Here is a 144179-nt window from a genome sequence, read left to right as displayed (position 1 = left end):
GGAACTCTATCATCCGGGGGGTGCGGGGAATCGGCCTCTGTGACCTCCATTTTGTCACTGTCAATGGAAAGTCCCACGCTGGCGACAAAATGCTAGAAGCAAATCTTTTTCCCTGGAAAAATACGTGCAATTAATTAATGAACAAGGTATGTTTCCCCCTTTTTATTACCTTCTTTCGTTTGTTGTTCGTTTTACTGCTGTTGATGGACAGATGTTGAAAATTACATACGATCTCTTAATTTTTAATAACCATTTGAAGTCGGGGCCTCCTATAAACTACTACCTAACGTAACTGACAACCCACCAAATCCTGAGTTAAACACCAATTTAACAAAACGCGAATGTCTTTAAAACTAAACCTACTCAGTTACGTTACGTAGTAGTTTATAGTTGGCACCGACTTCAAATGGTTATTAAAAATTAAGAGATCGTATATCATTAGTTAGTTATTAAAATAATTTATCGTGTCGTGATTAAAATCAGCATTTATTTTAGATTTGGGTGTTCAATTTAGTTAATTTTTGTTCTGGAATTGTAAAATAAATTTGATTTATACGTTTCAGTAGGAAATCGTATGTAAGTATGACCAATTATTTTTTTACTTTTTAGTCCCTCTTTGTTTTTTGAAGTCGGTTCTTTTTTTATTTGAAAATAATTTATTTGTTATTAGAAACTACTTAATCCAAGACTTTTATTCTTCATGAAAATAATAAGATAATGTTAAAGACTAAGTAGGGCAGGACATAGAGAAAAGTATTGACAAATGAAGCATGCTGCAACATCGAACATGCTCATATTTATTCAAAACAGAAAAATTAAATAACAAAATTTACATTACTTCAACCATCATTTTTTTAAGCAATCACATTGCTTATTGTTCTCATTTGTCTGTTTTGAATTCCTACGATTTTATTTTCTTCCCGCCTCCCTCTGCAGCACCACCGTCGACCGGCCTCACGATGCTGCTCCTCTAGCGAAAACCGTCTCCAGGCTGCGTCCATATCCCACGCGCACACATACACACACACGTGATTGAGAAAAACATAATTTGAATTCCAAATGTCAAAATTCAAATTAAATTTCAATTTTATTTATTTATTTTTTTATTTTTATTTATTTTTTTTTCGTTTATTTATTTATTTATTTATTTATTTTTGTTTTCAAAAAACTAGAATGACGTACATGAAATGGAAGAAAATCAAATGATAAGTCAAATAAGGAAATAAAATGAAGGTTTATTTAGTGTAAAAGGGAATATATATGAATTAGCAAAAAATAGTTCATGTCCTTACAATCCAGAAATGCTAATGTTTTTGTAGTACTCTACTATTTTAGACTAAATTCTTCATAATAGTGTTTCGTGAACGTCAGCTATAAGGATTAATTTACATATTTCATTCAGTTATGCGCAAATTTTATATTGTTTGTCTTTATTTCAGGCAGTACGCTTTCATGCTACATGCACTTATTTTGCGGAAAATTACATTTATATATTGTATTATATAAATTTATTCACCTTGGTTTCCTGTTCAAAAATTCTTAAAGACATTAAAATTATTAAAAAGTATTAGAAAAATGTTTTCTCGTCGATGAATCGGCACAATTTCGCCGATTATGGTTCATTACGGATTACTGCCGATTAATCAGCGCATCTATAGTTCAATTATGCAGTACCGATCTGACGCATTTGTTACTAATGTTAAAAGACAATTGTAGAATGAAATATGCTGTTTTGTCGTGAGAAATGATGGGTATCCTCAATTTCAGACATGGAAATAAAATTTAAAAAGTACGATAATTTGCGTCAATAAATGTTTCTGTCGTAAAAGTTTCAATCAAGACGTATGCACAATAAGATGTATAAAGGAGATGCAAAAATGCATGTTATTACGCTCAATGAGTTATATATGGGCAAAAATAAAGGATATTTTCTTGCACTTAAGAAAAAACATTTGCTTTTTCTATTATTTTCTTCAGTTTGAATCTAAAATAATGGGGTAAATAAATGAATTTACAGAGTGAAAATTACCAGAGTTTACTACACCTACATACCCAATTTTTCAGTAAATGCGTCGTCAATTTCATTTTTGTGTCAAAAATAAAAAAAGGACCTATTCGCATTGTTAAATATAAAGAAAAAAAATGACAGTAACAGAAAAATGGCAAAATGTCATATTTTTCTGTAGAAATGCAATCTTAAAATATTATTTCGGAATACCGGATTATATAATCTAGCATTAATATATTATTAAACTAAAGAAGTGTACGCTTAAATTTAAACCATTTTTTTACGAAAAAAGTCATCAATAAAGAAACCCATATTTGTCTAAATTTAACAAGTGAAAACCCATACACACAAGCACACGCAAAGAGGGACTGTAAACATGCATCTGTTTAAAATTCAAAAAAAAATCTAAATGTCATCATGAAAATGTCAAAACAGAGGAGAAAAATACATAGGCCGCACACAAAAATATATTTATAATAAAAGAATAGTTGAAATAGAGAGAGGGTTAGAATAATTACAATAATAGTTCTAAATGTTTGAAGGTTAAAAAAAAGGTAATAGAACAAAACTTTATAATGGAATTCATGTGGCACAATGTTTAAAATTAAATAAAATGTAAAAAGTGACCAATACTACAAGTTATCACCTCGATCCAAATAGTGAAACAAACGTTTTTACTCAGGTCTCAGACTTTCGATTTCGATCAAGTTGGATTATTATCGTGGAAATTGAATGTTTCCAAAAATACACAGTCAAATGTTTAGTCAATTAAAATGCTTTAGATGAGATAAAACATGATTGAGGCTGTACCACAACTTTTGTAAATTGAAATAAATAAAAGATAGAGAGAGAAGAGTCCCCAAACCTAATACCTTACTTTCCCGCAACCAAAGGTAAACCAAAATTATGTTTTTAGAACTTTAATTTTGGAAAACATCTGAAAGAAAGTTACCAAACAACATCCCTTCCCTTAACATCAGCAAAGATGACCCACAGCCGCAATTGAGTATTTAAAACTTCATTTTTCTAAAACGATCCAAGGAAGAGGGTCGAAAACCGTATTTCTTCCCCTAACATCACTCAAGGTGACCTATCGTTACGTTTATAGGACTTAAATTTCGAAAAATTTCTAGAGTACCATCCCAAATCCTACCAAGTCAAAATCTATAAATTTTGGGCCCATTGCAAGACAATCTGTTGGGCCTCTCCCCAGAGGCCAGCAGTGTATATTTGCAACGTTAATAAGTCTTAGTGGCAGGTTGTTTTTTTTTTTTCTTTTTTTTCTTTTTTCAATTTCTTGTGCTGTGTAGCCCCTTAAGGATGTGCCCCCCCCCCCCCTCACTGTGAGGTCTGCGGGTACGCAGATTCGGACCTGACCTTTACATTCTCAAATTCATCAAAGATCATCTAAAATTTCGGTTTTGGGATTCAGTTTCAAAAATTTGTCAGAGGATAGTCCTAGTCCCATGTGATCTAATGGTTGGGATCGCTTTCCCCGGCTCTCCCAGGCGACCCCGGTTCGATTCCCGGCATGCATCATCGGAAAAACTTACCACCTCTCTCGTGCAAACAAGGAAATCTGAAAGGTTTCCTGCTAATAGATAGAAAGTTGTTGAGAAAAAGACAGAGTCCCTGAACTAAATCAACTAAATCCTTAACCTCTAAGTTTGACAAAGACAACCTAAAACCATATTAAGACTTCAATTTTAAAAAAAAATTGTGAGGAGAGTTCGCAATTTCCCTTCCTTAACAACATCGATGATTGTTTAAAATTGCATTTTTGGAATTTTAAAAAAAACTTCCTGGGATTTGTCTCTAAACTACATCCAAATGTTACCAAAGATGACTAAAACGCATTCGAGAATTCAGTTTCGAAAAAATTTCCTGGCATCACCTCTGAGATCGTCTAAAATTTCGTTTCTTGGACTTAACTTTCGGAAACGTATTCAGTCACTATCACGTTTTTGATACTTAAATTTCAAAATACTTCCAAAAAAGCGCATTTACCTTTCCCCATAAATACCATTTAAGATCTTCTAAACTCCAGTTTCAGGTCCCAAATTTCGAAAAAATACCGGGAAAGACTCCCTGAATCCCGTAGCACCATTAAAAATTGGTTAAAATTTCGTTCTTGGAAAAAAATTACTCGAGGAGAGCTCTTGAAACACATCCCTATTTTTAGGGTTACCAAAGATGACCAACTGTCGTATGTTTACGACTTCAATTTTGAAAAATTTCCACGGAAGTTCCCTCGAATGTTCTTTACTTTAACATCACCAAACAACAATTTCGAAAAGTTAAAAGCTGGAGACCCCCGTCGACCTATCATTCATATAGCTGCTCTTTCTCGTTTTCCGCAAAAAATAGAGCAGTTCTTCATCGCAAAAGTCCATTTTCGCATTTTAACTTCATTTATAATTTAATATTTTCGTTTCGTGTATGACTGCCATCGTTGTAGAAAATAAAACTTAAGTAGGTACATTTTTATCATTTAATTCTAGTTTGAATTAATATCGTTTATTTTTATATGAAAGTAGGTCACAAATGCAAAATCTTTATTTGTTTTGTTATTGGTAAGAATGAATACTTTTTATGTATCATAAAAACTAAAAGGTGGGGGGCATGAGGGCACCACCGTCGACTGGCCCTCGCGATGTTGCTTCCTCTTGCGAAAAACAGTATCCAGGTTGCGCCCATATCCTACACACACACGCATACACACACATACACATGCCTGCACACAGATCATGCATGCCAGACACGAAAACACGCGCATACGCACACACACACATACACTCATGCATGCACACAGACGCAAACACACTCATACCCACTTACTCATGCCTGCACACAGACACAGACACACACACATACACACACACACACATACACAGTGGCGAATCCAATGGGCGGCAGACACCCCCAGACTAGGACTAATTTTTTTTTCTAATAGAATTTTTTTTTATTGTGTATGTATCGTAATGTAAAATAATAAAATATATAATTTCCTATATCCATCCTATCTTTATCATTTTATTCGTTTTCCATCAGATTTATACACGAATTTGCTATATTAATGGAGATGCTTGTTTTCCGAAATTTCCTTTCGAATTTCGGAAATTTTTCAATGCCTTTTCAAAAAAATTATTTATTTACTCTATAAGAAAACAGAAAAAAATTTCAGACCTCTTTAATTAATGCGCTTAGTATCAATTCTCAGAATTTTATCTTCTTTTTCCCTTTTTTTAACTAGTAGTCCACGATTTTCTGGTTTTCTTACTTACATTTAGTGTACTTGCATTTGCCATGGACAATATTTTTCATAATCAACAAGAATTGTTATTTTTGCCTTCAAATTGTTTAGAAATAATGTCTAAAAATTTTATTATTTTTTTAAATTTAATTCAATTTTATTTCATTTATTTTTATTTTTACTGAAATTTAAATTATAAAATTTTACCACTAAGCACCAAATTTTAGATAATTTCAACTGTGACTCAGAAAATTTCATTAGCCATTGACACCTCCTGAATTTTTTTTTTTTTTTTTTTCAAACGACTTCGTTTACATCAATGAACTTTTGGTGATGTCAAGGGGCCATACATTTTTAATGATCTCAGCCGCCCCAGAACTAAATCCTGAATTAGCCACTGCACATAAACATACACACTCATACATACACACAGATGCAAACACAAACACACATACCCACTACTCATGCCTGCACACAGACACATACACACACCGACACCTACACATGCATGGGCACAAACACACACGTCTACATACACATACACACTCGTGATTGCGAAAGAAAAACATAATTTGATTTCAAGATATCAAAATTGACATTCTTTTTTTTTTTTTTTTTTTTGTATTTTTTCCTTCCCCCCCTTCTTAAAAGGTTACATCAATGTCGATACATATCTGGGAGTTATCTTCCGGTGAGCGTATTACTCCAGGAAAGTACAAAACTCCATATCCACTTCAATGATTTATAGACAAAACAACACTTAAAACATTAGTTTTGACCTTTCTAGTACTGAAGTATTAATTGACGCTCATTAAAATCGAAATTCTTGAGTGTTTATTTCTTGAAGGGTTACAAAAGTATCACCGTGCGTAAAATCCGCTCTATTCGAACATGCCGAGTCTAATAAAATAAGACACTGCTTTTGTCCTTTGGCAACACCAATTGCGGCATGGTTTCTGCTGCCGCAAAGTAACTTTTGTAAATATGTAAATAATATAATAATTACTTTTCTGTAATTGTTGAATAAGGAGTATTTCAACAATGATTCTTCTTAAGACGCCCAACATTTGCCGTCGATTGTTTCAATTAAAATATCCAATCAGAGTGCATTATGTTTCAAAACAAATCACTAATGGTATGAAAAACTGAACCATGATCGTTTGTTTACATACATTTCTATGCTTTTCCATTGAAAGAAAGGCTCACATATTACAAAAATAAACATTTGATCGATACATTTATGATTGTAAAAATCTATAACTAAGGCAAAAGGATTTCAATTGGGAATATTTGTTCAGTTTTTTACTATTCCTTGAATAAAATTGGACCTTGTTATTGTAGTATGTAATTATTGTTCCATTTAATAGTGTAAAAATAGCTTTCTTTTCCATTGGATTCCCCCTTTAAAGAATCAGTTGCTTTTGCGGTGCATTACTTTTTGGAAACAAATGAAAGTTATTTTGTCCTTTTTTCTTTTTTTTTGATTAGTTGTTAAAAGATCCAGGAAATGTTACAGTTAATAGTAGGCTGAAAATTGCGAACTGTCTAAGTTTAGGTCTGTATGCTAATTAGATATTCACATAGAGGTTGACAAAGTTAGATAACACTATTGCATATGATGGGCTGAAGCAGATTTACCAAACTGACTGCAAATATGTATCACCCGACAATCGAAAATTAATATCAATATTAAATATTTTTTGTCTTCAAAATTTTCAGATAAATTAATGAAAAAAATTCAGAATGTGCATTCATAGATACATGATTGAAAGTAAAAGGTATTATCTTACAAAAAAAACAATTTTTCTGTGCAGTGTATATTGTTTGCCATGCTTGCAGATAGTTTATAATTATGGGTGCAGATACTCTACATTTTTATCTTACTATGGGAGTAAACAAACTATAATGTGGGCGCTAAAATTTAGAGCTGCAAGTTAAATACTGTGTTACTGTGCCGGATCTTCTCTTTTTTCCGGAGACAAGACGGGGCAAAACTTAAAACTGAGGCCTGTACCCATCTTCCGGACAAGAGTCTCGGCTTGCTCTCCCCCCCCTTTTTGATCCGACACTGCTGTGTCATATTTGTTTTTGTTACAATGCTATCTTGTGCATAAAGGAAATTTTGATACAATCATTTAATACTCTCTTTTCTTTCAGAAGGTATATTCGTCAGAGGTTCTGTTGAAAATTCTGTTAGAAGTTTATTTTCTCCCGTTCAGTTCAGACAAATTTCTCCCTATTGTGTTAATCAGTATTTCAGTCTAAGGAGGTACAAGCAGCATGACTCTAAGAAGCCAGAAAATGTCTCCATCGATGGTAACGAAACTGATGAACCCCCTGAAAAACTATCAATATTTCAGAGATACAAAAAGATGCTTAAAGAATATTGGTATGTTTTACTTCCTGTTCATATGGTTACGTCTGCACTTTGGTTTGGAGGCTTTTACTATGCAGCTAAAAGGTAACTAAAATGAATTGCCTTATTTTTATGTGGTTTTGGTATAATGTATAGTTAACAATGTGTTTTGTAAACAAATTTATCTTATTTTTAATTTCTATATATTGAGGAAAAAATATTACTAACAGAAAAGAAAGATAATAACTATTACAATAATTTAAAAAATAAAATTATTAGAGTAATATTTAAGAGTATCCAAAATGAACCGTCCACCTCTCTAAAGGTCGCTGGTGCGCAGTATATTCTCAATTCTTAGACCAGCAAAATTAGGCTCCTCTTGAGCCTCTAGAATTTGGCAACCCTGAGCTAAGCTGTTTTATCGACATATATGTACAGTCAACTCTCGATAACCCAAAGTCACAAAGGACCGGCTAAAATGTTTGAGTTGTGGGAAGTTTCTACAACAGTCTCGAGAGTTTGTGACCCAATGAAAACTTCAAGATAAAGGAATATTCGAGTTATCGAGATTCAACTGTATTGAGATTTATTATAGAATAACGAAGAATATGTGAGGAGGTAGGATCAAAATCCCAAGGCCCTTGATCTTGATCATGTAGAGTAAAGATAGTAAGTTTTTTAGAGATATAAAATGCCTTGGTGCTTTTAAGATCTATTCAAAACATTTACATGGAATGACATTTGATAAGGACAAGTTTACCTATACTACAAAACTTGCCATGCCACATAATAAGGTACTCACTGTCATAGTTTTCTTGCAATAATTGGATTGAAATTCCATCAGTTGTCAGCATGTCACGTTTGCCATTGTCAGAAAAGAAGCGAGTTGAGGAGATCTGAACTTGAAGCCCTTGATTTTGAATTGGATGGCAAAATTAATATTTTGTGGCAAATAGGCAACTAACGACCACTTTTTTTTTTAAACACTGGTAGCAGTACTGTAGTCGGGGGGGGGGGGGGGGGGGAATTTCTGTCTTTTGACTGATTTCTGTCTTTTTTTTTAAAGTAGAAACTGATTGAGATGGAGCAAAATAGAATTTCAAAAGTAACAAAAAACCAGTGAATGAGTGATGCCTAGGAAAAGCTTAGATTAATTAGCTTTTTAATTCAATTTTTTATTATGTGATCTATTCTAAAGTGAAAACTACTACTCATGATAGCAGTGGTGTACATAGATTTCGGTGCCACCCCCTCCCCACCAAGTTTTTTTTAAAAAAAACTTACATAGTGTTATTTTTTCAGAGTGTGCGACTGTGCGCCCTTATACCTCTTGCAGCCCCTCCCCCCCCCCCCTTTTGTGACGCGGGGATGCTATGTGCACCATTGAATTATAGCGTGACTGATAATTTGAGCCATGACATTGACAATGTTTACTACATTTTGAGGTAATAGGGAGGGCTAATTGCAGCTCAGTTGTGTTGGTTTACTTTCATTGTAGTTTTGCACAAGTATTCCTTCTTGTGTCTGCACCAATAACTTCTCCCTTTTTCCCTGAACTTCCTAAAAGGTTGAAAACATTATCAAGGTCAAAGCACAACTCATCAGAGCCACAATACCTAATGATGAAAAATAAATCATCCCTGAATAAAAATTTTCATGAAAAGATTTGCTATCAATTTTTTTCTTGAGCAATCATTACTTTTCAATGAGCTTATACTTTTATTTTTAAAATTTTGCATAGAAAAGTTTTTATTTTTCCTGTATGTAACTTTGTATTCAATCTTTCTATTTGCTTAAAAATCAAATTCCATTTTCTATTTTATAAATATTAATCTTAAGAATTTTTGCTACTTTCACCCACTTTGGGGGAACTTATCTTGGGGATTTACGGGAAGTCACCAAGAGAATAAATGTTTGGAAATTAATTTACAGTGCATTTGCATTATTTTTACAATAAAAAGCCAAACTATTTGGGGAAAATCATCCCCAAAATTTTTGGCAAAGAAGTCTACTTTTCATGTATTAAGTTCCGTATTCAATCCGAAGGGTCTGGCCATAGGAAATGTACGTCCTTTTAAAGAGCCTTCATAAAAATCTAATTCATTGAAAAACCTTCACAAAATTATAATTAGTAAGAAAGACCCTTCACAAAATTCTGATTAATCAAAATTACCCTTTACAAAATCTCGATTGACCAAATTGAATATTTCATGGACTCATTTTTTAATAAATGACTATGCAAATCAGAAATCTAATCTATATTGATGGATAATTTTTCGTTTACATTTTGAAATTTCGCAAAAAGATTTTATTTTGCACAATATTTTTTTTTTAATTCACAAAAATAGGACCCTGTGAAAAATCCTGGACAGATCCTTGAATCCTTGTATTTGATTAAAAACTAAATCCCCCCAACCCCTCATATTTCATTTAAAAACATCCTGTCTTGGGCATTTTTGCTGCTTTAACCCCTGGGCAGGGGGAGGATTAACCTTGGAGGTTTGAGAGAAGTCACCAAAAGATTAGATATAACAGTATCTCCAAATGACAGACTATTACGGAGCTGGACGTTTTGTTCGTTATTATGAAGTGTCCGCTATTAGAGAAGATCATTTATTTGGGATTTTCCTTTTTGAGCTAAAAGCAATCACATGAAATACACCGCCAGCTCAGTCATTTCCAGCCGAGGACTGTAGTTTCGTGCTTATTAGCAATCATCAGCCCGGCATAGGAAAGTGACTGAGCTGGAGATGGAAAACCTCTTATGAAAGCCAAGAGGGCCAAACAAACTGGTAGCTAATGTAGAATTAGCTCATAGTCTGTGCTACATATCACACTGTAAAATGCTCATCAACATTAATGAAACAATCGATAAATCCTTAGCTTTCAATTACATATACAATTCAAGTTTCAATTGCGCATTTTTTAAAACTTTCCCAAAAAGTCTGTGTCTCAAAACCTTCTTACCTCCCATTTTTCTTCTGTCCCGTGAAATTGGAGGTAGGCAGGTTCAACTGTATTTAGCAGTTGGTTGCTATTCTTAAGCAATAAGAATTATTTTAAAATTATGATTGAACAGAACATTTGGCTGAGCCCCCGAGAGCAAAGGCGAGCCACTTGTAAGTTGGGTCAGCAGGTCCTGGTCCTCCCATAAATCTTGTCAAATTTACACCACTACAGTTCTGAACGGGGCCCCTTCTGGGTACAGACCCCTAGTTTCCGACTAGGCTCAGATGGCCAATCATTGGCTATGACATTTTGGCTACCAAAACAAAAAAGCTGGATTCCAATAATGCCTTAATTTTGTATCCTAACTTCAAACTCTGCTATAAATTCAGATGCCACAAAATCCTTTCTTTTGAATTTTCTGTTTTGATTTATTTTATTTGTATTCAAATAAAACTTTTTTTTTTAGTGGACTTGATATCATACCATTCCTAGAATACATCAATGTGCCAGAACAATTCATCAAACCTCTTAGAAACTCTTCTCTTGGACACATAGCTGTAGCTTCAGCATTTTACAAAATAGCTACGCCCGCTAGGTATATGGTGACTATAGGTGGAACGACATTTGCTGTGAAATTTCTCACAAAACGAGGACTCATTCGGCCAGTGCCTACAAAAGCTGAACTAAAAACTATGCTTCAGAATAAACTCAAGAAAGATAGCTTGCAAGATAAGAAAAACTAGTGGATTAAAGTATTTATGATGCTGTATTAAAGTTTTAATTATTTTATATATTGCAGGTGTCTTTTTTTCTTCTGTATTGTGAAGTGATGTTTCTAATGCATCTGGTTACTGTGATAAGCTTTTGGACTTCAATAGATATTAAGTAAAATTAGAATTAACAATGTCAAATAGCATAAATTGCAGATTACTGCAGACATATTTCGGCGTCACAAGAAACGCCTTTTTCAATGCAAAAGAAATGATCTTACGGATGAAAAAATGATCAAAAACGTTGACAATAATGTCCGTCCTCATTGTGTTCAAACTTTTTATTAATAAAATGCAAACAATTTCATTAGTCTTTTCAATTCAATTACGTTTGAAAGTAAATATTTGAAGTACTACTTCTTTTCATTGCTTATGAAATTTGTTTCGTTTATGCCCTGTTAGATGCTTTATTCCTGGCCGAGTTGATGTTTTTTATTGACACTGTTTTAGAAACTTTTTCATACCCAAAACCATAGGTTTGTTCGTGGGGGAAAGTGGGGGCTCATTCTTCAGCATGATCCTCCCCTAAAATGGTGGTCTGGTCCCCTGAAATGGTGGTATCTGCCCCTGATGGCATTGATAGATTGCAGTAAATGTGCCATTTGCTGTAGTACCAATAGCATGGCGCAGTAGGCATTTTCATGTGTTGTCGAGGAGTATATTAGTAGTGGTATTTCTTTGAGCAAGTTGCACTCAGCAGGAATTTCTCATTCGGCTCTAACTTGGTCGACATGATCCTGTTTGGCTAAGTAAACTATTCACGTTGTAAAGATCACTGTTCGGGTTTTTTTCTCACATTTCTATCGGAAAATTGCTGAGCAGCTGCCTGTTTTTTATTTATTTATTTATTTATTTTTTGCAGTGCAGAATACTTCTTAGAAGGACGCTTTCACATCTGCCACATTTTTTCAGATTTGTATCGACCTGACATTGGCCAGGCATTTTTTTTTTCAGTGCAGTAAATGGCTGTTAAGTTTTATACACAAACATAACTTATTTCTACATAGAACAGAATGCAAAATTCTTGCTGAGTAGTGATAAAAAGAAATCACCATTTTGAATATATTTCTCCACAACACATGACAATGTTCACTATACTATGTCATGTGCTGCTTCTGCAAATGTCACATATACTGCTATTCATTGATACCACTTCCACCCCCCTATGCCTACCACAACTCAATAAGTTCCCTCTCCAAATATTGGAGGTTGATATTCCATTTCATCTATAACTAACTGGCTAAGGAAAATTTTTGCAATGAACCTTTCAGGCACATGTGTTATAAGGAATGCTTTCTTCAATGCAAAGAAATAGTTATTCTACAAAAACTAAAATTCTTTGGATTTAAACCCTTTTTTCAATTAGTATTTGATAGTATTCAGCGAATGGCTTATGATTCATATTGTTTTTGTGTTTAACTACATTTTTACACTTAAGAGTGCATTCTTTGTAAAGAAGGCTGTCAAGCTGGCGGACTCTGACTCCTGGAAATTTAAAGCATTCGGCTCCTTTACCTCAAAATCAGTCCTTTACCTTTTAAATATCATAAGTAACATGGTTGGCACATTAAAATAATGATTTACACCTGAATTTCACAAACCAACTCTGCTGATTTTATATTGAACTCAAAGCATAAAATTACACATAAGTGTAGAAAAGAAGTGCTGTTGGTTATCCTCTTGAAAAAAAGCCCACTATATTGGTAAAAAGGGCTTGTCAGAATTTACTGTTCATTGTAAACATTTGCTTCAGAAACAAAATACACTTACGTTTATAACTATATTATTTCATACTGAAAACATCTAGAGAATTTGTATCATAAACTTCAAAAAAATCATCTGAAAACATCATACTATTTGTCATTACTAAGACCTGAAATTGTCAGCGTCTTTTTTGGACAATTTAGCTCTTTTATATGTAGATTTTTTTTTAACCATCTGTAGATGAACTTTAAATATTATATTTAAAGATTTATTTATTTTTTAAGTATTAAAATTGTACATGGAGACTTCGCTGTTAAATTTTTAAATTAAAACAGGTCACTTGGGAGACCAAAACAAAGAATATTTATTATAATCTATTCCAAAGATTTTATATGTTATTATAAAAAATATTCTTTGATAAATTGTAACAATGCAAGGCTGACAAGTTTTTAAAAAAACATTACAATAAATGGCACAAAACGTGTGAAAACAGGTATTGTTCATGTTTATGATTTATGCTGTCCAGTGTCAGATTTAGGGGAGGACAGACAGGGCTACTGCCCCAGAGCTCCCACAATAAAATTTTTACAAAATATCCTAACTTTCATGGGTCCGCAAATTTTACGCTTTTTCTCCCCTATAAATAATAATAATAATAAAGAAAATTAATTTGAATTCTGAAATTTTGAATTCAAATTATGTTTTTCGCAATCACAAACTGAGACAGGACCCTACTCATTAGAGTTATTGTTTCTAGAAATGGCTCCTGTCCCCCCCCCCCCCCCCAAGTCTGCCTCTCCTCCTGGGTGGTTACTTGTGCATAGTTGTGTGTATGTACGTAGGCGTGTGTGAGTGTATGTGTGTGAACATGCGTGTGTGTAGGACATGGACGCCTCCGACCAGGAGAAGCAGATAGCTCAAAACCGGAACAGCCGCGCCACGCCGCCAGCAGAGGACGGTGGGCGGTGGTGCTGCAAAGGCTTCTGGTTCATGTTGAAAAAGGCACGGACACCAAAAACGGTCAAATGAAAACAATAAGCAATCGTGATTGCTCAATAAAAAAATAAATAGCAGTAACTTCAGTATGTATTTCTTATTAAAGTGCTGTTCGAAAATATCGGATATATACATATATGTCAAAATATTCGGATATATATCAAAGTATCGGATATTTTCAAAAATGTGATGATCTTTTTGAACCCTGATTAGGGGCTTCCACTCCATCGTTGCCCTGAGACCTCCACACTTCCAAATCCGCCCCTGATGCTGTCACCTCCTTCCCTTATATCTTTAAACTTAATCATAAATTGCCAAAAAACAACTGTAAAAATATACTACATAATATATTTCGGGATTACCAAGTATTTTTTTTTTTTTTCAGAATATCATTACCATAATTTGTTTCTGAATTTCAATAAATGTTTACTTCTTAAATGGTCATATTTTAGTGCTGTAAAATATCTCGATATTCATTTTTAAGGGTCAATAACCAAAAAAAGGTATTTATCTGAATTTTATTTTTTTGGGAACTAGATTCACCCAAAATACCCACGTTTTTTATATAATATGATATTGTAATGTTTATATATGAAAGATCAAATAAGATAACTGTCCACAATAGCCGGTGAATATCAACATTCAGATACGTAAAACATTGCTGGAAGATTGAATATTTCCGGAGAATCACCAGTGAGAGTGGACAACTTTCAATTTCAGTTTTTCTAGTTAACATAGACATGGCCGGCTGGTGGCGTGATGGTTAGGCGCTGGCCTTCTACGCCTGGGGACCCAGACCCTGACCTGGTTGGTCAGTCGGTGGATTTTCGAGATGCAGAAAATCTTCAGCGCCCATGTCGTATGATTATGCGGCATGTAAAATATCCCTTGGGTATTTGTTTGGCTTAGAATATCCCCAGCTAAATTAAATTCCTAGTGCAATTTCGCATCAAATGAGAGCCTAGGAGCCTCCATCTGGTAGAAAGTGGGTGTCAAAAATACTGCTGTGTCATGCATCAGCACCTTAATGGTGACACACGAAAGACTGATGCATTGTTGGAGAGCGCACTAGGTCTGGTTATGGCCTAGACGCCCGTTGAGGTGGGTCTCTTATACAGCCCCATTGGAAAGAAAAAAAAAAGTTAACATAGACATTGAATGAACTTTTTTTTACAAATTTTTTATTTGATGGACCTAAAATATTTTCTCTACAAACCAAGTGGCACAAAATCATGTGTTTTTCATATAATACTTGATTTGAATAACAAAACTTTTTGAATATAATATTTGTTGATTTAAAAAAAGAGCAATTTTTACCTAAAAAGGAAAGAATGTTGAGTGATTTTAAGATGATTTAAAAATATGATAGTGGAAATTAAAGTGAAAGATAGTAACAATTACGAGAGGAATTGTGAAACTACTTCAAAAGTCCTTATTATTCAGGGTTTGTACTTACTTAAAAAACCCTTAATTTTATCAAGTAAAATTAAGGTCCCTAAAAAAACCCTTAAAAAGTTCTTAATTTTCTGAAAATTCTCTTAATTTTTTAAAAACTATATTAAGTTTGGGCACAGTTTTCTTTCTTTTTTCTGTCCCCCCCCCCCCCTCAAGCCTTCATCCTCCTCGATATCTGCCAAACACGTATGTTTGGGAAACATACTAACGATGTCAAACTTGTGTTTCACTGAAAATTGCATGCCTTGTTTTAAATTTCAACCTTTTTGCATCCTGCAAATGTTCGGAGGTTTTTTCATTCATATGCTGCTTTATATCTGCTTCTTTTATTCATTATTTCAATATTTTTATTTCTTAAATTTATTTTAGAAAAAATGCAAAAGTCAGTCAAAAAAATGTGGTCTAACTCCAGTCTCAGTTTGTATTGAAACTTGGCATGGTTACTTTTTTTATGTATTTAAAAAACCGTTCAAAATATTAATGGTGAATTTCTAATGGTTTGGGCTTCACAGCCTGTAAAACTTTTTGGAATTTTATTATTAAGTGAGCCAACTTCACATTTTAAACCAAATTTTAAGTTCCAATGCTAGGAAAAAGGATGACGAATTATTTACTTTTCACTTTGTTGTAAAATTTTACTTTACAAACAAACCTAAGTTTAAATTTTTCAGTACTTTAAATTCAAATGTTTTGATTTTAAAAAAGATATTTTTCTCTAAAGAATATGAAAAATTGATATTATTCAGTGATGCAGCCAGTTTTGAACTCTGGCTCCCTCAATCCTGTATTCGAGGACTTGGGAACTAAAAATTAGTGAATCTCTTTCAAAATTTAAATTTATATAGAAAAAAACTTGCAAGAAATGGTGCAATGCAGCAAATTTGTACAAAACAGGATGTTAGTACCAATATCAAATGAAAAGCAATAAAAACCAAGCCATAGTTTGAATATCTTGAAGAAAACAGATTTTAGTTTTTTCCTTCAATTTGCCTCTCACTCCAATAATGTACGATAAAAAAACTAAAAATACTTAATGCACAAATAATTTTCTACAGCTATCCCCATTTTCCGGACTTTTTTTTTTTAGAATTGAAACTTGAGAAATAAATAATATGCTTTAAGAACAATATGTGCCATGTATTATATTAATTACTACCAGAGCCTAATTACCGCTGGGGCACAGGCCCCTCCTCTTAGATTTCAGGGGGCCCAAAATCCTCTTACATGCCATTAATAAATACCTCTCTTCAGGGTTTCCAAATGTTGAGACTATTATACGCATTTTTTTAACAATCCCAATATCCAATTGCATTGCAGAACGATCATTTTCATTCTGAAAAAGAATGAAATCTCCTTTGTGAACTTTTTTTTTGCAGCAAAGAAAAATATCATCCTTAGCATTATTATGCTTAAATAATTATTTCACTCAGAATCTAGAGTACAATGATATCATTGATGTTTTTGCAAATGCCAAGACAAGGGGAAAATCTCTTATTTGTTGATAAAAATTCCCCTTAAAAAATTTATCTCTTTTGCAAATCTCAAAAACACTCCAAGTTTAGTCTGTGTTTACTATTAAAAGTTATATTGTAGATAATTTTGATATTTACGGTTTACTGCAACGGCCAAAGTTTAACTGCATCTTATGTAATTGCCGTATACTAGATCTCTTCTACCTTTTAAATGTATGTACTATATTGTGATATGAGGTACTATCAAATTTAGCATGGCTGTGCTAATACGAAAGTATCAAAATATTTTATTGTTTCATTATGTAGTATAAGTGGGAATGGGGGGGGAGGTGAATTTAGTGCCCAGTGTCTTCAAAAACCTTAGTTGGGCTCTGGGGGGCCCTGAAAGAGAATTGTGCCCCATGTCCAATATCAGAATGATCAGGCTCTGATTACTAACCAATTATTTTAAACATAATTAATAGATGGAAAATTTGGTATTATATTTGAAACTGAAATTAACCATTTTTTGTTGACTTTTGGAATGTCATGGACGTTCAGGGGCTATTTTGATCTCATCCGTTTTCTGCATGATTTTAAAAATTCTTCTCTTTGAATTTCCTCTTTTTTTCTCTCTGACTCCTCTCATCCCTATAATGTATGAAATTTTAAAATACATTTCACTGATAGTGTGACATCGCAGTTATTTGCCCCTCTCCCTGCATTTCCGGAGCAATGTTATGTATTTGTGTATGTGTATCTATCAGGGGTTCTCAAACTTTTTTGACTTTGAAGAGTTAGAATTTTCTCACGGCACCCTAGTCCATCTCTAAAACAACTAATAAGTCGTTATTTTAGGGTTTGTTTTCGCCACACCTGAGCCCAGTTCATGCGCATATGTGCAGCATATGCAGCAAAGGGTCATATCCTCCTCCCAATACTCCGGTGTTATATAAAAGGACAAGTGGTGATAAGGCGAACCATTGTCCTATCGTACTACAATCTACTTTTCTATGTTATCAGATGTTGGGAAAAAATGGCAGCACACTACGACATTTTTCTTTTTGAATTCATCAACTACGTAATTTAGGTTTCAAGAACAGAATGCAACTTTTTTTACATTTTAGTTGCACGGAATCTTGTAGAAGCAAAATTTACCGTCAAAGAAAATCAGTTGGTTTTGACATCACTCTTCTGCAACAAGTTTTGCTACACTTTTGCACTGTTGTCTGGTAGTTAAAAATGGCTTGCTGATAACGCTTTATTATCAGTCAGGTTTCTTGATGACAATGAAAGAGGATTTAGTGAATTTCTGTTATACTGTATCAAAAAATGGAGGATTTCCTATTTGGTCAACCCCGCATTATTTGGCGCACTCACCTTACATATATATTGATACCATGGACACTTCTTGGTACCCTTCACTTCTCCCTACAGCTCTCTAGGGTGCCATGGCGCCCAGTTGGAAAACTCCTGGTATATATAAAATGTGTCAAGTACTCTTGCTCCCTGGAAAACTTAGAAATGGTGTACTTAAAGCTATCTAATTATTTCGGATAAGTCCTTAAAAATTTTAAAGTCCTCAGTTTTCACTTTTAAAAATGAGTATGAACCCTGTTATTTCAATAGCACCCTGATTTTTAAAAAATTGGAAAAAAAAAATCCTAACATTTGGAACAAAAAAAAGAAAAATTGATAGATGAATTATTCCCACAATACCTTTTTCCTCTTTCCTTCTTAAAGTTAACCAGAATTTCCTTTGCTTCAGCTTTTTGTTAAGAAAACATGCGAAGTTGTTCTGACAACACATTTTCTAAACTGTTAATTTGCCTACTGATTAGATTAATTTGCAGATGCTTCAACTAAAGACATATGACTAACTCTACTATAAGTTCAGAAATGCAAAACTTTTTTTTTTTTTTTTTGTAAATGAATCTAGGAACTTCATCATAAAGAAGTTGAAAGGATTTCTTTCAACTCAGCAAGCAGGTGGACTTCACTTATTGTTAGCGCTTGCTGCAGGGGTAGAAGTAGTCCTATATTTCCTATATTTTCAAAAAAAGCATCAAAAGTGTCCTATATTTCCTATATTCTTATAGTTTGTTATAAAAAACTGTAGAAAACTACCATTGAAAAGCCTTTTGGTCACTTGATTCACACTTTCTTTCAGGACTTGACAATTCAAGACTGCTTAAAAACAAGATGCTTGTTTATAAAAAAATATATATATATATATACTATATATATATATTTGGAATCTCTGCCAGCACCTGTCTCTTTAAATTTTGTAGAGTATTTTTTACAAAATTTTCAATTTGTTTTAAGAGAAAGCTTTAATGATCTATATTTTATGATAAGCTCTCCTAACTATTGATGAAGCACTTCGCCAATAAATTTTCACTAACAACAAAATGTGGGAAGATTCAGCCGATATTAATGTTTAAAAAAAAGTTATATTTGAAATATTTAAATGCAGGTAATTATGCAAAAAAAAAAAAATATTAATTAACCCTGCCTGGATTCAAAATTTGAACTTCTTACTAAAATCAGAATTTTACATTATTTGAACAATATATTTTTAGCAGAATTTGTTATTGAAAAAAAGGCTTTTCAGAAATTTTAAAAAAGAAATAAAATTTTGACAGGATCCTTCCATTGATACGTCACCATCTTGTTAAAAATTTTGAGGAATTGGGATTGGATGTTACTTGGATGTTAAGTAATTTATTTTGGAAAAATACTTCATAATGATAAAAATTGATCAGCTTTCTATATCCAGACCCCGAAGAGTTCCTATTTTTACTACTTTTTGGAGCTCTCTCCTTATTTTCCTACCTTTTCCTTTTTTTTCCTACTTTTTCTTTCTTTAGTATAGCACTACTAATTGTGCATTGATTTTTATTTTTACAATGCCACATCGATAATTTTCTGCATGTTTCAATTTTGAAAAGCAAAAGAAACAAAGCGGATCCTGAGTTTTTCATTGACCCACTACAGTAATTTCTGGAAGGAACGCCGCGCCGCATAGTGGTTCAAGGGCGGAAAAAATAGCCATTTTTAAGTTTTAAGATAAAAGATATCTCATGCCGTAATTACTTAGCTCTTGGGTTGTAGTAACTTACTCCATAAGAGTTTTTTGAAAAAAAAAATTCGTTTTTACAAAAATAAGCCCAGATTGTTGAACAATTATGTTTTTACTTTTTTCGGACGTATGCCTTATACTTCAGTTTTAATTCATTCGTTCAATAAAAAGGACTAAAATTTAATAAAAGTCATTTCTGATTGGTTTTTCACACTTATAGGATGCATATTACATTGTAGTTAAAGATTCATCAAAATTGAAAACTACATGAAATAAAAAAACATTATTTTCTTAAAAATATAATAAAAAGTATTGTGGAATATACTTTTATCGGCGGCTTCCGGTGGGCTAAAATTTACATATATCAATAGTTTAATCTTTCCTGTAAATAAACAACAATATTTTAGCTGCGACCACCTGCGACTTCAGTCGTGGCAGATGTTTTTGTTTGATCTTCGCTAGTTACGAATACCAATATAATAAGTTAGAAAATAACTCGTAGCGATATGACGGAGGTAAATTGCTTTTTTATCGAAGAAATTGGTCATCCAATTTGACATGCTCCAGACTAACGTATGTCACAGTTTCGCTACTTTTCAGGAGAGCCTAAAAACGTTTGTTTACTGTTTCCGAAAGTTGGTGCTTTTGAAACATTCATCAACAAATATAGAGGATTTTTTAAAACAGATTTACGTGTTGTTATGGCTTAATGCGGAGCAATATTCTGCAAGCAATGCAGTAGTAACCTGAAAATATTAATTTTCGGACCCGTTTGGCTTTAAAGAAGATACATATGAGAAAGAAATTTTTAAAATTCATACAGAATTCTATATAAAAAGTTAAATAACCATTCTGTTCACAAAACAATGAAATTAGAAAATCATTAAACGTTTGAAATTTCTGATTTCTTTTTCGAAATCATTCTAGTATAAAGCTTTTCTCAGTTTGTCAACATTGCTAGAAAATATTGTTCGAGGGTGTCAATTGCAATAAACATGCAATGCATGCGTGTGGCATACGACAGATTTAATTTTTATTTTTCACTAAAAACAAATGAATTTGAACTGCACAGAAACCCCGATTTCACGTTTCTCAGCGGCCTGAATCAAACATAAAATACATAAAATATGGGAAAACGTAAAGTACGGGAAATTTATAAAAAGCAGAAATCAGATAAGGAAACAAAAATAGTAATAAAAGTTGCTACGGTGACGCTTATAAAATGTAAAAATGCGATATTTTACGCAAAGAACATTATTGTACACACCACTTTAGATTATTCTAACACATTAAGTAACGAATTCTGGCGTTTAGGTTGAAAATAGTCAGTAATATTGAGTCATTGAATCCAAAGTAAATACAGCATCTTCCAGGATTGGAACACTTTGCAAAGTTTTTTCCTGGTCTTTATGGTAAAGAAAACAGTTTTTCACTATTATTAAGCTCTTAAATGCAGTATTGAAAGAAGAAACGAGTTGTGTTTCCTCTTCTTCTTGTTCATCTTCATTGGCGGCCGAAAAGTCCATAAGGTCAGCTACGGATGGAGCAGACGCATTTCTGTTTTCATGGATTAACTTTCAACAGAGTAAATTATGTTGAAAATGCACAGAGGGAAACACTTTTCTTAATTTTAAAACATTTTTCCCTCTTTTTTTCAACTGCCAAGGAAAAACGTAAAATGCGGGAAATTCATAAATAACAAACTTTCCATCCGGGTTAAATTAATATTTTTAGTGTACGGAAAAACTGGGACCTGATGATAAAAAACGTAAAATGTGGGGAAAACGTAGATTCGAGGGATGTAAAATCGGGGTTTCACAGTGCATACGATCAGCAAGAATGAAGATAAATATTACCATGCAACAATTTTAACAATTTTCCAAAGCATTTTTTGAGAATATTCAAAGTTATTGAATTTTTTCCGCTTTTTCGTCGTTTTGAACCACTGTGCGCCGCGGCGTTTGCGTGTTTCAAGTTAAATTTTCTTATGTGACTTTTTTTGCCGTTGCGGCGTTTTAGTACAGTAAAAATAGGGGTCGGACCCAAACATCCAAAAAAAAAAAAAGCTAAACCTGGTGCAAATTGTTTATTACCCTCCCAATAAGAACAGGTAAAAAGTCCCACCCCATTGTGCGTCGGGTTTTGGAATGGGGGGCATCTAAAAATTGCCGTTTTGGGTATTTTTCCAGAATTTTTAGAGTAAATTTAAAGTGAGAATAATATGCTATACTAAATTTAAAAGCATGAAATTAAAGGTGTTTGACCCCCAAGGGGGATGATATAACTCGCCAATGCTACAGAACCCCCCTATCCCGGTAAAACGAAGCAGTACCCCCGAAACCCCCTCCATAAATTTCATATGGAAACATTATGTTATGTTAAGTTAAAGTTAGAAATCGAGTGTGTCCATCCTCCAAGATCGATGGTGCACCTCCTCTCAAAGCCTCCCCCCTCCGCAAAATAAAATAAATCCTCACCCCCCCCCCCCTTTTATTTCAATTAGAAGTATTATTTCAATCAAATCTAAAATGCATTAAATCAGGACTGTCCACCTCATAAGAACAGTAGCTCACCTCCCAAAACGAAATTATATACTAAAATACTATCCCTCCCCCCCCCCGCCCCCTCTGATGGTGCACATTTAACTAAATGGCCAGAAAAGTTACGCTGAACTGTGTTTTGCTTTCAAATGATTTCTTCTAAGCTTGTAACAAAAAGTCTTCGTTATCAAGATGTTTTTTGGAATCTAGATCCTCAGCAAAATCGTTATTGTTGCAGATATGTCTAACACAGTTTGTGCATATAATTGAGCACTTCAGTGCACTTTCAGACTTTTCAAACATTCACTATATCCAATGAACCTCTCAGAGCAAGCACACGATTTGAGACGCAGAAAGTCTTCTAGAGCAGAAGGCTTGGCTGTTGTAATACACTGTAAAAAAATTCCGAAACGTTACTGAGTATTTCCGTGTAACATTTCGGGATTTCAATGATTTTTGCCCACTTCCTGGAAAAATCAAGTGTCCTTGTCAAAAAGTTTTCTGAATTGCTACGAGTAGCACGTAATCAAACTTCTCACTGTTGCAAAAAATATGCTTAGCTCCCAGTTTAAAGATTGACTAAGCGTATTTATAAAGTGTATCCGGTATAGCTCGAAATGGCCCGTCCAGACTGATAAAGCGTCCGAGGCGCAAATTAGTCTATGGACTAGGTAGCTTAGCAAGAATTGCAATTTTTTTCTTAGCTTTGGCCTTCTTTGCAATACTGCTTTTAGAGCTTTCCTCGGAACGCAGTGAAGTGACAAACTATTATAGCATACCCACCTAAATTTAGTCTAAGATTCCAGATACAGGACTGGCTGTAAACGAGAAGCTTTCTGAATAGTTCAGGAAGGTTACTGAATTTTAGCGGAAAATGTTCCTGGATTTTATAAGATATGTTACTGGAAGAAATTGGGCACATCAGCTGCCCATTATTTTCCAGGAACGTTTCTGAATCGTTTTTACAGTGTAGGACGCACATTATATTTCTGTGGTGCTTTCTTTGCATCCATCAAAAATGACACTAGCTTTCCCATACTTACAAGTGACCTATACACTGCATTGCTGGCACATTTCCTTGAAGCTTACAGATTATTACCAAAAAAATGATCAAGCAGGTATCTCCTATCTATTACATATGAGGCAGTGAGAAGCAAAGGGATGTAAGTGGCAAATTAAAAATTTGGAGATAAACAGTATAAATGGTTGGTGAACCCCTCCTCTATCTTGGGGCAAGAGATGGTACTAGTAGACTTGGTAGTTGCTTCTATACAGCATGATTTAGAAAAGAAAATCAATGAAAGCCTATCTAGGATTTTATCTTTCAACGCGTTTTATTCAAAACTTGAAAATGTCCACTTACATCCCTTTGCTTCTCACTGCCTCATATATGACACCAGCTGTTCGTTCTGTGATGGTGGATGAACCTTTTGCTTCAGATAATAGCACTTTAACGATACAAGATTTCTTCCCTTCTGAAACCAGATTCATCGAATACTGATGGAGGATCAGCGCATAACTCGCACCAGAAGTTTTTAACAATGTGTTATTCCATCTTTACAGATAGCAACTACTCTCGTAACAGAAGCTAAAGACATAACTGCTTACCTCCTTTACAAAGAAATGCCACAAAATTGTTTGCCTTCAATATCCTTTGATGCTACTACCCGAACGTTAAAGTTCTCATCGCAACTCACCTTATAATCAGCGACCAATACCACTACCAACTTGAGAGGTAGGAAACTTCTGGGGGCTTTAGAAACGGATTGTGATTTCCAAACTGGGAGACAAAAAGCTGTAAATATTTAGCATTCTATTGTTGTATTGCTCATTGCTCTCATCAAGACTTGTTCTATCATTGAATCACTACAGGTTCTAGACCACCTGAATTTGTCACTGCGTTGCATCGTTGGATAGCTGATGTTTTAGCTGATGTTTGATATGATCAATTTTTTTTTTATTGCAAAATATACTCAAAAGTTTGAGATAGTGTTGCGAGTATATGTCTGCATATTTAGCATAATTCATATAACCAGCTGCGTAAAAGAGAGGTAGCTCGGTGTTTGCAAATGAGAACCCCCACCGACTTAGAGGATGCAGAATTGCAGCATTGCCCGTCTCACTGTTGGCAATTTTGGTTTGTCCCCCCTTACGATGATGGCAAAAGATTTTAGAAAAGTTGAAGTAAGTTAATCAAGAAGAAGTAGGGAAACTTTGGTCAGTTTGGACTTCTTTTATGCTGCACAGGAATTTTGTTTTCCAGCGCTCTAAACAGTTTAATAACTTCAAAGACAAATAATTTGGTTACTGAGCTCGCTTAGATCTTTTAAAATTATCATTCTGACATTACCATATCATTGTGTGGCATTTTGTACTTCGGAAAAGTTTAAATCAGGGGAATTTTTTTTCGCGAACTTCACTGCAATAGTTGATTTTAGAATGTAAATTCAGGGTCACCCCCCCCCCCCCCAAGCGATGGCTCACCCCTTAAGTGTGACGGAGTATCCATCCAGAATAAAAACCCTCAAAAAAGAAAGAAATAGACCTTGAAAAAACTGCCTTAAAAATTCCAATGACGCAAAGCTGCTCCATAACCCCCCCCCCATTCCCCCCCACCTGTGCACCCCTGTTAATTGGAATTTTTTTCTCTAAGAGTTTATTATTTTACTATTATAGAGTGGTTTCTGCGAGGTTTGAGAATTATTTTTAAGTAATAGAAATTATTTTTATTTAAATAGAGGATTATTTCGCCCCCCCTCCCCCCAAAACCCGACGCGCAAAGTGCTGGGACTTTTTACCCCTTCTTGCTGGAAGGGTAAGAAGTAATTTTCAACAGGTTTCACTTTTTTTTTTTTGGATGTTTGGGTTTGGCCATTTTTTGGCCTAATTTTACTGTACTATTTATGACCGACTTTTCTTTTTATCTCCCCGACTTCAGTCCTACTGTTTTAACGAAACAATAAAGAAATAGATACTGGCACATTCTGATGCAACTATATATTATTCACCCGTCAATTAGAAGCTTTAATTAAGGTAAACGGCCGACTTCAAAAAGTGCGGAAAAAGCCGAAAATTTCCTATTCGCCAATTTTTTGTATAGTTGATTGCAAGTGAAATGGAGCTCTATTTAAACAGAAAGGCTATGTAAAACCTTAAAAGAACGTAAGGAAGCAAAAAATGAAAAACCTGTACACTGTACATATTTTATTGATGTTAGTACAAAATAAAAGCTGTAGATAACAGAAATTCGCAAAAACGGACTACTTCAAAAATAATCGAGGAAACTAACTTTTTTCACGCATAAACATGATTATAGTTCATTCTAAATCGCAAACATGATTATGAAATTTATAACATTTCATTTTTTCCCTTGCAAAAAGTATTTGCAAAAAAAGAGAGAGAAAAAAGCTACCGCAAAACCTAGATGGGCAAAAGGTTCCCCATTTTCGGAGAAAAATTGGAAATTAATGTAAATGCGAGATTCCGTTTTTATTTTTTCACTTTTTTAAAAGATGGGGGATAGAGCCACAAGCAAATATTTACTGATTTTTTTGTTTGTTTGATTGGTATTTTCTACTCTGATATATCATCAATATCGACGTGTTGCTCGTCATTTTTATGTGCTGATGGGTTTATGGCAATGCGGCATTCTGCACATTTTATTAAAAAAAATTTTGACACTTTTATTCTTTTCTGGGTGTGGCAATTATACCGATGCGGCGTACCTACTGTAAGTTATTGTACTCAGGGCGCCTTATCAGGGAGGGAGGAGAAAGAGATATATGCAAGGCATTTGATGCTAGGTGCTCCCCCTCACTCTCAATTTCGTAGACAATTTCCGATTGAACATTTTTGTTGTATGGTGAGAATTGAGAGAAACTCTCGAAGGAATGTTTTCGTTTTTGACAAAACAAATCATTAACAAAAATGGTTTTATTGCACCAAAATATAAATTTTATTATTATTATTATTATTTTGCGGTCGCTATATTGCATTTTATTCTTTAACTATTAAAAATTTTATTACTGTATTGTTGAAAGGTGTTTCTTTGTTTGGATTTTTTTTTTCATATTTTTGTAATTAATATCTTTGTTTCCACCAGTTTATTTTTCATACTGGTGATTGTCAGCTTGTTTCTTTGGTTTTGTTTTTGCGACTCGGTCTTGTATTAAATTCCTTTGATACTTCAAAAGTACTGTTGGTTATTGGGACAGTTTTAAATCAAAAATGCTATTAGTTTATTTTACATTAGAAATAAAATTTACGCTAAATTTGTTTTCTCTTGACGTGTGTGTAGTCCTATCTCTTCCTATTTTTTCCTACTTTTTTAAGAGATTTTTTTGCTACTTTTCCTACTTTTTAAATTTTTGATTCCTTATTTCCTACTTTTTTCCTCTAAAAAACCACTTCGGGGTCTGTATATCCAAATACTTATGTTTTTTAGTAGTGAAAGTCTTTAGCACCTTTCATAAGATGTCGCATCAGTTGAAAGAGGTTTTTCTTGCAAACAAAAAGATACTGACGTAAGACAGATCATCTTAAAGCATTGACTCTATAATAAGAGTTTTAAGGTTAATTAAGGTAATGCAATTGGGAAAGCAATAAATTATGCATGCATTACCGAGGAAAGAGTTCCGTTTTATCGTGATTTATCATAGTACTAAATACAGAATTCATAAAGAAATGGAAAATTCTTGCAGAGATGCATAACAATCAGAGGCAAAAGAAAAGGTTCATGTACCTTCCAAAAAAAAAAGAAAAAAAAAATTAGTGAAACTTAGAGACAAAAATTGATTTTGCACAGTCGGATCAATGTAGGCAGTCAAGGCGTAGAAAATGGCCTTAAATGTATAAATACATATATAGATATGTATAAACTTTTTTTTCTGAAGCTATTCATTCAAGAACTGCAGACTCATTCTACGTGAAAGTTATAACTTTTATTTGGGTTTTTTAACTGTATGCAGTATGATTAATTGAAATCATTGATAATAATTTATGCAGAAATACTATGTATTGTTTATTTTTTCATATCAGTATTATTCATAAAACGTGTCCTATATTTGTCCTATATTTTTCGTGGAAAATGTCCTATGTATTAAAAGTTGACCACTTCTACCCCTGTTGCTGTGAACAATTGTTAACTTGTCATATTCAGAAAAATTTCTAAGAGTTTCCTCATCTAGTTTTATCCCTTGAAATTATAGTATTCTTCCTAAGATCATGGTTTTAAAAGTTTTAATAATCATTGCTTCATTTATTAATGTCATTTAATAATTTACACTATATCTTTTGCATGCAAAAAAAAAAACTGAATTAATTTTCATCATGAAATATTGGCACTGGCATCGACTCTATCGCTTTCCTAGAACCGTTTTCGATATTGAAGTATCGAATGGGTTTCAGCCTTGATGTATTTTTCAAAACTAAGGTCAATTTTAGGATAACGTTGAAAGAAAGTGTTTGGGGGGGGGGGAGGACAGCCTTGGAAAGTGCTGAAAACGAAATTTTAAGCAATCTTTGATGATGCTTAGGGAATGGAGAAGACTCATGGAGCCCCTGATTTTTCCCCATTTTCTGGACATCACCTCGACTCTTCCACAAAATTTTTGCCATTGAAATTTGAAAAACGCTATTTTTGGGCTACCTTTAGTATCGTTAGGGGGATGTCCTAAGATCACCAAATCTTAAAGACACAATTTCAGGCTGCCTTTGGACTAACATCAGGGAATGGGTGGTAGTTCAGAGACTCTCCACCCATGGGTGCCCATATGGGGGAGGGAGACCTAAGTGAGTGCTCAAGCCCCCCCCCCTTAGAAATTAAAACATTCTTGCTTTTAGTGCTTTTTTCAAAATTTTTGCAAAAATGTAAAAACATTTCTTCTCCAGCCATTAAGTTATTAATTTCTTCACTGAAATCGGTTTCCATGGGGAAAATACCCTGCTAAACCATGAGGGAAATATCTGAGCCCCCCCCCCCCCACAATTTTGCATATGGGCGCCCGTGTCTCTACCAAAAGTCTTTTGAAATTGAAATCCGAAAAAAGCATTTTAATGATGTTAAAAGAAGGTTCACGGAAACCGAAGATTTTTTTAAACTGAAGTTTTAAAAACGAAAATTTAAGCTTTATAAGTTAGGTAAGAAGAGGGTTCTGTCCTTCAAAAAATTTTCAAAATTGAAGAACAAATAATGCAATTTTCGGGTATGTTTGATGTTTTAAGGGGAAGTGAAGAGAGTTTGAGGGCTCCCATGGAAAATTTTCCAACACTCTTAAGAACAACGAAACAACAATGAGCAAATATTATTAGTCCATCAAAAATAGAGGAAAAACCTAGTAAAATGTTTGATACTGAGCAAAAAAAATTTTTTTTTTTTAAATTCTTATGAGCATAATTTTTGGAAAAACAAATAACTATTTTCAATATACACATGCAGAAAGAACGCTTTAAACTTCCTTCGATTTTTTTTAATATTATTTGAGGGGGCTAATAAACTTTCAAGAGGCGCATAAATCCCCCTTTAACTACGCCTATTGCCTTGATTTCTCTTTTCAGGATTGAAGAGGACTGCTGTGATGACGGTTCATCAAATATGAGAGAAGAGTTTGATGGACTTTATAAGTCGGTTTTAAATTTGCCACCACAAGCCATATATAATATGGCTCATTATAATACGGCTCATTACGAAATAGAACTTTAAAAAGGTCTTTTAAGACAAGCAACAAGATCTAATTTAACCAGAAAATTGTATATACAGTAGGCGCCGCTTAATGTGATTACGATTAATACTATCATTCGCTTAATGTTATCAGAATCACTAAGTCCCGGAACACTCGCATATCAACACGTGTTAAGAAAGTCGGTCTTCTTTTATTGTTATCACTTTTTCATAAGCTTTCAATTTTTTTCCTGTTTCTGTTCTTCAATCGATAGAAATACAAAGGCAAACCCTGACAACACTAACTTTCTGTGTGGCATTTTGTGGTGTTCAATAGCAATACAAACTTTTTCTGGGAAGTTCTTTCTCAGTGACCACAGACTCCCCTCCTAAGATGCCTTTTGTTTGCATATGGAAAACTTGTCACTGGACATGTCCGTGGTTGCAGGGGTGGTGATCTTCTCCCACTTTTAGAATTAATGTAGCTTCCAGGAAAACAAGTTCCCTTCTATCAGTAAATGCAAAAGAATTTTTCTTCCTGTCCAGTCACCTTAAAAACTTCAATCTTAATGGTCAAACATTTTATCCGTAGAGGAAAAGCGGACTATCAAGGAAGAAATTAACATTTTAAAACGCTTTGACAATTTACCCATGCTGAGTCAAAGAAATGCTGCAGCACAGCTAAAAATTTCTCAGACATTATTTGGTAAGGTTTAAAGAATCACGATGAGATTGGAAACAGAGCAAAGCTAAAGGAAAATTTAAGCAGCAAGCGAAACTGTGATTGAGAAGATGGTGAAGTTGAACCTGCTTCGAAACTATTGTTTACGAATATCAGGGGAAAAGATGCAGGAGTAAACGGGCATATTTTATTTTACATATTGCTATGGTATTAAATATTGCATTTTTTAATTTTCCCTTTCATGACTCAGCTATTTCCATTCTGCTAGTTTAGTAACTTATAATTTAAAACAGTGCTTAGTTGAGCCATTGTAATTTTAATATGTGGTCTAAAAAGGAAAAGCTCATTAATTGAAAAAAAAAAGAGATTATTATTTTGTGTTTCCTGGATTCTTTCCGGTTATTATTAACAGTCGGTTATTGTTATCGAACTATTATTTGTGCCAACGTGATCTCATTAAGCGGTGTCTACTGTACTAATTTTTAGATTCTTTCACCTTGAAAATGTGACTGCTTAATTTATGAGGCTAACACACATCTGCAAAACCGGATGTTAGCCTTTCCATCTCATCGGTGATCAGACAGCAACTTCTCAAAACATAATACAGTGGAATCTCGAAAATCCGAGGTAATTGGGGCTCACCTCACCTCGGATTAGTGAAAGCTCGGAATATCCGGAAAATTTTTCCACATTTAAAATTTACACAAATCGAAAGACATAAAGAGAAGCATCTTTTACTTCCGTGTATCAAGAAAAGGAACTAGTGTCTTTATAAAAAAAATTATCACTCAAACTTTTCAACTTATATTTTCTTCTAATTGCTTATTGACAAATTATAACCTAATTTTTTCTCGATATCATTACGCATTTATTTGTGCAACCAATACACAAATATTGGTATATTGTACCAATACATAACTAACCTCTCAATGTATTTTTTCTTATACTGTATGGGGTCAATAAGCTTTACAGCAACAAAATATTTCTATTTTCATATTTTAATGAAAATCTAGTTTTTAGCTACTAAAAAATTTAACTTAAAATATAAATGAAGTACCTCGGATTAGACGAACCTCGAACTTTCGAGACTCGGATTTTCAAGACTCCACTGTATTGTGCATATATTTTGTTTGTTGAAATGGAATTCAAGCAATGTAAATGAAATTAAATCAGTAGAGAAAATATATTTCGTTGTACAGTCCCTGGCCAATTTATTAGACGCACCGATGTTTTTTAATAAAAACGATGTTTTTGACGAGTTCATATGCAGTATTGTTATATTTAAAATATGTTGGATTGGCCGCGTAATAACCCCGATATGAACCCAATATAAAATGTGTGGGAGCTGGTGAAAGAAATGGCTAAAGATGTGATTACAAACAAAACCGAACTTTTAGAAAAGATCATCCATGTGTGGAATCTTCATCCTCAAATGTACGAGACAGTACTGTCTTGCATTGATAGCATACCGAGCAGAATTAAAGCTCTCATAGCGGCTAAAGGTGACTCAACAAAATATTAACTGTTCTTTACATTTTCTCTATTTTTGTTCAAATTTTAATAAATATACTTTTTTCCTATATTTACGATGTTTCATTAGTGTTACCTATAGATACTTACATGGTGAATAATATGAAAATATATTGTGTGTAGTAAAAACCATATAACTGTATAGTATCACCTGATAATTAACGTTTTTCATAAAATCTTATGGTGCGTCTAATAATTTGGCCAGGGACTGCATTGTTTATTTGTTGTAACAGGATTTTTTCCAGGTTTTTGAACTCTGGCTACAATTGTCTTTGTTGAAGACAAAGGTTCTGTCATAGCTGAAATTGGTTAGCCGAAAGAAGATGACATTTTCGATAAAAATTTTATTTCTGTTGTGTTTCAGTTAAATATTCAAATTTTCAGTTCTGAAATTGGGTAACATATGAAGTAATCTAACTGAAATTTAGTGCTACTTTTTAAACAAGAAGTGTGACAGTTTCATCTTGATTGGCCGATTTTCATTTCCCCTTTAACATCCCTCAGGTTTACCTTTTTGTGTCTCAGTTGTTTGTGCGCCAGATACCGGATGAGCACACCAACAAATGTTGGTTTCGTTCTTAGCATTGTAGCATTGGATTAGCACATATCTTCCATCTTTTTCACATTTCGGAATATGAACCTTGACCACACCTGAAATGCAAACGTGTTTTAATTAAAATTCGAGAGAACAGGAAATTGAAAAGGGAATTCAGGAAATTGAAAAAAAAAATCCAGACTTAAGTACAGTATAACCTTTTTTACAAATACAAATGTGACGACCAGCAACAGGCTATTGGCCCAGCTAGGCTGGTCCTAGTCAATTTATTAGTCCTCAATGAAGATCAATGGTCCTCTTGAAGCTATCCACCCCCTTACTCATCACCACCTCTTCCGGTTAAGCTGTTCCAAGTGCCCACAACCCTACTAAAGTTGTAGTCGTTCCTTAATTCCAGGTTAGTCTGAGATTTGAATAGCTTAAAACATTGACCCCTCTTCCTACTTTCCGTGCAAAAATTCAATCCATTAACATCATTCATTTTGATAAATTTAAACAATAACTCTGATCCTCCTTTGCTCCAAGCTTATACATATTAAGCATATTAAGTCCGGTATCGTAATCTAAATCTGAAAGTCTCCTTACTAGTTTAGTTACCCTTCTTTGAACCCTTTCCAATACATAAATATCTTTCCTCAGATAAGGCGACCAAAACTGCACAGCATACTCCGAATGGGGTCTTACTAAACTCCTATATAAAGGTAAAAGAACCTTCTTATATTTGTTTGAAATAGATCTATTGATAAACCCAAGCATTCTGTTGGCTTTGTTACTTGCAATGCTGCACTGTTGACTAAACTTGAGGTCCTGATTTATTAAGATACCCAGATCAATAATATTTTCTGCCCTACTAATGTTTGAACCATGTAAAAGGTAACTCATACGCTTATTTCCATGACCTAAGTGTAGCACTTGACATTTCCCTACATTAACTGCCATACCCCATTTATCCGCCCACTTAGTAATATAATCTAAATCCTCTTGAAGCTATTATACCTGTTCTTCATTTTCTACAATTCCCATAACCTTTACATCATCAGCAAAACAATTCATGCTTTCAGAAATATTCTCATTGATGTCATTCATAATAATAATAAACAAGAGGGCCCTAAAACTGAACCCTGAGGAACCCCGCCTAAAACATCACTCCATAGAATGATTTCTCCTCACAACTACTCCTTGTTTCCTTTCAGTCTGCCAATTTCTAACCCAAAGTAAAGTTTTTCCTCCTATTCCTATATTAGCCGATTTTGCTGAGAAGAGCAACATGCGGCACCTTATCAAAAGCTTTTTGAAAATCAATATGAGCAACATCCATGCTCTTTTTGTTATCTAAAGCTGAGGTAACCTTGTCGTAGAAATGCAATAAATTTGTTGCACAAATTTATTGCATCCAATTCCCTTTTTCGAATCCATACCAAATACTTAAAATTTCGTCTTGCCTTACAGTACTGGAGCCTATCTGAACTCTAACTAGTTTCCTTAAACTGACGAAAAGCCGCTTGCTTATAATTTAGAGTTTCTTTAATCTCCCTGGAGAACCACATGGGTCAAATTTTAGTACTAGCTCTTTTTCTCCTAAATGGAACATAATCCTCAACTGTTTTTGCCAGTTTTTCCTTAAATTCCGTCCACTGCTGATCTACATCGCTATTTTCCAATCCTGAAGAAAAAAACCTCTTTCAAGTTCTGCCTAATTGCAACAAAATCAGTGTTTCTGAATTGGGCACAATCATAAAATTTTCAACTTTGTACACTTCAAATTCTATCCAGAACTTAATGCTGTTATGATCACTATCTCCAATATGATCGCCTACACTCAACCCCTGAACAGAACTTCCTACGTCACAGAAAACTAGATCCAAAATCGCCTCCTCTCGAGTCCCCTGAGTTACAACTTGATCTAAGAAACAATCACCAGTTATTTTTAAAAATTCTTCTACTCTGCCATTACTAGGATAAAAATTATTCCAATCAATATTCGGAAAATTGAAATCCCCCATTATGATGACGGATCCCTATGGACATGTCACAGGTGTGATACGAAACATCTGTTCATCTTGTCCCTGGCTTGAACTCGGTAGCCTATAAATGTTTCCAAAGCGAAATTTTTTGCCCTTATTGCTCATCAAGTCCAGCCAAACCATATCATAGCAGTAGGTTTATCATTTATTCATTGCAAATGAAATTTTCTGTAACATAAAATAAAACCCCACCACCAATTTTGCATACTCTATCTTGTCTAAACAAATTATACCCAGCAATATTTAATAAATCTACATCAAATTCGGTAGCCCATGTCTCTGTAATTCCAATAACATCCAACTTCTCATCTATAATTATACTTTTTAATTCTTCCATCTTCTTCCTAATACTGTGAGCATTGGTATAGTAAACTTGAAGCATGCCCAAATTGCTTTTTATTTAACACCCTGAAATTTCCTAAAAATTACTACTCTTGTTCGACACTTTATTTCCATTTCTAGCAATACTCAAAAAATTGTCTTCCTCTCAATAGCTGATGCTTGAACCATGCCCTCCATTCAAACTTAGTTTTTTGACTCCAAAGCCCCTAATATCAAACCACTAACCATTTTGACCCCTGTAGAGCTCAAATGCAGGCCATCCCTAGCAATCCAATCCCGTTTACAATGACTCTATACATCAAAGAACCTGATAATATGCTTTTCTCAAACTGATTTAAGTAGCAGGTTCATACACCTAGCACGTAGATTTAGCCAGCTCCTATGCACTCCATACCTGGGAAGCAAACCAACCATTTGGACGTTGGTCGAACAATTGTTTTCTTTGGCCAACAGGGACTTCCATTCCTTTAAAAACTCCTCATTTTTACTGTGGCCTACATCATTTGTTCCCACCCACAAAGTCCGCATATCCTCCTTATTTAATACTTCCTTCTTTTCAGCAATCTTATTAACATCTTTCACCCGAGCCCCTGGTAAACAACACCTAGCTACCTTACGCTTAACTCTCCCAACTGTACTACTCATCCCTTACCATCGAGTCCCCCAAAATTGCACCCTTAGGTTCCCAGTCTGGCTCCTTTTTGAAACTTCCCCCTTTATCTCTGGAATATTTACAGTACCCTCTACAAATGACCCACGACCTAATGCCAACTGGACTTCCAAAGTTAGCATCCTAACTCTTAAGTCTGAGAGTTCATTTAGTGCAAATATAATCCTCCTCAAAAACAGACTCATCCTTCTCCTTATACAGGCAGAACATATGACATAAGTCACAAGAGATCCACCTGTCCCAGTTCCCTCTAAACTCTTTCATAATACATATAACACCCATTTCTAATACGTGAATACTCCAAAAGACACACAATGATAAAAATGCAAAATAAATACAGAATAATAGTACAAACAGCAAATATAGCAGTAAATAAGCAAAGTGAGTTGCTACACCCAACAAAGCACACAAATCAAAAACTAGGAGTTTGTGTTGGACTTCGAAGGTTTGAGATCCTGAATAGTTTTGACGCACTGGTTAAAAATGAAAATATAAAAGTAGCTTACCATCTATATTATCTTCAACTTGATCCGCGAAACATCTGCAGTACTTGATGTCACGACTGGCCTTTTTAGCTATTTTTCCTTTTGACGTATAACAAGCACAAATGGAACGGTCTTTTGAACACTGCATATGTTCGTATTCATCCTCGTCTTCTGTACAATGGGGTATAATGGTTTTAGGATCGTTAGTGCCTTCTACCCTTTTCCTTTCCAAATGACATTTTCCTAAAATATCATTAACTTTTAAAATAGAACTACGCAAACGTAATAATGAAAGATTCATACAATTTTTTTACCTTTGAAATCGTCTTGAGCAATTAACTCTACAGCTAGTATCACCTAAGAAAGATATAATAACAAAATACAATTTTAATTTTAGAATTTTAACATAAGGGTGATTTAAGCCCATGAGAAAGGAGATTTCTTCCTTCACCCAATCCCTCAAAATTGCATATTGAACTTCCTATGTCTAATGATACAGAGATACTCTTTATCTAAACCAAGCTGAAGATTTTACTCTCAGATATTATTAATATCAATCACCAGTGTTTGATGTTTTGATAATTTAAATACAAATAGTGGAAATATATTTTTTTAAGTTAGTTACATGTATTTAGACAGAATTAAAATAAAAGTTTGGTAGAAGTCAGTGATGATCATGATCGAGTTCTCATAATCGAATAACTCGATTATTCAAGAACTCGATTACCAGATCTCGAGTTCTCGATTGTCGTTGTCGCGTCCATAGTTCTCGACTATTGCATCTCGAGTTCTCAACTGTCACATCTCGAGTTCTCGATTATCGCAGCTCGCAGCTTGAGTTCTCGATTTCAAAAGATCTCGATTGTCAATCACTCGATTATCAGAAGTACTCGATTCCTAAGTTCTCGATTATGCCCGTCACTAGTAGGTGTAAAATCGCAATGGCGTAAGGTGTCTTAAGAATAAATTCCTTTCAAACATCTTTAGTCCTGTTTTTTTAAATTAGTAATATTTATTTTGTTTCATTTATTCTTTGCCTCAAACTTTTAATATCTCAACTGTGTGTCTCATTTTGACTCGTCGAGTCTCCTCTTGTGCGTGGGATGAGTTCCAAGATCCTTCGCGTATAAGGAGTTATTCATTAATTACGTAAGGATGGTTTTGGACATTTTTGACCCCACCCCCACCCCTATGTAAGGGTACGTAAAATTTTTCAAAACCCTCCTCCCAATTCTTACTTAAGATTTCATTTCGTTTTTCAAAATAATAAAATAACGAATCTTACATCACTGGAATCGTTATTAAATTCACTATTATTAAAGTAAAACCTTTTTGTGTAAAGAAATATTTACTAAAAAGTTGGAATCTAGACAGTGTTTTTTCGACGTTTTTTTTTTTTTTTTGTATATAATGCAATACTTATTAAAAATATAACATGCCATACACAGTTCGATTCTTTTATTATATTTTACACTATTCATTCTTTGTAAAACAAATAAAAACAGCTCATCCTAATACGTTTTTTACTTTCCAGACGCAAATGAAATGTGATCCCTGCCAAACCACTTGACCGCGCGATTTTTAATGTAAAATATCGACTTGGAGAATATTACGTAAGAATGAGTTTTATCTCTCCCCTCATCCAAAGTAAGGGTATGAAGAGATTTTTCCAACCCCCCCCCCCCCCCCCACCTCTAATTAATGAATGTTCCCTAAGTCGAAATTCCGCGTTGTGGGAAAGGATATGTATACGATTTTTTTATAAACATACCCAATCATTTTAGACAAATTTTTAAACAACTGTCAAGCTATTTTAACCAATTCCTTAACTTTAAATCTTAATTTTTACATAATAAACTAAATTTTTATTGTATTTCAGAGAGAAAAAAAAGCTGAGTAATTCAACATAAAATACTGTTACGATGCACAAAATTAATAGGAGAGAGAGAGAGGCATAATACGAAACAGTACGGTATATATATAGTATGTAGCAATAATAAAATGCAGCACTATAATAGTTCAGTAGATACAGTAATTCTATTTGACGCACTTTTTAGTTAGTAAATCCTTAACTATTCAATACCAAGAGCAAAAACATGAAAATAAAACCAAAACTATTAATCCTGGAAAGATCGTTCTGCAGGTGTGCCCCCCCCCCCTAAAGGCAAGGGAGCACCCCTTCAATATCGTAAAGATCCCCCAAAAGAGCAAGAGCCCCCTCAAAAAATGAGAAAAATACCCCTCAAAACAACTGTTCCCCCTAAGAATTTCAATTTTGCAGTCTGCGACATGACACCCCCTTCCCCTCCTTTGCAGGCACCCCTGCGTTCTGGTCTCATTTCATAAAAAATTTCGTTCACTGAAAGTTTGATCTCATCCACGTTTTGATAAAAATTCTTGACTGGTATTCGGGATTTTTCAAGTCAGGGGGCAGAGCTTATCATCAAAATAGTATTAAAAGACTCAGTCTTTAAAATATTATCGACACATAAATTATTTTGGTAAATCATGATGCTTGGAATACTCTTACAGATGTGTTAAAAATACATCTAGTTATCAAACAAATAATTGTACTTACACTCGTTACACAGTTGTTGTACAAGTATCACAATTAATAATCACTATGACGATATGGAGTGCCATTGCCCTGAGAGAATCATAGAGTAAAGAAATATACATAGAGAGACCCCCGTCTATGGTAAAAAGGAAATGAAATTGAACCCGGAATTATGGGATGCAGCGGTGCAATCATGAGCGGGGTTATGATAACATAATCGTTTCGCGAGAATAGTTTTGTCCAATCTCGCAAAGAGACCGTATAAAGTAGCTGGCGGATTGATTTGCATTTTAATTTATGTTTTAATGCAATTTTGAAAACTTGCTTCATAAACTTGCAACGATATCTAAGTTTAAATTAACAACCAATTGAGATTCTTACTGAATCTTAATTGATTGTTAATTTTGGAGTGTTTTGAATCAAGATGTATCTCAAAAAGCTAAGGATCTTGGGATACAGCGGTGCAACTTCCGGCTTCAATTTCTTAGTATAGCGGGGCCTCTCTATGTAATTTCTTTATTCTATGGAGAGAATCGACTTCTTTATTTTACTTAAACTCAACACTTGGAAGATTTACAACACAAAGAAAGGACATAACACCCAGGGCACTGGAGGGATTCGAACCCTCTACCTCCAGCATTTATAACGAAGCTTTATCTCAGAGCCACTGAGGTCCCAGAACCACGAGGGTTTTCAGTTCTGTCTGTAGAAGCTAGAGGTGATTTTTTTTTTTTCCTGCTGATTTTAAGGATCAAACGATCTCTGAAAAAATTCAGTTCCCAGGATTCCGAAAATATTATATTTTTTTGTAATTTGATATTCTTGCTTTAATTTTGCGTATTATGTATTTCATGCAATGTACTCACTGGCCAATTAATTATAAACCTTTGATATAAATTTCTTGCCTTATTCGCACTGTGCAAGGGTCTGGAGGGAGTATCATGATATGGAGCACGTTCTGCTGGCATAGAATCATGGAAGTGGTGCCTGGTGTTCCTCGAGGGTGAACAGACAGCCATGCGATATTAGATATACTGGCAGATCAAGTGCACCCTGCAATGTTGCCCTTTTATATTGATGGCGATTTATACTTCATGGACGATAATGCAACTATATATCGTACCAGAAGTGTTGAAAACTGGTTCGCTAAGCATCGGTCTGATTTCCAACACCTTCCCTGGCCACCGCATAGCCAGGATCTTAAACTCATAGAAAATGTGTGGATATATGGCGGAAAAAACGCATCCGACAGCACTCTTCTCTTCCATTTAATTTACAAGATTTAAAAAGATGCATATCCAATGCATAGTATTCTCTGCATGTAAATTCACTCCAGAAGCTTTTAAACTCGATGCCCAAACGATTCAAAACAGTTATCCGTGCAAAAGGTAGTTCAATAAAATATTGATCTTGGATTTCGAATTCATTGACCAGTGGATGTATAATACGCGGATGTCTTTCAGTTATGCATGTGTACATATGTTAAAAATAAATAAGTAACTTTTATTTGGTATTAGCAGTACCGAATACATACTTTGGCGAGGTCGTACTTACCAATAAGAAATAGAAAAAAATCCGACTCTCGAAGTGATAAATAGATGCCACCATTTTTGAAATCTGAAAAAAAAAAAAAAAAAAAAATCCTTAGAAGTATGAGCATACTTCCATGCTATTTAACATAATGTTTTGATCCAAATAAAACAATAGTTTAGAAAACTAAATTAACACTCTTTTGAAACAAAATAATAATAATAATAATAATGATTTTTGAATTGAAAGTATGTTGCGAGATGATGTCCCACAGCTAAGCATAACTCCTTTAAAAAAAAAAAAAAAAAGAAAAAAAAAGCTTATAGAAATAAGTAAAGGACCAAACTATTAACTTTCATGTAAACAAAACTTGGGGAGCTCTCTATTTACATTTTTGCAAGGATTCTGCGTCATTGCTAAACGCTAACGTTTTGCTAGCGATGAGAAGTATACGATATCTATCAAGCCCCCACGATTTTCTTTGAGCATTAAACAATTTTACAGTAAAACCTGTAAAATTGACCACACTTGTAAGTTGACCATCTGTCTAAGTTAACCGCTATTTTCAGGAACAGAGTTAGATCTATATCATATAATTCAACCTCTGTAAGTTGACCACCTGTTTAAGTTGACCTCTAAAGTAGCGCACCGCAAGTGGTCAACTTACACAGGTTTCACTGTAATTGTTTGATCAATAATTTTATTCTGATTATCTGAAGCTACATTTTTTTTTTATTTATTTAAATAAGTTACACTTAGCTGTGAGATCTTCTCTTGCTGCTGAACATACTTTATATTCATTTTTTATGTGTGCTTCTATGATTAAAAAGTCATTTTAATTAAGGAAGCTGATTGTGAAGTTATAGTTTTCTTTTTCACATGATACGAAATAAAAAATGAACGAAAGATTATGTTTAGTACTTGGGGAAAATCATAATAATGATGGAAATGGTATGCAGTACCAAAATGTGCTCTCTACTGATTCATGGCTTTGCAAACAAAGCAGCAACTGCTTCGGAATTTTTTCAAATGCTATAAAGCTATAATTTTCTTAATTACGTTTTTTTTTTTCTTTGTCTAAAGTTCCTAAAAAATTCGCCACTTTGTCCAAGGGAGTAGGCGTCGTAGACAGTGGCGTACCGACGGGTTGGCAGAAGTGGCTCTTACCAGCGGGCGGCATTTCGACTAATTAAAGAAAAGAAAATTGAAAACAATTTTTTATTGATTATACTAGCTGCGTTGCCCGGATTTGCATGGTCTACTTCGAAGTTAAAAATTATGTCAAGTTCAACAATCAGGCTTGAATTAGAGGGGGGGGGGAATATTGTAAAATTTCCCATCAAAATTATCATTCTTAAAGAAAGAAAACGGCAAATCGAAAATTCCCGAATAAATTAAACGCAACCCTCCATAAATACAACTAAAATCCTTGATTATCTTCTGCTGGAAGAACGAAAAAAAAAGAAAGTTAAGGGTCATTCCACGCAAATGTAAACCTGTAGGACAAGATTTCAATTTCAATCAATATTAATGTGCTATAGATCAGTTTAGAGGTAACATTCTTAATTTTCGAATCTGGTAAAACATTTTTCCATGATGGATGCCCTGCGCAGAATAATTACTGCTTGAAGATCTTCAACAACAACATGTAAATTTTAACTATAAAGCATTCAAGAAACGCGACCAGTATTTTTTTTAAGCATACATTTTATGTAAATATTTTTTTTTTTAGTTATTGCTTATATTTTACTAGTGGTACCCGCACGGCTTCGCCCGTAACAGAAAAATTAAAAGGTTTTTTGGTTCGCCTTTATTTACAAAAAAAAAATAATGTATTGTGAATTTTCTCGTCAATTGGCTTGTGCCCATGTTACGGTTACACGTTATGGTAATTTCGTAATTTAACCATCTTATGATAATTTTGTTCTTAAATTTGGAATAGAAAAAGAACCACATCGAATTTTCGAAAAATCGCTTCGAGGTGCACATCCCCATGCTACATACTAACTTCGTGCCAAATTTCATGAAAATCGGCCGAACGGTTTAGGCGCTATGCGCGTCACAGACATCCTACAGACATCCTACAGATATCCTACAGACATCCAGACATCCTCCGGACAGAGAGACATTCAGCTTTATTATTAGTAAAGATTTTTTTTTAGTTATTGCTTATATTTTACTAGTGGTACCCGCATGGCTTCGCCCGTAACAGAAAAATTAAAAGGTCTTTTGGTTCGCCTTTATTTACAAAAAAAAATAATGTATTGTGAATTTTCTCGTCAATTGGCTTGTGCCCATGTTACGGTTACACGTTATGGTAATTTCGTAATTTAACCATCTTATGATAGTTTTGTTCTTAAATTTGGAATAGAAAAAGAACCACATCGAATTTTCGAAAAATCGCTTCGAGGTGCACACCCCCATGCTACATACTAACTTCGTGCCAAATTTCATGAAAATCGGCCGAACGGTTTAGGCGCTATGCGCGTCACAGACATCCTACAGACATCCTACAGATATCCTACAGACATCCAGACATCCAGACATCCTCCGGACAGAGAGACATTCAGCTTTATTATTAGTAAAGAAGATATCAGTTTAATTTCTTTCATTGAATTTTTATTTTTTTCTCGTTGAGTCAGCCTAATTTGAATTCTCCGTTAAACAGCGTGTTACGTTCGTAACGAAATGTCGTATTTTCTCTTCCACACTTTTTACAGGACTATAAAAAGAAATTTTCTGCTTTATCCTTTTCCCAAGAGCTACCTAGACTGCATTTAAACTGTTAAATTTTAATTAAATTATTTAAACAATTAGTTATCAGCGTGACGAACGTAATCACTTGTAACAAACACTGCATTTTTCAAACGTTTAGTTCAATACAAAATAAATGAAATGTATATTTTGAAATAATTTATTTTTTTAATGTCACTGCATAATATTTTGTAAATTTCGCAACAATTACGTCGATTTTTTAACACATATTTGTAGAAGTTTTTTGGATTGTATTTTATGGAAGAAACGACGGCTCAGAAAAAATAAAAAGTTAAAGCAGAGCAGGATGACAGGTAAATAAAAAAGCAATGACAGGAAAAAAGCAGCAGAGCGTATGCGAATATTACGCAAACAAAGAATAATAATAATAATAATTACGTAAATAAATTTAAAAAATAAAAAAAAGGATTTAAAAAAAATCAAAAAGATTGAAGAATCAAAAATGAGGTCACGAGAGGAGAATCAATTGCAGGGATGCTAGTAAGCTAACTTTGTATAGAGTTGTAAAATAATGCAACTTCACCTTTCTCAACATACGAAGTTTACGGAAAGATTAAAAAAAAACCATTCTCTTCCAAGTAGTCGCAGGAAAAAAATGGCTCTTATATGTTATCTTGCTAAATAATAATAATATTGGAATTACTGTGGCAGAAATGAAAATGAAATGGTTCCTGGAAGAAGCCTTCTTGGAAAAACAATCCTTACAATGGATTTCGTTTTCGTAAAGAAGATTACATTTCTTGATAGTTTTCTAGAAAAAAAAAGTCCGCTTGTTGTTTTTGTTGTAGTCTCGTCCAATGGAATAGCGCGGTGGGATCAAACTGGTCCAAAAGTATCCAAAACATCCCCTGCCACATCAATAACCTATGAGGAATAGGGAATAGATGTGTTGGTGTGGGGGAGCAGGATGGATTCTGAAGGCTTGCTTGTTTGTGATTAAAAAAAAATTGAAAAGTGCGTTGTAAAGAATCAAGATAAAAGTTAACATTTTATCTTTTCTTCTTTCTTACATTCTGAACTGCCATTTCAACCGTATGTTTTCTCTCACGTTAAGCTCTTGTTCTTTCTGCGTCTGACTTAGGTATATTCACAACATGATTGTACATTTTAATAAAGAAAATAGATTATAAGCAGTGAGAAAACTAAAAATTACTCGAAATCCGCTTTTTAATTGTTGCCAAAAACAATAAAAAAATAATAGTAATAATAAAATTAATTTTGGTAATAAAAGTGAACAAGCTAAATTCAAGGCTCTACCTTAGCAATGTGGATGACGCTCTTAAACTGATGGCTTGACTTAAATCAAAGAAATCCTCGAAAACCTGGATCATTTGAAACGTTTAAAATGACCAAAATCCACAAACACATGCTTACTTAAGCCTTGAAATTAAATAGTTAATTTAATTTTAAAAAATTAAATTTAAAAATGCTATCATTTTTCACTTTCTCTGGCAAGAATTAAAAAGTAACTACGTCACTTCCGTCACACAAAAAGGTTGAAGATCAGAAATTCAAAGCTGTCGCATAAAAAGTTTCCCTTCAAAACAGAAGAGAAAAAATGAATTTTGCACAATGCCAATAAAAAAGCATTTTTTGAATTCATGTTGAAAAATTGTTAATATAAGTGTTAATTTTAAGGCAAAGTATCATGCTTACTTATTAATTAATATTTAGACACATAACGTCTAAAAAACTAAACGAGTCTTCACCGTGACGAACGTAACTTCAGAGTTACGTCCTTCACTGTTACGTTTGTCACGCTACATATTTTAAAGAAATATTCATTTCTGTCACATTATATATAAAAAAAAAAGAGTATTATTCTGCATGAAAAACAAAGTTAAGGAATGAAAATAACGCATTGCATTTTTTTACGGTAATATCTACCTAAACTATAGAGAAAATGAGAACTGAATTTCATGTTGCAAATTCAAGGTTGCAAAAATGTTACGTTCGTCACATTATAGTATTTTATTTTCAAAAACCAATTTATCTGATTCATACTGTGTTTTATTGCATGAATATGACACAAAAGTTTTATTCTTTCACAAAATTCAGCAAAACCAAAAGTAAATGATTATTAGACGTTTAAAACTCAAAATGTGCAACGATACAGAGTCTCTGAATGTTACGTTCGTCACTATGGAATGGCCAAGATAAATCGCCAAATACAGTGAAACACCGTTTATACGTTTCTCTTTTATACGTTTTAATCAATTATACGTTTCTTAAATTGGTCCCAGCAGAGTCTAATACACATTAACCTATACCTAATATAAGTTTTTTCATTTGTACGCTTTTTTCATACAGTCCCTTCAAAAACGTATAAGCGGTGCTTCACTGTACTTATCAAAAAGAGATATTTTTTACTCAAAACAAAAACATAATTTTAACTAAGTCACAGTCGGGAAAAAAAGAATTGGCAACCTTCTGAATGTTTTGTAGTAAGTAACCGCCCTAAGCCAGGACTAAGGCAGAAATACTTAAAATACACCACCAAAAAACCAAAAATACATTACAAAATACCATGCTTCGCCATCAATCTTTGAGTTGAACCGCACCATTGCTGCGGTCACTCATCTGGCGTGCTAATTCTACATTAGCTACCAGTTTGTTTGGCTCTCTTGGCTCCATTAAGAGGTTTTTCGTCTCCAGCTCATGTGATTCCTATTCCGGCCTGATGAGTGCTAAAAGGTACGAAACTGCAGTCCTCGGATGGAATAACTGAGCTGGTGGTGTATTTTAAGAACCTTCTGAATGGTTTCATTCACGCTAATTTAAAATGAAGTCTCACAAACGATAATTACTGTACCATTAGGCTTAAAAATGTTTATAACTTTTTTGGGTGATTTTACAACCTTGTTTTTTTGAGCAATCACGATTGCTTATTGTTCTCACTTGACTGTTTTGATGTGCTATCATTTTATTTTCCCGCCAGCACCCTCTGCAGCATCACCATCGACCGGCTCCTCACGATGCTGCTCCTATAGCGAAAACCGTCTCCAGGTTGCATCATTATCCTACACACACACACACGCATACATACACAATTACACACACTCAAACACATACATACACACACACACGCATACACATACATACAGACACCTACACATACACACACACCTACACACAACTACCCACACAATCATCACACTCATGCCTGCACACAACTGCTCACACACTCATCACACTCATGCCTGCCCACAGACACAAACACATATACCTACACACACATACACATTCCAAACCACACACAACTACCCACACAGTCATACATGCACACAGACACAATCAGTGGCGGATGGAGCCGGCGGGCAGCCGGGCAAATGCCCGGTGGGCCGCCTCTGTTTGGGCCGCATTGAATTTTTCATTTAAATAGTTAAAAAATAATAATCATCATAATCATAAAAATAAATTATTTTTCTTTTCTTTTCTTTTCTTCCTTTTGTAAAAAAAAAAAAAAAAACTATTTAAATATCTCTGCAAATATCATAAAAATCTGGTATATTTCTAAACGACTTAAGAAAATCGTTGCAAGAAATGTAATGGTTACAAATATTCATCGGCCGATAAGATAACTTCTAAGGCCCAACAGCTGCCTGTAAAACTCTGTAGGGGACAATGAACACGTAAAGGTTAGGCTGTCGCCAGGAGAGGCGTAGAATTGAGGCTGCCAATTTTAATTTAATGATGGGAAACAAAAAGAATAATATGAATTCTGAAATTTCGAATTCAAATTATGTTTTTCGAAATCACGAGTTACGACAGGACCCTACTCATTATTTACTACCTTACTACTCACTTGTTTCTAGAAACAACTCCTGTCCCTCCAAGCTTGCCCTTCCTCTAGGCGATTACGTGTGTATGGTTGTGTATGTGTGTGCTTGTGTGTGTGCGTAAACCTGTTTGTGTGCACGTTGGCGTGTGTGTAGTGTATGTGTGTTAAAGACGTGTATGTGTATGAGCTTGCGTGTGTGTCGGACATTGATGCCACCTACCAGGAGAAGCGGATTGCTCAGGACCGGAGGAGCTGCGCCTGCAGAGGACGTTGGGGGGTTGGAAAAGGAACCAAACATCAAGGACGGTCAAATGAAAACAATTAGCAATTGTGATTGCTCAAAAAAAAAACCGTTCTCAGTACTTAAAAAAATAATAATGAATGATAGTAATAAAATGCTAAGTGGAATTCCAGTGACAAAAAGTATTTTTTCTGCAAAATTTTCAAAGAAAATGCAACCCTTGAACATTAAACCTTTGAATACTATTTAGGAACATCCAACGGTCTTTATTATAATTTACCTAAATAAAGGCAGCTGAAAACTTTCGAGTCATTCTGACACATTTCAAACATTTTCTTCAACGAAAAAAAGTATTCAGTACATAGTACAAACCTATGACAGGTTTCCCCTTATGCAATAAAGGAATAGATAAATAATCATGGCAGTTTTATAGGGGCCGCCAAAGCATGTTTTTAATTGAAAAACGGTTTAATGCGGTAGGGGAGTTTAAAAATATTGTAATGAATACCAATTGATTGAATGTATGAAACGAAAGTAAACTAAAACTTTATCAAGAGATTCTAGCTGGAGGCATAATATTTAAAATAAAATAAAGTCTGGAAAAGAAGACCTAACGGTGTCATTGAAAAGTACCCCATCAGTCCAAAATGTTAAAACATAATTTTAACGAATCCCAAATGCTTTAATTTCAAACAAATACAAATATCTGGTTTTAAATTGAAAATTTCACTATAGAAAAACAAAACTAAAATTGTCTTGGAAAATAAATACTTGGGGAAGGTTTTTAAACACGTTTTAAAACTGTTATTTTGAAAGAGTGCAGGGGAAGAGTTTCCAAATCCCAGTCCCTTCTCCTATCGCCTACCGTTATCAAAGTCAGACTACAATTCATATTTAGGACTTCAAATTCGAAAAGCTTTCAGAAGAGTGATCACTCAAATCCTGCAGAAACGCCTCCAGCCCATCCTCAAAAATCATTTAAAATTTCGTCTTTAGGACTTCCATTTTGAAAATTTTAAGAGGTCATCAAACCTCGCCCTTGTATCACCAGAGATAGTCTGAAATTCCTTCTTTTGGGGCTTCGTTTCCAAAAAGATTTCCAAGAAGAGCCCCCGAACCCTTGATAACATCTGCAACTGCGTTTTAAAATTCAAATTTCTAAAAATTACTGAAGGACAGTCTCCAAATAGTTTCACCCACTAACGTTAACAAGGATCGTCAAAAACTGGGTTTTAAAAGCTGACTTTTCGTTGGAGCGTGCCCAACACGCACGCTAGGATCACTAAAGGTCGTCTTAAATTTCGTTTTTCGTTTTATACGCTTTAACTCCGAATCATCACCCGAAAACTCCTCCCCCTCACATCATTGAAAGTCAACGAAAATAACGTTTTCTACGCTTTAATTTCGAAGAATTGTCGATCCCCTTTACATTATCGAAAAATCCCTTTCTTTAGATTTCGAAAAAATTTCCAGGAGAGTACCAACGAGCCTCTTCTCTCCTTAACATTACCGAAAATCATCTACAATGCATTTTTAAGACAACAAATTTTAAAAAAAAATCGGAGGGGGGAGCAGCGTATCTTTGCTCTCAGCAACATTGCCAAAGATAATCTGAAGATGTTCATTAAAACTATACATTCTGTTTTCACGCGATATCGCGTGAAAAGTTCCTCCTCTTCAATCGATATTGCACATAAGACATTCAGATACTGTCTTGCCGGGGGAGGGGGCAATTTATCGGTCACAAACATTTTGAAGAACTTCAGTTGCAAAAAAACAGGTCCCCCCCCCCCCCACCAAAGAGTGTCATTTGTCACCTAAATTGGCGTTTTGGGAACTTCAATTGAGAAATTTTGTCGAGAAAGAATTCTGAACCCCTTCTCGTCCCCCGACCCCCCTAATGTTTCCAAACATAACTTACGCGTACGTTTTAAAGCTCTGATTTTAAAAAAGATTTGAGGGAATTCTCCAATACCCGCTCCCGCAAACATCGCACAAGATCATCTAAAAAATAGTCGAATAATACGTTTTTAAAGCTATAATTTCGAAACTTTTCCGGGAGAGTACCCCCCCCCCCCCTCATCTGCACGAATATTACACTTTTTACTATGCAGTTGTTCGTATTATTAATTCTTTTTCTCCACATTCGTAAACGCAATTCTCCTAATTTGAGTCTTCAAATTCTAATGGTGACTTCTCCTAAAACTAGAAGCTGTATCCGCTCTCTCTTTCCCATCTGAAAATACTAAGGGGGGGGGGGGTGCGTCTCTTCTTCAACGAGCAGTCTCAATTAAGGGTCCGGTTGCCATGATAATGCCAGGGCCGGTCATGCTGTCCCATCCGCCACTGGACACAAACACACATTTCTATACATATACACATACCCCCTAGACACGCACACACACTCGTGATTGCGAAAAACATAATTTGAATTCAAGAGGTCAAAATTCAAATTAATTTTTTTTTCTTTTTTTTTTTGAAATTCGAAGGAAGTAAATGTATTCCAGGGGTATTTTTCACGGGCTTTCGAATAGCGCTAAAATCGAACTGGTCGGATAATTATTTCGGATAGAGAGAGCCATTTTCGGACCCTTAAATTAAAATTTGAACGATTCGGTACTTTTTTTGGCGTTCGAAAACCCCCCTATTCCTTCTCGGGTGCCCAAGTACCTCCCTGCCAAATTTGATCGAGATCCGACGTAAACTGTGGATTTGTATAGGGAACATACACACATTCTCTTTTTTATTTATATAGTTTGGGAGAAAAATGTTTAAGAAGACCGCAAGAGCTAGAGAGGAAAGAAAACAATCCTTAATCCTATTAAAAAAAAAAAAAAAGTTCTCACCATAGCGTGAAATTCCAGTCCAATAAACTGAGCAAGCTCAAGACTTTTACACACAATTTGTATGGCAAAGCGCGGCGGGTGGAAGGTGTTCATTTTTTTTTTCTTTGACATTTTGCCTTTTGGTGTAAAAAGAAATAGCGTTAACGGGGAAACGTAACGGGAGTCGGATTCGGAGTCGACTTCCTTAAAATTCCACGAGTCGAAGTCGGGAGTTGGTCATCAAGAGCTATTTCCAATGAAATCTGTTTAAAGTAAATCCCCTTTTAAGTTCGCCGGGATCTACATCGACTTTTAGTTTAGACGTAGGCGCGATTGTTAAGGGTTTTGAACTGTTCAAAATAGAACGGAAAAATGTTCAAATCAAAAAGGTATTTCCTATACATGCTCTTCTTCAAAAGCTTTTTTCTACGAAGTTTATTTGAAGCAAATTCGCCTCTAAGTTCAGAATTTATATTTGCCTTGAATTGCCAGACATGGGATCTAATGTTAAATTTTTTGAACTGTTAAAAAGTTATCGAAAAATTGTTCAAATCAAAAAATGAAACATGAGATCAAAAGTTATTGGGGGGGGGGGACAGACCGACAGACATTTTTCCCCATCTCAATACCCTACTTTCCAATTTTTAATTTTTCGATATTTATTTAATTATTTTATTTATTTTTGACTTTTTTCGTTTTTTGCGATATTTTTAAGATGCATTAAGCCTTCTCTCATGCTTTTTTCTCCTTTCTTTGACTTTCACTGGGAAACTAGGCTAAAAACCATATTTTTATCATGTGATATCAAAACGGTAATAATTATGACCTGAATATCAAATATGTTGATTTTCGTAAAAATTCTTCAAAGGTGCCCCCTTCCCCTCCCTCTATACGTTTAAAATCCCACCTTCTTACTTCCTTTTACAAAAAAGGAAGTATTGTATTCGCGGAAAAAATTTTCACTCAAAAATCGACCTTAATTTTCATTTTACTCAGGCCCGAATGAAAATTGAGTTTTTTTTTTCGACTCGACCAGACGTGGATAAATGCCTAAGAACGTATAGATACGCGAAATATCCGTAATGACGATTCCTGAGTTAATTACAAATTTTCTCGTGACGTCTGTATGTACGTATGTATGTGCGTATGTATGTCGCATAACTCAACAATGGTAAGGCCTAGAAAGTTGAAATTTGGTAGGTAGACTCCTAGTGGGGTCTAGTTGTTCACCTCCTCTTTTAGTTGCATTCGGGTGTTTCTAAAGTGGTCTTTTGCCCCTTTTTGGGGAGGGGGAAATCATTGTTAATTTCGATGTAAACTCAAGTGGTGTTATAATTTGGCGGACACTTGGCGATATATCGCCATTTTGCCCGCCAAGTTTCGTCGTCAACTTGGCGACAAATTTGACGATTTTTTTTAAAAATCTGTTTTAATTTGGCCACTGTTGGTGATATTTAGAGAGTAAATTATTGAATCACTGTAAAATTGCCAGTAATGGGGAAATGACATTAAATTGGAGTAAAAGGAAGTCATGTGATGCACACATCAGCGCGTTTTTTATTCACCCTGTATTTTAAGTAGTGATGTTCCGGATATCCGTATCCGCGGATATCCGAGGGAAAATAAAGATCCGTATCCGTATCCGTTACTTTTTTGACGGATCTTAAACAAACCATTTCTATTCTAAAAAAATTTAAATATTTAAATTAAAGACTCTTCAATTCCGCTTAAATTAGGTTTTATTCCCTATTGAAATTATAAGGTATCATTTCAGAAGCCATTTTGTACCCCCCCCCCTCCCCGTTGAAAAAGGGAAGGGGAAATAAGTTTTAAAAGTGTGTATCAGTGTGTCTTTTTGTGGTCTCGTAGCTCCTAAACAGATGATTACCGGAGATATTAGTTAAAATCTGAGTTAACGTTTTGCACAATTATGGTAGTAAAAATTTACCCGTATGTTAAAAATGTTGGCCCTAATTACAAGAACGAAGTTTTCTGTGTTTGATATTTATCTGAAACTTCTAACTTATATGCAGTAAAAGCTATAATCTTGTTAAGTAAATTTTAAATGCAATCCTTAGCCTTTATACGCGTGATTGTAGCGATTTCATAGTCTGAAGATAAGGAGAAAAAGCTCATTGATTTAAAATTTTTACCTGCTGTCAGTTCATATTTGTTAACAATTTGTGTGTTCTGACCCGCGAAATTCATCTTAATATGAAGTCGGCTCTCTGGGACATGTTTTGTTTTTTTTAATTTTTAATTTAATATTAGTTTTTGTTATAAATTTGGGGTTTCTGTTAATCTTCACTTTGTTTTTCTCGGCATCCTTTAAAAAAAGGTGAGACTAAATTCTCTTTTTACTGTTTGTAAAGGTGTTCCCTGCTCTTTATTTCGTCGGTCGGAGAAGTTCGGTGGAAGGGGTCAGCGCTGCATTTATGCTGAAGTAAAATGGGAAAAGTTATTTCTAGCCTGTCCAGTAGCAGCTTTACACTCTTGCTAGTGTATCCTACATCTACCGAGTAAGCTAGAAATATTTTTTCACATTCCATCTAAGCATTAATGCAGCGCTGGCCCATTCCTTCCAACTCTCAATCAATTTTAACGGAGATTTCTTTAAAGAGTAAATGATAGTCTTGATTATATTTTTTGTTGCAGTAGACATTTTTTGAAGAAACTGCAAAAATTCTGACGGGAATAAATTCCGTAACAAATTTTACACTTGGATAGTTAAATTGGGTAAAAAAAAAATTGAGATCCGTATCCGCGGATCTTGACTCAAATGATCCGGATCCGTATCCGCGGATCTACTTTTTTAACAATCCGGCACATCACTATTTTTAAGTTATTCTCTTCGAATTAACATTTTTCATTTAAAACCGAAGCAGAGCCGGGTATAACAGCTATAGTAGCGGTGGCAGATTTACTTGGGGGGCGGTGGGGGCGACCGCCCCCTCCGTAATCGTCATTTTCTGAAGACAGCAATATAAAATTGAAGATATTACTAGCAATAGCTACCATTATAATCAAGTAAAGTCTTTAAATTTTCTTTTAATTGATTTTAGACAGTAGTGTAGCCGTGAATGGCTTTACCCTCTTTTTAATTTTAACCCAAAAAAGCTCTCTCCCCTTTCCCCCCCCCCCTTTTTTTCAGAGTTTAATAACACTGAAAGGCAAAAAAAGAAAAAAAAAAACCTTCAAAATGCTTTTGACATAATTCTTGCTGATTCTCATGTAAAACGACCGCTGAATCCAAACATTACTGCCGTTTTCTCCCTATACTACGCCCACTTTTTGGAAATTGATCACAATTGGTTTCAGTTTTCGACACTTTTAAAAACCATTATTTTTATTTATTTGGAATTTATCTCCAAAGAGATAAACTCCAGGAAGCGTTATATTAGCGATTAACACTCTTCTGAGAGACTAGAGAGGTGCATAGCTCAAAAGCATGAACATTTGGAGCAGGTTCGGAGACTCATTTGTATTCATTCTTAAATATTTAAAAAATCATTAAACCGATCTCTTTTTCCTAGAAGCTTGTTTTACAATCTTTTCACTTATTTTTTGCATGAAACCAGTGTAGGACTACTTCTATGAGCCCAATGTTCGAAAAATGTTCACTTTTTAAAAAATAAAAAAATAATAAAAACTCTGGGGGGAGTAATCGACTGCCTACCCCCCCCCCCCCATTGGGACGGTCAGGGGGTGACTTTTAAGGTTTCCAACCGCCACCCACTTAAATGGACTATAATTTCGCCCCTGGCTAATAGGAGGTACAAATACATACATATGGTCTTATTTTAATTCATGAGATACACATATAAATAGTACTTACTTTCTTCCAAAACACACTTCAGATTTGTAACACGCGTTACAACCGGTTGTTTATACGGAGTTTTTCAAAAATGCTTTCATAATATTGTCACTATCGTTTTCTAAAGTTGATAAAATGTTTGCAGCTGTGTTCCAAATAAAGTCAGATCGTAATTTTACTTCGTTAACTTACTTTGTGCTTTCTGTTCGTAAAATAAAGTTGCGAAACAGATTTCGACACAGGAAAAAGTAATTATGAATCAGAGTTTCCTAATTTTACTTTTATGAAATGATCGACTTTTTTATTATTATTATTATTTTGAAACAACACGATCTGTGTTTTTTTTTTTTTTTTTTTTTTTTTTGAGGAAGGGAGGATTTTTTTTTTTAAATAACCGATTTTAGAAACAAAATTTATTCAATTAGTAAATTAAACAAAAAATAGATATGAAATTTTGTAAAGAGAAGTGTGAGTCAACCAATCTTTATGTATGCTCTCCTGATCAGTGGTGTTCCCATAGGGTATTCTTCAAACACGCCATATACTCTCAAACATTTTTTAGACATATAGCGTATACCCTCAAGCTCAAAAATTTTCATATTATGACATATAATGTATATGATCGCATACACATATTGTGTGTAATGGATTACTGGGAGTATACCCTCAAAAATATTGATGGAAACTTCACTGCTCCTGATCACAGTTTTTAGTTTGAAGTGTATTCTTCTGAAATATCACCGTATAATTAAAGTGTCCGTTTATTTTATCTTTTTCCTCAAAACGGCACATTTAACAATTTTGGGGTGTTAATGGTGCATATTTAAAAAAAGGTGCATACTTTTAGTTTTTGCTTATTACGAACAGTAACAGAAATAAACGCTTCAAAATTATTTGATGTACTATAAAATAAGAAATAGCATCGTTTAAGTGCACAAAATTGCAGATAAGGGCAGAGAAGTGAGTTTATCTGCATTAGCTTAGCAGAGGGGTTCTCAAACTTTTTCGACTCGCGGCACCCTTTCAAGATTTAGAATTTTCTTACGCCACCCTAATAGACCATCTCAATCATGTAAACTAATCAATCGTTTTTTTCTGAGGATTTTTCCCACACCTGCACACAGTTCGTGCACATGCGTGCAGCATATATGTAGCATATAATCTTATCCTCCTTCCAAATACTCCGGTGTTATATTATAAGGACACCGGAGTGTTAAGGCAAACCATGATCCTATCGTACTGCAAAGTACTTTTCTAGATTACTAAATCTTAGGGGAAAATGACGACACGCAACGACATTTATCTTTTTGAATTCGCCAACTACGTAATTTAGGTTTCATGAATAGTATTCATTTTTTTTATTTTAATTCTAGTTCAACTTCAGGGAAGCATGTACAAACAAAATTCATCGCAAAATAAGATCAGTTCGTTTTGACATCTGCAAAAGCTTCTGCTGCACTGTTTGCACTTTTGCCTGGTAGTTAACAATGGCTTGTTGACAATGTTTTACTATCAGTTAAGCTTTTTCATGACGATAAAAAAGGATCTAGTGAATTTCTGCTACACTGCAACAAAAAATGGCGGATTTCCACACTGGTCTACCGGGCATTCTTTGCGAAGTCACCTTATATATTGATACCACGGACACTTCGCGGCACCCCTCACTTCTTCCTACGGCACCCCAGGGTGCCGTGGAACCCAGTTTGAGAACCCCTGGTAGGAGATAAGTGAACTTATGGATGAAATGAAATCCAGATGGCTTTTCATCCATAAGCTCACTTATTTGACCCTGAAAAAATGGTTTCTTGCAACCCCGAAACACGTGTATGCAGTAATCTGCAATTTTATACAATTACACGTTGTTATTTCTTTTTTATTTTTCAAGCACAAAGCTATTTATTCAACTTTAATTGATGCAATATTTATATTTTTTGTACCAATTTTCTTGAGTACATTACGTGCTGATTTTAAATCGGGGGAGTTTTTTGGCAGGAGATTCCATACAATTTACTTTTAGTCAATATTGGTATAAAGAACTACGATTTGCAACAGTGCTCCTATGCTAGTCTGTAAAATATCGCTACAAATTCGGTAAATAGTAATTATTTTTATGATTAATTTGTTGTAATCTAGCTAAATTTGGCGTTTATTCCATTATCTTTCATCTAAAATGAGGAACCTGCATGCTTCGGGTAACAGCGAAATGTGGATTATTTACAAAAGTACACTACTCAAAACTCCTAAAAATGAACTCAAAACTAAAAAAATAACCTGGATTTTTAAAATTACAACTTAAAGTTAGCACAAAGCAAAAGTAAGTTCACGTGACACCAAAAGGAGCGGAGTTTGCTCTGACGTCAAGATTATGTCTCTGTTTACAGAAATCGCCGGTTTTCCGTGGTCATTCGCCATTAATAAACGAGAAATTTATTTTAATACTTTTATTTGACCGACAGATTTTTTAATTTGCTACAATGCAGATTGAGAAGGATTTCGTGAAAGGCCAATCCGACAATCTACCGAAGATAGATTCTTTTGCGATGTTTTCATTTTTAGGAAACAATACGGATTTCTTCAGTGCTGAAATCAAAGGTGTAAAAATGTTGCGGTAAGTGAACTTCTTTACCATACTTAAGAATAAATTTATGTGTATGTACTGTTATTAAGTTGTAGTTCACAAAAAGTTCATTTTTTAAGCTAGTTTAGTACGTAGATTTAATAATGTATGCTATGGTGCGTAGCATACAACGTAACAATAATTTCCATTAAAGGTATTCATATTGAAACGTGAAGGTTAAATGCAAGACTTTTTAATCCTCTTTGGTAAATTTCACCATTTTTTGTAATGTAGTGTTCAAATTCGGTTATTCTGTTGTGGAAAATCCACTTATTGAAATGTCAACAGCCATCGACTGCATCTGCTGTATGGAGTATGATATTTAAATAATATAGTATGTAGTGTATATTACGGTTAGGTTGAGTTTCTTTTTGCTCAGATTTAATTAAAGTATGCATACAACTGATTTTGTTTAAAGTGACCACTAATTTTTTTTTCCTCAAAAGGGGACAAGGTTTCAATTTTAGGCAACTTCATGTGCATTTAAAAAAAAAAAAAAAAAAAAAAAAAACATTTTCCAGTTTGTGCTTATCACAGAAAAGCGCTTTTACGAAGTTGAATGTACTAATTTTTTTTAACACAAAAATGTGCTTTAGTACATTTGGTGCTGATTTTAAAAATCAATGAAATTCTATGATGAATCTTTTAGAAATTACTCTTACACTTAAATTGATTAAGAATTACAATTTGCAAGGGCTTTTTCACTAATCTACTCCCTTATTAAAAATCTTTTATCCCGTGGCAACCCTGATTAGCGATCCGAAAAAGGTAGGCAACCTTATAGTTGGGCCGTGGTAGCCCGATCGGTAGAGTGTCGGATTCGGGGCCGGAGGGTCCTGAGTTCGAACCTCGATGGTCGAAGATCCACTGTCGTCATTAAAGGGGACTGGGCGACGTTAAATATGCTCGTGGTCTCAATGTCCTCCAAGTGAAACGATACCTCTGTGGGTGCTAGCACCCGGTAGCTATTAGCTCCTGGACTAGTTCTAAATTCTCAATAACTGTTCGATCCGGTGATGGTGCTGCCATCTATCGGTATATAAAATAATGGAGGCAAGGCACTTAGTATGCAGTCCTCGACATAAATACAGTTGTAGTCAGTTGTGACTCGGAATCGAAAATCGGAAACCTTATAGTTAAGCGTTTTATTATTAAGCGTTATCTTTTGCTCTTCATCTATGGTAACAATTCTAGGCAGAGCCCGACTATGACTTTGGAGGACACTGGGACGAACGTTTTTGATGCCACCCCCCCCCCTTCCTTCCGCTTGTACAATATTCGGTTTAACCCTAATTTTGCATTGTCCATTTTTTACGTTAGCCTGCTTTCCAAGGTCATTTTTGTTAGTGTGTGAAAATTGATGTTCCAAATTTTACGTCATCCCTTTTTAAAAATTCAATTTAAGTTTTTCCCAAAATAGATCTAAATCAAATTTATTCACATATTTTTTTTTCTGGTGATTTTATTTTTTTTTAGTGCAAAGATAATTTTGTATTTTATCTTTTTGAAGCAGTTTTGGCATCTGTAGGTCCCGTCCTATTGCCATTACATTCAAAACGAAAAAAAACTCTTTTAACAAAAATATTTGTAAATGCAAATCGAGAACCAAATGTGTAAAAAATTATTAGTATAAAAAGTGCTTTGAACGAAATTGTATCTAAAAACGGAAAACAAGTAAAGATTAGATTTCTTCCACAAGTCCATTGAGAAAAATGTCAATCTTTGAACGATATGCTTAGCATAGGCGGATTTAGGACTGAGTTCCTGGGGGGGGGGGCAGGATTTTTTTTTTTTTTTTTTTTTTTTTTTTTTTTTTTTTTTTTTTTTGAGTAACATTTTTATAGTCCCCCCTTACCCCCTGTTTTTGTCTATGCTTTACTTTTTTGTGTGTTGTTTTTATTAATGAGTGTTTTCATGTTGTCCTTTTTGAATTGACCTTAAAAGAGGGAGATGATATCAAGAGAGTGACACAGGGCTCCCTTTTAAGTGGGAAATAGAATATTTCTAATTTTATAGGTCCCGGGAGTCTCCCTTGGAGGAAATTTTGTAAAATGGATATAAAATTCTGCATTTTGAAGCCGTATAAAGGTTAATGGGACAGACATAGAAAGTGATAACTAGATTATACAGTTGTACAGTATTGTTCAAACTTTGTAAGAAGCAGCTATTTTTAAGTTTGAAAGAAAAAAATAAACTACAGATTTCTCATTACAAACAACTTTTTTTAAATTATAAGTAGTGCAGAAAACCAAGAGGAATAGAGGTAGTGTATGATTTTTTTTTTTTTTTCGGGCTAAACAGATTAACAATATGCAGTAGAAGTAAGATAAAAGCAATCAATGCTAAAGAATTTCCAAAATACTGCATTAGGCATTGAATATATAGCAAGATATGAAACATGTGAGTCACAAAAATTTATTTCGAATAATATGTTACAAACGCGAAAACCATGATTTTTACGTTTTTAATGCAGGATGTGGCAAGGAGCTGAATTTGACAAATTTTGGTATTCCTCTCCCTCTACCATTTGTTAGAAATTTTAAAATTTAACGTTTGTAGCCACAAGTTTCCAAATATTCAAAGTTTTCAAGCACTTGAAAATGAAATTAGTTTTTTTCAACCAATTTTCATTTTTTTAAGGAACGAATCATACAATTTTTTTTGTTAGTTAGGGACCCACTTCAAAGCATGGGCCCTAAGCAATAGCTTGTTTATCTTATAGGCAAATTCAGCCCTATTTGTAATTCACTCTTACCTGCAGATTTTTGCTTGATTTTCTTATGATTTTTACAAAAATTCCTCAGTTTTCACAATTAAAGGATTTTTACAATTTTACCAATCTTTGTTAGGATTTTTATAGATTTTTATAAAATTTTACAAATTTTACAAAACTTTTGATGACTCAATTATTTAGATTTTAATAATGACAAGGACTGACTCACTTAGACTTAGATGATTATGACTTACCTTACTTTTTAAACAGTATTTATAAAGTAAAATTGTACTTTCCCTCTAAGTAAAAAGATTCAATTAATCACAACACTCAGATAACTGAAATTTATTCAATTTGTGTTAGAATTTAATTTTTCTCTCTCTCTCTCTCAAAAAAAGTGTGGGGTGGGGACTATTTTTTAGAATCTCTCAAAAAGCCAATTAATCTACTAAAAACAAAAATATATGCACAAATATGCTTTAAATGTGGACACAAATCATAACGAGTAGATCGTTCTGTTAGCGCGAATGGGGGGGGGGGTCCTCCCTTTGTTTTAGGTTCTAATTTGTTAAAATAATCGTCAATTATTATTGAGTGTTGCAGCTTAATGTATAGCTTGTTTAGCCTATATTTTCATACACTTGCCCAAATGATTTTCAGTCCAAAATAGTGAATTTAGACACATTTTCAGCACTCCAGTGACAGCTGCACTATTTGTATTTGATGTTCGTTTTTTTTTTTTTTTTTTTTTTCTTTTTTTTTTTCTCCCATCAGAAAAGGACATTCGCTATTCTCTTTATTTTCACTAAACTATTCAAAAAAGAAAAAAGTCATGATTTTTTTGTTTTAAGATTTTGGAAGATGTGTTGTTACTATACAAAGTCCTCTCAAAACTGGGAGGTATTGCCCTTATGCCCCCCCTCATAAATCCACCCATGCTCTTCTAAACTAATAAAAAAAAATGATTTTTTTTTTATTTTTGGAAAATGTGTTATTACTACATAAAGTTCTCCCAAAACTGGGGGAGGGCATTGCCCCCCTCTGCCCCCCCCCCCCCACCATAAATCCACCCATGATGCTTAGGTTTTTATTTCAGCCCCTAGATTCATTTTTTCTCGGTTGGTGAGTTTTTTATCTCTAGTCTGAAGAAATATTCAAAATCTGGCCACTGTATTGAAGTAATAAAATCTTTTGAATTTCGATTTATTGTTGACATGTTGCTATAGTGCAGATTGAAATTACTTCAACGTTTTAGCTACTTGGTTAGGGCACAGATTTTGTGTCCCCCAAGCTTTAGTGCCCTGTGTCTGTGCCCCATGTGCCCATGCGCCATGCCTTAATCCGGCCTTGATTTTAGGAAACTCGATGAGGGTAGGTAAGCCTAGTGGGACCTCGCCAAAAAGTGGTTACATAACCACATTCCTTAATTTTAGTATGAGTTTTTTACAATATGAATGCAGACAGCTATCGATTTCAGTTTAGAGAATCCCCACCCATTTTCTTTTAAAACATACAAAAGCCAAACTCATTTTCTTTACATTTATTTTACCCCGAGTAATAACAATCTTGCTTTTTCTTCTGGAAAAGCCTCATAAAGCTAAGGATGCTGATGCTCACTTACCTGATCTGATGAAATCTTTAAATTCGCATGCAAAACGACCACGTTTCAAAGTCAAAAGTCAGAAGAAAAAAGTTCTTCCAGTTACAAGTTGAAAATTTTTTTTCCAAGTGACGTTCGAGTGAAATGTATGACGCAACTAGTAGCGTACCAAGGGGTTGGCCCAGGGGTACAGGCCCAGGGCACCAAAGCTTGGGGGACACAAAATCTGTGCCCTAAGTAGCAAAAACGTTGAAGTAATTTCAGTCTTCACTATAGCAAGATGTTATCTCTCGCCAGGGGCGCAGCAGTCTACTGATTTAAAAAATAAAAAAAAAAGTTTTTTTTTTTAATTTTTTAAAAAAATTGATCATATTAATAAAAAATGCTTTTATAAATTTAAAAAAAAAAAAAAACTCGTTAGAAAAAGAGGTAGAAGGGAAAATGAAACAATCCTAAATTCTGAAAGGAAAAAAAAGGAATTTTACCCGTGGCGTGAAATTCTATTCCAATTCATTGAGTTAGCTAAAGACTTATATAAACAGCTTGTACACCAAGGAGCAGTGGTGGAGGGCGTTCTACACCAGATGATTCCTTTTTTTTTTTCGGGGAAGGGGTGACATTTTGTCCTGTACGGTTTGAAGTGTATAGTTTCTCTTAAGCTAAGTATTTATTTTTATTACAATAAATAATAAAAGCATAAAAAGTTTTATTTGAACAAAATATTGGGATGCCTTAATTAGCGGAAATAGTGGCAGTACGGGGGACTCTGGAGTGACAAGTGCTCCGGTGGTGGTGGAAATAAAAGGTAGAGAAATGCTTACCATACTGTTTTGAGCTTGACAGTAAAAGGATCAAATATATATTTTTTCATTAAAAAGTGGGAGTAATGATAATATGGGCGGGGGGGTGGCAGTAACAGGTTTGAAATTGAAAGTAGATTTTTTTACATGTATTTAAACTAACAAAGGGAAAACTTTAGCAAAAAATCAGTGGGCACGCCATCATACTACGGCCCCCTCAATTGCACCACAGAGAAAGGGAAGAAACTTCTAGAACAAAGGCGGATCCAGAATTTTTTCAAGGAGGGGGCGATTTTTTTAAAACTTTACCCAGGTATTTGATGTACACTTGCTGGGGTGGGGAGGGGGGGGGGGGGGTAATTCATGTCATTTTTATTTAAAACAACTAAAATACAGAGATTTAGCCCAGGAGGCTCTCGAACCTATTTCTTTCTCTTTTTCCTTACTGCAGTTAGTCTAAAACTCCGTTTCAGAAATTTAATTTTCGTAACATCACTTGAGGAATGTTTCGAAGCCTCATCTTTTTAACATCGTTAAAAGACGTCTAAAATTGCGTTTTTTGGATCTAGTTTCCAAAAATTATCGGAGGACAGGAACTAAACCCATTTTTTCCCTAAGCTACTTGAGATTTGTACCATCGCGTCTTTAAAACTTAAGTTTTGAAAACTGCCCGGGAAAGGTCTCCAAACTCCTTCTCCTAACATCACCAAAGATTGTCTAAAATTGCCTTTTTAAAACTTCAATTCCAAAAAGTTTCCGGGAGAGAGATTCTTACACCATTCCTTTCCTTAACGTCATATCAAGGATGGCCTACACTTTCGTTTTAGGACCTCAATTCGGAAAAAATGCCGGGGTAGGGTCCCTCAAAGGAGGGGCGATCGCCCCGAACCTCCCTTGTATGCGTCCTTGCTCTAGAGCGGTTTACTTTTCGAGTGATTCATTTGCAGAGGTGCTCGCGAGGGAGGAGACGATATGGCACAAACCAGGTGATGGAAATTTTTGAGAATTAGGGGACTATCGCTCTTAGAAAAGGGGGGAGGGTATTGTCGCAAGGGGGACGCCATTGCTTAAATGGACGAACGGACACCCCTGCTGTCATCATATATGCTTTTATAATAGAAAAATTGCTTCTCAGTTGTTTTTTTCGATTGGGGATTCCCAGAAAGTACACTTCGTTGAGTAAACGCTTAAATCAGTTGTTAACGCTGTGACAACCATAAAACGTTTATGTAACATTTAAACGCAACGTGTTTATAATGCAGGGGTTCCCATCCTCCAAAGGGTGATGACACCCAGCCCTCAAATGCGACGATGAACCCACAGAACGAGAGCCTCCTATAAAGAAAGACCAACAAAAGCCCACTCTAGTTACACTCCTCCCAATCAAAACTGTTCCCTACTAGCAAAATTTCTTGCATCAACCTTGACAGATCTTGATATTATACTGACGGCGTCAATATTGACGTGTTTCATACTGCATAAAGCTTGCATAAAGATTAAAAAGCAATATTACTATAACAACACGTATACAACATTGCATTCATCTTAAAATATCAATATTGATATTACCTTAAAATAACAACATTGCATACATGTTGATGCCGTCAAGATGATATTGATTTCATGCTGTCGCCGTCAGGGTAATTAGTACACAATAGAGCAGGTGGACCTTCGTTGATATTTGCGCATGCGCACAGTTCTTTCTACCCAGCGTCCCTCGCATTGCTGGCACATTGATTCAGTCGGTTCAGAGGAGTTGCACGTGGCTTTGCATTTTTTAGGCTTCGTTAAGTTGGTTGCTTAGTTATTAGTGTGGAATAGTATTGTTTTAGGAATAACTTATGAATAACTGATATTTGCATTTGTTTATTAATATGGTACTAAACAAGTCATATCGCAGACGATGTGCGATCAATGTTAGAAATGGCCGAAAATAACAAAGGACATGAAGTCCAGAATTTCGTATTATCACTTCAATCTCACAAGTAAGATTAATTTTATTCAATGGTTATTTATGTTATTCTTTGAGATAAATTCATATGTTTTGTCCATGGGATATTTTCAATGCTGACATCCATTTGAAAATGTACTTTATTGTATTTATTTATTATTTTGCTACCTTTACTCTTAAATGTGCTATAAAAACTTCCGCAATTATTTCTAAATAGGCATTTTATGTCTTTCTTTATAATACAATTAGAAGCAAGAATTTAAAAAATAAGTCAAGTATTACGCAAAACGAAGAAACTTTCATTTTTTTAAATTAAATTGCGAGTACTATTAATATCTTTATATGAATTTCCGATCAGATGTCAGCTTTAAGAAAATATTCTCAGATTAGAAAACTATCTTGAAGAATAACAGAAATAATTAAAGAATGAAATTTAATTCTCGAGTTTGAAGTGAAAATAATACAAATAAATAAATGGATAAAACACCTTGCAAACGTGCTGATTTCATACTGTCATGTCAATGTATCCTGATATTTTCCTGTCATACCAATACGTATGCAATATTACAAAAACAAGATCATCTTGCCTAGACCTTGATTTCATGCTGTCATGACAACATCTTGATATTATCCTGTCATATCAATACGTATGCAAGATTACAAAAGCAAGATCATCTTGCCTAGACCTTGATTTCATGCTGTCATGACAACATCTTGATATTATCCTGTCATATCAATACGTATGCAATGTTACAAAAGCAGCCTACCTTGATATTTTCCTGATATTATGCTGCATACACCTTGTCAGTCAATATTGTGGCAGCCTGCTGACAGCATAAAGGGAGTAACATAACAACATTGAGGCAGTATTAATGCAAGATGATTTTTCTTGCATGTCAACCTTTATGCAATACTGAGGCAAGATATTTTGCTTACTGGGTTATAGCCGGTCTACGCCATGGACACCCTCCCCCTCTTGTGGGCATCCCTGTAATATATTGCTTTCTGTCGAATGTTCATTATCGAGGGACTTTTTCGGATGATTTGAAAACCGAATAAAATCTGCTTTTCGTATTGTGCATTCCTGCAGATGCATAATATGAAAATACAGCAGATATTTCAATATGCATTTTTGCGGAATAACACAATATTAGAAGTTACGCACGCGAAAATAAATGATACGTACACAAAAATAGTTACAAAGTTCATGCGAATGGAATTAAATAAATTAAACAATAATAATCTGCATTTCATGTTATTTTATTTCAAACAGTGGGCCGAAGAATGAAGGCTAAAATTAATAAAGATTGAGGCGTAGCACCTCAAACGCTACTGAGCATCCACTGAGGGTCGCCGACAGGAGCCGACTGCCAGTTTACTAACCGCTATGCATAATCTTACGAAATTTAAGCTAATTCGATTCCAAGCCGAGCCTCCCAAAGGCCGGGCCCATGGTTTCTGACGAACATAGCCTCTCATCCAATCTGCATCCTCGAAGGATTGAAAACCCCCCAAAAAATCTAAAATTTGTTAAATTGACCCCCTAAAACAGGCTCAATCTATTTCTTATCAATAATTACTCAATGCAAATTTTATAGGAATACAATAAAAACTAGTCTCGTTTGAATGTAAAACCTAGAATCTTTCAAGGAAGGGGGCGAGGGCAACTGTCCCCCCGTAAATTGAAGTTTCATTGGCTTCGTGTGCGTCATGTCCACTCAGGCCGTTATTTCAAATTTTACAATAGAGGAGGAGCACGCAATGCATATTATACCCTAAAACAGCAAAAACTTCATGTATGTAATAATTTCTAAAAGCGAGGAGAGGTTGCCCCTTCTTGACCCCTCAATTGAGTCTTGATGGCTTGATCCCCCCCCCCCTCCTCGTTCAAAAACAACTCGAGAACTCAACTGTTATAAAAGTCTAGGGTGTCCCCCCACCCTCCGCAGGGCGATGGTGCACCCTCTCAATTGCTACAAAGTATCCATCTAGGTAAAGATACCCCCCCCCCCCCTTCGAAAATAAAACAAAAAAGTCTTTGTGAAAAAATAGACCTTAAAAAATTCAATACCGTAGGCTGTGCCATGGATCTCCTCCCCCCCTCACTCGTCCCTAGTTTTATTTTTTTTTTTTTCGTCGAAACCCCTTTAAAAGTCAACTCAATTCTGAAAAAGCTCAGAAAATGAATGAACTAGTCGAGAACTTGATTCAAACTTTTCGAGAACTCGATTCAAACATCTCGAGAACTCAATTCAAAGTAATCGAGAAGTCAACCGCTCGATTTCGAAAGATCTTGATTGTCAATCGCTCGAGTTCTCTTTTTCACAAGATTATCAATCGCTCGAGTGCTCGATTTTAAAAGATCTCGATTATCAATCACTCGAGCTCTCGATTTCAAAAGATCTCTATTATCAATCACTCGAGTGATCGACTTGAAAAGATCTCGATTATCAGAAGTACTCGATTCCCGAGATCTCGATTATCAAAAGATCTCGTTTATGCCCACCCATTGCTTCATACCGTAGTAGAACATTCCTTTTTATCCGATTTATAGCGCCACCTATAGTTACTTTCCGTTCCCAATACTTTGCGACTTGAGAACAATCTTATCACTCCAAGCATATAATAATATTTACTATATACTTTTGAATTGGCAACACATCAAAGCACACGTCGGTGTCGGCTTTTCGTTTTGTCGATTTGTTGTTGCGGTGTTGAAGATAATATCTGATCAATTTAGATACTTAAATATGCGTTAAGTGAACAACATAATTGTTTTACATCGTGTTACTGTCAGGAACAAATAAGATATCTGTGATCTTTATAAGAGAATATGTATTTAAATTACATAATGAACGTCAAAACTTTAATATTTCCTGTGCTGTTCTTCGTTTCGGCATTTAATGCGGTTCACTGTGGTGGTGAAACTCTTGTATTATTAGATAATTTAGCTATAAGAGAAACACATTCTGTATTTTTTAAAGACCTTCAAGGTAACTATTTTTGAATCTTAACTCCTATGACAGGATGTAGAGTTTTTCTTTAGTTATTGGTATGTTTATTCCCTCATATTACTTACGAAAGTTCAAGATAATATTTAGCAAATACTCCGATAGATACAATTGTTCAAAAAATACTGTCATTTGATAAAATAGTGAAAATATATATGTTCGTGCTTTTCTCCAATCAAATTACTTGATGTACACAATAAAATTGTTGTACAATGTTTTTTATAATCACCAAGGTGTGATTCTGTACCATTAGTTCTTAGCATTTCTTCAGCTGAGAACAATTGCACCCCTTGACTTATGTACACAGTATAATTTTAGTAAAGTCAAATTTTGGTATCTTGAACCTCCTTATCTTAAAACCCTTGTTGTCTGGAAAAAAACTTTTTCCCCAGCATTTTCCATAAAAATTCTTTTGTATTTTCCATAATTATCTTGAAACTTATTTTTCGAAACCCGTGATGTGTCGAAATTTTGCACAGAAGCAAGTTTCAACTCCTCGCCAATTTTTGCCGGAGACATTTGCTGGAGTTCTTCATCCTTTTTTTTTTTTTTTGGAAATTTTCAAAATACCGAACCTGCCACTAATAAAATCGTTGGATTATAAAATCAGCCGCTTTTAAAAATCAAATCTGGAAGGATGGAATCTTTGCAACACGAAAACATGTTAAGACCATCCTTTAATAAAACCACTATTAACATTTTATAAAAACAAACTTTTGGACATCATACATAAAAAAATGAAAGCATCAATATGTGAAGGAATTAGTCTGAGAAGATGAGGAAATCTCTGCCAAATTTACCTCTGTCAGAAAAGTGCTTAATGAAATACTTTAGAGCAAAGAAAATATAATATCAAACATTACAAACCATTTTGTAAACTCTCAAACGATAATTCAATCATTACTCTCCAACCAAACTGCATTACGCCAATATTTTAAGATCCTTGTGCAAATAAAAAAAAACCCCTCTTGTTTAGTTAAAATGACAAATGTGTTTTCAAATACTTAAAAATAAAATGACACCATTCATTTTGTTTTTTAAGGTATTTAAACTTTAAAACTTTTCATTTTTAAATGTAGATATGCCGGTTTAGAAAATCAGCAACTTTATAAAATCAAATGTCCTAAGAACAAATGATTTTATTAAGCAGTAGCCACTGTATTGTATTGTATTAGGGGAATGGGAATATGCTGTAGCCTTTTTTATATTGTGCTATCACCAGAGTTTAGATGTTTTGATTTTCTTTCGAGCATGTTGCTGACTTTTAAGGACATGAGATGGATTTTTAGTCGGTTTTCCAGCGAAAACAATCTGCTTAAAATGATAAAATTAGACTTTTTAAGTTTGGATGTAGAAAGAGTGGAAATTTTTGTTCATTTGCAAAATCCCTTCCAGTACACTTTCCATATTTAATAAAAAAAGCCATCAAGTTATTGGTAATATTTATGATGAAAGAAATTGTTGAACAATGAAAATTAGGAATTATGTTTATTTAAAAACAGCTAATATTCCCCATAACTTGCTAATAACCAGCATTGTTCTCTGAGAGATGGCCACCCCTCAAGTATCAATATATAGCATTCTACATTATGTCAAATTTTTCTAGAAATGTTATGTGTAAAGTATTTAAAATAACTAAAACAAATAAATAAAATTAAGGAAAAGGTGTTCAGCATTTAACTTTTTGACCCAAGACATTCCTAAAAAGCTCAGAATTTCATTTTAAAAAATCAGATTCCCATAGCGAATGCAAAGAGATCTCAATCGTCAAAGTGAAGGCATCAAAAGTTTTAAAAAAAAGGCTTGTAAAAGAGCTTATTTTTGGAAATTACATAAGAATTGCATTTTAGAGACTTATGATAAACATATCATTAATATCTATCGACTGTTATAAAAGCAAAAATAAAATTAAACCATTGATATAGCATTTTAGTTTTTGAGTCATAAAAGAAAATGGAATTTCACTTTAAAAACTTGAAATAAGCATTGTAACAGAAATAAAAATACTTTTCATTTATTTTCATCCTAATAAAGCAAAGTTAGCTTGAAGAAAGAATAAAATTAATTCTCATATGTAAACAGATTGTGTTTTCCAAAATGAAGACTTCAGACGTATAAAAATGGTGAATAAAAAAGTCTATTAAAGTTAATCATTCTTGTTAGGATCAAAAATTCAAACCCATATCATTTTCTCCCAAATTAACATTCAAACATCACACCATAAAAACTCTAAACATTGCCAAACTGGTAAAATGATGGGAGTATTTTCTAATCAAGTTACTATAAAGCAGCGTTTCCCAAATTGTGTTCCACGGAACCCTAGGTTTCCGCCTAAGGAAGGTTGGGGTTATGCCACAAATTGGATATTACATAAAATTAAATATTTTTTTTTTATGTGAACAGCGATTAATCAGAACCAGTTAAACTTTTTTCAACCATTGGCGCAACATGTTATCAATATCGTTTAGAAGCACATGTCACCCAGAAGTTGCAACATTGAGTCCCTTGGTGAAAGTCCTGATGTCCAGATTCTTTTTAGTACTTTTCAAAACTCTTGGCCGCTGTTTAATCTGCCTTCTTAAAAATTCAACACTAGTCATAACCAGTGTGAAACCATAAGACTATGGTTTTAGAATATGGCTCAAAAATAGATTTTCTGTGCTATTATTCCCTTGTTCGAGTTATGTTAAAAACAAGGGCCAAAAGGAAAACAGATAGTCGAGTGAGCAAATACTTCCCCGAACAGCTTTTTAGTAGTTGAATTAATGAAACAAAACCTTGTCAGAAGTAGATTTATCGAATTCAAAGCTTTTAAAAACATTGAAATTCGAGCTGACTCCTTTACATAGCAAGCTCTTCAATTTCTTGGTATCAATTTCAACATTATTTTTAATTAACTTTTATGTTACTCAGGTTTCATTTTCTGAGCAGATAGGTCTTGTGAGTAATTTTCTTTATCACTGCTTAATGTCTCTTTCTCATAGTTTTATTTTCACAATTTTTAGATCGAGGTTTCCATCTTACTTACAAGACGGCAGATGATCCTGGTTTAACACTTATGAAGTATGGCGAATATTTATTTCAGCATCTCATTATATTTTCTCCATCTGTGGAAGGTAAGTATTTTTATGAGACATCTGAACAGCTGGAGTTAATTATTTTTCTTTCATATATTCCTTTTTATGTTATTTTTGAAGTGAAAAATGTATTGCATCTTACATGACCCAAGATCCAGGCACTTGGATGCTCAATGGAACTCTAGTTCTGTAATCTTACTTCATTTTCTTTTTAACTACATATTTAAAAAATAAAATTATTGAAATCATGAAAAAAAAATGCTAATGTAAAAAATTTAGTGAAGATTTAGCATTAATTAATTACATTTATGACTCATAAAATTGAGAGAACCACAATCATGTCACAATCAACCATAAAAGTACACACTTCTTGAGAGCATAGCATATTTTATTTCTTAAATCAAAGTGATGTTCAAACTCAGTTTGTGTTGAATTATTTTTCGTTCTGAAGTAATTTTTCTTCATAATGCTTAATGCCATGTGTGATTTAATAAGGTTTTGGAAGTTGAGTAAAAAGAAAATATATAAAAATACTAGCTGACCCAGCCACGCGTTGCTGTGGCTGAGAATGGAAAATATTTTTGTACGATTAAATTAATATTTTTAACAAAGCTGGAAAAAGTTCCGTTGATTTAAAATCACTGGGAAATGAGAATGGTCGTGTTTGCCCGAAGTAGGAACTAACTAAATTTTCTATAGTAAAACCATTACTATCTACGTTCCTAGAAAATAACGGGCAGCTGATATGCCCAATTTCTACCATTAAGATACCTTATAAAAATCAGGATTTTTTTCCGCTAAAATTAAGTAATATTCCTGAAATTATTCCGGAAGCCGCGTAAAAAATTCAGACATATTTCCATTTAAAGCCAGTCATGTTTCTGGAAAATCAGAGAAAACTTAGGTAGGTATAATCGTTCGGCACCTTCCCGATTTAATTTGAAAGTTCCATCAGCATTATTGCAAACATGGCCGAAGTCAATCAAGAATTGCAAGAAAGTATCATGCATTACACTCGCTTGCAATACTTGCGAAACCACGTCGTCCATGCCTATGTACTCCCGATAGGCACTTAATCAGCTTGGACAGACCATAATCAAACCGAAGCCCATACACTTTATAAATACGATCAGTTAATCTTTGAACTGGAAGCTAGAAATATTTTTCACAACAGTGAGAAAACTGCATTATTGCAACGTGTAGCAATTCAGAGAACTTTTTGACAATAATACTTGATATTTCTGGAAAGTGTATAAAAACCACTGAAATCCTGAAACGTTACACGGAAATACTCAGAAACGTTTCGGAAATCTTTTGCAGTGTACTTACATCGTCCAAAGGTGCAAAATAACTTGAAAGTGGTAAGTAAAGTGTAAAACTTAAGAGCTTTTATTCAATAACAACGTAAACATCAAAAACGTTACATCACTTAATCATCAAACGTAAATCTCTTTCTCAAACTCGATAATTCCGAAAAACATCCAACGTCTTACAAAAATCGTAATTCCAATCTGCATCGTTGCCATTCTCAGTAACCCAAGTTCTTGCTTACAATCGGCCATCCTACAATCTAGTCGTCCACGACCTAGAGTATATAGTCTTGCAAGTGAATAGGCAACTTCTTGGCTCTTTGCTTACGGAATGTATATACTTCGTCGTTCATATGCTGTGTAGTCTCATCAGTCTCGGGAAACGGGGAGATGAGTTCGCTCGACGGTAACGGTTCGCTAGCTTGTAATTCATCATCTGAATAGCTGCACGTCACATTGTCTAGTGTGCTATCTTCTTCGTTCACAATGTGAAATAGTTTGATTTGTGAAGCGTGTGCAGTAGTCGTATGTGGCCGCCTTTTGCGCCCTTGCCCTTGTGTTCGGAAGTCCGCAACTTGATACACATCTGATGGTAGGACTTTAATTATTGCAAAAGGACCTCGGTACTTGACTTGAGTTTTAGTGCTACTTCCAGTACATTCTGGCGCTCGTTTTATCACAACCACATCGCCAACTGAATACTTATAAGCTTCGCAATGACGTTTGTCAAAACCATGTTTCATTTTCTTCTGAGCTTTCAAAATGTTTTCCCGGGCTTCTTCTCGGAGTGATTCAGGTCGTGAGTATTCATCGGAATCAGGCAGCAAATCTTTTGGAAAATCTCCAAGCTTCACTGGTTTAAAACCGTATAACAGTTCAAAGGGGGGTTTACCTGTCGATTTGCTTGGGGTCCAATTTATACACCGTTGAACATCAGATAGTGTTTTATCCCAATCTTTGTGAGAATCCTTTCGAACAGCTGACGATATCATTGGGATAAGAACACGATTTATTCTCTCGACTTGACCGTTTGCTTGTGGTCTTTGACTGCAATTCAATGTATGTTTTATACCATACTTTGAACAAAACTCTTCAAAACTATCTGACTTGAAACATTGTGCACGATCTGTTACCACACGATTAGGACTTCCAAAATCATTTATAAATTCTTCAAAGTGTTTTAAAACACATTTAGATGAGCAGCTGGAACAAGGACGTAAACGTACAAATTTTGTCAAGTTATCAACAAATACCAAGAGTTCGTTATTGCGATTTGAACTTAGAACAAAAGGACCCAGAAAATCTAAATGAATTATGTCAAATGGTCGTTTTCCTGGTGGGATAGGGTTTAGTTTTCCTTGAACTTTTCCTGATGGAATTTTCGCAAAGGCACATGTTACGCATTGTCGTATATGTTGTCTAATGTAGCTGATCATCCGGGGAAACCAAAACTGTTGAGATATTAAAGAGACTACTTTATCTACTCCAAAATGTCCAGTAAAATCATGAAATCGTACAGCAAGATACTTTCGCATCGACTTGGGCATTACGAATTGTTTTCTTTTCTTCCCATCTACAACTGGCACATGGTATAAAATGCCGTTGATAAGTTCAAATTTGGCATCAAGATTCTTCTGCTTGTTCAGTTTAGGGTTTTTCAACATTTCAATAATAGCTTGCAGTTCCTCATCTTGTGACTGTATCAGGGCTACTTTGTCCTCTTCCGTAGCAATGTATAACACTATAGGCTCCGACTGATTATCGTTTCCCTTGTCTTGCCTACACTGATTTTCATCATCAGCGTTTTCAATTGGAGCACGACTTAGGGCATCCACATGCAGCATTTGAGATCCAGGTCTTTGTTTTACTTCGTAGTCGAATTCGCTCAATTGCTCAGCCCACCTGGCAATTTGTGGTTTTATATTTCTTTGACTGTTCAAATAAGCTACTGCAGAACAATCCGTAACTAGTGTGAATCTGAGACCAAGAAGCAAGGGTCGAAGTCTATTAACGGACCAAACTACAGCTAATAATTCTAATCTGCTAGAGTGATACTTTTCTTCATCTGTGGTTGTTCTCCGACTAACACAGTAAACAAGATGTAACAAATTATTTTCATCCCGTTGAAGTAACATACCCGCCAATCCCAAAGAACTTGCATCAGTGTGAAGTTCAGTTTCATGACGTGGATCAAATAATTTCAAAACTGGCTTTGACGTTAATATTCTACGAAGCCTCTCAAATGCTTCTTGGTGCCTATAATTCCAGAGAAACGATTGGCCACTCTTCAATAATAGAGTAAGTGGAGCAGCAATGGAGGCATATCTTTTAATGAATCGTCGAAAGAATCCTGTCAGTCCTAAGAATCGGCGTACTTCTTCCTTAGACTTTGGTACAGGAAATTCAGAAATTGCAGAGAGTTTTCTCGGTCCAGGTCGAATACCTTCTCTGGTCACAACAAATCCCAAGTATTCAACTTCAGACATTCCAAACTCACATTTTGATAATTTCAGAGTTAATCCTGCATTACTTAAACGTTTAAGCACTTCTCGCAGTTTAATCATCATGGTTTCAAAATCTAAGCATCCAAAAAAAATATCATCCACGAAACACGATACACCATTCCACAATAAATCTCCCAAAGCTAGCGACATACACCGTTGAAACACGGAAGGACCATTCGCTAAGCCGAAAAACATACGTGTTGGTTCAAAATGCCCATCGGGAGTGGTAAATGCTGCTTTTCGAGAGGATTCATTGTCCATTGGGATCTGGTTAAAACCTTGGCAAGTGTCAAGTATGCAAAACAAATTATAACCAGATAGTTGGTCGAGCAAATCATCAAGGCATGGAAAGGGGAATTTATCTTTGACTGTTTGAGAATTTAATTGCCTGTAATCGATTACCATCCGATATTCCCCCGTTTTTTTCTTTACTAGCAAAACTGGACTACTATATTCGGAAGAGCTGTCTCTAACTATTCCTTGTTCTTTTAATTCTTGAATAATATGGCGTAACACTTCCCGTTCATGATGAGAAGCACGATAAGGTGAGCGAGCTACAGGTGAGCTACCTGGTTTTTCAGAAATACACATCAATGTATTATTGACGCATCCAAGTTCATCCGGTTTTAGTGCTATGCATGCTCTGTATTCATTCAATAAATTGCAAATTTCCTGTTGTTGTCGAATGTCTATACAAGGGCCGACTTTAATGTCTTCACGTGTAATCTTTTGCCTAATGACTTCTTTTGCCATCAAAATATTAATTTTTCTACTGTCTTCTACTGAATCAGTTTCATTAGGGATTTGGTCGATCTTGAGAGGCTCAGGTTGTAAAATCCCTCTTTTAATAACGTGATTTTTTTTGAGATGCATAGTTTGGTAACTAAAGTTGGCGACTGGTAGTATTGTTTTACCACCATCAAGGTAAACTGCTGTTTCAAGATCTTCACTTTGTTCCTTCACTAACACAATTCCATTTTTCTGATCAACGTTGCTTACTACATGGATTAATTGCACCGTACGGGGTTGTATTTGAACAGGTTCGGAAACTCTGAATACAACTTTTTCTGGGACTTCATCGACTTCGATATTGCACATCTTCTTAAACTCACTGATGTGAAACAGTTTAGACATTCCCTGCTTTCGAACCATGACTAAATCGGGAAAATCTATAATGTCATTTCCAATGAGAATATTAGGTCCCTCAAAAGTGCCATCAGACACCACATAAAGCTTGACATCTGTCAAATGTACATTGTCCACTGTTACTTGTGCTGTGACTATTTTAAAAGACTCCGTAACTATACCGATACCCCGTATGTTGGTTGAAATTTTACTTAAGATGATCGCATTTATTTTAGTTACAAATGTTTCTTTAATCATTGATATGTCTGCTGCGGTATCCATGATTGCCTCCGTAGTGATGCCGTTAATAACGATAGTCTTAGTACTTACGTTTCTGTCCGAAGGATTCGAATGAGAAATGTTCACTAGAGGAGAAATAGAGGGTTTCTGTGGACAATCCTTTGTTCCATGACCTTCCATTCTACACCTGGTACACAACTTGGGTCGTCTCAATTTTAGACAGTCACGAGAAAAATGTCCCTTTTCATTGCAGTTATAACATACTATGGATTCTGTAGCTCTAACACGCGAAATGTCTTTATTCCAACTTTCGTTTGAAGTATGATTCTTTCTCAAAATAAACTCTGGACGGTCATTCACTTGAAGTTTACCCTTAAAAGAATTGTCCAGTTCTATGTATTCATCTATCTTATTAGTCAATTCAATTGGTGTATTTAATGATGACCATGTGCTCAAATAGTAATCTCTTACTGCAGAACGCCCAATCCAAAGTTGCGGGTGTGACATTTACACTAACTAAATTAGTCATCAGCAAAAATATTTTAGAGTATAGGTTTCAATTTTTATATTTTTCAATAAAGATCACTTGCAGGTACATTGATGCCAATTTGCAAGTTGATTGATATTTTATTTATTTTTAAAAAAATTAATTTCTACCCGTTGCGGGTGTGACATAAAAAGGACATGCATTTTCACCTTGCGATCAAAACATTCAAAACTCTGTGAATTATATCAACTGATCGAACTGGTTTTTTTTTATGTTAGACAGTAATACTTAACTAATTATTCTATACAAAAATTTCGATACTCACTCAATTAGTTTCACTGTAAAAAATATTCAAAGTTGCCGTTGCGGGTGTGACACCCCGTTGCTGGTGTGACTTGTGTGGCCAATAAAATAACAACATACACAAATAGTTATCAATCAGACATTTTATGATTAGCACAGTAATAAATAAGAGAAATTGCAAATAACTAAGGAAATTTTTTTTACATAAATCTCATTTCCAATCTAGAATTGATAATTTCAGGGGGTGTTAGTTTTCTTATTACAATGTTCTGTTTCTCCCATGATATGTCTGACTGATTGGGCCAGATGTATACATGTTGTGAAGGTTTTTTTTTTTTCCAAGTATTCTACTTGTATGTCTTCTCCATCTATTTGCTTGATTTGACCTTTTTTTTTTTTGAGGTATTAAACAAAACTAATTCTACAAAATCTCCAATAGCATTTATATTACCGAGGGAGATCGTTTCCGACTGAGGCAGCAATGAAACTATCTTCAGTGCACTTTCTGCAGTTAGTGCCTGCCACTTGAATTGTACCCATATCGATCGGTACAACATGGTGTACCGATTGTAAGTTTGGTATAGCTTTGTACAAGGCAGCAGCGTGCGTGAAGCATTTTTGCAACATCTTTTGTGATGTCGCTCTCCGCAGAATAAAGTACTCTGATTTTTTAAGAGCCTTTTCTGCTCAAATAGCAAAATCCGATGCAGAATTGACTGTTGCTCTACGCTGTAGAACGGCAAGTGACACCATTTTTTTTTTTTTTTACCGCACCAACACCATCCACAGCTAGCTCCTTATCCATGAGTCCTTGCAAAGTATGACCATGCAATTTTAATGTTGTAGTCTTTATGGTTGTATGACATTAACAGAAGATTGTACCTGTCTATGGATTGCATTACCAAAGGTTTGAGCTCTTCAAAAAATTGCCATCGACTCTGCTTCTACAGCTGGAGATGGTGTGGCCCCTTCTGTCGAAGATTTCTTTCTCTCTCTCTACACTTTCTCTGCCTCTCGTTCTGGTTTTGCCTCTACATTTTCTTTTTTTTCATGGCCACAGATGTAATTTTTTAAAGTAGTTTCTTCGTAATTTCTTTTCTTGCTTTGTTTCTTTCCCTTTCTTTTAGAAAATATTCCGAGTATTTAGCTGAGTTTTCTTTCATCTTTTTACGATGATTTCGGAATCTTTCAGTGCTGTTCATTCTTCTGCAAAAAAAAAAAAAAAATGTGTAAAGTGAATAAATATAGCACTACAAGTCCCAAAATACATTGTTGAACATGTTTTTTTTTTTTTTGAAGTTTCTTGAATTTTTTAACCCCAAATGAAATTAAAAACATTAAGTTTTGATTCATTTAAAACTTTAACTGACAGAATTTTATACAAGGTTTTTTTAATAAATATTTTAATAAAAGTTTTATTACTATTTTTATTATTTCTTTATATTTGTTTTGAATTTGAAGTAAAAAATAATCTGTCCCTAATATTACATTATTTGTTTTAAAAAGTAAAGGGGGAAAAAGTGAAATGCTGAAAGCAAAATTATACATTTTTATACATATTAAAAAAGATAAAATATTGTTTTGGTTTTTTAAAGTTTTATTAAAAAAAAAAAATCTTACCTTATTGAATAGTTGCCTTAATTATAAATCAAGAAATACAAAAATGTTTCTTAGGAGAACCAATAATATAGAATACCAAACTAAATAAATCAACTGCACATGCTCTAAAGATACTAGTTTTGAATTAACTGGGGTCTAGACAAATAAGTCAAAGGCCAAAGGTTAGGTCAAATGTTAAAACATTAGTGCTGTCATCTACATGCATTCCAGAATTACATTTGTGTTTAATTTAAAAAGATGTTGCGGGTGTGACTTTAACTAAATGTCACACCCGCAACAGGAACATGTCACACCCGCAACGCTTAATAACTCCAATTAAAACATTAATTAATTTTTTTTATGTTTGTTATTCAAAGTGCTTTAATAAACTATTTTAGAATACAAAGTTTCAAAACTTTTAGGCAAATAAATTTTTCTGTGGAAATATAAATGCAGGGCTCCCAAATGGTCCGCTTTTCCCGCCAAAGTCCGTTTTTTAGGGTAAAGTCCGCTTTAGACCGCTTTTTAACATTTTGGTCCGTTTAGTCCGCTTTTATATTGTTTTTACTCAACAATCAGATTTTAAAAATTTTCATTACATTAAAAGATACTGTGTGCTGACGTTTGTTACGCCCGAACACGCGGCCGCGGCGCTGTTTTTCTATTGAACCTTACTTTCTGGTATTATTTCGCTTCAGATTGACGTCATTAATCCTCCTTCAACCGCTGTAACATGGAAATCTAGCAAATGGAGAGGTTTGGGGGAGGAGCTATGACGTCAATCAAAGCATTTTGCTACCGAAATTTCTCACAAGTTCGTACGCCCTTGAAAAACCTTGAAAAAAATCTAGAATGTTTCATCAGTGCAATTTTCTGAACTTGTGTTCGATATGTAGCATCGCGAAAAATTACCTCTTGCGTTTGCGAGTTCAATCTTTTTGCATCTTGTTAATATTTTGATGTTTTTGACAATCAGAAGTTATTTTAACATTCATTAACTTAGATTAGCTTATTTTATGTTTAATTCCGATAGATAATATACTACTTTTTTTTCGGAACCATGGTAACATCAAACTTTTTTGGACTTCGCCGAAAATTGCTTACTGGGTTTTGAGATTTCAATCTCTTTGCATCTTGTACATATTTTGATATTTTTGGCAATCGGAAGTTATTTTGACATAACATCTCCTTAGATTAGTTTATTTTTTGGTTAATTGTAATAGACAATTAACTTTTTTTTTTTGGAACCATAGTAACACATTGAACTTTATCGCACTTCGCGGAAAGTGCTTGTCGTGTTTGAGATTTCAATCTTTTTGCATCTTGTAAATAATTTGATACTTTTGTCAATCATAAGTTATTTTGACACACTCCATAATAGATTAGCTTATTTTTTGTTTAATTTTAATAGATAATAAACTACTTTTTTTTCGAAACCATGGCAACATTGAACTTACTCGCACTTCGCGGAAAATTGCTTGTCGTGTTTGAGATTTCAATCTTTTTGCATCTTGTTAATATTTTGATATTTTTGGCAGTCGGAAGTTATTTTGACATACACCACCATAGATTAGCTTATTTTTTGTATAATTTTGATGGATAATAAACTTTCTTATTTTTGGAGCCATAGCAGCATTGCACGAACTCGAACTTCACGAAGAATTGCTTCTTGTGTTTGAGATTTCAATCTCTTTGCATCTTGTACATATTTTGATATTTTTGGCAATCGGAAGTTATTTTGACACACTCCACCATAGATTAACTTATTATCTGTTTCGTTTTAATAGATCATAAACTACTTTTTTTCGAAACCATAGCAGCATTGCATGAACTCGTACTTCGCAGAAAATTGCTTGTCGTGTTTGAGATTTCAATCTTTTTGCATCTTGTTAATATTTTGATATTTTTGGCAATCGGGAGTTATTTTGACATAACACCTCCTTAGATTAGTTTATTTTTTGGTTAATTTTAATAGACAATTAACTTTTTTATTTTTGGAACCATAGTAACACATTGAACTTTACCGCACTTCGCCGAAAATTGCTTGTCGTGTTTGAGATTTCAATCCTTTTGCATCTTGTTAATGTTTTGATATTTTTGGCAATCGGAAGTTATTTTGACATTTGCTACCATACATTAGCTTATTTTTTGTTTAATTTTAATAGCTAATAAACTTTCTTATTTTTGGAACCATGGCAGCATTGGTCTTACTCCAACTTCGCGAATAATTGCTTCTTCTGCTTGAGATTTCAATCTTTATGCATCTTGTACATATTTTGATATTTTGCGCAATTGAATGTTATTTTCACATATGCTATCCTAGATTAGCATATTTTATGTTCAATTTTAGTCATGTTTTGTTTTAGAGAATATTTTTGTTTTTTTTTTTTTGGAAATTATGCCAACAGTGAACATACTTCGCGAAAATTTGATTCTCGTGTTCAAGATTTCAATCCTTTTGTATCTTGTAATTATTTTAATATTTTTGAAAATTGGAAGCTGTTTTGACATATGCTACCTCAAATTATATTATTTTATTTTATTTTTAAAAACTAAAACTTTGTATCCTTATTTTTTTAAAATACTCATAATGAGTTATTTTCAATTTGAAAATATAGCTCTATGAATCTGAAATTACACATTTATTTATTACATTAAGTTATCCAGTAAAAGCAGGCTCAAATTTATATTCAGTGTATTTATCGCTTGAGCAGCATTCGTATATTTTTGGGTGTGGGGACTTTAATAAAAAAATTTCTTTCTCACTAATTTTTATATATACATGAAGACAGTTGCAATATTTTTTGGTACCCGAACGACTAATACATACATATGAAGAAATGATTTGGATACTTAGCATACTAATAAATGATTTGCAATCCTCTGATATTTTTGAACTTAGTCAGTCAGTAGCTTAGCCAGAAATTAAATCCTGCTTTGGTGTTTGGTCATAAACTCTCATATGTATATAAACTTACCATATTTAGGCTGGAAATATGTGTAAAAAACCAAGGGCTGTGGAGGGGGAGGGGACCTCCTGGCCTTTAAACTATATCTTCTTGTCTTGCGGTACCTTATATCAAAATCAATTTTCTTTAAACTGGTTATGTGAAAAATTTTGTAAACTACTATGTGCTAAGGTGTTTACTGTAATAACTGTATCTAAAAAGTCTTTATTAGGTATGCACTAATTCATCGGTCACTTAGGTGATTATTTTTAATTAGTCAGTTTTTACCTGTTAATTAGTAGAAAATTTATTTTACAATTAAAGTTACTCTGTAAGATGGTTAGTTACATGCTTGCTTGTCCCCCCCCATCCAAATGTTTGTGTAAATAATATAATTCAATGGATAAAAATTCAATTGTTCAGAAGGTGATAAGGATTTATCATTAAAAATCATTATTAGGGTTATTAACGAATTATCTTCACGTATTTAGTGCCAGGCAGCTAATTTGCCTTTTGGTGCTTCCATGGGTTTAACTATGAATGGTCCTCCCAAGGTCCTCTTTTTAATCCTAACTGGTCCTCTTTGGTCCTCTTTTTGATTCAAAGTGGTCCTCTTTTACCCTTTTCTATGGCTAAAATGTGTTGGGAGCCCTGTAAATGCATTTTTTTGTTGCGGGTGTGACACAATAATTAAGAATAATTAAATATGCTTACCTTTTGTAGTGAAGATTAGTAGAAATTTCTCTTCAGGAAAAAACTGTTGCTAATGAATGTCAGATTATGTGTGAAACTTTATAGATTTCTAGAATTATTTGTTCAGCTGTAATAGACCATGCAACATGAGCAGTTTTGGTGCAGTCTAGTTCGCACTGATATAGTTCCACTTTAGTAATTAAAATAAGAATGTTAATGACATAAATGAAATTTTTTTTCAATAAAATATGAAATAGTATACTTTTAACAGTGTGTATGCAAAATTTCAACCATATTGAATGAAATTTGAATTTTCATCCTCATGTCCACTTTTTTTTGGATTGGGCGAGAAGGAGCCACCTCTTTGATACGATCAGAGATTATCAGTCCTTTTAAGTCGTCCACACTTTCAATTTTCAGTCCTGTAGTCCATCCGGTAAAATATGTTTCTAACTCATAATAATATTCACGCCAGCTCTTTCCATCCTTAATCTTATGTGAGTAAAATAGTTGTCTGAACTTTTCGGGACTTAATTTATATCGCTTTAAAAGCAAATCTTTCACGTAAGCATAATCTTCGGCATTTTTTTCTGGTTCTTTCAGAATTAATTCAACAATATCACTTGGCAATACTCCAGTAAGACACGCCATCCACAATGTCGATTCCATTTTAACTCGCGTCATCACTCTTTCGAAATGGACAAGATACAACCCTATGTCGTCGTTAATTGAATCGAATTTTCTTAACTGAGCTTGCCAATCCACCTTTGGTAATTCTGACACTGCGCTGCTGGTAATAGTCTTTGCTTCTGACTCTAATTTCTTTAACTGAAGTTCGTGTTGGCGCTTTTCGCGCTCAATTTCATGTTGGCGCTTTTCTCGCTCAATTTCCTTTTGGTACTGGAGCTGTTCCCTTTCAAATTCCTGTTGGCGTTGCAACTTTTCAATTTCCTGTTGGCGCTTTTCCCGTTCGATTTCCTGTTGTCGCTTTTCCCTTTCAATTTCTTGTTGGCGCAGTTCATTTTCATGTTGGCGCTTTTCCCTTTCAATTTCTTGTTGGCGCTGTTCATTTTCATGTTGGCGCTTTTCCCGTTCAATTTCTTGTTGGCGCAGTTCATTTTCATGTTGGCGCTTTTCCCTTTCAATTTCTTGTTGGCGCAGTTCATTTTCATGTTGGCGCTTTTCCCTTTCAATTTCTTGTTGGCGCTGTTCATTTTCATGTTGGCGCTTTTCACGTTCTTCTTCACTGAGTCGTTCGACATCTAAGCTCGAAATGATGCCCTTAACTATTTCTTCTTCATAATTGTCATTACTTAAGATAACTTTGATCAAACGTATAACTGTTAGGTTTTTAACATCATCTTCTCCTAACTCAGTGGCAATATATTGCAAATCTCTCTTCCTGACTCTTGATAAATAGGACATTGCTTCAAAAAAAATTTTATTATCCCACTTCTGAAGTGTAAAACTTAAGAGCTTTTATTCAATAACAACGTAAACATCAAAAACGTTACATCACTTAATCATCAAACGTAAATCTCTTTCTCAAACTCGATAATTCCGAAAAACATCCAACGTCTTACAAAAATCGTAATTCCAATCTGCATCGTTGCCATTCTCAGTAACCCAAGTTCTTGCTTACAAAAGTATCAGAATGTTGAAATTAAGCATTAACCAATATACAGATTTTGTATGCACAGTTTATACATAAATTAATAAGCTATAAAAGTGGAATTTTATGAATAAGGTAGATAACATTTATTTCGAACTATTGTTTCGATTATTTTAAATTATTAAAATTGAAAATTATCTTTGTACTAATTTGTTTACAATATTTTTGGTTAATCTTTCTTTTGCTAAGACGAACAGATTTGATGGTTTTTCCACACACGAGCATGTTGCATGTAGTTGTACCCATGGGAGAAACACCTATTTTCCTAGTTTAAACCGCCATTGTTTGGCCTTGAGATCTATTTATGGTTATCGCGAAGTCTAAGCAAAGCGAAATATGAAGCCTTCTAAGCTGTATTGGAGATTCTGACGATATTAATGGAATGCATGGCAGCAGGATAATTCCTCCCTTAAACTTTTACAATAAAATTGCTGCTTCAAGAACATTTCCAGTGACCCTCTTGACAAATATACGTGTATATTTGTAAAAACCTAGGTGGGTTTAAATTATGGAGAATATTAATTCGTGAAATAATTTTCAACTGGAAATTGTGTAGTGTCATTCCTGGTATGTCCAGATAATTAAAAATTCAGTTCGAAACTTTACTGATTTGTTCTAATCAGCAATTGTATCGATTGATTTAATTTTTTTCAAATTACCGGGCAACAGCTGTTGCATTTAAAAGTTAATTGTGTCTACATTAACTTTTTTGCTGCCAAAATAGCGTGACTACAGAAGTGGTCGTAATAAAAAAAAAATATTTTATTCGGGAATACACTCTTAATTAGTTCATTTTTCGTCTCAATTGCAGTGCAGAACTTTTCGGGCTAATTGATGTACTGTGTATTTTGATATATTTCAGTTTCAATGTTTGCAACACCCAGAAATCGCTTAGAAAATACTTGTGCGAATACCTAATTTTGCGTTTGAACTCGCATGTTCGTGGTCAATCGCATCATCTCGACATTACGCTATAAAAACGATTGTTTTAAACATCCGTTGATTTCATCGGAACAACTGGTATTGTCTGCCGGAAGTACCCAGACAGTATTCAGGCAATAGTACTAAAAGTGTATCGTTGCCTTTCAAATCTTACATAATCCTTTGATGTACTTCAAATGAATGCTTTTTGCTCATGAGCCATAGTACACTTATCCCAAACTATAATTGGACTCTTTTGCAACACTACAGCCATTCCGCGTTTTTTCTTTAATGTTACACATTGCGTTTGGTTTGTTATAAATATCTAATAGGCAACTTTAAAGCGGTATGTGCTGTTCGTCTACCATCTAAAAAAAAGTAGCAGCAATGCCTGACGATGCAATTGTCACTGCCATTTTCTGTTACGAAAGTATATTTGCAAGAGTTAATGTTATTAAAAATCTCCTGGCGAAAAAAAGAAAGAAAATTAATGTTTTCCGCTTAAATTTAGTAACCTTCCAGAAATTATCCTGGAATATTTTTGAAGAATTCAGTAGTCTTCCTGGTTAAAGCCAGTTATGATTCTGGCAACTTCAGAGAAGCCTAATGTAGGTTTAATGTAATAATCTTGAACCTTCCTGCTTTCCCAACTAAGACTTCGAAGCATTAATGCAATCATTGCTAAGCTAGATTCTAAAATAAGTGCTGACTCTAATGCAACTCATGTGCAACCTTCCTGCATAGCTTCTTGATCCAGACATCTTTTCACTCTCATTGGGAGCTGAGTCAATCTCGACTGACCGTCGTCTTGCTGAAACCGATACACCAAATAAATACGTTCAGTTAATCTTGATACCGGTGGGCAAAAATATTTTTCACAACGGTGTGAAATCTGCAATTTGTAGCATTTCAGGATACTTTTTGACAAAGATAACTGACTTCCTCAGAAAGTGAATAAAAACCTGTAAAATCCCAAAACGTTATATGGAAACAATAAGCAACGTTTCGGAGGTTTTTTTTTTCATTATAGTGTTTTTAGCAGTAGGTCAAACGATGTTAGAGTTATATCGATTAATTAACTTACACCGCCATCTATTAAGAATTTACAGAACTAAACAATTAATACACACTATTAATGTGTAATTAACATTTTATTTGAAATTAAAAATTATAAAAACTATCCTATCTTTAAAGTTGGACCAAATTACAGATAGGTATGAAATTTGATAAAAATCGGTTCAGTAGTTTCGGAGTTTACCCCGAACAAACATCGTGACACGAGATTTTTATATATATAAGATTAGTGTGTGTTGAAGGGGGGGGGGAGTTAGTTTTTTTTGAATAATAATTTTTATGAATGCATTTAATTTTATTTTTAATGATTCTTTTGAACATCTCTTGAAGTAAGTTCAAAATTCTACTCTGCTATAATATGGAATTATTTGATTTCAAGCTAAATTCTGGTATTAATTTTAGCTAACAAAGATAAGCATAAATTGATTTTTATGGAAACTTTGTAGGAAGCCTGTATGTCTAAAGTTTCAATTAAAAGAGCATGTGATTTATGGATTCAAGAATTTTATTTGTTTATAGTAAGAATAAAGAAAATTTAAGAACAAAATGTTTTATTGCAATAAGAGCTAGATCTAGACTGGAGATTATTTATTGATGTGGGAAAAGTTATTACCTGGCTAAAAGCTGGGACTTTAAAAGGACTATTTAAAAACATCAACTATAATAAATGATTTAATCAATCAAATTTACAGGGGTGATTGTGTTCTGGTATTTTACCGAATTTCCGGTATTTTCGGACGTATTTCCGGTATTTTTATGTCCGGAATAATGTGTTTTTTTTGTTATGCTTTTATCTCCCTACCTCCGCAATCTTTTAAAATTACATAATACTCATCAAATATACCTGCAAGAGCCTTAAGATGGACACCTATCCCTTAAGATGAACAAATGTAAAGATAATTTGTATAACACTAGCTCAAAAGTAACTTTGTAACCCATTAAAAATTTAACCAAATGTACACACAATATTTTGACTCAGAACTATTTAATAATTTAATACTATGGCAAAGGTGCACTTAAGTAATAGGGGGCCAAAGATTACCCCCCCCCCCCCCCCCCCGTTCTCACTTTAAAACTTTCAGGTATTTTTTGATGAACTCACAATTACCCCTGCAAATTTAGAGTATAATGCAGTCTTGGGAACAAATCGAAAATTCAACCATCCCCCAGAAAAAATAAGATTTTATTAAAATACTAAAGCAAAATTAATGCATTTATAGCAAAAAAGAAATCCCACCCTGGCCTCTCCATCATGTGAAAAAAAAAAAAAAAAAGAATTTACATCAAGTACTGGAGCAAACAAAAGTTCCCTTTCCATAGGAAGGAAGAAGAATTTAATTAGAATATGCATTTTGAAAACAATTTATAACTCATCAAAAGAAAAAAGATTTCCATTCATAGGAGGGCCATCCGGAAAGTAGTACCCGTTTGTGAAATACAGGGTTCGTACGAGTCATGGAAAACCTGGAAAGTCATGGAAAAATTTTTAGCGAATTTCAGACCTGGAAAAGTCATGGAAAATTGACATTTTCGTTCAAAGTCGTGGAAAATTATTTAAACTCATGAAAAAATGTCCTGGACAAAGAGAAAGTAACAGTAGCTAAATGAGCATCAGAAATATTGAGTGATTTAAGTCTTACATATTAAAACTGGAAAATTAAACGATCCCAAAAACAATTCTGAATTTTTAAATCTCATTACATCTACTTCTGTAGCAGCCGCTCATCTTTTTTTGCAATGTGATTTTACTGCTTGGACATCATTCATTTTGCATTGATCATTATTTTCAAAACTTTTTATATTCTATAGTAGCGAACGTGCACATTCTTGATTTTGCCATGCCCACTTAAAAAATGCAATTCAATTGCATCCGAGTTTGTTTCCATCACTCGTAAAAACTTTATTGCTAAATTTATCAGAGTTTATCTCAGTTTGTGAAAAGTTTTAGAAAATGAAGATCTTTAGTCAGGCGATAAAACACAGAAATAGGGGAATAACTAATACTCTAAAACAGTACTGCCCAGCATACAGTCCGCTGAACTAATTCATGCAACCCACTGCTACGTTCAATGTCAGAAATCAAACCCTATGTTCAGGAATTTCTGAATCTACTAATTTATAAGCGTTTGAAAATGTGCAAATAAGTAGACAAGTACATTTGAATCGGAAGATTTATTCGCTACTTAATGTTTTTCTTTCTTTTTTTTTAAAATATAAACATCTGGTTTAGAAACATGAATTTACTAAAGAATGGCTTTTCTTTATTGAACCAAAGTACTGTCAAGTTATGTGTATGCTTAAATGCACTACTGATGCTAAAAGGCAATTTTTGAAGCAAATGTAGTGAAACTTAGTAATGGCTCATTCAACTTTGTCCCATTCATTATCATTCTACCTGTTTATAAAGATTATTAACATTTAAGCACCGTTATATTTCATTCATTGTAGTTTTACTAACTTTACTAAAAGTTATATGATGAAGACAAATAAGAATAGTTTAGTTTTTAGGTGTACACTGATATTTTTTCAATCACAAGTAAGTGCTTTGATGAGGTAGAAGCATTCTCGTAGAAGTTTCGCTAATGCTTATTTCCAAAAAATTTCCAGTTTGAAATTAAATAGTACTATTCTCTTCATGTAACAAGGTCATGAAATTTTTTTATGAAGTCATGAAAAAGTCTTGGAAAAGTCATGGAATTTTTTCATCCGAATAGCGTATGAACCCTGGAAATAAAGACACAGAAGTAAATATTAACAAATGTAAACATTTTTTTTGAAAAGAGCATACCTTAAACTACTTCTCCACATAATCTCCAAACAAATTTAAGCATTTGTCATTACGTGTGACGAGTTTTTGTATTCCAGCGTCATATTCCTCCGCCGCCAGGTGATTGAAATACATAGTCACGCCTTCTTTAAGTTCTTCATCACTGTCAAATCTTTTTCCCGCCAAAAACTCTTTAAGTTTTATAAAAAGATGAAAATCTGAAGGGCCCAAGTTCGGGCTATACGGTGGATGGTCGAATATTTCCCAATTGAATTGCTGCGGAAGTTGTTGTGTTATCCCCACTGCATAAGGCCTGGCATTGTCATGGAGGAGAATAACGCCATCAGACAGTAGACCTCTCCGTCGATTTTGTATTGCCCTCCGTAATCACAGCCCTCACTTCACAACTGGCTGCGTTCTCAATTTTTTCAAACATTATGAATGGCCGTAGAAACAACACAGGCAATGCTAGCGTCACAGAACTTGCAACAGAGAAGGCAGACAAGCCCTGATATCTATATTTATTTACCTTGAAAAGATGTATATTTTACCTCAGTATTAATTGCTCTTCACTATGTTGTGACTGGATGTAAGTTGCAAGCATTTTTTGGAAAAGCTTGCTGTCATAAAATCTTCAATATTTCATAAAATATTAATAGGATAGGAATTCTATTTTATATCCCTTAAGTATCTAATAAATGCTATGTATCATCATTAATAGGCATGAAATCTTTTAATCTGTTTCCTTTTCAGAGTTTGGTGGGAATTTAAATGTTCAAGCAATAACAGACTTTATCGATGCTGGTGGAAATGTGCTTGTTGGAGCTAGCTCAAATGTCGGTAAGGACTTTTATGGCATCCAAATTCCATTTTCTCGTAGTAGTTCATTGCAAAGTAACAAGAGTGAATGACAAAGTTTAATAAAGATTTACAATCTATAGAGATTTTCAATGCTGAAGAGATTCATCTCAAAGCAGCCTCTCCTTTTTTTACTTAATCCCCCCCCCCTGCATTCTTTTGTATTTCATTAGTTTATTATAGTATAAATATATATATATATGTATATATTAGGGTAGTTCTTATTTATATGGGAAAAATTTTCTTTTTGGAATTCAACAAGTGATGTCCCCTAGTTTTGTGACACTATAATGAGAAGTCATCTGCAAAATTTGAACTCCGTCGATCAATAATACCACGTGCCCCTAGAAGGTTGAATTTTAATACTTTTGATAATTTTCCCACAAATCTTCGAGTTTTTAATCGTCTAAAGATTTTACATTGAATAAAAATGAAATAGTACTTTGAAACTTTACCTTAATTGTACGCTTTTCTCAATGTATCTCAATCATGTGCATTTTTTTCCAAGTCTTGGACTGTTTGTAAACTAAAATCGTTTTTTGACTCAAATTTGGTAAATTGATTGTAAAATTCTTCGATTAGTCGTGCTCCTCTTTCAGTTGTATCATTCACAACTTTCAGCATTTTAACGTTATCTCTTCCCCTTTAAATAGCTTCCTTCATTTTGCAATGAATCCGGATCAAATAGGGAAACATCTTTTGGCGTTTGTAACTTATCAAACAGTCTTATTGACTTGTAATTGATTCTATAAAGAGGAAGATCTTTACTAAGGAAGTATTCCAAATCATCTACTGTTATCTGAAAATTTTTATACAGTCATCAGACACGTCTTCCTTATCAGCAAGCATTTTTTGGAGAAAACTTTCCCTATCTTCAAAATTAACTTCTTCATCCAATCCGGACAAAGCTACTAATTCATCCCCTAAATACCATAAGTGATTTATGAATTTTCTAATCACTGCCTCTGCTGCATGTTTGTCATTTTGTACGCTGCTAGTTTTTTTAGACACATTATATTATTTAAAGGAGCCTAAATTGTTTTGTTGCGAAAAGTCATATCTTCATACAGCATTTAACTGTAAAACAGAATTCACAATTTAAATTGTTTCCTAAATATATAAATTTTCAAACAATAAATTCCTTTTGCCACTCATCTGTCTCAGGGGTAAGCTCCAGGTTACCGAAAACATATCCCTGCTGGAGGGACTTCAGCGGGAAATATTATTACAAGTTATGCGAATTCTCTATTCTTTCTCAATTCTCTTTTTACGAACAATAATATGTCATCAACTTCGTCTTTTAGAGTTAAAGTGGTATGTGTACTTGATTGAAATGTTATAAGTTCCGAATAATGGAGATCTTTCCACAAAATTTTGAAGCGCTTAAATAATGAAATATTGGGTCTAGAACTAAGAAAGGCAAGAACTTCTTTAAGGTCACACTCAGTACGATTTGAAGTGCATGATGATGGCAATCCAAATGTAATAGATCACCGTTCAGTTTTTGCTCTAAAAAATTGCGTGCACAATTTATACGGCCGGTAGCTGGTATTGCAAGCCGTTGTATCAAACACTACCGCTTGAACAGTTAGCAATAAACAGCAATCATCTAAGATATCATGTACAACTGAAGAAATATCTCAGGAATTCCGAGTAGCTTTTCAACATTGGGACCTGAAACTGTCACGGTCAGTTTATTGGCATTTTTTTCCAGTTACATCTGGATGTAGCTTTGTATCCCAGTCAGGGTTGGCTTTCTGCCGGCAGAAACTAGTTTTTGCCATGCCAGTGGCAGAAACTGGTTATAACCCGTAAAAACCAGCAGAAACTGGCAAAAACTTAAAAGTATCTTTAATAACTAAAGTAATTATTAAATGATATCTGTTTGAGTTAACTAAAAAATAAAACTTCATTTCATCATTTAAAAAAATAAAATTCTATGCTACTGCCCTTGATTTAGTTCAGAAAATGGACTTTTCAGTTGCAGATGCTCAAAAAATTTGAATTAATATAACAAAGGACGAGAAATAATATGGATGCTCAGGAAATAGGAGTGATATACAGAATTAAGAAGGCATCAGTGATTGTAATTTGCTAGCTTATATGCTTCATCTAAATTGCTTGTGATTGAAATTATTGTTTGCTTCAAGAAAGTGCCAGAATTTTACTTGCCAATATTAACGTAGATTTTGTCGCTATGTCACAGCTTTATAAAATAAATTGGCCCTATTTCTAAAAACTTATTTTTGCAGTCAAATTTTTACCATTATTCCAGTTACTACATGGTGGACCAGTTTAGAAAAATATACAATATATAAAAGTTTCAAATATTGCTTGTTCCTTGGTGAATTGCCTACTAGCTCTTCTGTAGCAAGAATATTATAAAATTTCTTGTTTGTGCACATTAAATTGAGAAACTGTTTAGATTTTAGAAAACACCTTTCCTAAGAGGCAACTGCAGGGTTTAAACAATGTCATTTAAGTTTTAACTGTGAAGATATTGTAATTAAAGTGTGCTTTGGGGTTAACAGCTAATTATGTTTTTCCATGCATTTTCTATTGTATGTCAGTAATTAATTTTTTGTCATTTTGTGAGTTTTTGCCAGTTTCTGCCGCACATGTGACAGAAAGTGGTTTTTTGCAATGCCGGTTTTAACCGGTTTCTACCAGTGGTTTTAACCGGAAACTTGCCAACCCTGATCCCAGTAAACAACTAAAAAATCTAAATTTAAATTCATGAAATTTGATTTTACCTCTCGAAGATTTTCTCTTGCTCTCTTAAGGGATGTACAATAAGGTTGTTTCCTTCAGTCAAAAATAGTACTTTTAGTCACTGAAATTGATAGAATAAGCAAAAAAAACAGAGAGCCAGAAAATTCTTTCATTTTCCCAACAGTTATTTTTAAATTAATTTCTTAAAATGTCCGATTTTGCAAACAAGGTGGTCTTGATGATGTCACAAATGATGCTCTTTGGCGCATGTTTTACTGTGTTTCCACGTTATGATAATCAAGAAGCGAATTAAAATTGCGCTCTATGCTTGCTATCAACCATATCTTTGCTAATACACGTTAGTAAAAATCCAAATTAAATATTTTGCTCTGTGAATGGCAACACTGAATGGCATTTCATCATTTGTGATGTCATCGACAGAAGCGTAAACAATGAAAGCGCACCGATTAAAGTAATTTTTCAAAAATATTTAACTTAAACAAATTATTTAAAAAATGGTTAGATCCTGTTTTTAAGCATGTTCTTTCTGAAAAAAATACTTTTTAAAATTTTGGAAACGACTCCATTGATCACAAGGTCATTTGGATTTAAATTTACTGCATCTACGTAGGCTGTTAATAAATGAACAGCATCTTTGTCCCTAATATGGCATTTGTCTAACAGTGATGAAAGGTGAGCAGATAACAATAGTTGCCAAGTTTTTTTTTTTTTTTTTTTTTTTTTTTTTTTTGTAGACCAGATATAGAAAAAAGTTTCAACAAGTTAGGATAAATATCCATTTCCGTTTCTAAATCTTGTGAATTGCAAGAAGACTTTGAAGATAATAAAGGACTATGTACTGAAATAGAAGAAAATTAATTTAAAGTATAAATTTTTACATTATTCCAATCTGGAATTTTTTTAAATTTATATTTTAGCAGTATATGCAGTATATTTTTATGTTAGAGTAATAGAGTATTTTTCAAAATTTACTTTAAGAATTAAAAATTGCATGAACATTTAAGTATATTTATAACTAAAGAACAACGAATTAAAATATGATTGCCATTACTATATTTATAGCATTGAAACCTAGCAACCCTATTTGCCACACCTATTACATACACAGGGAATTTTGTAAATCAACACCCCCAAAGCCTGGAGGAGACAATTTGTTGTTTTCAAAAATCATTCAATAATGGCCAAGGCCATTCATTATTGGCCTTTAGAATCCTTGTGTCTATATTGGTGGAAAGAAATGTTCCCCTGCCACTTGGTTTGAAATGAGCGCAAAATAGCGATATGAGTGGCCCAAGGCCATTGGTGTACATGAACCCTCTGTAACATGTAAAATTTTACAGAATGAAAGGGATAGAATGATCAAGTCTGGAAGTAACAACATCTAGTATTCAGGTTCAAAATTACTTTAAATATGAAACTTAAGAATACTTTCACATAAAAATGAGAAAATCTGCAATTTTTTCTTCGAAACTCAAAAAAGGGGGCCCTAGGGGCACGGGTTAAAATTCATGGATTGACTTAAAATTTTGCAAGGATCATATACTTGTTTAATGGAACAAATTTAGGGTGCATTGCATAAAATATCTACAATTCTTCAAAAATAAGGACCAGCCTATCTTTACTGATATTATAAAGAGAGAGGGCGGATTTTTGTGTGTTTATATGTTCGAGGTAATCTCCGGAACCACTGCACCTATTTGAAAAATTCTTTCACTATATGAAAAGTGCTTTCTTACTGAGTAACATAGGCGATAATTCAAAAAAACCCCGATAAATAGTTCTTTTTATATTTAAATTTAGGCCCAAATTTCACGTAAATTACCTATTATTGGTTATTAAAGGGGTGAAAAATTACTTGCACATATTAATATTATATATCGTTAAAAAGGGTAGAATTTTCTGCATTCTAAACAATTTATTTCAATGCTCTAACTTAATTACGGCAGGAGTAATTTGCGTTTTTAGCTCGAACTTTTTTAGGCTTAGCTGAAATTAAGGCACTACTTTCTTCATTAAATCTATCAATAAAAAGTGAAGGAATTGTCCCACAGTTTTCTTTTTGACAGCATTGGAAAAAGCGAGATTTTTTACTCCAGATCTCTTTCGACCAAAGGTCGAAAGCGAACTAGAAGGGTCGAAAAAACTAGCTCCTATCTTCAAAGGAAAAAAAGTCACAAGCGTTTTTAAACCAATTTCGAAATATGTCATTTTGATTCAGGTTGTCAACCATTTTATTTTCGCGTTTCCATGGTTATACTTTTTGAATCCAATGTTTAAAAAATCAGATGCAAACTAAGGAAATAAACTTATTTTATTTCATGTTTGCATGGTTACGCTTTTAAAATCCATCTTCCGCATTTTAATTTCTTAAAAGTATTTTAATGTCTGTCGTCATTGTTTGGAAAGGGTAATTTTGCATGGTGTTTTTTTTCTTTTATTTAAGTTATTCTTTAAGTTCTTAAGTTATTCTTTTAATTAATTGTTTAATATATGTCACTAGACACAATTTTTGTTCTCAAGGTAGACCGGGCAAAGCCGGGAAACGCAGCTCTTAATGTATAAAGATTTGAAAGCTACTGTTAATGTGATCATATACCTTTTTGTTTGTTTGACGAAACATTTATTATTGCCAAAGAAAAACCATCCGCTTCACTCGCAGATGGAGTGGATTCCGGTAGCGTGGTCGCTTGGCGCGTTAGGCTCTGAGCAGTTCAGTCTAGGATTATTGTTTTAAGAGAACCGTTAATGAAATTCATTGTTTTGGCTATTTGTTTCAGAGTAAAAGAAACTTTTGATTTGTTTTTATCCAAGTGAAATGTACGACATTTTCTTTTTTTCTGACTGATTTTTGAATGGTCCACGGCATGTTTTTGTTTTTCGTTAGATGGATGGATTATGATAGCGTGGTTGCTGAGCAAGTTTGGCGATAAATAATAGAGTTATGGAATTATTTTTGCATTTGAAAGATATTATTTGATGTCTTTTTTGTTAAATTCGCGAAATATTTTATATTTCAGTAAAAACCGCTTCACTCGCTAAATAGAGTTTTAAAGCAAATGCAAATATAATTTAATCATTTGACAAAAAGTTTTAAATTCCAAAGAAACTTAAATGTTTTTTTTTTTTTTTTTTGAAAAGGTTCGTACGCATTTTATACAAAGAAAAATGATCATTTCACACCAGAGGGGGAAGGGGCGTCAATTTTTTTCATTCAACGGACCTCCATTAAATTTTTAGTATGGGCATCGCTGTGCGGGTACTGCTAGTAGTATATAAATTACTAGTTATTATTATTATTTTCTTTTTTTCATTTTAAACTGAAAGCTCTCATATCAGTTAGTAACTTTTGTGTGCGTACAAATTTTGTCCTGAAAATAATATTCTCCAATATATAAGTGTTTTTAAAAAGATAATGATTTTTTTTTCTACCAGGTTTACTTTTCATCTTACCAGTTGTATTTCCCTTTATCTGCTTGAAATACTTTTCTATATATAAAATATAAAGGCATTTCTACCAACCATCATTTTTATTTGTTTTAATTAAGTCAGTGAGAAGCAAAGGGATGCAAGCGGACAGTTTCAAGTTTTGAGTAAAACACGTTTAAAGATAACATCCTAGGTAGGCTTTCAAGCAAAACAGGAACTTTCCACTAGCAGAGGCTACCTCACCATATAGTGGATTCAATCCAGTTCGACCGGCTCCGAACTCGAGTATATGCCAGATGAACCTTCCGGCCCTATTAGGCCTAATACTTAAAAAAACATCAACTCTTCAAATTTATATTCCCTAAAAAAAAACTCCTTCGTTACTTGTATGGCACAGTTTTAGAACATCCTGCACTTTTAGCAGGCTATTGAATCTTGTTACTGCATATCTCAAAACCTCCACGTCCTCTGCGTGGATAAATCAATCTATCGAGCAAGCATGCTCAAATCAAAACACACTGTCTGCAGTACGGAAGCAAATCATAAGAGATTGATTGATTGACTTTCTATTTAAACCTTCTCTGTTACCCCGACGCAATGACGTGACGTCATCAAAATTTACATCTGTTGCATCTGAAAGCAACTCACAGTTAATCCTTTAACTGTTGCTATTTCTTAAATTTACATTCTTGACTGCTACCAGCAGAAAGATCCTCAAATCTTGAGGCCTGACGTCACATCCGCCGATGGGCGAAACACGTGATTGACTTGTCGGGTGTTTAGTCACTTGGGGATTTCAATACGTTCTCAGGGTTTACGCACACCGGGTAATTCTATCTTTTAAAACTGGCAATCAATTTCACAGACAAGTTTGAATTTACTGGTGAGATTTAAACAATTAAAATACATTCTATCTTTTTACGAAATTGCTCCAAGAACCAAAAATATAGGCTTATGCCAACAAGTTCCCCCCTCTTGGAGACAATTCGTAAAAGCACTTATACACAATTCAAACTATTTGTATAAACACATTTGAAAAATTTCATGAAAACATTGAATGAGTTTCTACATTTTTAAAATACCTGTTTTCACACATGGGGTTCACAAAACACACAATCCAAAATTAAATTTTTATATTTTTACAAACAGAGGCCGGATAAAATTCCAATCCGGTTACCCTCTCAATTTCATTTCAATATTCCCCCCATCTTAGATTTTCGTGAAAACCAGACAACATTTTATACTATCAGAAACCCTTTTAGTTTCAAACATTGTTCTTTCATGTTTTCAAGAAACACTTCTCGTTTCCAACCTTTAAATTTTTCAAAAACAAGCTCTTTTAGTTTTGCATTTCTCTAACTTTAGAATTTTCAAAAACATAGTTTCCAAATTTAAACCTTCAGAAATAATTTTAGTTTCTCTTATTTTCATTATACTGGTTTCCAAAACAATTTTTGTTTTCTCATGAAACACAGTTTCAAAATTTTCCATACTTTGAATTTTATTCATAATTCTTAAATTTAGAAAAAAATTTATTTTTCACATTTGCAGGAACAGTTTCAGTTCCTCTTCATTAATTAGATTTCTGAAACAACGCAGTTTCAATTTGAGGAAGACCTAATATTGCAAGACAGCCCCAAAACTTAAAATTCTTATATAAAGGCTTCCTGCCAGGAACTTAATCCAAAGTCATTCCCCCCCGTCTCCAAAACATTCCCCTACAGAGGCTTTTCATATTTTGAGAGACAAATTCTTATACTTACGGCCACAAAAATAGCGAAACACTTATATGCTATAATAATACATGGCACAAATCTAATTAATTGAAAATTCTTATACTCATTTTTACTGCCAAAAAATAGCGAAAAATTATATACTATTTAAAAATACGGCATAAACTTTAAAAAAAATTCAAATTTTCTAATACAAATGTTTTACGACCGGGAAAAATAGCTAAAACTCTTATATGCTAATAAAATCCACAGCCTGCATCCAATTGATTTAATTTTTATACTTATAGTAACAGCCGAAACAATAGCTGAACCTTATATGCTATTAAAACACACGGCAAAGCATCAATTGGAAAAAACTTATATGGTTTTAAAATTCATGAAACACAATTTTTTTAACTTTTCCTGATTTAGGGTTCCGAAGCAATTTAAGTCTCACACAGAAACAAACCCAAATCCTCAGAAACATTTAGTTTCAAATTAAAGTTTCCCTAACTTATACTTTTGGAAACACTATAATTCTTAATTTAGGCCACAGAAACAAGTTTTAGTTTCAATTCATTAATTAGATTTTATTTTCCAGAAACATCTTTTAGTCCCTTTCCTATAGGAAGACCCCAAGTGCAAAATAGTCACACCTTTTATATTCATTGACAAACAGGCTTCATGCCAACATTCTATTTATATCTATGTCTTCCACCTGTCTTCAAAACATTTCCCCAATGGGAGCATTTCATGTTTTGAGACACTTAATTTATTTTCATATTGCCGAAAAATAACCCAATAAATCACTCGGCCAAAATCTAATTAATTAAACTTCTAAATTTCTAAAAGACATTTTCATACAATTATTTAGAATTCCCATTTATCCGGCGGCAAATCAATTCATATTCAAGAAAACACATAATTTTTACATAAATGCAGCTACCTTTGTCAAAAACTTTTGGGGGATTAATTTGTTTTTAAATTCACTCCAAGGGGGGGGGGGGTTCATACTAGGAGCCACAACTTTAATGGTAACAACTTAAACTTCCATTAAAAGCAATTAAATTTCAATTGACCAAGCAGCAATTTTCCTATTCTTAAAATTTTACACAATTTCATTTTTTAAATTTCATCAAATCTCCCAAACAGACCAAACCATGCTCTGCTACCACTTGTTGGCCTATAAAGGCCAATAAGTGTTTCTTTGAACACAAGTTGTTTCATCAACTGAACTTTTACTGTATTTGGAAAATAAAACTGTTTTATTAAACATAAAATACTTTAAGATGCACAAAACGAATGATCGATGGGAGGGAAAACATAAAATAAAACAATACAGTATGCACAGTATGTAGTAATAATAAAGTGCAGCACTATAATAGTACTGTACAGTAGATGCAGTAATACTTATAAGCTAAAAAATGAAGTTGATGATGATTTATGCCCCATGATCAGATTGTTATTCAAATCTGATACATTTTTAAATATGGTTGCTTCACCTTTTCCTTATTACATTTCCATTTGTGGCAACAGCCCCTCTTCCTGATGTCTTTCATCATGGCCCCACTAAATTTCGCTTACACTTAAGCGTCAGCGCTATCTACTGGGGCCATGCTTTAATTCACAATTCAAGAGAGCAGCTTACATTTTCATAATATTACTTGCTTAGACTGTGCACGCTTCAATATTGAAACTAAATTCTGAACTTGTATTACGTATATCTTTTTGTTTTGATTTTTAATTGTACGCATGGAAAATTCAATCATTCTTATTGTCGTGCTACCGTCGAAGTTTTGTAGTTGTTCAAGCATATCGAAAATCTTAACCCCCCTCCCCCCTCTTTTTTTTTTTTTTGTCAGAAACTTTCTTTTTCTTCCCATTTTCACGAACTTTAGATGAAACAGCGCACTAAGGTGCCATAATATTTCATCAACTTTAGTATTTAGAGTGAAAAAATAAATAAATGAAAGATGCTGAGTGGTTATTTGGTGAACTAACAAAGCTAGGCTAGACTAGTTTGATGTTGGAACTTTCACTGACAGTGATGCTAAAGGGACGTAATAACATTCACGAAATCAATTTTTGGTAGTCAATAACGAAGCCGATACTTCTTTCCAAAAAAATTCGTGCTGTGGACGACAATTTCGCATTAGTTCTAAAATTCTTTACTCGGGAAAAATTTGCGTTATATACAATTCGCGTAAGTTGAATTGCGTTGCAGCGGGAGTCGACTGTATCTCAATTATGAAAATATTTCAAAAAAAATGTACATGAATGAATTGAAATATACTTAGTTGTGTAAAACAGTTCCTGAAAATAATTAATGTAATCTTAAAGTTTGAATTATTATAAGATTTATATTGACATCAAAAAAATAAATTTAGTATCTGATTGTAAATGTTTGAAAAAATATGATACTTGAATTTTGAGCATAATAATTTTTTAGCCTACTTTTCCGACAAAAAAAAAAAAGAGTAAATAAATAAAGACATCTAAAAAGGCTCAGCCACTTAACGTCTCATAAAAATATGGTAAATAAAGATAATAAAAAAATAAGTTAATTCAATATATATTTTAAAAGCAAAAGTTGAATTTTTTATGAGATGGAGAAATGTTTGGCTGTCTGTTGCAAAAGTAACTTGTGGGAGAATTCTTCAATTCAGTTTCTCTTTTTTTTTGCTGTGTTCAAAAATTATTTTTGTATAATTTTCTGCAAAAAATCGTGGTGGTTCACGAACCTTGATTCAAACTTAATTAACCTAACTGAAACAATTTCTTTTAAATTTGTAAATCTTGCAATCGGGCTAAATTTAATATTTTTGGACATTTATGAGAGTAAAAACTGTTATCAATATTTTTGGATAAAAAGTTGCAGCATTACTTTTGAAGTATCAAAATGTAAAAAAAATATTAAATTCTGAAGGATTAAGGCATTAGTTTTAAAGATGTATCATTTTCATGTATCAATTTTGTTTAATTTTTCATAGCAAATTTGTAACCTGTATTCAGTTTTGTATTTTTATTTTTTCAGTGTTAATGCACTGACTTTTAAAACCCTTTTTTAATTCTACAAATTTACTTATTGTAAAAACCTTCATAAAGCTAGAATTTTTGGAAATGCAGCTCATGATAGTTAGAAGTAATATCAGTCGTACTAATTATTTTTTCCCCTATATAAAAGAGATATATTTTAGTTTAAAATAATTGATTTAATCATTATAAAGTATTTGAAATAACCTAGTCAAAATTACACTACCTAATAAAAGAGCTGTTACAAAATCTATATTTGTATGCAGAAGGGTCAGGTTGTATTGGGCAAACTTCTTGTTTTTCATTTAATGTGTAATACGATTTTTGGTTTAATTTAATTTGTTTAAAATGTTTTCTCTTTACAGGTGATCTTATCAGAGAACTTGCTAATGAGTGTGGATTTGAAATAGATGAAGAAGGTTCTGCTGTTATAGATCATTTGAATTATGACATTGAAGATGATGGCAAAGTAAGGGGGGAAAAATAGTTACTTTTACGTTCTTATGCTGATTTGCTCAACAAAGAGTAAAGATTAAATCTACCACTTTAGTTGCATGCTCATTATGATCACAACATGTTCATAGTAATGTATATTTACTGTCATACGTTTATTCCCCCGGCAAGATTTTTTGCTTTTATATTTCTCTCGCTATTTTCTTCAAAACATTTACCACGAATTTTTCATGCATGTATGCTAGCTTTATATATTCTGTGGTTGACAGCAATGATTTTTAACTATAAAGTTCTTTCAGCAAAGTAACTTATTTTTCTCAAAAAAAATTTTTAACTATCTTTTTGCATATTTTTGGGGATTAATAAGTTTTTTTTTCTGTTGAATATTTAGGGACATTTCTATTTGCCAATAGTTTTGCCAAATCACATTTTATTTCCCAGGATTTAAGATATTATCTCATTTGGCTAGGTGGCGAGTGCTTAGCATGTGTGATATAACAAAGTGAAAAATAATCTTAAAAGGCCTTATTTCCTAAAGCAAATGCTGAGTGGGAACCCTGTAATTAAAGTGTATTCAAATTATTCTAAACTACAGGATTGACAATTTTTTCTTTTATAACTTGAAGTTTGCAAATTGTTTCCAGGTTTATTCATTAGACCTGAAAATTCCAAATTTTAGTTACTAGCCTGTAGCATGTAGACTCTTTCAGCTTACTGAACCCTTTTTTAACAAACATAACTGTTCTAGTAGCAAATGATGCCATAAAAAATGACTATAAATGGCTCCACTTAAAAGAAACAATATCTTTATAAACTTTCATCATTTAAAGCGTATTTTTCTTACTTAAATGTTAAAAATCATGCACGTCTATCGTTTACAAGTTGAATGCTGTGTATTTTTGGTAAATTTTTATGTGTTGCTTTGATGCCAAGCATCAGGCATAATATTAGCTTTTATCTGCAAAGCGACATTGTCCTTGGAATATGGGATGAAAAGCGTTGTTTAAAGCAAATAATCTTGATGCAGATAAGGGACTGAGAATAAGAAACAAAAGCAAATTTGTAGCATTAAAAGAGCTTCGTAAAAATTGAACTCGGGGGGGGGGGGGGGGGGGGGTCGCTTAATTTTCATCAATACCTCCATTTTCTGTTCTCACCATGTGTCAAGTTTTCAGGGGAAGTTGTAAATTCAAAAATAGCATTATTTAAATTTAAAAAAAAAAATTTGACTACACAATTGTCAAGGTTTTGGACACAACGGTAAAAACCATGGTAAATGTCGTGGTTTTTACCGTCCTGTCCAAAATTCTTGTGTCTGAAAGTGTCCAAAACTACATTTTTAGAGAAACTATTATGTGAAAAAATGTCAGAAAAATAACAAAATGTGTCAAAGCTTTGTTTCATAATGAATATTTATTCAATGGTGAACATTCAAGTATAAATGTAAATAACTTATAGAGCTGTTTCTAATCTAGTTATGTAGAAGTTTAATTCTTCATTTAAAATTTTCAAATTGTAGGCATGAGGTTTTTTTTTTTTTTTTTTTCATACTAGTAGCCAAGTTTTTTACATTTATGCATGTGTGCTAAAGAAAATGTTCAAAATATAGTGCAATAATTGACTTCAATGCAATAAAGGATGTTTTTTTGTAGTTACAGAATGTATTATATTAAAAAATGAGTTAAAAAAAGAAATTGCTGAAGTTTTAAAATATAAGTGCAAATATTTAATCACCAATTTATTGTTCTTAAATCTATGGTTAAAAAAGGAATTTTCAGTGAAACATCGTGTAAAACCTATATGCAAAAACCATTAAAAAACTTAAGCGCTTTCTTTATGCACCTAAATATTACACATTTAATAACATTCCTTTGAGCTATAAATGGAACTGAAATTAGTTGTCTTGATAGTGTTGTGAATTTCCCTTCATAACTCTACCAACTGTTATATAAGGAAGTATTTATGTAACACAGTTATTGGCAGTTGTTTTAAGTAAAGTAATTTTTAATGAACATTTTGGAAAAAATATCAAATACTCATTAAATCTTATTAATATTAATATTTATGCATTTCAAATATTGTGGTAAATACAAATTGATTAGATTACACCCCTTTAGCTTTAGCCTCCTTTTGGACAGTTTAAGACACTTTCGGACAGGTTTTGGACAATTTTGGATGGTAAAAACCACCTGTCCTAAACCCGTTTTGGACAGTCCGAAACCCAAGCCTGATTTGACATAAATATGGAAATCCTTATGTATGATGTATGAAATTTATGTATGAAAGGCAGTAATGAAATTTAATGGACGATGTGACAAGCAGTGTGCTTTATTTGGGGGATGGAAGAGACATCGTTTGCCAAAAGGTTTGGTTTTTTAATTGTAAAAATAATGCAAATGTAATGTAAATTGGTTTCAAACCACCTCTCTTTTGGAGAGTCCTCGTTTCTCCAAGACAAGTTCTCACTGGAGATGGAAAATTTTCAAATATTTTTATGCGGCGGAATTCAAGCTTTTTTCCTTGTTTTTCTTTCTCTGGAAAAAATGAAAAATTGAATTTTTCATATTAAAACATATTTAGTAGCTATATTTTCGCTGTAAACATTTTTAAAAATGTCAAATATTTAAAGATACAGTTGAGCCTGCTTATAATGGAACAACCAATTTGCCACAAAAAATTATTCTAATAAGTGGGATATTTAATTGTCTGGGATCAAAATAACAAATTACAATGTTGTGGTGCTCAGAAAATGTAATACATTATGCATGATATTGTTTTTATTGTTTTAACCAGTATTTTAATAAGCAGGCGTGACTGTATATACAATCCATGTTTTGTTATTTTGCCTTTTTGACGGAAAACATAAAACTTATATTATTAAAAAGTTTCCCCGTTTTTTTTTTTTCTTCAAAACACTAAAAGATATCTAATTGAGTCAAACTACCACTCAACCATTAATTTTAAGAACGATGTAATTTTAGAAAATTGCTAAATCAAAGGTCTTGTCAAAGTTGTTTTTTTTTCTTTCTTTTTTGTAAATTGTGAGATTTTACAGAAAATTGCTTTATTTATTAATTTATATTTTTATTAAGTTTGTTGCACATATTTATGTATATGGCTGTCAAATATGCATACACTTTAAACTTTAAATTATAGTACATTAAAATTTTAACTTAAATTTTTCCACTAATTGATATTATTCATATACTAACCTCTGTTCTGTGTATACATTTACACTTATGTAGCAGTAAGAAGCAAAGGGATATAAGTGCTAAAATTAAAAATTTGGAAATAACCATAACAAATGATGTTGAAACCTCTCCTCTTTTTGGGGACAAGAGATAGTACTAGTAACCCTGATAGATGCATCTATACCGCATAATTTAAAGAAGACTTTTTAGTGAAAGCTTTCCCAGGACTAGAACTTTTTTTAACGTATTTTACCCAAAACTAGAAAATGTCCACCTACATCCTTTTTTTTTTATCTCTACCTCTTATGAGAAACATAGTAAGTATTACTTTGGGTACAGGCAAAGTAAATCATTTTACAGCTTTCATCGTTAAAGTTATTGTTTTCATATGAGATACTGAACATAAAAAACATTTAAAAAAGCAATTTTGCTAAGAATATAAATATTGTAAATTTCTGAATACATAATTGCCTGCTAAATTTTGCAAGTTTCAATTTTTTCCCAACTGGAAATAACTACTTCATGTGTGTGTGGAGGGGGGGGGGGGAATTGAACTTCTGATTTTTGTTTTGTTCCCCCCCTGCCGACAGTTCCTTTCTCTAGTTTCCCCCAAATATTTCCCCCCTGCTATAACACTGGCGACAAATAGGTAGATTTTAGAAAATCAGCTTAAAGTTTATTTTTTCATTCACTCTTATTCTGTACTTAACATGATCAGTATTTTTGCAGTATGAGTTTAAGTATAAAATTTATTCTGTTGTAAGCTTTAGTTTTTTTTTTTTTTAATTTAATAATATTTTAATGAACAATAAAATGTCAACTTAAAGAAATAATTTTCTCTGTCAAAAAAAGAAAGTCTGCAGAGATATTTGGGCAGAAACATAAATGACTTCGAGTTTATCCGCGAAAAATTGAATACCTAAATTAAAACTTTAGCGTGAAAATAAAAACAAGTCATGTTAAAAATAATTATTTCACAGTTAAAACCATAGCTGCGGAGGCGGAGTCAGTCTCATTTTGGGATGTCAATCTCATTTTGGGAAGTCGGAGTCTAATGTCCAAGAATCGGAGTCAGTCATTTGTCCTCCGTGTATAAATTTTTGCCAAAACTACGAAGTCGGGGAGTCGGAGTCAGGTGCCCCTAAATTCTCGGAGTTGGAGTCTGGGGTTTGTCGCCAAGAGCTATTTCCAACAAAATTTGTTTGAAATAAATCCGCCTTCAAGTACGGAATCTGCATTGACTTTCAGTTTCCCCGTAAGTGCTAATGTTAAAGAATTTAAACTGTTCAAAATTGAACGGAAAATTGTTTAAATCAAAAAGATATTTTATGTACAAGTTTTTCATCAAAACCTTTTTCCTACAAAGTTTGAGGCAAATTCGCCTCACAGTTCGGAGTTACCTTGAATTTCCCCGTAGGCGCTAATGTTAAGTTTTTTTGAACTATTCAAAAATTGAACAAAAAATAGTTCAAATCAAAAAATGAAATATAGGAATAAGGTGTCCTCGCCGAGATCTTTCGAAAAAAAAAATTTGTTTGAATCGGACTCAAAAGTTATTAGGGGAGACAGACAGACCGACAGACATTTTTCCCCCATCTCAATACCCTACTTTCCAATTTTTAATTTTTCGATATTTATTCAATTAACTTTTTTATTCTTGACTTTTTGTTTTTTGTAATATTTTCAAGATGAATTAAGCCTTCTTCCATGCTTTTTTCGTCTTTCTCTGACTTTTACTGGGAAAGTAGACTAAAAAGTGACACATTTAATATTTAAAAGAGAAAATCTGTTAATCTTCAGGAATATCACTTTTCTGGTTCTTTGCTAAACTGTTTCTCATTCAATTTCTAAACCTGATTTTAACAAAAAAAAATCCCTAAATAGCAAGGAAATCAGTTCAAAATATTATTTGAATTAGTATATCAGAATTTTTAAAAAATGTTCAGCTTTAAATGGTGTAATAAAGTTGATGCAATACTTGAAGAATTATTTTCCTTTAAAAGCATTTTTTACTGAATGGATTTGTAAGTTCAAACCATGATTTTCTAAAGTAGATGTTAATGATTTTGTTCCCTAAATTAGTTGTATCATTAAGTCTGACTCATGCGCCCCCTCCCCCCCCCCAAATATCTTAGTTGATTTGTTTTCCAATAAATAATTTAACAATTTAAAATGTAGTAAAAATGTTTATAAGTGTTAATATTTGCCATTTTTAACACAGATTGAACTGTTTTAAATGTTTTGCATTTAAGTATATATGACTGTAATAAACTTTTTTTTTTTTAACTTCAACGCTTGAGTGTTCCCTACATTAAAATTACTATTAATCCTTGCACAATTTAGAAAATAAATAACAATGCAAAAATTAAAATGAGCTTTTTTTGTGTTACAATATTGGCTTACTATAGAATTTTGAAGTATTTTTACTAATATATTGCAGCGGAAATCTATTTTTCATGCAAACCAAAGTCAGTTGCAGTTTCTTTTGCTAAATTTGATGTGCAATAATGCACAGTAAACTAAAACATCTTATATTGGATTATGTTGGTTCTGAGACCATTTTCATCTAAAATAATCAAATTATTTGAAAAAAAAAAAAAAAAAAACATCACAGAGCCATCAACTACTGCTAAACTAATGGAAAAAAAGGGGTTTTCATAACAAGCCCATAGTGTTCCTGGTGTGGAATCGGTTTACTGTAAACCACTGCTGATTTTTCCCAGCAAATAGCAAGGCATCGAGTTCAGAAGGCTACATTGAGCCTTTAGACATTCATTTTTCATACCCATTGCCCATAATTTATTTCATTATACATTTGCTCTCTTTTTCATTACATTTTTTTCATAAATTATTATTTTCCTAATTTTTTTTTTTCTTTAAATCATTATAGCATACTTTGATTGTTGCTGATCCTAATAACTTAATAGATGCTACAACTGTTGTTGGCACTAAGAACATACCACCAATGCTTTTCAAAGGTGTTGGGTAAGTATCTTATATTCAGTATGTTATCGCCCTATAGCCAGGGCTAAGGCAGAAATACATGAAATACATTGCCAGCTCCGTCACTTATATGCCGGGCTGATGAGTGCTAATAAGCATGAAACTGCAGTCCTCGTCTGGAATTGACTGAGCTGGCAGTGTATTTCAAGTATCTTATAGTTGGTACTAATTTTGTTTTTAATTGAATACTCTATTTTGAACTTGATTTATTAGAATAATTTCGGATCAAGAAAATCCATTGATATTGGAAGTTCTATCTGCATCATCTACTGCTTACTGCTATAACCCTGACAATAAGGTTACTGAGGTAATGTATTTTACTTTTTTTTCCAGTTGAAATCTTTAAAATGTTTATGATATTGTTTTTTCTTTCCTCATATTGCAAGCGCACTCTAACAAGGCTTACTTTATTACTATTTTTTTTACTTATTTCTTCATTTATTGATTTGGCCTGCTAAAAACATCTACACACTCTTGAAGTAGTTAAATTTTTTTGGTTCTGAAAGTTTTAGTTCAACCAGCAGAAGAGCTATAAAATTTTCAGATATTTGGAAGGTGCAGGAAAAAAGTTTTTTCCCTGGGTTTTTTCAGAAAAAAATGGAAGTATTGCCTTTTTACCAATTAAAATGCAGTTTAATAGTTTTCTTACAAAACTTCAAAAGTGCTCAATATTAAAAAAGTATATTCTCTTTCTTTTATTTTTCCTTCATAGAAATATGTTAAAAACTTTTACTAAAACGCCTTTTTGTTTTCTGATGTCCAGTCTTAGATTTCTGAGTTCAAAACACCCACAATTATCGACATTCACCCAATTATCATTTGACAGTTAATTTTGTGATGGGTGTGATATTTCTAAATTGCTAAATCAAAATATTTCCACTTTTTGATGTTATTGATAGAATTCTGTCCTGTGTATACTTTTACTGTTCTTTGAGAGGAAAGTAGCAAAAATACTTTGGTTCATAAAGAATTTAAAAAACCTTACATGAAAAAAAAATCAAAGAAATCCACCAGATTGTAAATATTATAAATTTCTGAATAAATTATTTTTGGCAAACAAATTCAAAAAAATTCAATTTTTCCCTGATTTGATTTCAATAAACCCCTCTTTTTTTCGAAAAGCTTTTTTTCTAATGGCCATGCCCATCTACATGCATCAAATGAGAGTACATTAAAATTTTTACTTAAACATTTCTACTATTGATATTTTTGAGATACTATTTATGTTTTGTGTACTGTATTTACAGTGTAAATAAGAAAAATAGCAATTAATACTCGGGTATACAGTGAAATTAAATTATCTTACAGCTTGAATTACCAAAATGAATGTTTTCATGTGGGATATTGAACACAAACATTTAATCAAAAAAAAAAGCATTAGAATGTGAATATTATAAATTTCTGAAAATATAATTTTGTGCTAGAAATTTCAAAATTTCTAATTTTTCATAAGTGAAAAGAAATTGTATCCAGGGAAAAAACACCTTTTTCCCCTAAAGTTTCTGCCCCCCCCCCCCCCCCCCCCCCCCCCCCCCCCCCCCCCCCCCCCCCCCCCCCCCCCCACCGTGGTTATTCCCATCTTTATAACTAGCAGTTTTTTTCCCCAAAAAAATATGCCAAAACTGAACAAAAAAAAATCTCACAAAAAGACTACACAAAAGCAGGTTTGAGTCTATTCTCTCTTATATTCATATTTAATGTATAAATATTTATAATTGATTTATTTTAGTGTGGTCACTTCTCATATTAATGTTGTTTTTTTCCATCCTAGTATCCACATGCAGTTGGGAGGAACACTCTTCTTATTTCTGCTCTGCAAGCTCGCAACAATGCTCGAGTTGTCTTCTCAGGTTCTTTAGACTTTTTTAGTGATCATTTCTTCCAGTCGGGTGTTCAAAACGTTCATGGCAATCAAAAGTAAAGTTTGAAGTTATTTCTGAAACTTAAAATTATAATTATTATTAGAGCCTAGATTATATGCACTGATAAGTCTCTTAACTGCATAGAGAAAGTTTTACCCTGTCAAAATTATTCAAAAAATATCCTTCCTATTTTGTTACTAAGAGAAAAAAAAATACATATTAGAGCAATAAATCACATAAAATCATATGCATATTAGTTGATTTTACTGCAATAAATTACAATTTGTTCCTCATAATTTTTTCTAAAAAGTCATTGCCATTTATCGTTGGGTGTCATTTCAGAAGATTTCTTCTTATTGGCTACCAGATGAGCAGTATTCATTTCTGAGAAATAGTTTTCCATGGGTCACCTGAATTTTCCTACTTTGTGAAGAACAAAATGTTTGACTTTCTTAAAAGTTAAAAAAAAAACTAAAATCAAGTGAGAAGTGCAGTAACATGCTTTTATTTAGAATAATGCTGTTGCATATTATGGTGCATTTGCATATAATCCAGACTCTAATAACACATAGTAGATTTTTACTGCACAAGCAATCTGGTAAAATATCAGGAAATTGTTTAGCTGTACTCCACTTGTTAAGATTGGCTAGTGCTTAGTGAATAAGCAGGTTATTTGTTCAACTTGTTTAAGTGCGTCAATTTTTGCTAGATTTTTTAAATAGTTATATATATATATACTGACAATTTAAATGATACCTAAGGATCAGAGTGGAGATTTAGAAAGTTTAAGACACGATTTGGACAAAATTTTAGGCTTTAAATAACAAATATCAACAAACACAAATACCACTATTTTGAGCATATGAGTATGCTCCATTTTTGACAACTTTGTTATGGACCTGTGTCCCCCGTTTCACCAAAAAAAAAATAAAATAAATAAAAAAAAAAGCTGAACAGGGATTTTTTTTTACCTTAGAGAAAAATCTGGAGCTAGTCCTAAGTTTGTTTCATCGTAAAATATTTGTACATTGCAAATAATTAGTTCTTTTTTTTCTTCTTTTCGAAAGATCAATAGATATGTCTCCAGTAAAGATGAAATTGTAGCTTTTTGAAATAAAGAATTTTTGGACTTAAACTAAGACCAACAATTACTAGTTTCGCACCCTAGCTCTGGTGCTCACTCCTGAATTCAAATTTTACAAAGTGTCATCATAAGGGTGGCATATACTCTCATATTTTAAAGAATACAAATTCACTCAGAAACATACAGTTGCCTCTTTAACCCATTTGCCTGTTTAAAAAAAGAATCTAGATTAAACATCTTGTAAAAAATAATCTAAAAACAGAACTAAGTAACAATCATAATAAGAAATAATACAAATTATTTCAATAAAAATTCTTATAATTAAAAGCTTTTTAAGCTAATGATTATGAAGTGGGGAAATGTATCTGTTGCTTCTAATAACTCTTGAGGGAACTACTCTGAAAAGCGCAAAACATTTTTGTTTTCATTGTTCAATAGTGCTCACTGATTATACATACAATAACATAATTTGTATTTGCATATTTATATATCGCTTATTTGAAATTAGAGTGCCACTATACGAAGAAATGAAATTTTACAGAAGAAGCGTTTGAAGTTTAACTCTTTAGGAAATTTTCTGTAAGAAAAGTAAATTTGCTGTGCTCTCCTTTAATATTAGAACGAAAAATCTCACCATTTTCCAAAGAAGGTAACGGCATTTAAAGCCTTTTAAGCAAAAAAAAATTAAAAATTTTCGTTTTGTGACACTCTTTTTTCAAACGTGCAATATACTGAAAATTTGCATGTGGGCTCTCAACTTTTTCAGAAAAAAAAAAATTGTCCTTTTTATTTTTAATTTATGTGTTCTCATTGAAAAAAATCTTACAAGAATTGATGGTTGAAACAATATTGCTATTTTTTACTTCCTTTTTCCTTTTCACAGTGTGTAATGTAGTATTAAGTCTTATATGCAATACTTTTCTCCATACCATAGCATTTATTGTAGTGCTTTAAGATTGCCTTCTTGTTTACATTGAAAAGTATGTCCCTGATAAAGTAGCTACTATTGTTAATAATAAAGTGACTTAGAAGCCAACTGGGCACCGCCTAAAAATTTAAATTTTCATGGCTTCCGTTTGCCCACATCTTAATATATAAAAGTTGTATGCGACTATCTATCTAGGTCGTCGCTACTCCTGGTGAATCACAGAAAACTGAGCAAAGAAACAGGTTTCGATGTATTCATAATTTTCTTGGCTACATGTTTAGCTATGTGGCATAGCTGTGCAACTTTTATTAGCAAATTCCAATCTCTGGAAATCATTTTACATTCAATTAAAGAAATATTCTCAAGATCTAATATGTTCCCAGAAAATTTCTGTACACATCTTACAAAATCCATATATATATATATATATAAGACTGGAAATTAATTTTAGGCTTAAATAAAACTTTGGGAAAAAAATCTTATGAGCACTAAATGCTTTGATTTAGTAATTTTTTTATTGAAAATGCGTTATTTAAAATATGATTTCCTTCTTTTAAAATGCAATCCTTTTTTTCTTGTCTTAACATAATTTTGAGTAGTATATTTTAGTCTTTCAATAAAATAATTTAAAAAAATCGATTTTAGGTTTGAAAAGTCTGGTAATGAAGCAGCCGCAAAAGCTCTGACTCAATGGGTGTTTAAGGAGACTGGTGTGTTACGAGCTGGAAATATTACTCATCACAAAAAAGGAGAATCATCGCCTCCTGAAGCTTATACTATCTTGGATGAAGTTGTAAGTGCAAATGTATATTTTCTGTGTGAATGTTGTAAAAGTCCCATGCTCCCTAAAGACTTCTTATAAATTTTTGAATTTGATTTTTTCGACTCTGGTCTCTGAAATAATGAAATGTTTAACACAGTCCATGAAAAGTTCTTCAAACTGACTCGTATTCTATAAGTATTTTGATTTGTCGGATATTATTAGTAATACTTTAATTTCTTTGTTTCATACAGCTGATGATCTTAATATTTTTGCATCTGTATTTAGAATTGTATTTTTTTTTTTACTTTCAATTATTATTAAACTTTATTAAGATAACTTTTAAATAAAATTTGTTTAATTTTCATTATTAAAACTTGAATTCAGAAATTTTGAATTGAAATTCTATGATCATTTTGAGTGCAGAGTTTCAAATGTACCCCACACTTACAAATGTTACATATTGAACCCTTAGAACAGGAATATAAATGGAGGGAGTTAGTCTAATCATTTGCTTAGCAAAAGCTAAGGCTATGACTCCAAGTCACGTTGTAATGTTTTCATCTCTCGCATAAACTAATGTGACCAGACTTCCCGCTTTTTGTCTAAGTGTCCCGCTTTGTCGAAAAACTCCCGCTTTTTTTGTTTAAATTCTGTCACAAAAGAAATATAACATACAATCTAGATTTTTTAACCGCTTTTTCAATTTTTTGCTGTCAGTAAACGTAAGAACGGCATGTTAAATGTTATTCTTTGATGTTTAATACGCTGAACTACCTCCACCATGTGTCATTGTGATTGTAACTGTTACACGTTGTATGATTATCGTAATTTTACGAGATGGGTAAACGTAAAAGCCTGTGGGAAAAAAACTACTCTACACCCCCCCCCCCCCCCCCCCCCCCCCCCCCCCCCGTCATGTGTCCTGATTTTTAGCTTGAAAAGTCTGGTCACATTAGCGTAAACACAACAAGAAAATTCATAGAATCTAAGAGACGTTTAATACATCAAATATTTACAGCTGTTTTACAATAATTTTATATTACAAGATATTTGTGAACTTCGAGAGCCCATCATATCTCCTCTTTGACCTACTTAAGTTCCCTTATGTATAGGGATCGTTTGACGAGGAATGCACCCCTGTTTACATCAGTCAGACAATGTTGACAAAAATGCGTAAAGATATTTTCCTTCTGTGCTGTATTAGGTTTCAAACTGCGTTGACAGGGTGGTTGAAAAATATTCGTTATAGTGTCACAGACATCATCTCATTTCAAACGGTGAAGTTTATTTGCACAACAAAATGTCCAGCTCCGGCTAGAATTCAGCTATTCCGAAACCTTTATTGCAAGCATTTCACAGGAAAGGAAAGTTAAGCCGTATTTTTACATTTGATCCAAGACTTATCCAGCTTTTATTCTGGTGATAGATATAAAACACCAGCCTAACGTTTTTTTCTCACGATGAGTGTTGGTCTGGGAAAAAATTTCTAGATTGACCCCACACATTGAATTGAAATAGCAAATAACTGAAGGAATTGCGTTGGTATAACGTGACTGAACAATGACGAATGGTTGGCACGTTTTGTGTGAAACTAGCGAAAGAAACCTCTTTTCTTCCAATGCTTTGCTTTAAAATCTATCATGTGATTTGAGGTCTTGTTTTCATGAATGAAAGTCTTCACTCCCTCCATTTTATCTCTTCTCAATGATTGAACCAAACAAAATTTAATTGAAAAATGCTTAGTCTTAAAGTATTTTGAATGTTAATCTTACTGCTTTTATTTTCTAACATAAAAATCAGCTGTTTTTCCTCCTGTTTTTCAAACTAAAATCTACTGCTTACGTTTCTTGCAAAAATTGTAATATTAATGTGTTTTCATCTTTTAGATATGTGTGGTACTCCCGATTTTAAAATCAGGGAAATTTTTTGGAGCTAAATCAGTGAATATCAGGGAGCTTTTTTTTCCAGGATTTTGTTACCACCATGTTTATGCATCCAGAATCATGTTTTACTATGCTCTTTCAATCACTACTTATTTTTAAACATAATTCGGTAATATACTAAGGTATTGTTTCTGGTCAATAGATAATCCTTTTTTCCACTATGCCCTTATCTCTTCTACCTCCAAATAAATAAACTATTTCCAATTGAGACCACAGGATTAAGGGGGGGGGAGGGACCAGTTTAGGAGATGAGATTTTTAGTGTTTTTCATGAATTGTTTTAACAAGGAAAGAATAATCAGAATTTGTTCAAACTTAGAGGATATTTTATTCATTTTTTGAAGCACACTTTAATTTTTTCGAGTCGTTTCCACCACAAATAATGGAGGTAGAAGCTGCTGTCCATGGGCGTTTGCCATCAGAGCTTGTTGCTGGTAGGAATTATGGAAGCCACTTTTTATCTATAATCATTAATTTTTCTTTCTCTTTAACAACATATTTCCTAAGAATATGAACCTAATTGTGATCAAAAAAGTTGAAAACTGCATGTTTTTGAGGTGTTGGATTGTACTATCATGTTTTCTACCATTGTTTTTCACATTTCTTGCATTATTTATTTATTTTTTAAATAATATCTTCCCAGAGTTAGGTTCATATAGATTATAATTGAACAAAAATTATTCACACAAATTTTCAAAATGATTAGTCAATAATTCTTTGAGCTATAATGCCCACCAGTTGAAAAAAAGTTGTTTTGGGAAAAACAAGTTTATAACTGCTGTGAACATTTTCAAATCTCCATAATCCTCCACTACTCATAGCATCGGAACAAATTTGAATTTGTCACTGAAGTTTTGGCAACAAATTCTTGAATAGTTTTACTTACATTTTATATCATAAAAAAAAAATTGTATTTTTTGACCCATTTATACTGGTTCCCCTCTTAAGAAGCTTTAGCGTGTTCCGTTTGTTTCTAATGGGACTGCATATTTGTTCCTCATCATTTGCAGACTTGCATTCTCTAGAAACTGGTATCCATGGTTTGTTTGGTTTTTTTAAATAAAAAATGCAGGAATATTGTTTTTTTGAAAGTATTATTATTTTTGTTTTTAGCTCTGTGCAAAAAATCCCTGAAGACAGTAATTCAACTTTCCATGATCAAGAAACTTTCAGCCACACTTTGTCCCTGATACTTAAAGCAGAAATTAATTTTTTTTTCAAAGAATGTGATGTGTGTTAGATTTTTTCCTTATAGAAATTTTGTGAATGTTCATTTTGAGTAGCAATACATTTGAAACTAAATTATTATTTCTAAATATTTCATTGCATATTTTAGAACTTAAGTAGAAAATTGTTATGCAGCTCAAAATTATTGAAAATGTACAAATTAATTAATAATGAGTTTGTTACTTTTGACATAAAAATAGCATTCTTCGTATTTATTTTGTTATGATTCTGGTAGAAATCTTACACAAATATTGTGAGATTTTGCCACTTTAATGCAAGTATTATATACAGGAGAGCCATCAAATGTGGCAACCATGAATGATTAAAAAAAAAACTAAACCTAGTAGTCTGTAATAGTTGGAGAATTTGTCTGGATAATTTTTTTGAAACTGAATTAATTCAAGCTGTTAAGAATGACTCCACAGCCAATTTTATGGCTGTTTTGCCCATACTTGAATCTTTTTATTTTTTGTGTAGCATATTTAACCTTGAAGAACATGGATGGTTTCAAGTAACGTAAGAACACGGTTGGCGTACTCTGTATGCCATCATATTTTAAAGCTTAACTGTCAATTTTTAAAGATTTTCCTATTCAGTACAAAGGTCTAGTAATGTTATAGTAGTAAGAAGTAGTAAAGATCTAATTGAGCGAACAGACAAACACAATTTAAATGGTTTTGATCACAATAGGTTAAAAAATGATAACTTTTATTTTGCAAATTTCACAATATAAAATTTAAAAAAAAAGTATACATATAAAGGATATTTAAGTCAGAGAGACAACTCGTTGGCATTTGTTGAACAATTATTGCATCTTTCGCAATTGTATTGTTATTTTTATATGCTTTTTGCATACAAAACTGTCACATTCACATGTGGTGTCTATAAAAAATAATCAAAAGGAACAGAAAAAAAGGCAACTTTCTACTTTAATCACAAGAATGACACTGAATGGACCTTAGAAAAAAGGAAAAAGGGTAAATAATGGTGTTGGTCAAGTGACTATTCTAAAATTCACAGCTGCTTTATCACTGAGTGTCTATAAAAAATAATCAAAAAGAACAAAAGAAAGGGCAACTTTCTACTTTAATCACAAGTATGTCACTGAACGGACCTTGGAAAAAGGATAAATAGTGGTGTTGGTCAAGTGACTATTCTAAAATTCACAGCTGCTTTATCGTTGAGTGGCGTACTGGGTACGCTGTCCATGTCCTTAGAGGTTAAAGGAATATGTCATGACGTTATTGTTAATGGTTAAGTAATTATATCAATTTAGCCTTAAATTCATTAACTAATACAATAACCTATACAATTTTGCCACAACTGCATATAAAGTCAAAAACAAAATGGCCAGTTCTGAATAGAATGAGTTTTTAAAAAAAAGGGGGGGGGGGGGCAGAATCCTTAGATATTTTGGTTACTTGGGTTGCTCAGTTTCTTGTATTCCGGGTTGATGAGCTTTTACGGTAATATGATGATAAGCGATTATTTTTTTAAAATACTATGAAGAATTTTACAAATTTGATGGAGTTATTTTGAATTGAATAAATGCTAATGATTTTGTGATGGTGCAGTATAAATTATAATGTTTGATAAAAAAAAATTTTGTGAATTAATTTAAGCTGTTTTGTGAATGACTTGACATGCACGAAGTTATACATGTAAAATTTTTATTTGGGTTTGTGAAGATTGTTATGTATTGTACAGGTTTATGAAATTGAAGTTGAAATACTTAAGGATGGCTTATGGGTTCCTTTCGATGCAACAGATTTGCAATTGGAGTTTGTTAGAATTGATCCTTTTGTCAGAACTTCATTGAAAAAGAAAGGTATGTATACAAAATAAAAAACAAAGGAAGTTTTTTTTTTGACTAAAAAATACTGTTTGTACAATTTGGAGCAAATTTTTATAGTGCAACCTTAAGAACTAACCATAAATCTTGTCCCATGATGAACAGAAAACCATTTTTCATGAATTTCTGTTAGTGTGTATATTTTTAAAAATATTTTATGCATCTTGAAAAATTTTTATAGGTATTTTATAAGTTGAGGTAATGAAAGGTCTTAAAAATTCAATTTTTCAAAAGTACAAAAAATTCATAATTGCAGTATATTGCTGATTCCGCGAGGCAGGTTATCTATGGTCTTTCACACTTTCAGTGTTTTCTCGGCGATGATTGACTGAATGCAGTAAATGTAAAAATTTTAGATTGATAAGTGCAAAATAATTTTTTAGATATTCCTATTTCTTCTCCCTCCCTTTCAATGACATCAAACCATGATAGGTCACCAAATCTTGGCTTGTTGAAACCCGAATGTTGGACCTACCATACTTGTTGCTTACACGACTAGTTGAAATCCAGTTTTAGATCAACATTACTTATGTGAGTAAACAAATGACTGACCAGTTTTGTTACAAAAAATTCTGTTTCCTTTCCCTATACCTTTTAATACTTCAATGCATATTTATTTAATAATTTTCATTTTTTTTAATTTCATCAAAAGGAAAATTGTAATTAAAACGACTCTTTCTGGTGTAAATTTTTATTAATACTTACACTCAGTAATAAATCTACAGCCAATGCTCGAGTAATACTCCTAACATCATCAACAATGAAACTCGTGCCATGGCTTGATAATTCGGTAATATGTTTTGATAATGTTCAAAATGCAGGGGAAAGAGTTTTTGTGACAAGACTAAACTGGAACTGTTTTACTGGTAAGACTCATTTCAGGGAAATGAAGAAAAGAAAAAGTGGTCAACAATGAACGCTATCTGCTGGAGTTTAGGGTTAATCAACTGGAGTTAGGGTTAAAGTTTCAACTCTCAAAATATCACCAAACAGGCTTTTGCTTTGTTCAAATGTAGAAGCAATTTCCACCCGGACGGGTGATTTTCTAGTTCTGGAGTAAACCTATGATTGCTGAACTGTCTCCAAGGCCCTACTTAACCGGTAAACCACATTCGTGGTAGTTAAGGGAACCCTTGGAGTGTAATATAATACATACGTTTTTGTTGTAACCTAACTCAATCTGTTTCAATTAATCTGTTTGCATGATTTGCTTGTGTATGTGTGTAATCTATTTGCCATAATGAGCAACGCTTTTTTAGCTTGCAACATACATTTTTTGCATTCACTGTTATTGATTTCAGCTGTAGTTTAAGTGAAATAGTTGCATGCTAACATTGATTTTTTAAAGCTAGTATATATACTTAGGGCATAAAACTGGTCAGTTAAAGTCAGTATTTTAAAAATTGGTCAGTGTTAGTCGGTGTTTACCGAATTTAGTCAGTCAAGTCAGTTTTTTTGTGAATTTACGAAATAATTTACTTTATGATAGTATTCACTATCAGTTTTGTTTTCATTTTCTGATAAACTTTAAAAAACGCCAAAAAAGCAATCAATTGCTAAGATAGCAGCCCAACTTCACCAACCTGGTAGTCTGTTTTACTTGATAAAAATCTTTGCTATTCTTTTATTGGATTGGGATGATTTAGTCTAGTTTTATGAAAAACCTAGCCCCTCCCCCCTCCCCTTGATATTGTACATATTCTTTGAAACCCCTTTTCCTGTTTTTGCCTAAAGTACAAGGTAAGATGAAGATTTTTTTCGAGCAATAAGATATACATGACAGCTACATTTGTGTACAATATCGAGATGAGTAAAAATGTGTTATATTTAAATTCTTATTTTAATGTGTTGCCTTTAACTTTCATCGAAAGTTCTTGCAGCATAAGTAAACTTACACCTTGTCCCAAAAATTTAGACACAAACATAAAATACAATAAAAATATGAATGGGGTAGGATATTTAATTTCATATTTGTATACTAATAATAACCAGTATGTAAAGCACAAGGTAAGTTTAATTTATTAGAAAAAACATCATCCTTGGCATAGAAGTTTTTAGGGGTAGGGGGTTGTTTTTCTCATTTGGGGGGAAGAGATCCTTTGCAATATTTAGAGGGTGTGAGCTTAGGGGGATGGACCCCCTGCATCATGTGATGAATTTATTTAGAAAAACAGAAAATAGGGTATCCCATTATTTTGACACATTTTAGCATAGGCAAGTGGTGCACCAAAAAAACTGGAGGGTCAAAGGTAAGGGTTGTAAGGGGGCGGCATCCCTAAAGCTTTCTTTTTTTGTAAAATTAGGCTTCATTTTTCAATGTTAGTGTTACTTTACTGATTGAAATACCTCTAAAAGTATCGAACCTTGCCTCAAAAATTGGGACAGATGGACACCATAAACTTCCCCCTTCCAATTAAAAGTTACATTCGTATGAATTAGCATAAGAAAAGTCCGTTTATATTTGTACTTTTTAGTCTTTACTTTTGTGAAAAAATATTAACCCACTCAGTAAAAAAACCACTTTTCAATTGATTGCTAATTTTTTACTCTGAAAAGAGGGGGTTGGGGGTAAGGATATTTTATTTTTGAAAGTGAAGGGGCGGTTGCCTCCCTTACGAGCCGCCTATGCTTTTTAATTTATAAATAATATTTCAGGTTGAGAAACTCAGTGACAAATGTTAATAGGAACTTGTGATTCTGTTTCCCCTAATTCAAATATGCGGTTTTCCATTGAATGTATCAAGTTTTGCATTACCTATGGTGCATTACCTATCATAATGGTTTCATGCTTGGTCTCTCACTCCTTTAAGGTCCTTGGTCAAAAAATATTGGCTTCAAATTTCATATAAGTCAAAAAAAAGTGCCAAATTAGCTTCACATTATGTTGCTGCACATTATAAACAAAGCTAGTATCTATTTTACTAAGCATGATATTTTTTTTTTTTTTTTTTTTTGCGCCAAAGTTTGTTATATTTTTAAAATTTTAGTCAGTATTTAGTCAGTATTTTACAAATTTTGGTCAGTAAAGTCAGTATTTTTGACCCTACAAACAGTTTTACCCCCTGTATACTGTTGTTGGGGCAAATGTAACCTGGCAGCATTGTGAAAGTTACATAAATCCATTACCAGGCTGTCAGGTTAGGTTTGCCCAGGGATGTGCGTAGAGTTTTAGCGGCCCTGTGCAAAATTTGTTTTAATTGTTGATAAATAATTCTCTTCCAAAACATAACCCGCTGTAGTGTCACCCAGCTGTATAATTTAGTTCGAGATTTTTATAAGTAATATTACAAAATTAATGTTAAAAATATGACACAAAATATGGTTGCAAAGAAAACTTTTGGAATATCCGAAAGAGATGTAGTTGATGAAATAAAGACGGGTATCCAATTTGCATTATTTTCAGCCCGGGGGGGGGGGGGGGGGGTATGAAATTGAAATCAAACTTAAGAATAATGTTCGAAAAAAGAATGAAAAATTTCGACTTTTTCTACCTTTTCACTTTTTTTACTACTAGCAAATATAGAAGAGTCATTCCATGTCAAGTGACCTAGGGTCCCCATTCGGCCATCTACGATTTTTATGAAATTTTACAGAGGAGTATGAGAGATGCCATTGAAACTAACCTATGCAAATTTTCAGCTTCCTAGATCCAAATTCTGTGGATCTAGGATCTCCGAAAACTGTAAGCCAAAATGGCGGATCAACTTTTTGCGCTAAACTGCCAAGTTTAGACTAAGTTTACAGAAAATTTTATCACACTGGAAGCCTGAAGTTTTAGGGGCTTAAAGTACAATTAGCTGTCAATACATTCAAGTATTTTTGGAAATTTAAGCTCATTAGATTTTTTATAGCACACATGTAAACTCGTGAAAAAGCGCCACGGGGAAATTATTCCTGGATTTTAGGCTGTGTTAAAATCTGAACAAAAATAATTCAAAGGCTGGTACTTCGTGATTACATTGTAAAATACTTGTTTTTTAATGGGTTACAGTTTCAGAGCTTAAATATCTATTTTCTAAAAGATATTGTCATTCAAAGTGGCTATCAAAACTGTTCCAAGTGAAAAATAGCTTATTTTCAAAGTTTGTCACCTCGCATCTTCTTTTCGTTAATACAAGGAACAGATTTTTTTCCTTTCAAAATAAGTTTTCTTCGATGGTGTTCTTTCAAATAAGGATTGAAAAATGATTTTGAAATTCTGTCTGTTGTAACGAACTGCCAGGTTTAAGTTCATATTACGGGAAATTTTATCACACTGGAAGCCTGAAATTTTAGTAGCTCAAAGTAATTTTGGTTGTCAATACGTTCTAGTATTTTCATGAATTTCAGTTCATTGACTTTTGTGTAGCACACATAAAAAGTCGTAAGAGAAACACAGTGGAGAAACTTTTTCCTGGATTTTAGAATGTCATAAATTTTGAACAAAAATGATTCAAAAGCTCTTACTTTGTAATTCTATTGTCAACATACGTGCTTTTAATGGGTTATAAACGCAGAGCATAAATATTGATTTTCTAAAAGATATTGGCATCCAAAGTGTTGGCCCTCGGGAAAAGGACCAACGGATGTGGAATGGTAAGCTTGGGAGAAATGAAGCAATGGAAACTGAATTTCAATTTAAACAACATTTTATTTAAAACATATGTATATGTGTAAATAGGAAAAACAAACATTCAACATTTATAAAATCAAATCCCCATTAACAAATTAAATATATTTCCCCCCAACATACATCAACAAGAAATATCACCTTATTCATTTTCTCTAAATTTCAGTTCTAAAACGTCCTCAATAAACAACCCTAAACAGCATGCCACATTTCCAAGAAAAAACTATTGGAAAAATTTCATACCCTTGTAAGTCCACTCACAAGCACTTGGCACACAAAACATGAAGGCCACATCCTAAAAGGATGAACTGTTGAAAAAAACCACACGTCCACTCGTAGACGACAGACCATCCTCTGTCAATGGGCACTGCATTCCAGGCACACCCATACCACAGTAGAGGATTCCTCACCATATGCAGTACAGGAAATTATTTACCTGGTTTCTTTGCCAAACAGGAGAACATTCAGTAGTAGAGTCTCTTAGAGGTCACCTCACCATTCGAAGAAATGCCTCACCCTACACTGAACCCGTACGGTCCGACCAGCTCGGAACCTAGGATGAGCAGCTTCGGTCCTCCGGTCCTGTTAAGCCTATTTCAACACATCAACTCTTTCTTTCTAATTTATATTTTTCACAAAACTGCCTTCCAAACCTAGGGTACTGTTTCAGAACTTATCCTGCACTACTAGCAGGCAAAACGAATTTAATTTTCACATTTCTTGAATAAACTTCCACGTCCCCTGCGTGGACAAATCAACCAGAGCTCACACGCTCACATCAAAACAAACCGTCTGCAGAACGGAAGCAAATCATAAGAGATCGATTGATCGATTGACTTTCTATTTAAACTATCACTGTTTCCCCGACGCAATGACGTGACGTCATCAAAATTTGCATCTACTGCCTCTCAAAGCAACTCAACACAGTTACTATTTTAACTGTTGCTATTTTACATTATCTTCTTTACTGCTTTCAGCAGAAAGATCCTCAACTCTGAATTCTGACGTCACGTCCGCCGATGGGCGAAACATGTGATTGACTTGTTGGGTGTTTAGTCACTTGGGGATTTCATACGTCCGCCAGATAATTTACGTCTTTTAAAACCGGGAATCTAATTTTCTCGGATAGGTTTGAATTTACAGGTAAGTTTGAAACAATTTAAAATACAGTCAAGCTTTTTTTTACGAATCTCTCCAAGAGCCAAATAATAGCTTTTGCCAACACAAAGTGGCTGTCACAATAGGGAAGTTTTCGATTTTTCAATTTTATTTTTATATGATAGAGTAACATGTATGAACATCATAGGTGGAAAAATTTTTGCGATACGATAAGTAGTTTTTTTTTAATTAATTTTTAAAGTTCAAGCGCCTGTGACGTCAGATGGCATAGGAAGTGACGTCCGATAGGAGAGAAACGCTAGCGAACCGGTTCCCATGTCATGGGAGAAATCGAAGAACGTGCATTCGACTTCGAAGATGAAACGTAAAAGGCTTATCTCCTCGCGTTTCTGGAACATTAAACCTCTCATCCTCTCGGAAATATTCGAATATCACCATTAATATTATTTGAGGAAGATTATTTAGATTGTGCTTTAACGAATCCGGCCTCCATAGTGTGTTCAAAAGGATTATTGAATTTCTAAAAAATAAAAATATCAACGCGCTCAAAATGTCCCTAGCGAAAACAAGGGATCTTCGGCGGAAGGCTGCACATTCGCGCCCTGTGACGTAGGCTCGTGACGTTTCAGAAGAGCGCACTTTTGCGCGTGGATTTTTAAAAATTCATTAAAAATCAACCACTGTGTTTTAAAATTCGGCGATGATGAATTTTTTAGTTTTGAGGGTCAATTAACAATATGCAATAGCCAAAATATGAACATTTAATAGGTTGCAACTTCCCTATTGTTCACATGAAAAATAGCCTATTTTTAATGCGCTGTAGCTCAAGTTAGTCCCATTGCATCTTCTTTTCATTGGTACCATTAGAAAGAAGATATTTTTTTTCACACAGAAATATTGTAATATTTTAGCAGCCTTGTGCGACCGCACAGCTTGCCACCCCTAAACACGGACCTGGGTTTGCCCCAAGTAAAGCACTGGTTTTAACTTATTTGTGTGTCATCCAGGAAATTTGCTTATGTGCGGCAACCATGCCACCTTATACCATGGATAATCAGAAGTTCACTGTACTTGCTCATTTCTGCATTGACTAACCGTATAGTATTTCCCCTAAATTTAGTGGCAACCTAAGCACGCCTGCTAAGTTTTAGACAGTGAGTTTAGGATTATGCATTTTGTTAAAATTGCAATGGGAACTTTGAGGGACAGTTATGTCAAGGTTATTCGTAACTCCAACAAACTATAGGGGGCGCTGCAGTCACTGTCTAATGGCGAATGAAAAAACTAAAACAAACACACGCTGTAACGCATAAATTGATTCTAAACTTAGGAAATGAGAGTAATTTTTGTTCGCATGCATGATTTTTTTGTTCTTTATTCATTTGAAAAGATTTTTCAAAGTCTTTTGGTTATTCTGACCCATGTAGAAAGAGATTAGAAATCAAAAGGTATTACGAAAATAAAAAATTAATGCAGAACACACAGTAAGTTGTTCTGAAGTAGCCATTTCCACGATGTTGAATTCGAAATTTAACAATTCTTGATGAAACTACATTTTTATTGTAGCCATATGAACACTATAAATATTTCATGTAAATAAACCAAAAGAGGTTATCAAAAGAGGAAGACGAAAGTTCTTTGTTTTGTTTGGCTAGCGCTAATTGTTTTACATTCGGTTTCATATGTTTCTAATTTCTGAATTATGATTTAATTCTGTCATGCATCATCAATAAAATTCGCACGGATACATAGCGGTAGTTTTCTTTTTAATTGATCTTCCATTATTTCTTTAAACTTATCGAATTCTGTTACCTTTCTAACATTTTAATCCACACAGGATAAAAAATAAAAATGGTAAACAACTGACATGCAAAATCTCGCCAATTGTTCTCCGCACGCACAATACTAAAACTATAACCCTAAACTAAAATACCACTAGTTTGGCGATGAAAATTCTCAGCGTTAAACATTTTTCATTCTGTTCTACGATAATATATTCAAGAAAATATTTTGCATACTATTCTTCTTTTGAGCTTAAGATTTAAAAAGAAAAAAAAACATTCTTTCAAATTCACACAAAACAATAAAAAAAAATTACCTGACATAAAGTTATCCTCTTCGGAAAAAAAAAATGCTTCGAATAGACTTGCAAATGCGAAGTTTGTTAATCCAGAATTTTCTTGTGTTTAAGACATTATGGCATTCCATTTACGACAGTCAACTCACTTTTTAGAGGGAAATAATGAAAACTAACATTATTTTGAGGAGCTCGAGAATACAATTAAGGAACAAAACACTTTCTGTTGCTGAAAGCAATCCAAGACACATCAAATGCGTTAATAAATACTCATAACAAACTGCCTAGGTTTACGTCAACAGACATACGTGGAACGCCATGTTTTAGTTTTTCCGGCAGTTATGTAAATCACCGCAAGGTAGCGTATTCGAGCGCTGGAGTTCCGATTTCTTTTATATGCAAAGATTGAAAAATAAGTTTACTATGGAGTATAATTCAATAATTCAAAAGACATTTTAAATTTGAATATTTAAGTAAAATTCTTTGCCTTTTTATTTATGAATTTTATATTTAAAAAAAATAACTGACAAATCATTTAGTAAACATTAAAAAAATTTTTGTCTATAAAAAGTATACCTTAAAGATATCAACATAGCACCTCGAATTAAGTGGAACCTTGGACTTTTGAGGCTTGGATTTTCGAGACTCTACTGTATCTTAATTGAGGCAAACCTAAACTGACAGTGTTGAAATGTTGTAGTTAGGATCTGTGTAGCCTTCATAATGCTGCCAGGTTAGGTTTGCCCCAACTGTATGTGTGCTTCTTGTAGTTTATAGTTTATTAAATATTGCTTCTCTTGGTTATTTTTTTTTATTAGTGCTAACCGAGCTCCATCCTTAAATTATTAGTGTCACTTAGTCTATTATACGTTTCATGTAATATTTATGTATGGGGCATTACAGTTTTTGTAACTCACACAATTTTTCACTTCACATATGGGCAGTTCTCAAAAGGTGGGAACAAAAAAGTTAACTTTGAGCAATTTCAAAAATTTTCAAATTTGACATCAATTTTGCTTTTATTCTATAGTATGCATACCTAGAACACAATATATGAACATGAAAAGACAGCAGGTATTTGTAAAAATTGTTAATTAGCAAATTAAATCAGCAGTCTGTAGGTAACAGATTTTGGACATTGTTGTCCTGTAGGTAACGGATTTTGGACATCATCGTAATGTAAGTTTTAAGATAATTTTTGACAATTGTTAATCTGATTTTTAACATTTCCAATGAAAATTTTATTTACTACTTTTTGAATTTTGCAATTTAATAATAAAGAGGATATTAATGAAGTACTTGAATGGCTATACATACCGCTCATTACATATAATAAAGTTTTGGAATGATTTTGAAGAAGTTGATGAAAGGTAAAAAAATGCTTCAAATTAAAAATAATACAAATATAAAAAGTGACATCATCAGTTTTAATAATAAATATTTTTTCTAATGTCATAAGAATTAAAACGATGGCTAAAAAAAATTATTGAAAAAAGAAATTCGTATTTCTATTTGGAGATTGTTAAATTATGTTTCCAAAAGAAAGAAGAGAAAAAAAAATTCTAAAATAATAAAAGCAGGGGGGGGGGGGGGGGGGAATGCTAGCGCAGGTGATAACGTCGCCAAAACTGGTGCAGTGACGATAAATTACATTTGTCAAACTGGAATTCCCCTCTGGTAACCTTTAGCTTATCGATACTGTGTTGTCGCCAACGGAGGTTTGCTTGGCGATTTTAGTGCAAAATGGCTTTCGTTGCGATCATAACCAGCCATGTTTCCACTGTAATTTATGTATTGTTCAATGTGTAACGTATTAATTATGCAAAATACCGATGGATTAAAGAAGATAACATTATAATAACCTTTTTTATTGAGGTTAGAAGACAGTAAATCATCTAAAAATTATGACTAAACGGACAGAATTATCGGCGTCAAGATCGTAACACCATTTGTACATCTTGCATGTATGTTTAAGAAAAATTACTTTTCTTCTAAGATACTGCATAAAAGCTTATGAAAACACTTTTAAACAATTAAAAATTGATTCTGAGGATCGATAAATACCTTTAAAACGAAAACATCATATACTTAGTTCTCAAAAAATAGCATTGTAAAGATCGTAACTTTTGGACATGCATCAAATTTCAAACTTACTTTTTTCTAAAATCGTTTACAAAGTAAATAATCTGTCTTTACTTTTGTTATTTGTGTAAAATATTAACAAAAAATTATTCAGTGTAAGATTCATGCCTTTAATTTTTTTTTTTTTTTTTGGAACGTATGGAAATAATTTAAAAAAATTTTTTTTTAATGGTACATTTGCTTAGTTAATGTTTTGGTATGTCCAAAATTGTGCCTTTTAGCAAAGAAAATATTTTTTTAAGGGCATTTGAAGAGCATTTTTTCAAAAATTTATGGCAATTCCTGTCTCTATACAGTATTATAATTTAACTCAAAAATTTTTGAGTTAATTAAAATGAAAGTTATTTGGTGTTGAAGCTTCAAAGTTGAGGTCTGTGTTGGTTCCCACCTTTTGAGAACTGCCCATATCATTATTTTTTTTTTTTTTTTGATGTTTTTGAAAGTTTGCAGGTATAAAGTAGTTGTTTTAACAGCAAAAAAAAGAAAAAAAAAAAAAAAAGAAAACCCTTTTTATTTCTTTACTGTTATCAGATGTTTCAAGTCACTTGTTTGTTCAAAATTAAAGTGTTTTCACTTGCTTGAAACCATCAGTTAAAAAACAAAGGCCAGTATATCTTTCTGTTTAAAGAACTTTCTATAGTTATTATAATGCAATGGAAAACGATTTTTGATAACTTTAATAGTTCAAACAAGTGTAATATCTAAAAGTGAATTTAAGAAATAGAATGTTAGCATATTTTAGTATACTAGGGGGCTCTGCCCCCTGCTCGCTAACACTCACCAACCCCAAAAGGTTACTTCGCAATCTTATTTGATTCACAAAGATTTAAATCATCAATTAGAAAGAAACAGATTAAAAACAAATTATGAGCGCCCTTTGGAACAAAAAGCACCCCTTCCCCGGGTTTCAAAATAACTTGTACCAACTTGCAGAGCTGTAAGGGCTAAGGGGCTCCTGAGCATTGCAAAACTGCAGTTTTGTACGTTTGAAAAGTCGCTTTCATATTCGTGGTCTTTTTTAATATATTTTGCACTTTAGCTCAGAGCTTGAGTTGAGCCTAAGATTTTCCGTTAAAATGGAAACCCATAAAGTTTGTGAATAAGAAAGAAAAACAAACGAATCGAAAAGACGTAACGATGGCAATGCCAAATAAAACATTGATATTTTTTAATGGAGATGAGATTACTCAAACTTGATTTTTAATGGCTTGCAACTCTTTTTCCTTTGGAGATAGAAGCTTAGTTTTTCGACCATAAGTGAAGTTAGATCTGGAGTAAAAAAAACCGCTCTTTCTCGTTGTATCGAAAAGAAAACTGTGGGACAATTCCTTCACTTTTTACTGATAGATTTAATGAAGAAAGTAGTGCCTAAATTTTAGCTATGCCTAAAAAAGTTCAAGCTAAAATCGCAAATAACTCCCGCCGTATTTAAGTTAGAGCGTTGAAAGAAATTGCGTAGAAAGCGGAAAATTCTACCCTTTCCAACGATATATAATATTAATATGTGCAAGTAATTTTTCACCCTTCTTATAGGCAATAATTGGCAATTTATGCGAAATTTGTGCTTAAAAAATTAATCACAAAAAAAAACTAATTCAAATTTTAAAAAACAAAACCCCAGGTGCAGAACATTGGGGTTCAAAGTAATTTTGTACAAAATTTCAAGGCTGTAGGTGCTTTAGGGTCTCCTGGATGCAGGCCTGCCACAGATTTCTTTCCAGAATTTCTTTGAAACCTTTCTTTTATTTAACATAGAGATTACGCATTGAATGTTATGTACAGGAACATATACAAATTTCTTGCATGTTTGTTAGTGAATTATTATTGAAAATGTCATTTTTACATTGTTTTACACATTGTAACTTTTTGCATCCAGCAGGTAATCAATTGATAGGCTGAAAAATTTTCCCAATTCTGGAATAAATTAAGACATCAATTTTCAGTTTTGAAATCGTAACAAGTTTTAATCAATAAATCACATACTTTGCAATTTGTTGTAACTAATTATGCTGAATAGAAGCTGCTGTATATGATTTTTTTTAAATCTAAATGAATTGTAAAAGTAAATATGTGTTGAAATGAAACCTATTAGCATGTTTCATGCTCTTAATGTAAAAGTTGACCAATTTTAGGTAAGAAATACATTGCCGAGTTCAAGTTGCCTGATGTTTATGGAGTGTATAAGTTTAAAGTTGATTACAACCGAATGGGATATACTCATCTATTTGAAACAACTCAGGTAATTTTATTTGCTTTGCTTCTCACTTTAATGCTTCTCAAAAATATTTAAAATTACAATTTTCAACAGAATTGACTGTCGTTTTATTCTATTTTAGAAAATGTATTTAAAAAAATATGACTATGAATTTTACCACTGAGGATGATTGCATACTCAAAGGATATTATATGAAAAAATATTCTAGTTTTTTATCGAAAACTACAAACAAAACCACAGGAAAACTACTAAAGAAATCACAGCTGAAATAAAAATATAAATTATTTTTCAACAAACAATGCTGCAGACAATTAATATTAACTTGTCACTTTCTTCTATATCTAATATATAGAAAATAATATTGGATTCGTGCAAATTTTCGAATTTCGAATTTTAACAAATTCGAACATTTTGAGTAGGGTTTTCAATCTTGCGCCAAATTCAGTCCCATGGGATTGACTTTATTCTTCAAAAAATTAAATTTTTATGACAGAGAAAAAGTTGTGCTTTTTAGACTGCTTTTATTATTTGAATTAGTAGTCTTTCTTGAATTCTGTGCAACAATTGTAAAGAACTACAAAATCAGATCCTAATTAACAACTATGGATTGGTAACCAAAGTGTGCCGCTCGTATGGGATGGTAAAGGATTTTTACTCTAAAAATAATTCGCTTGATGAAAATACGTGCTGCGACTCCACTGCAAGAAATTGTGGAAAGTTAGAAAGAGATCTGCATTAACTTCATCACCTTCTGAAATAGACTTTTCTTCTCTTATGCTGGGTTTTTGCTCAAAAACTGCAAATTTCAGGCAATGTCTGTTTGATATTTGCATTGATAATAACTTTGTTGCTTCATTAACATTGTTCACTGTATCAGTGAATTTGATTCATTACAGCAAGGTGTGAATACTGCTTGATTTCCTTATTTCACCAAGTTGCAGTATCAGTAAAAGTGTTTGGATAACTTCGCTAATTTTACCTCTCAATTTAAAGAGGAATTCAAAAACATGAGCAGCTTCAGGGGCATGCATAGGGGGAGGGGGGGAGAAGGGACAACTCTTGGCCTGGGCCCGAGGCTGAAGGCGACTCAATATTTTTAAAATGATGGGTGAAACATAGGGGTACACAATATGAAGGGGTCCCGTAATAGTTTTTGGTGACGGGCCCCAAAATTTCTGTGCGCTCCCTTGAGCAGCTTAACTTACATCACTGTCATGAGAGTCATCCTGTGTTTCATACAAGTTTCTGTCACCCCTTTTAAAATCGTGCAGAATACATAAATAATGTCATATTTTTCATTGCTTTTTCTTCTTTGGAGTGCACTTTTTGTAGCTTTTAGGTTTTAGAATATGTAATACACTTTCTCTATTTTTTAAGCCTAACTTACTGTATTTTAAATTTTAGTGATGTTGTTTTAAATGCTTGTAAGTTTTACGCGTTTTCTCAATTGATGAACGCATGAAAATTGAAACTTCGAATGAGAATACCAATTCATTCTCAGAAAAATATAGGGTCTGGTGGGGTAAAGTGGTCATAAAATCGTAGATTTTCAACTTAGATGAATAATAAATACAATAAATTCTTTAAACACTTAAACTTTTTTTGTTTTTATTTTACATTCCATTATTAAAGAACACGGTACATTGAATTTTAGGAAAATAAATATTGATTTAAGTAGTGTTATAACACTTTCTTTTCCCTTTGTATTTATGACCACTTTACCCCATGGGGTGGGGAAAAGTGGTCATAGTTAAAAATAGATGCAAAACCATTATAAAAAACCCTAATATTTGTATATTTCGGTTATTTTTATAGTTACAAGTATATGCAGGCATATGTGTGTATACACGAGTATATACATATCGTGTAAACATTAGTAAACTGTTCATATATGAGTAGATACATGTATGCATCAGATACATGCATGCACGTGCTTACTCAAGTATATACGTGTATACATGAGTATATAAGCATGTATACGTGATTACCTATAGGAGTGTATACGTGTCTACACGAGTATATACGTGTCATGTGTATGTACGGGCATATACGCGTGTAAACGAACATCATATGAGTGTATGAACTTGTATCTCGAGTATCAATGTGCATACATGAATATATACGTGTACAGTAGACATATACATGCATATATAAGTGTACATACACACATATACGAGTATACACGAGTTAATTCGTGAATACATCCAGTGCGTGTTTGTACGTGTCTACTCACATTGTGAAGCACGAGTATACGTATGTATACGTGCAAACACGATTATATACCTGTATAGACGTACAGGTAGTTATCAGGCTACTCTCATAAATGTTCTGTTGATAAAGGTGCCTTCCGACTCTAATCACTCACACTGGTGAGTTCAGATGGTGATTGAGTTCTGGTCATTTTTGCTGATATTGTTCGCTTTTTATAGACATTACAATCCTCTTCAATACCGTCGGTTTCTTTCACTGAGCTTCTCTTTCCGTCCACTATTTTGTTTTGCGGAGCTTGTCTTACCGCGCTGCGTGTATGCTGTCATGACTGTCATATTCTGTACCTCTAGAAACACCAGAAAGTTAAGATGTTTCAGTTAAACTTGCTTCAGCTAGACGCGCTTCAACAATTTGGCCTCTTTTAAAATTCGAGAGGTCGATATTTCACGCGCTTGAAAAAATCCAAGACGTCCAGCACTTCAGTTAATCCACCATATACTACCAGAATATGTACATTGCTATTTATAAAAAAAAAACCATACATCTAGTTTTATTCTTTATTACGTACGAAGCACATTCAAAAATGTCACTTTTATTCACAAGTGTTTCCATTATTTTTATAACTATCTGTATGTACGTACATTTACGTGCATACACCAGTACATGTATATATACACAATTATTTAAGCTTATATACATGTGTGCCTACAGAGGGAATCCAAGCACTTGGGCAAAAATCTAAGGGGTGTGAGAGGGGAGGATAAGAAGCAAAGAATTATAAGGAAATTACGTTCGCTGACGCGCTACATGCACACAAAGCCAGAAATTGATGGATGCAAAACAAATCACAAATTTGTTACACAAAGATGATTTTACCCAACATTTCAGTTTTTAAGAAACATTTAGAGCAGTTGTTAAAAGTTACGGCCTGTAGTAGCTCTAATACAAGCATTGCAACAAAAGGTGTAGCGACTGATGAAAGTCTTTCAAAGTTCCTCGTAATTGCAACAGAGTGCTTTGTGATTGCGACGCACATGTATTACATCTGCCAGGCCGCAAATTTCATCAACTTCTTCAAAACTTTCTTGAGACCTAAAATGTTGGGTAAAATTGCCTTTGTGTAATTTTTGTGACCTGTTTTGCTTCCATCAGTTTCTGGCTTTGCGTGCATGTAGTGCGTCAACGTTGTGACCATATGTTTCTTACATTTTATTCTCCCCTCTAACTAAAGAGCTGCAGGCCGCAAATTTCATCAATCGCTTTAAAGTTTTCTTGAGACCTAAAATGTTGTGTAAAATTGTCTTTGTGTAATACATTTTTGACCTGTTTTGCATCCATCATTTTCTTGCTTTGTGTGCATGTAGTGCGTCAGTATTGTATTTGTGACTATATGTTCCTTAAGGTTCTTGCTTTTTATCCTCCCCTCTAACACCTTTTAATAATTTGCCCAAAAGTTAAAACTCATCCTGTACTTGTATATCATATGCTTGTATGTAAGTGTCTACTCGAGTACGTACGCGTATATACGTGTCTACCTGAGTATATAAGTGTTTGTATATATACGAGTATAAGCAAGTATATACGTGTATAGTCGAATGTATATCTGTATTAGATTAAAAATACTTGCAGAAACCCATATACAAATTTATTGGTGCATTTATGTGAATACGTCTATATACGTGCCTACACGAGTATATGCGTATGCATACGCATGTACTCGTATATTTAACCCCATTTACTGCAAAAGCAATACATATTAAGTGAAATTAATATTTAATTTATATCTGCCTTATACTTAACGATTAAGTGACATTAGAAGAACAATACTTGTTAAGCCTAATATTATAACCACTTTACCCCATCTTACTTAAATTGTTCTGAAAAATTATCTAAAATAGATTCAGCGAACTGCTAATGAGTAAGAGTTCTTGAGATATGTAGGAAGCTTCCTATGCAGTCAATCTGTTCATAATTCTAACAAACAAAATTTCCCAAGGAAAATAAAAGAGGTGTTTAGATTTAAAAACTTTTCATATTCACATCAAATATTTTTTTTTTACCAAATAAAATTTTGCCAGTTGTAAAATTTTGTACTCAAAATGTAGTTTCTAACTGCCCTACTCTATAATAAAATTTCCACATTCATTCGAACATTTATTTCCAAGCTATAACCATTTATTTGACAATTGACCACTTTCCCCCACCAGACCCTACTCTATTTTTATTTTGTCCTGAAATGGTAAATCCATTGTTGAACATATGAGACCCACAGTTTTACTTGCTCTTCTTGCAGATATACGAGAAAGAAGATTCAAACTTCAGATGATGCTCGTGAAAATAATCCTTTTATGAGCGGCAAAAGCTGGAAAACACTTGAATGGAAAAAAAAAGCGGGATTGCGAGCCAAATCCCGCTAAAAATCCTGTGGGATTCGGGATTGGAAACCCTAGTTTTGAGGTGTGCTGAGTCCATTTCGACGATTTTTAGAAAATGTCTGTCTGTCCGTGTGTGTGTGTCACATATGTGTGTGACCAGCAAAAACTACCGCATGAAACTGAATGAAACTTGGTACACATATGTGCCCCTAGTGAACTTGTGCCCATTGGTTTTTGGCGCTAATTCCTCCAAGGGGGGGGGATAGAGCAATGGGACATTTTTTGCGTTATGCGTGCCTGCTATTTTCCAAGAAGTAACCGGCGGAATCAAACAAAATTTGGTCCATATGTTGCCCCTAACAGTTACAGGTGCTGATTCAATTTTGGTGTCAATAGTTCAAACGGGGGTTGAGCTACAGAACGTTTTTTGTTGTCAATTGTGGCTGCTGTATCTCAAGAAATAATGAACGAAATCAAACAAAAATTTATAGACCAGTAGCCCTTAGAGGGTATAAGAGCTGATTCTATTTTGGCCTCAACAGCTGAAAAGGGGGTGGCGCAATCGAACTTTTTTTTTCCATTGTGAGTGCCATATCTCAAGAAGTAATGCTACGTTCTGGACGAAATTTGAAATAAATGTGAATCCATATGTAAAGAGGCGTTGGTTTAATTTTGGCGTCAATCGCTCCATGGGGAGCTGATTTTTTTTTGCAAAACAACAATAAGGAAGATCAATCGTAACAGACTTATTTCTCGTGATTTTAATTGTATCAGAAATATATCAATGATTTAAAAATTTTAACTGTTGCCATCTTATGTTTGTTAACAAATAAAATATTTGTAATTAATTCAAGCAAGGCTTTTAAAATAACTTTCAATTTTCGCTGTTTGCTTTGCTTTTAGGATAATTCGGAAGTTGAGAGCAGTTTTTTGTGTGCGTAATTTTATTTTTTCTGGGAAAATCGCTTTCTCTTCAAGCATGGGGTGGGGTCAGAATTCATTAGAAAAATGTAGAAGAAAGTTTCGTGATGGCCAGAACATACTAGTTTTTGTGAAGTTTTTAAAATGTAAAATAATGTTTATTATGATATTTAAAACGAATAAAATATGTAAAAAGATTGACTGAAATTCTTGTTATGTTACAACTTTTAGAAACAGAGTATACATTGGTTATTTGATTGTAAATTTTGTAATTTATCGGAAACAAAGTTTAAATTTCTTAAAATACCTATACTTTTTAACTCAAAATTTTTTAAAATAGATTTAGCATGATATTGATATTTTATTTGGACTATAGAAATGTGCTTTCTTTCTCTAGGTTTCTGTGAGACCTTTGCAGCATACCCAATATGAACGTTTTATTCCATCTGCATATCCATATTATTTGAGCTCATTTTCAATGATGTTTGGAGTTTTCATTTTCAGTTTTGTGTTTTTGTACCATAAAGATCACACTAAGGACAAGACAGAATAACTATGATATTACATTCAAATGTAATTTCTTAATTCATGAATAAATTTTAAAATTTTGTTATGTGCTTTGTTTCAGTTTAACATATGTATGTGTTATCTAATACAGTGAAATCCCATTACAATGCCGGTATGAATATCGGTACCAAGGTACCGATAAAAATATTTCGTTGTAACGGAATCGTTGTAAAACTTGCTTCATTTTTATAAAAGTTAATTTTGCAACACTACACTTTAATATAATTAACGGTAACTGCAACAATTACCGTTTATTGAGATCTAAAATGTAATAAACGCATTAAATATTCTAAAAAAATATTGAGCACGAAACATTTATTTATTGGTTGTCGTCACAAAAAAGGTTGCTATTTTCTTTTGATCGAGAGATTTGATCCCATAGAAAATTATAAATGATTCTAATTTTAAAACATTATTATACTGACCACTAGAAAAGTTGAAATCTTGTGGATCCCCCGAGCGAATTCGCAGGGCACTTTACATTTGGTGCGAAGAAATTCGTTTGCACTTGGCTAGACACTAGCTTTTGTTGTCACACATCAATTTACATTTCAGCTTAAGTGGATTTTACCTTGAATGGCTGTTTTGAAAGTTCATTCTGAGTTTTCACGTTACGACTTGTGAAAGTCATTTTTTAGTTCCTGTAAGCAGCATTAAGTAAAAAATATTCAAATTAACATGTAGAAAAACATTTCATTGTAACGAATTTTCGAAAAAAGATCCCTTCGTTAAAAAACGAGATTTTTTGTACATCTTTATGGGTTTTAAATTGGGACCAAACAGTGTGTTTGTTGTAACGGATATTTCATGGTATCGGTATTCATTGTAACGGGATTTCACAGTATCAATAATTATGAAATTTATTTACATAAATAATATTTTAAATCTAAGTTAAAAAAACAACATAGTTCATTCCAGATCAAAATTCTAGTTTTACTTTATGCAAAGTTAATATTTTTATTCAGCATATACTTTTATGTTTGTATTCTAAACTTGCTTTTACTTAAAGCAATCATAAAGTTTGCATTAAAGGCAGGGCTGCAGAGTCGGAGTCATGGAGTCCAAGTCAGATTATTTTGGGGTAAAAGAGTCGGAGTTAGAGGTTTTAAAATTCCAGGAAAGAGAGTCTCTCATTTTCCTTCCGACTCTGAAACCATGCTCAAAGGTAAAAAATTGAAATACATGTAATACTCTAATAACTTTATTTTGCTAAGCAAAACACAAAAAACATTCTGTAAAATCTCTTCATTTTAGCGATAGATTAGCATAAATATGCTAATAGGGAAAACTCAAATTTTTGTTATTTTAAGTATATTTAACAGTAGGCAAAAGAAATGTTATTCTATTTCAAAAAGCTCAAAATCTTCTTCTGACTGATTGGTTTGGCATTCTGTTGGAACAGTGAAGCGTTCTGCATGATATTTTTGTTTCTTATCCACTGTAGTTTCATCATTTTTTATCATAATGTCTAATTCTTTTTCATATTTTTGTTCATTCTTAACTGAATCATTTTCCACATATGTATCTTTGCTGGGCGCATGTATTTTCTGAAAGGATGGATTCTTTTTCCTATTTTTGTTTTCAATTTCATTGCTTTGTTTCATTGTTTGAAAACCAGGTTTTGTATGTTCTGTATTACTAATTTCATTCTCAAACTTAGCCTTCTTACTGGGTTGCTCTAATTCTATGAGGGCACTTGAACTTCTCTTAAGATTTTTCTTTTTTATGTTATTGCTCATATTTTGGTTCCCCTTTTCATTTTCTTCAGACTTAAGTTCAATTTTACGAACATTTGTCTCTTGATTATGTTTTGAATCTAATTTGGTCATAGCATTTTCTACAGTGTAATTGTTTGATTCATTATTTGAGTGTTGCATTGAAGCATTTTCAATGTCATTATCTTTTACATTTTTAATTTTATGCTCTCCATTCTTTATCACTGGTTTGAATATATTTTTTATGTTGTTGTTGCTTTTTGATTTTCTTGAACCCTGGTCATTTTTATTTGATGCTTGACCATTTATCTCTTTTTCATGCTTTTTGGTATTTTTGCCCTTTGAAACTGCTTCTTTAATGGGAAGTGCTTTTGTACTGCCACCTATTGTAGGTGATTTCTCCTCTTTCATTTTATTTTTGTATTCATCCTGCTGCAAATCTTTATTTGGTTTTTGTTTTGGTTCCTTCCCTTCATTATTAAGATTTTGTTCTTGAGAAGATGTACAAGGTTTTTCTACGAACTGTTTATTTTGTTGTTTGGTGTTGTAATTGTAATTAAATGATCTTTTTGTTTCATATGAACCATCTTCAATTGGTTCTTCTGATGCTTTTTCATTTTCTACTAACTTTCCCCCTTTTATTGTGCTATCAATAAGTTCATTAAACTTCTGGTTGGACTTTGTAACTACTGGATTTGTTTTTTCTTTCTGTTTTCGTGGAGATTTATCTTTGATGTCATTCTGTTTAGTTGCTCTTTTATTTGAACTATTCTTTTTAATAACAGTTGTGTTGTTATTTTTGCTCATATTTTGTTTTAAATCTAAAGTGTAATCTTTGTTTGCAGCAGTTGTAGTAGAATCATTTTGATTTGGCTTTCCATTGAAGTCATTGTTCTCAGTGTAGTTTTCTACACTGCGTGGAGATAGGCTTTTAAATTCATCATAATCATCTGTTGAGATAGGACTTTGGATATTCTTAGCATCTGTTTTATTTTTGATTATTATAGGTGGTATATCAGGCCTTGAATCTGGTGACAAGCTTTTAAATTCATCATAATCATCTGTTGAAATGGGACTTTGGATATCCTTAGCTACTGATTTATTTTTAATCGTTATAGGAGGTATATCAGCTCTTGAATCTGGTGACAGACTTTTAAATTCATCATAATCATCTGTTGTGATAGGACTTTGAATATTCTTGGCACCTGATTTATTTTTAATCATTACAGAAGGTACATTACCCCTTAAATTACTACGTGTGTCATCATCCGAAACATCAGGTGACAAACTTTGAAATTCTTCGTAATCACTTAGTAATTGTCTGTCACTTCTATTTTCAGTTGCGTTTTCAGTTACTGGTTTTTTTCTATTATCCCTGACCTTTTCAACATTTTCTTCATCTAAAAACAAGAAGATAAATTATTATATTTTCAATATTTTTTTTTCCTTAAGTAAAAGAACTCTTATTTCAATTGACAAAACCTTTTGAAAAGGTTGCATGTTTAACAAATTCTACTGGGCACCTCTCAAAATGGAGACTAAGACCCTCTGACCCCATATCCTCACCCACACCACAACAGCAGTAAAGAAAAAAAAATGTTTTGTAACTATATTTTTAGCTGCAAAAACAAATTGCTACTTTCTTGTATCTTTATTTTTTATTCTTATTATTCTAGAGATCTTTTGGTATTGTCTGCCTGTCTATCTTATGCATAAAATACAGGCTTTCAGTTAATATAAAACTGAAATATTTTTAATCAATCTTGGCTAATTTATGTGAAAAGTAAAATAAAAAATTGGGAAGAAAGGATATTTTAGATAAATGCTTCTAAACTCACATTGTGATACTCCAAACTAATTTTGTGCTAAATTTCACATAAATTGGCCCTTTCTGAGTTAGAGACACACATTGTCTTCATCCACTATCTCTTATATATATACTTTTTACTTTGTTATTAAGTGTTGGAATTAAGTTGTTTTTCTTTTAGCCAAGTATAATGAAGTCTTATACAATCAAGTGAACATAGAATAGATGACAAAAATGCAAAAAATAAATAAATAAATAAATAATAATAATAATAATTAAAAATGAACAAATTACTGCCCTTTACCTGCCCACCGCAGTAATATCTTCTATACGTACGTTGTTAAGGTTTTTCTGCCATGTGCAGTTACACAGTAGTATCTGCAGAAATGAGTTTTCGAGATAATTGAAGAAACGAGTTTTGGATTCAATGCTAACAAAAGGGAAATGTTGGAATTTTTTTTTCCAATTGAAACTAAGTATGCAAGCTTCCTAACTATTATTATAAATACAAAGGTGAGTTTTAATTTGTAATGTTTTCATTCCTTAGCTACTCAACCAATCATCATGAAATTTTGTATACACATTGTCAGGGGTGCAGAATCGACTATAGAGTACTTTTCATCCAGAAAAAATATTTTAAGATTTTTATTCCAATTTTAAAGAATATCATAAATTTGTTAGTATCTCATCAAAAAAAAGTAATATTTGTTCAACTTTTGCAGCATGTTAAAGCCCTTAAAATTCTGCACAATATGATCTTTACGCGAAGTTTAGAGGATAATTAGAACATCTCCTATATTCTAAAATGAGGCTTCTTTTCAAAGTATTGTTTTGGTGGAAAAATGGGTTAAAAATTTTTTGATAATTCAAAAAGAATAATGGGTTTAGTTTTCATGTTTATTTTTTTTAAATATAGTCGAAAGTTTTCTGCCAGGTTTACTAGCTTTTGTAGACTCAATAGGTTGGCAAAATTCGGATAAGTTGATGTATGTTATCTTTGGAATTACTTTTAGTCTTGAGTTATAAAATATTTTTCTGAAAATTTCAGAACTTGATTCATTAAATGCAACGTGGAAAGATCGCTCCTGATGCTAGTTAATATATACAGATGACTCAAATTTTGAGTTTAAAAAAAATCCAAAGAGGTCTAAGTTTAAATTATGAGTCATAAAATTTCTCTTTTCTTCAAATTGATAGGAAAGTTTAATTTTTTTTTCTTTTACCTGATTGTGAAACGTGTGTGTGTGTGTGTGTCACTTTGACACAACTTTTACTTTTGAGGTAGAACGTGCAATGACAGGCAATGCAGCTAGTGTGCAATAGATAACAAAGAGGCAAAAGAATGAAAAATTTGCAATTACTGACCTTTACCTGCCCATGGCAGTGTTGGATAACTGATTTCAACTTCATAACTTATAAGATAACTGCTTTTTAAAAATTTACAAGAATTTTGTCTACCAGAACTAAACAAGCCTACCTTCCTGTGCACCAATATCAAACTTGTTTAATTAGCTATGTCTCTGTCTCCCTTTTTTAACTTAAGTCCTGAGTATATTTATCCCATACACTTATTTGAAACTGTCCACAGGACATGTTGTGATGATAAACAAAAGAGTTAAAATGATAGGTTTTTTGTGTTATCATTTCTTTAGTTAATGCATAATATGGAAGTGGCATTGGCAAATATTTTTATACATTAAAAAGACTGATTACTTAACCTGAATCAAATGATTTAAGTGATTCTAATTCATCTACTTCTCTTAGTAATTCCTGAGTCAAATCAAGGTCACTTGAATCTTCTTCCTCTGAAAACGTAAAGAGAAATTAGTATTATTAAAATGAGGAAAGAAAATCGGAGATACATGTTATATTACATAAATATTTTTTTTAAACAACTCATATGTAGCTAAAGTACCGTAATTATATGCTTTTGGAAACTTGCCACGATAATTGACCACAAAACTGAATTTTCGAAGCCGATCCTGAAACAAAATATTATTTTGTTTATTTTAAACTATTTATCAAAGGAAAACAATTGAATTTTAAATTAAACTCTAAGTAAATTCAAATAAGTATGATTCTTACTTTGATATTCATAGCCATTGCAGATTTAGCTTTTTCTTTGGCTTTTTCGAGCAAAATTTCGTATTTACGTTCTTTTTTTGAATACTAAAAAGAAATAATGAACAAGTGGCTTTAGATATTTAAAACAATTTTTTTTCAAACATGATAATGCAATGGTTTTTAAAAATTGATTCTCAATGTATTGCTTTTCATTTTGAAACAGATTCAATGTTGCGAGAAATTTTCTGATTTATTTTTTGTGATGAAGCTTTTCATTCTTTTTTTCAAATGAACTAATTACTCATTACATAATTTTAATACAGATCCCATTCTTGCTGGTTTACTAAAATTATATTAAGAAGCTTTCTTCATAGCAAGAGATTGGTGCAAAAAGTTGGCTAATCCATGATATTGATTGTTATTATTTCTTCAGTGGTTTAATAATGCAGTGTAAAACTGGTTTCTATTTCAAAATGTAATTTAAAAAAAAAAAAAATGGGCAGATAACAATGGGTTTGAAAAATTAGCAAGAAATTTGTCTGCCAGGACTAAATAAGTCTACCTTCCAACCAATACCAAACCAAATTTGTTAAACTAGCTATGTCTCTGTCCCTTTTATTTTGCTTTAGTACGAAATGCATTTTAACTAAATATCTTTTTGTAATGCTTATAAAGTATGACCTGTTATTGTTAAGGGTATCAAAATCATTCTGTCAAACTGCTAAGCATAATACGTTGTCAATTTCTAATTATTAATACTTTTAATAGGGCAGTTTTGAAGTAAATTTTAAATTATGTACGAAAACACAGGATTAAAACTTGATGAAAATTCCTCCATGTATAAAACTTCACAGCTAAATAATTTAATTGAATAAAGAAAAATGTGCCTGTACAATGCTATAGAAAGACACTTAAGTTTAAGTAATGTTTAAATTCGAAAATAGTTTTCATCCATTAAGAAAAAAAAAAGGAAGGGTGAAACATTTTTTGCATGATTTACTTTCCACTGGAGAGCGATTTTTCTGATGTTAGTAGCATACCTTTAAGATTTCCATTTTTTCCCCACCACATTTGAGGGAATCAGTGCACATTGGACCATTTTCAATGATTTTAATGTCATTATTATTTTTATTTTACTTTATGACCAACAAATAGCACTTATAGTCCTAAAAATCCTATAATGAAGTCACATAGTACAGTTATTCAACAAATTTTATTTCAGAAATAATTATTATTTTAGCAGTGCTTAGTAACTTTCATGATTCTGCAGCTTACTTTTTTGAATGATTTTAATGAAGAATGGAGTAAGAAATTGAATTTCTCTCCTAAAGTTCTATTAGTTCATAATTATTTGTATTTTTATTTTTTGTCATAAAAAAATTTTAAAAAACCTTTCAAAGATTTAGAAAAGTAAAGTTCTAGTAATGGCAATAGTGCAGTTGATGAAGACCCAAGTTGTGTTGATTCATGAGAAAAGAATATTCTGGCATAAGTAGGGCAAAAGTAAAAGTTGGTCAATTTAATATTTTCATGATTTAATCATCTTTAAACTTTTTTTTTTTTTTTTCATGCTAAACATAAAAGAACATAAGTTAGTTACAATATTGGATAATGTGTATCATAAAATTTGTAACAGAAGTTGTTTTTGTTATGCTGACTCAGGTACCCCCCGGGCATGTTGATCCACTTCACAAAGATCTGTTAAAAAGTTACTTTTAAAAAAGTTTACTGCTCAATCAATTTTTTGATGAGATAAGAATGAAAAGTAGAAAGTTGGACCAAGGCTCCCCCCCCCCCTCCCGACTTATATATCACAGCCACTACATTAAGAGTTATAAAACAAATATAGATACAGTGGTTGGAAGTAGCACGCTACTGTAGTAGCTTTATTTTTTAGTAGTTTGTAGTGTAGCTCACTACTTTTTAAAAAAAGTAGTGTAGTGAGTAGTTTCATACAAAAAAAAAGTAGTTTGTAGTGATTTCTGGAAACTACTTTTAAATAAACGTTTTTAAAGAAGAATTAAGGTTCAAATGTTTTTGATCGGTGCAAATTTTACACAAGTACATCAGTGGATGCAATGAGAAATGCATAAAAATACGAGCTGACCTCAGGTATATCATTTTGACGCCATAAGTTCTGTCAGTTGATTTGTCAAGTTTAAAATTTGGTGTATTTTATATTAACAGACCGAAAGTTGAAAAACAAAAATATTTCGTGAGGCTTAAATTTTTGTGATTATGACAGGCACGAGAAAATAAGTACTTTTACAATATTCACCAAATAAAGAAGCTACTGTAAATGCTATAAAATAGGATGATATTTTACTGCCCTGGCCAGCTTACAATAAATACGAGCATTTCAGTTTTACATAAGAGTATAATATCGTACATTTTTGGAAGAAAAAAAAAGAAATAACATAATTCTTAGCGCGATATTCCATGTTCAGATGAGCTAATTTATTAATCTAAACCTTTTCTCATTCAATCGTCTTATGTGTGTGTATTAGTTTTTAGAAACTCGAAATTTCTGTCGGCAACCAGTGCCGACTTCCGTCTGAAAGAGAGCATCAGTACTTGTAATGCCGGGACAAATAAAATAAAAAACTTTTTTTAGAAACTCGAAATTTCTGTTAACCCATTAAGCGCCAAGTCTCCCATTGTGGGAACCTTCAACTAAGATTTTTTTCTTCATCAAGTAATTAAGATATCATTTTGAAATTTTTTAAAATGAATGACAGAGAACCAAACTTTACTGGTAATTTTTTCAAAAAGGTTTGGAATGTAAATTCTTTTTTGGAAAATTTTTAAATTTTGCGAAAATTTCTTGTTTTTGCATAACACGGGGAAAAAAATTCCCTAAAAATAATAAATGCAAATGCAGGAAATTAGGAACATGGAATATGAAGCTCAATAGACCTTTTTTCAAATCACAACAAACAGGGGTCAAGAAAAATAATTTAAAGGAGTTTTAGAGGACTTTATTTACTGAAGTCCCAAAATGGGAGACTTGGCGTGTTCTGATTAGCAGAGCAAGTCATGCCCAGTGGAAATCGTCTTCACCCATTTTGCATGAATGAACTCTCCCCTTTTTTCCCACAGCCCCCTTTGTAGTTTCTCATTGTAAACACTCTTTTGTTGTTCACGGTCAAGAGCAGGTGCTTTTATCAAAACAAGTAACATTCCATTCGTTTATTTGGTTAAAAGAAAGTTCTGGAAAAACAGATCGCAAAAGAGATTTCCATAAAAGGAGTTCAAATTCCCTTTAAAACTTCCTCCCCCTCCATAAAAATATTTTGTATCTCAGTCAGCTCCATACTCCCCTCCCCCTTGAGGGCGCTCCCCCTTCAATTAGGGAGGTTGAATTTCAATAGAGTAATTTCTTCACCTTTTTTTTTTTTTGAAATCAAAAATGTAGTAAGAACTTTTGACTTTGCTACGAGCTTCAAACACTATTAAAATAATATATTTTAGTTCAAAACAAGATGAGTGCAGTATCACTTGTTTGTGAATCGCCAAATTCTTTTCAGATAATTGAGAGAGAAAAAATACTTTAATCGAAATCGTTTAGATCACAGATAATGCGATAACTGTCTCACTCTACATTTTTACCATTTATCGTAATTTGTTGGATGAAATCGGAGAAACTATGACCGTTGATAATTCCTCAATGCGAAGCAAGCTAGGTATTTATCTCTAAAAACATTATGATGATGAATAAATCATGCCATCAAACATGTTGTGAAGCAACCGAAATGTTGACTGCAAAAAAAACCTCGCCTATAATAACACAATTACACCATCAGGGAGCCCAAAAATATCTTAGTTCCATTTTATAAGATACATTTTATATAGTTCTTCATGTCATTGTCATTTACCATTGCTCGATCCCCCTACATGGTTAACAGAAAAAAGCTACCTCTTCTCTTTTTGTGTATGAAAATCCTAAGGCTTTTTGCTAAAAGGTAGTAAAATGTGTGGGAAAAGTTCTATTTTGTACAAAAATGTATAAGAAAAAGGAATGCAACAAGAATGGAAACTAGACACAGAGTGATGTACGGGCAGAGGGGGGGGGGGGACGTTCTTAAGGGCCCCAACGGCTCAAGAAATTGAAAATAACCAGCATACTAATACTTATTAATATTGCAAATATACACTGCTAGTCTCTGGGGCTGGCCTCCACAGCTTTTGTTGCAAGGGGGCCTAAAATGTACAGCTTTGGGTGTCATGAAACCTTAAAAGTTCTACATTTTAAAGCTTGAATATGTTAAACATGTACATAAAGTACCAATACCTAGTCATATTAATTACATAAAAACGATTTTAGGGCTTTCTAATTGGATTTAGCCAGAAATTATTCAAGTATCAACATAGTGGCAGGGATATGTATGTTGTCCCCATTAAACGCCAAGTCTCCCATTTTGGGACCATACCATATCTCCGAACCTAATAAATATTTTTGCGAAATTTCAGCTACATATGATTAGAGATGTGTTATGTATTGAATATCAAAACACATGAAAACTTAAGTATTTTCAATGGGGTTCATATAGCGGTGCTTAATGGGTTAATAAAACATTGCTCCCATACCGCACATGCACCACAAAAACATTTATTCAAATTAAAAAACATTTAGGTATTCCACAATTGGCCTAAAGTTAATAATTTTCTTCAAAAAAATTTTTTTTTTTTTTTTGATACATGTTTCTAAAAATGTAAGGCAAATTTTACGAAATTATCAAGATGAAAAAATTAAACAGTAGAGTAGGTAAGTAGCGTTAAATAGAAATTTTTGCTCTCCTGCAATATTTAAGTCTCCTACATAGTACTCAAAGATATGGATTTTTTCAAGGTTAAATTTTTCATTTTAAATGTATCATTTATTTCTTATTCATTTGCAAATGTTGATTTGAAAATGTGTCGCTAATAATTTTTAAGCTTGATATTTTATTTAAGTTTATATGTAATTTTTTTCAATAGAAAAAAATATATTTTTTGAAGAAAATTATAAATTTTAGACCAAGTGTGGGAAAGCTAAATGTTTTTTACTTTGAATAAATGCTTTTTGTGGTACATGTGGGGTGTGCAGTATATGGGCAACGTTTTATCAAAAGAAACTTTGAGTTTCTGAAGAATTTTTATTTTTTTCGATTTGACCTAGCATTCAAGTGCTGGTTTGCAAGGCACTTTCAAACGCAAGTCCGTACGGGTGCTGCTGTTCACATTATATGAAATTTCTTTCCTCGATTGTTTTGACATAAGAGGTAAAATATATGAGGGTATGTGACTTAAAAAATCAACTTTCATTTTTTATGGGACACCCTAGTGTGTATGCTCTTTATTTACTTATTTTTTTAAAAGTAGCGAAGTGGCGACTACATTTCAAAAGTAGTTTGTAGTTGCTACATTTAAAAAAAAAAAAAGTTGTAGTGAACTACATTTGTAACAAAGTAGTTGTTGTAGTTCGCTACAAAAAAAATGTAGTTTTTTCAACCACTGATTCTATATGAATTCAGTGAAGAAGAAATAATTTCATTAAAATATTTCTTTAATCATAAGGTTTTTATTTATTTATTTTTTTTTTTTTTTTAACTTTAAGACTTCTATTTTTTGGGTGTGTTTTTAATGGCATTCTTTGCTGTGGGTGCTTGCATAGATTTGTTAGATTATAAAAATCCATGTAAATGAAAATGCATTTATAATCATTTATTTTAAATGATAGATCAAAAATTATGTAATGTGTATTGTTATCTGGTTTAAAATATTCTAGGCTGGTAAGCTTTCAAGAAACTCACTATGTCTGATCATTTGTACAAAAAATATTTTTAAAAAAAAGTATTTCTTTTG

At 33.1% G+C, this 144179-nt stretch overlaps 2 protein-coding genes across 2 annotated transcripts; both read left to right on the top strand.

The window, feature by feature from the left end:
- Positions 1 to 6198: 6198 nt before the first annotated feature.
- Positions 6199 to 11357, top strand: LOC129221185 (protein FAM210A-like). Its single transcript, XM_054855638.1, has 3 exons — positions 6199 to 6396; positions 7419 to 7722; positions 11033 to 11357. The coding sequence occupies exons 1-3, from the start codon at positions 6303 to 6305 to the stop codon at positions 11307 to 11309; spliced, it is 675 nt and encodes a 224-aa protein (XP_054711613.1). The 5' UTR covers positions 6199 to 6302; the 3' UTR covers positions 11310 to 11357.
- A 54036-nt stretch (positions 11358 to 65393) lies between these two features.
- LOC129221617 (dolichyl-diphosphooligosaccharide--protein glycosyltransferase 48 kDa subunit-like) lies at positions 65394 to 132795 on the top strand. Its single transcript, XM_054856138.1, has 11 exons — positions 65394 to 65708; positions 68732 to 68842; positions 87200 to 87286; positions 98574 to 98677; positions 104743 to 104837; positions 105069 to 105162; positions 106627 to 106772; positions 109375 to 109522; positions 114369 to 114489; positions 126593 to 126699; positions 132580 to 132795. The coding sequence occupies exons 1-11, from the start codon at positions 65549 to 65551 to the stop codon at positions 132733 to 132735; spliced, it is 1329 nt and encodes a 442-aa protein (XP_054712113.1). The 5' UTR covers positions 65394 to 65548; the 3' UTR covers positions 132736 to 132795.
- Positions 132796 to 144179: the final 11384 nt, after the last annotated feature.

This window comes from Uloborus diversus, chromosome 4, assembly GCF_026930045.1.
Source record: "Uloborus diversus isolate 005 chromosome 4, Udiv.v.3.1, whole genome shotgun sequence".
Lineage (NCBI taxonomy): Eukaryota > Metazoa > Arthropoda > Arachnida > Araneae > Uloboridae > Uloborus > Uloborus diversus.
The sequence above is the reverse complement of the archived record's forward strand: the minus strand, read 5'-3'. Positions and strand labels throughout refer to the sequence as shown.

Bases quoted from the DNA above. Each gene is read 5' to 3' on its own strand.
- LOC129221185 (XM_054855638.1), top strand. From the start codon at position 6,303: ATGATTCTTCTTAAGACGCCCAACATTTGCCGTCGATTGTTTCAATTA. The intron at 6,397-7,418 runs GTATGAAAAACT...CTTTTCTTTCAG, and splicing joins TTCAAAACAAATCACTAATG to AAGGTATATTCGTCAGAGGT. The intron at 7,723-11,032 runs GTAACTAAAATG...TTTTTTTTTTAG, and splicing joins TTTTACTATGCAGCTAAAAG to TGGACTTGATATCATACCAT.
- LOC129221617 (XM_054856138.1), top strand. From the start codon at position 65,549: ATGTATTTAAATTACATAATGAACGTCAAAACTTTAATATTTCCTGTG. The intron at 104,838-105,068 runs GTAAGTATCTTA...TTGATTTATTAG, and splicing joins ATGCTTTTCAAAGGTGTTGG to AATAATTTCGGATCAAGAAA. The intron at 109,523-114,368 runs GTAAGTGCAAAT...TGTATTGTACAG, and splicing joins ATACTATCTTGGATGAAGTT to GTTTATGAAATTGAAGTTGA.